The sequence below is a fragment of the Lolium perenne genome, chromosome 6, assembly GCF_019359855.2.
Source record: "Lolium perenne isolate Kyuss_39 chromosome 6, Kyuss_2.0, whole genome shotgun sequence".
In the NCBI taxonomy this organism is placed as follows: Eukaryota; Viridiplantae; Streptophyta; class Magnoliopsida; order Poales; family Poaceae; genus Lolium; species Lolium perenne.
Window position 1 is genome coordinate 35,014,505 of NC_067249.2, and position 144,179 is coordinate 35,158,683.

General features: G+C 47.1%; 3 protein-coding genes and 2 pseudogenes across 3 annotated transcripts; 1 reads left to right on the forward strand and 4 right to left on the reverse strand.

Moving 5' to 3' along the window:
- Positions 1 to 22,918: 22,918 nt before the first annotated feature.
- On the forward strand, positions 22,919 to 30,001 carry LOC139832343 (uncharacterized). Its single transcript, XM_071822077.1, has 5 exons — positions 22,919 to 23,103; positions 23,219 to 23,392; positions 23,486 to 23,596; positions 23,714 to 23,834; positions 29,876 to 30,001. Exons 1-5 carry the CDS (start codon positions 22,919 to 22,921, stop codon positions 29,999 to 30,001), a joined length of 717 nt encoding a protein of 238 aa, XP_071678178.1.
- A 20,155-nt stretch (positions 30,002 to 50,156) lies between these two features.
- Positions 50,157 to 51,563, reverse strand: LOC127310602 (disease resistance protein RGA5). Its single transcript, XM_051341261.1, has one exon. The coding sequence runs from the start codon at positions 51,561 to 51,563 to the stop codon at positions 50,157 to 50,159; it is 1,407 nt and encodes a 468-aa protein (XP_051197221.1).
- A 487-nt stretch (positions 51,564 to 52,050) lies between these two features.
- On the reverse strand, positions 52,051 to 54,951 carry LOC127308355 (disease resistance protein PIK6-NP-like; annotated as a pseudogene).
- A 587-nt stretch (positions 54,952 to 55,538) lies between these two features.
- On the reverse strand, positions 55,539 to 60,341 carry LOC127308354 (disease resistance protein RGA5-like; annotated as a pseudogene).
- Positions 60,342 to 67,269: 6,928 nt separating this feature from the next.
- Positions 67,270 to 119,195, reverse strand: LOC139832344 (uncharacterized). Its single transcript, XM_071822078.1, has 4 exons — positions 118,903 to 119,195; positions 118,558 to 118,693; positions 117,657 to 118,486; positions 67,270 to 67,329 (listed from the first exon to the last, which is right to left on the reverse strand). The coding sequence occupies exons 1-4, from the start codon at positions 119,137 to 119,139 to the stop codon at positions 67,270 to 67,272; spliced, it is 1,263 nt and encodes a 420-aa protein (XP_071678179.1). The 5' UTR covers positions 119,140 to 119,195.
- Positions 119,196 to 144,179: the final 24,984 nt, after the last annotated feature.

Genomic DNA, 144,179 nt, shown 5'->3' on the forward strand with positions numbered 1-144,179 from the left:
GACTGCGCATTTGGTGCGTGGGCGGCGTGTAGCAGTCTGAGCTGGGTGGCCACCGTCCTGAGCCCTGGTCTGTCCGGAGTTTTGGCGAGCGGCATTCAAAGCTGCAGGAAGAGCATAGATTTGAAGATAATGTTAGCTGGGTGTTTCATCAGCTTGGATTCAATGGTTAACTTATTTCTAAAGTGCCATAAGGCCCAAGACTGGGCCAGAAACAGCGTCCAAACCACGCGTCTAAAGCTACCCGAAAGACTAGACACAATGGCATATAGTTGGAAAAAATTTGCCGGGCACCAACTACACCCAAGTAGCTGGCGAAAGACACTCCAAGCGAACTTGGCAGGGGAGCAGGTAAAGAAGATGTGGGAAGCATCTTCCTCGACGCCACAAAGAGAGCAACGGCCGTTCCCTGGCCCGTGCCTCGCCGCAATGTTGTGACTAGAAGGTAGTCTGTCCAGAATAAGCTGCCAGGAAAAAATCCTAACTTTGAGCGGGATTTTCGCCGCCCAGACATCCTTGAAGTGGGCAATGGAGGCTCCTGCCGAGAGCTTCCTGTACATCGAGTTCACCGAGTACTGCCCAGATTGCTCCAGATTCCAGCTTATCATGTCCTGTCCCTCGGAGAGCACAGTAGTCTCAATGATCTCACGGAGTTGGTGCCATTCCAGCAGGGCTTCCACGTCCAGAGTTCTACGAAATCCCATTTGGGTGGAGCCACCGCAGACCTGCGACACAGAGCAGCCTGGGTTCAAGGCGCAACTGAACAACCTAGGGAATTGATCTTTAAGGGCTCTGTCTCCGTGCCAAGTATCCAACCAGAAGAGGGTTCTCTGGCCATCCCTGACCTTGTAAGCCGCTCCGAGCTTGAAAAAGTGTTTGATCTTGTGAATGCTACGCCAGAACTGCGAGCCGCCCTGGCCCGAGCCCGCAAAGATATTGTCAACGGAGGTGTATTTAGCTCGCAGGATCTGGGCCCAGATGGGGTTGTCTTGCTGAAACAGTTTCCACACCCACTTAAGCATTAAAGCGATGTTCATCTTCTTAGAGTTGATAATCCCTAAGCCTCCACAGGCTTTTGGTCGATAGACAGCCGGCCAATTGACCAAGTCATATTTTTCTTTTGGGCCCCACTCCCTCCCAATAGAATCTGGCTCTATGGGTGTCGAATTTGGCGTGGATGCCATCCTGAAGCAGGAACATTCCCATAGCAAACGTGGGAAGGCTGGCCAGGCAGGAGTTTGAAAGAATAAGTCGTCCCCCTGACGACATGAACTTGCCCCACCAGGGTTCCACCCTACCGGCAAGCTTTTGAACCAGGAACATCCACTGTTCTCTGGTGAGTTTGCGATCAGAAATTGGCAGGCCGAGGTAGGTGAACGGGAAAGAGCCTAACTTGCAGTTTAGGGCGTCGGCCACCCTCTGTTTTCTAGCGTTGTTCGCACCCAGCACGATGACCTCAGACTTGTGGTAATTAATTTTCAGGCCAGACATGTCTTCGAAGCACATGAGGAGAAACTTGAGATTTGCTATTTGCTCGTCATTGTCTTGGATCATGATCAAAGTGTCGTCGGCATATTGTAAGTGAGAAATCCCCCCCGGGATAAGATGCGGGATGACCCCAGCCAGGTGGCCCGCAGCACAGGCTCTGGTGAGGATCAAAGACAGAGCCTCAGCCATGAAATTGAACAGGAGAGGCGAGAGAGGGTCCCCTTGACGCACTCCCCTCTTGTTTCTGAAGAAGGGACCAATTTCCCCGTTGATTGAGATCGCAGTTTGGCCGCCCTTGACCAGTTGGCTCAGGCGATGGACCACCCCTGGGTCAAAGCCTTTGCACCTCAGCACCTCCAGTAGGAAATCCCAGTTGACCCGGTCGTAGGCTTTCTCAAAGTCGAGTTTGAGCAGAATCCCTCCTAGCTTCTTGGTTTTTAATTCATGGACAATCTCATGAAGAGCCAGGATGCCGTCAAGGATGAACCTGCCTTTGATGAACGCTGTCTGGTTAGGGCTGATGATCCTGTTGGCAATGGGGTCGAGTTTGGAGGCAAACGCCTTAGAGATGATCTTGAAGATGACATTAATAAGCGCAATGGGCCTGAACTGGGTGATCATATCTGCTCCAGGGACCTTGGGAATGAGCGAGAGCACCCCAAAGTTGAGTCTAGCAACGTCAATCCTCCCTAGGATGAAGTCGTTCAGAATATGGAGCACTCCGTGCTTGACCAAGCGCCAGAACTTCTTGAAGAAAAGAACTGGGAACCCATCCGGCCCCGGTGCCGTGTCCGATTTCATGTCCATCACAATATCCTCTAACTCCTTCTCTGTCAAGGTGCGCATAAGCAAGCTGTTTTCCTCGGCGGAGACCCTCTGATGTTCTCCCCAAGAGTTTGGGTGCAGCCCACACACCCTCTGTGCCTCCGAGCCGAGAAGCTCCCGGTAAAAGTCGTAAATGTGCTTTTGAATGAGGTGCTTGTCCGAGATTTCCCCCTGCGGCGTAATCAGGGAATTGATAAGGCATTTCCTACGACGCCCATTAGCCACCGCGTGAAAGTAAGCCGTGTTGGCATCTCCTTGCAGAGACCATCTTACCCTGCCTCTTTGCCGCCAATATTCTTCCTCCCTACGAAAGACCGCCAACAGCTGCTCCTCCAGGTGGTATCGGAAAGCCCATTCCTCTTCCGAGATTCCCACCGCATCCGCTTTTTCATCCAGAGCCTTGATCCTCTCGACAAGACTCTGTTTGTGCTCTCGGTTCTCCCTTCCTTTATTCGCGTTCCAACCCTTCAGTTTTTGTCTGAGCCCCGTGCTCATAAATTTCCACCAATCGACAATGTCCCTTCCTTGCACCCTAGCCAGGAGGATGGCCCGGTACTCTTGCATGAGCTCTTGGAAGCCCTCCACTTCCAGCCAACCAGATTCGAAGAAGAATCTATTGCTCTTAGGCGGTACCCCTTCGCCCGAGTCAAAAATGAGAGGAGTGTGATCAGAGCCAAGACTCGTTTCAGCTGTTAGCGTGCACAGCGGGAACTGAGGTTCAGCACAGGCGAGAAGAACACCCTGTCCAACACGCATCTGACCGGGTTCAACTGCTTTTTTGTCCAGGTAAAGCGCGCCCCTGTGCGCGGGATTTCACGCAGCCCCCAGGCTGCAATGTGGTTGTTGAAAAGTTCCAGCCTTGGCCAATTGATCCTGTCATTGTTCTTGTCTTGATCAGACCTAATGAGATTGAAATCCCCTCCCATGATAATGGGCATAGTGGTGTTCTCCACTTTGATAGAAAGTTCCTGGAGGAAGGAAGTTGAGAGCGCGTGATCAGCCGGGCCGTAGATGCCAAAGATCCTGAGAGTGAGCCTGGCCGCTCTAAGGATGACGTCCACAGAGACGAAGTGACGCCCAGTGTCAATCGCTCCGATCTCGAACATGCTTTCCCTAAAGCCCATAAGCATACCACCTGATCTCCCGGAAGCAGGTAACCAGCACCAGACAAAGGTCTCCCCTACTTCTAGGCTTCTGAGCTCTTGGTCGGTAAAATCTTGTTTTATAGTTTCTTGAAGGCACACGATGTCAATCCGATGTTTGCGGAGGTAATCCTTGAGCATGGTCCGGCGCCCCCTAACGCCGAAACCACGTATGTTCCAGAACATAGCTCTCATTGGGGAACCACCTTACGACCCCGTGCTTGGCGGGTTAGGATACGTTTCCCCAGGGACGGCTGCTTCTTCTGAATCTTCTTTGATTTGACTTGCCGAACCTGTTTCACTGGCGACCTTACTCCAACAGGCCCCCCTGTTGGAGAGGTAGAGGGAGGTTGTCCCACCTCCCGCTCCTGTTGTTCCTTGAGGTCTTTGGCTTTGCGCTGCTCTTCCTCGATCCTGTCTCTAGCCAAGGCCAAATCTGCCTGGACGAGTTCTTTTGCGCGAATAACGGAGAGAAGAGGGGCGGGATTGCCAGAAGCAGAAGGAAACAGAACACAGCTATCGTGCGCCACCGCCAAAAGTTTCTCATCAGAGATAGATTGTAAAACGGCAAAGTCTGAGATAGACTTGGATGACGTACCTGGCACCTTGTCTTTAGCACGCTGCATGGCCTTCTCCATGATTGGGGTGGACGAGGATCCCGCACCTCGCGCACTGGTTCTGGTCGCCACCGGAGGGTTGGACTTGCTTCTAGGGGCCCTAGTCACTGAGGCCGCCAGCTCTGCGATCACGCCTGCACGAAGGGGCGACTCCCCCTCCAACCCCTTGACTTCAGGAAGCGCTTCAGAGAAATCCAGCTGGACGGCGATTTCCTTGCGCGCCGGGCTGAGCCTGAGAGAGGGGCGGTCGGCATTGGACTTGCTGCGGCGTTCCCTAGCGCGCATAGCCTCCGGGTCCGACTCCCAGGAGGTAGGACTCTCGATACCAGCCTCAATGCGATCTTCAGCAGACAGGACCTGCGCCTTCCACAAGGAGGGGCGGCGAGGAGGAGAGGCATCATCTTCCTGGAGCGAGGTGGATTCCAACAGGATCGACGGGGAGGGCGGGCTCTGTGTGCCCCCAGACCCAGCTGATTCCACCGCCAGCTTCTCCACGTTGGTCGCTTGATGCACGATCTTTGCCAACACCGGGAAGATGTCTCCTTTACCGGCCAGGTTGGAGCCGTACTGACTCAGAGCCGATGCAGGGAGAATGGGGTCCAAGGCAAGAGCATTCCCGCCAGCAGACTTGCGGTTAGGAGGGGCAGATGCACTAGCGCCAGGCACGACGGCCTCCTTGTTCTTCTGGATGTGCTTCCCTCTGCGCCCGTCCCAACCGTCGCCCTCCGATTCCTCTGGGTCTTCGTCTTTGTCATCCGCGGGGCGCGGCGGTGGAGGGGGAAGGTCATCCCCCACCGAGCTGGTTGGCGCCGCCTCTGTCACCACACGAACCTTGAACCCTTGAGAATTGATGAACAGGGTGAAGAAGGATGGTAGACGCGTTGACGGTTTGTGTCCTAGCAGCAGGCGAATCGGCTCTGAGGAAGAGGATAGCGAGCTTTCATCCACAGCAATAGGTCTGCCTAACTCACGGGCCGCCAAGAGGATGCGGACTGCCTGCCGATAAGGTGGAGGAACGTCGTAGAGCTTGACCCAGACTTCAACAAGTTGTTCCGCCGCCGAAGGGTCCCCAGTGTTGTTTGTCACTATGATGTGCAGTTTACTGGACGGGAGAGTGAGCCCGCCTCCCCTAATGGCCATACGCAGACTTTCCTTGGAGGGGAAGTACATCGCAAAGTCAGAGTCATTGATTTTCTGCACATGCCACTCCCAGTCTTCATCCACAAGATCCTTGAGTTCTGCCTCCATCTGCTCCACCGTCAGAGCCCCCTTCTCCAGGATCACCAGAGCCGCATTGGGTGCTGGCGGCAGCAGCTCCTCCTCTGGCACGTCGCAGCAGGTGAAGCCCACCCCATCACATCCGTAGCCCGCCCAGAAGGGTTCGGAAGCCTTTGCTAACGAAGCACACATGGCCGAAGGGTGGCCAACCTTATTACACTTGAGGCAGAAAGGCTCATCTTTACAATCAGCTTGGAAATGCCCTGGCTTGCCGCAGTTGAAGCAAACGATGGCCGCAGAGGCTCCTCCCTCCGAGGATGACCGCGCCTGAGAGGACCGCTCCCCTTGAGCGGAACTCTGACCCCTGGCCGCACCCCTCCCCGAATCGCGCCCCCGCTGATTCTGAGGTGGGGGAGGGGGCCTCCGCTGCTCCTGGAACCTGCGGTCCCGCGACCGTCCATCGTCCTCGCGGAGACGGTGAAGCTCCGCATCCCTCGCGCGTTGCTGGCGCTTCTGCTCCTCCTGTTCCCTTCCCAGCTTCTGCCGCAGATCTTGCTCTCTTCTCCAGCCACCCTCGCCGCCCAGCTCCTCGAAGGGACGCTTTCCGCGACGGTCACGGTCCATCGCCACCAGCCTGGGGATGGGATGGCCGGTGGGGTTGGGGGAGAGGACAAGGGATTTGGCTCTGGCTCGGTGGCGGCGGATGTCACGAGGGGCGGCAGGAAACCCTAAATCCCGATCTAGGGTTCCAAGCGGAAGCCAGAGCCACTTAAGAAGGGGAGCGGCCTGTGGGGAGTGGGAATTGGAAAGTACTAAGGTACCCCTGTCCTCGTCCGCCTCCATCCGCGACGTTGCTTGAAGAGAACTGACCACGTGTCTCTCATCCAGCGGTTCTGAGACTTGCCACGCCAAAACGGCTGAGCCACCCACCTGGGCCGGCCCACCAGACTCGGCCCGCGCCAGAGGCAAACAGCGAACCGGCCCAGCCCCAGTCGCCGCGTCCGCCGCTCCCCCAAGCGCAAACCCTAACAGATCTCCTTGGAGGGTAGCCGCCTGCGCCGCCGGCGGCGAGCCACCCAGCTCCACCTCGACCTCTCCCACGAGGAAGGACCCCGAAGACGAGAACGACTGCGAATCAGACAACGGCGGCCGACCCTGGATGGCGCGCCCCCTAGTAACCGAGGTGAGGAAGGGGAAATCCACCGTAGAACCCAAGTCCGGCAGCACCGGAGAGGGACTAGGCGCAGACTCCGCCGCGACGAGCGCACCCTCCGGCGCCGGGGGCTCCCCATCCCCAGAAGAACGACGCGCCTGCAGGAGGTCCTGCCGCGCTCCGTCGAGCCCCGATGAAAACTCCACATGCGCCACCTCACGCATCAGATCTGCCCCCATGGCCGCCTCCGAATCTGACTCCGACCAGCCCAGGGCCTCGAAGCTGTTGGCCAAGACGAGCTCCGTCGCCGTGCGCGCAGCTGGCGGCGCCCCATGCCGCCGGCGAGGACGGCGGGAGCGGGGAGAGGGAACCCTATCCCTGCCCCGGCTCCGGTCGCCTCCCGCGTCGCCCAGCCTGACTCGCACGCGCGCGGTGAGACACATCCTACCTTCTCATCCACTCCTGTATGTTGCCCGTCTCACCCTTTTCTCCCTAAAATTCATGGCGGTGTGGTTATCCGATGGGCACGGCCTAGTGATGGGTTCTCTGCCGGCGTTATGCTGCTAGATCCGTGGACTGATTTGGGGAGGAGATGCCGGATGTGCTCATATTTGACTCTAGACCCGGTGTCCTCCTACTCAATGGGCACCTTGGCGCTCCTGCTTTTTGGCAGACAAGTGAGGGCCTGGGCGGTTGCTCCGGCTCGCCTAAAAGGCTGGTGGTGGCCTTCGATCCTCAGTTCGTGCTCGGTTGCGCGCACATCCTCACACTGAGGTCGGATGCATGGGACGAGCTGGACAAGACGCATCTTGTGGGTGTGCCGGGCCAACCGGAAAGAAGGCGTCATGGGAATTTCAAGCGTGAAGCTTCAGCTGATGGCTCCGAGTACCAGTATCATCTACATCCGAGATCCAACATCCGCCGCCACCATCCATTGCCGGCGAGGCCGTGGAGGGAGAAGCCGCCGCCACTCATCCAGGGTCTCCGCCCTGAACGCCGTGTGCGTCGAATCCAGGAGCCGCAGCCCCAGCCGCCACCACCAACCCCCCGAGCATCTGCATCTGCATCTGCATAATCCACACCCTGCATCTGCATATGTAGGATGCACCCAGCAGACGAGAAGTAGTGATTTTTATATGCTCACAACTTCGCATCAAAGCGATATAATCAAAGAACCAACATCTAGCCTCTCCATAGATAGAATGCACACAACATATGAGAAAGAGTACAACAATGTAAATGGCAAATTAAAATCCATCCATCCCTACATAGATGCATAAGATGATGGTTGACCACATACCAACGAAGCACTCTAAAATGGGCATATGTACTCCCTCCCTCCGTTCAAAACGTCTTAATTTGTATGTTTTCCAGTGTGACAAAATATATGTTGGCCGGCTGATGTGACGCAGGCCCCTCCATGTGCCTGCAACGACAGCTTCGTCGCCTACACTGGTTGGGACCACGCCCCCAACCCGTAGCGACGTGCTGGACCGAGCTCTCGGCTCTTGCGGCTCCGATTGTAATGTTGATGATGATAGAGATGCTGGCACAGTGATTCGGTCTCAGCTGCTGCCGACTGCTTCATGATGAATGACGACGTAGCCGAGCCGCTGTGCTGCCATTGCTATGACCTAAATAATAGCAAGATGGATGGGATAGAACGTCTGAAAAACATGGGCAGCACGCGAGTTAGAATCTTGCATGATTTCCTATTTTTTTGCGCAATTTTTTGAGTCGACGTAGATTCTATTCGACGCGTCCCCTTGCGATTCTGATCATTGAAAAATTATAATGAAACACCACCGATCAAGATAAGGAATCATGCGTTAGCCTCTCTTTAATTGCCCTTAATTTTTAAGAGTAATTGTCATGGTTTTTCATCTTCCCTAGGCCCATAGACTCACCCTCTACGCGTCATGGTTTCTCTCTTTCCTGTATAATGCATGCAATACTCCAGAGGCGCATCACACACTAAAGATGTTGAGGTGGAGATGGCTCCACAAATGTTGTTGGCTGCCTCGAACAACATATCCCTCCCCGTGTTGCCTACCTCTACGCCTGCTACCCATGCCGCATCCTGGTTCGGGTCCTCCGATGCAGTCGATGTCGAGGAGGAGGTTGCCCCCCCCCCCCCCCCCCCACCGCGCAGATGCCGCGACCTGCTGCTAGGGACGGTGATGCGGGAAAAGTGGCGTTGCCCCTCATTGATGTGTCGTGGCCTACATCTTGGGCGTCTGCAGCAGACAACGATGATGAGGAGGGCGAAGAGGATATGTTCTCCCATATGCCGCTGGCTAGCAAGACCGTCAACGATGTTGCTATTGTTGTCAAGGTTGATGACAAGGAGGTGACGGGTGAGCGTGATGGATGGCAGGAGGTGATGCCGTGGCCCCGCTCGCGCCGCCCGGCTCTACCAGCCTCACCAACTTCCCGTTATCCTATCACTGCTTGGCTCAAGGGAATATGTTGGAGGTGCCTTGCTCCTAATCACCGTGTTGTTGTTTGTAGTGATTAGTGATCCCTTCAGATGCTCTCGTTTCCTTGAGAATGGTCATCGGGCCCGTGACTATCGAAACGCTTGGTGTCCTCTTAGGTTGTTGGCAGGCCCTATGGCTCCGTCGCCCCGCCAAGCGCATGCTCCTCAGCTAGGTTGAGGTCTCGCTCTGGTCTAATGTGCCTCGTTGTTGGTCTTGGGCATCAATTGTTCCTTCTTTTATTGGCTCTTTGGCATCAGCAGATATGTAACCCGCTTTGGAGAAAGAAGATGAGTTTTCAGGAGGTCGTCTATCCTCTTCACGAGGCTGTTGACTCATTGCATGATTCTTTCTGAAGCGCGGGGAAGCTGCTTTGGGACATGGTCTTTTGTCTCACAGGTTAAAATGCATCTATTATAAAAAAAATCATTCCAAATGTCTTTCAAAATGTTAAAAAATTTTGAGAAAAAAATCCAGGTGTGCAACGGGACATGCAATGTTCGCACATAAAATTTTGACGGAAAAAAGATAATTTTTGTGGCCTGTGTAAAAAGATAAAAATAGTTTTCGTGAGAAGTTATTTTGAAGCACCGAAAATTTTCTTTTTTTACACAAGTCACAGGAATTATCATTTTTTCGTGCGGACATAAAATGTCCGGATATACACCTATAAATTTTTAGAGTTTTTATAATTTGAAAATATGTTTTTTGGATAAAGAATTGTACACCTATGAGTCAAAATGGATATATGGTAGTTTTGTCTCTTTACATCTTAGAAGTGAATTAAATGTTGAACTGTAAAGCCCGTATGTGTCACATGTACTTAGTCAAATACACGTTTGTCTCGCTCCCCACGTTCTCTCGCACGATCTCCATGATCTTTGTAAGTGTGCTTAGAGCATGTGCAACGCGGCGTTAATTTGAGGCGCTAGGGAATAAATCCCGTCAGTTTCTGCAGTTACAAAGCAAATCCCAGCTCTTTTTTTCAGCGTTGACGCAAGGAATGGAGGCGGGCGCTTGGTGAAAACGTACGAAAAACTTGAGCCTAGCTACCGGCGCTTCAGCATGGCCGGGATTTGACTTTTTAAGCGCTTTTGTAAGCGCTTGGCAATGTACATGCCCTTATACGCCAGAGATCTCAATACAATTTGTGTTGAATCCTAAACCTTCTTTCATGGTATCAAACGATGAGCTTCTCGACCACTTCTCATAGACCCTCTATCATGCTTAGGCAACTGCAACTCATGGTGAACACGAGGAACCGAAGTAAATTCACTCCTCGGAAACTGGCGAGTCTTAGATCGTCGAGATTGCAGCAACCGAAGCCGTGACTCTAGCATACAGATTTTCCACAGACGACGCCAATTGATGTGAGGTATTCACGGATGTCCATTGATGATGGATTTAGGGTTAGAGAAAGAGATGCATTGTTAGATTCGTCGGCTATCAAACAATGGAGAAGACCAGGTTTAACTAGGTACAGGACCTCGAAGGGTAATACCCTACTCATGTTTATTTGATTCTGATTATCGATGCAGATTACACTGTCGCCGTAATGGCTATGGTGGTGTATATCTGATCTGGCCTAGGGCGGATTTGCGTGAGTTGAGATTGACCTCCCGGCAACTCCTCCCAGTCTTTATAAACGAGGATAGGTCTCAGGTGCCATGACCGGGTCGGCTACAAGTTAGGGGTAAACCCTAGGGTTTCCTAATCTTGGGCTTGTTTTCCACACACCAGGAACTTAGGCTTCTGATGCTCCGTATTTGCATGTTTCTCTTGGCTTCGTAGTCCCTAGCAAACCATCATGTGGGTATCCAGTTGGCCAAACCTGATACATTAACGGTCGATACCCGATAGGTTATACCCACGTCACTCGCGTACGAGTGGGAGCTAGCGGCGGCCGGCAAGAATTAGGAGGAGCTCCCCATTTAATCACCTGATCTGTCTTACGAGAAAGCCCTCAGAATGGCCATCATCCAGTCCGAGCTAGAGGACCTGGCCAAGTGGAACAACCTCGCTATGAAACTACACGAATCCTCGCTGGCGCAAGGGCGGCCTGTCACGCTATCGGTGACTGCACCGAGCCAGATATGGCCATCGGCAACGTGGATGACAGATGCTCCTGCACCAACGCCAATGGCTGCACCTCCTACACCTTAGCCGAACTGGCATTGACTGTGGGCGCCGCATGACTGCATCAAGTTCGACGGCGAGGATGTAAAGGCAACGTCGGCGCAAACGCTAGTTACTATTTAGGGTTTAGTTCATCTTTATTTATGTTTTTTTTTTCATTTTTATTACCATAAATAAAAGTTCCTTTTTACGAAATATATTATCCTAAAAAAGGCATGTAGCCAATGGATTTATCCCGATCCAAATGAACTAAGGGTGGGCATGGTAGCATATGTGTCCATGAGCCGATCTAAACGAACGAAAACAAAGGCTTTTGGTGTTTAAAATGAACTAGCAAAAAGCCCGTGCGTTGCAACGGATGATCATTAGTGCATACATGTTGCGAGATTTACGATTGGTGAAGTTTAAACAAAAATCTTTTTTAAGCAAAGTTTAAAAGAATTTCATTGCAATGAAACTAATATGAATTATCTTAATCAAAATATTTACAAGTTAAAGATTCTAGGTATATGTTGGTCAAGCCGTCTTTCATGGACAGATAAAAAGGGCAATCTCAATACTTTTCTTAGTAGTGAAATTTATGTAGAGAAATATCATCAAGGTATTATGTAAGAGCAACTCTAGATGATCCCTTAAAAGTTGGCCCGTAAAATTGTGAGTACGTACATGGCAGTTTCGTTCGCGTTACCAGCTCGCGCAGATCAGATCCCGTAAATACGAACCGTAAACTTGAAATCAAATTTTACGGGAGAATTATAAAGTACGAGTTCATCATCTGTTCGAGTTTATCCGTGCACTTCAACTATATACATCAATGATTTTACAAAAGGAGCATGGTAAAACCTAATTAAACGTGGCCGCTAACCTAATTGTACAAAAAATCGCCCCCGGGATACCTCACCGGGGCCTCTAGGCGTGGCAGCGGTAGCGGGCAGCGAGCTTTAGTCGTCGTCGAGGATGACGAGTTCGATCTTCACGTGGCGGAAGGCGGCCTCCTTCTTTGCAGCCTCGAAGGCGCGTACCTGGCGGACGGCGTCGCCCTACTCGCGCCTCCGCCGCGTGGCCACCTCCGCCTTGGTGACGATGCACGCCGCCTCGATCGTCGTCTCCTCCTCTTCGTCGTTGTCACGTAGTCGCTGTCCTTGAAGTGCTTCGTAGGTGGCGCCTCCTCGTCGTTCGTTGTCACCTCGTCCTCCGACGGCGAGGGAGAGCGGCGGTGGCGACCGGACAAGGATGAACCACCCCCAGATAAGGCGTACAGGGCGAGCTTCCCTGGCGGTACGGGTCCCTAATTTGTCTAGCGTCGTGCGTTACTCTTCCATGCGGCCTCAGAGCGCACCTATTTCGTGCGCTCCTCCGCGATGTTGAACACCGGCAGCTCGCGACGCGGTGGGGCGCTTCCGCCCCTAATACGGCCGCCCCATGCTGGAACTACCCGCTACGAGGCATCTACGGGCCGAGGGTGGGTTCGGCGGATGCGTCGTGATTTCTCGATGGAGTGTAGGGGTGGCTGCGGCGGAGCAACTGATGCGGCGGAAGGGAAGTAGAGTTTCAACCCGTATCTGCCACTTCGGCCTATATATATCCGCGCCGCCGATTTCACGGGTCACCGTGAAATGTTTACAGGCCGGGCCACGAAATACGAGCTCTCATCGGCGAGCGAAAACCGAGCGAAACAATAAACACGCCGAAATAATACAGCTGCGTGTTTTTAAGGATATGCTAGAGTTGCTCTAAATGATAAAAGGGCTCTATGAACATTTTTTACAATGATCATATACCGGAATGAAAGACACTTGGCTCTCTAATATAATCATAAAAATCAAGACATTTGCCTGTAACATGAATTCCTACCTACCAAACATGTATCTCAACAATGCAACCCTGAGATCTAAAATATCCTGCCAGGTTTGATCACAAGGAATATACCTAGATAATCTCAATAAAAAACTGATGTAGGAGTTGCATATGTGCACAAATGTCCCACGGCAGAACTACATGGCTCATGTGCAGAGCAGTCTTCAGTGTCTGGCGCGGCCTTCAGATGATGGAAAATTGACGACCGAGGTGCGGCTATGGCTGCATATTAACCAGTGCCCTTTGACTCGCACTTCGTACGGCACCATCGCGGCCTGTAGACCTGGGCGAACATGAACCAACCAAGCTCACCGGCTCACCGCCGCCATGGATGGACAGATCGTGGAGAAGCACCAGATCGTGGCACTGCGCCTCAGATCTGAGGTGGACCGGCCGGCGGCGGTGATGGAGACAGGCAGAGGGAGACCAACCTGGGTGGTTGGCGAGCGCAGGAATCATACGGGGCATGCGCCTGCTGGAATTCCTCCGCGAGCGCCTACCTATCGGCCATCTCTCCCTCCGTCGTGGATCGGTGGATGAGGCCGGAGAGCGAGCTCAATTCAGGAGGGTGAAAACGCAAAAATGAAAAAAGCGACGGAAGCTGCGGGTTTATTTCGAAAACACGGGAGGGTTAAATTGCAAAATCCTTTTTTCTTTATTATTAGGTATAGACTAGCAAAAATGCACGTGCGTTGCATCGGGTTTACAATAATTAATAATATATTTTGAGTATTATCTTAGTTCTGCTTGTAATATTTCTTCAGAGTATATAAGTTTTCACCAAATTTCCAGCTCTCTTAGATGCCCCCTATACAATAATCCTCACAGTAGTAATAAAAGAAGACATGGTATTTTAGTTTCTTCAAGAAAATCACTTTTTAAATTTTATTAAAATCATGATGACTTTTTTTACGTATGCCTAAAAAAATAGAAAAGAATTATCTTTATTTTTACCTCCTTACCAAGACCTTGCCAGGGGTGGCCTCAGCTCCACCATGATCCTAGCCACTCATCGGTTTGATGGTACATGACGCAAGGCATGGCGCCTTTGTTTCCTGTGCCCGCCATGCTCTTGACGCCACCGCAAAGCCGCTAGCCCGCCACCAGCATGAACGCCCCGGTCATAAGGCTTATCTTTTGCATGGTAACTCGGAAGAGTGACACAATCAATAAATTCTTGCATGGCCGCACTGGCGTAAAATTGGATCACAACCTTGTCCTAGATTTGCTGTCCCACGCAACGTTGCGCCGCGTCTAGGAGGAGGTTAGGATAGCCGCCATGGACTCCATTGACAGGATAGCCGCCATGGACTCCATTGACGGGCATATGTCGTTCAAGTGCGGCGAGGAAGAGGCCTGCTCATAACATCTTGTAGGGATCTACGAGCTTCACCTCAGCTACATGCCATCGGTGACCCTCTCCATGTGATAGAGCTCACCAAGTGCAGCCGCCTTGTGCTGCCGTCTACCTCCACCACCACGTTCCCGTGCTAGTGTCTCTGTGACTATGATCGTAAACCTTGATTGCATTCTCCACTTGCCGCTAGACCTGTTTGTTGATGAGATACGGGCGTGCTGCGGTATATTTAGCTAGGATGGATATCCCTATTAAATCCGCCATTACTTTTTGCATATGCTAAAATCAGTTAGCAGCCTCTTTCACGTGGACCGATCAATCTGTTCCCGCTTGTCCTCGTCGTGTGAGTAGCGAATTTGTGTCTCGATAGGCGATCTCAATTAACCAGCAGGATCTCGAAGGTACGTCAATGCAGCCGACGCGAAGACCAATGGATGCTGTAAATAAGCTGGTCGTGACTCATGACCGACCACGAGGAGCTTTCCCGCCGCCGTCAGCAGCGACATCGCTACATAGTCCGTGGCCGTTTGAGCTGTCGACAACACCGATGCACGCGAGCCAGATATTCTGTCGCCCACCGCTTTCCTTCTCTCTTGCTGCTACAGCTCTTTGAGAGTCGCCCACCGCTCCCGGGCCAAACCGAGGCTGCCGCCGGCGGCGATGCCGTCTGGAGGGAGCTGAGGCGAGGTGCCGGCTGTAGATTTAGGTTTAGTTTTTGGTTGCGTTTGTCCTATATGGCGTCTGGCGCTATGCCGTATTGGAGTTGGCTGCTGGGGCACGCGAGCTGCCTCCAGTGGCTGGTGACGGTGCTCCTTCTCACCATGGAGCCTCGGCGGTCGAGGTCGATGGAGTATGGAGAACTCGTTCCCCTCCTTCTAAATAAGCTCGCTGGCTCTGGAAATCAGGATGGGGCAGTTGGTACTTTTCCTCATCCGGGCCATCGAGGTGATGGAGATGATGAGAAGCAACGAACTGGTCGCCGTCCTCGTCCTGCGCGGCAAGGTCATCAAGGAGAACGGATGAAGCTTCACTTTCAAGGTTCAGTATTTTCTTATCTCAAAGAGGATTTCTGTCCTGATGTGCTTGAGATTGCCTTCGGGAGAGCTCATCTGCAATCACGTTTCTTCGGGAGCTACGCCGCCCATGGCGGGGGTCGATGGGCGGTCTTCTCTGAAGACTACGCCGCCCCCTGCGGTGGTCGACTGGCGGTCTCCTGGCCGTGGTTGCATCTTCTGGTCGAAGGGCGGCCGATTCTTTTCCTCCTGGTCTTTGTACCACATGGGAGGCAGTGGCGCTTCATTGCGACGTCCAAGATCTATGGAAGCTTAGTCGTCCCAAGTGACTTCGTTCCCGGCGGCGGCGAAGTGTGCGTGATGGAGTTGCTATGGACCCGATTGCTTTCTCCATCGGGAGTTGGTGGTTCTTTTTGCAAAAGACAGGGACCTCTTTGTAATTTCCTGTTTTCCTTGGATCTGGTTGTAAGATGTACTAACCTTATCATAATATAAGTGTGCTCGGGGCCCTTCGTGGCCCTTCTTGTGTTCAAAAAAAAAAGACAACACCGATGCACGCTGCAGTGGGCGTCGCCTCGTCGGCTACAACCACTGGTGGAAAAACAGGCTTCCGAGAAGCCCCATAAGTCGCGAAGGTAAAGGAACCGCGACTAATGGTACCTTTAGTCGCGGTTCGTGTGGCGAACCGCGACCAAAGGCCTGGGCCCAGGGCGCACGGTGGCCAGCTGGTGCACGTGGGGGGCTTTAGTCGCGGTTGGCCAGGCCAACCGCGACTAAAGGTGCCCGAAGGCCTTTAGTCGCGGTTGGCCAGGCAAAACGGGAATAAAGCCCCTCCCCTATATATACCCATCCAGCAGCCAACACTTAGCCATTTGGTGCCATTCTCTTCACAAGCTTCACAAGTGGGTGTTAGGTTTGCTTTTGGTTCCTCTTATGCACATAAGGTGTTTGATGAAATGCCCCAAGAGCATGAAACAAACATGATATGAAGTGTTGGAGCCACACTTGAGCTTTCTCATTTATTTTTTCCTCCTCGATCGCGGTTAGCAACTTGAACCTTTGATGTGTCGTTGATAAAATGTGCATGTGTGTGTAGTTCATTGTTTAATTTATATTGTTTGTAGCTAGTTAGTTTAACAAATGCATGATGGTTAATTATATATTTTATATTATAATAATGCAGATGAATCGACAATGGATGTACGGTAACCGACTCTCCGGCGAGTTCAGTGCGGGTTTGAAAGATTTCCTCGTAGTGGCTAATGCGAACAAGCAGGGGGGGTTTTGTTATCTGTCCATGTGTTAAATGTAAGAATCAGAAGGGTTACTCTTCCTCAAGAGATGTTCACATGCACCTGCTTCGGCACGGTTTCATGCCAAGCTATAATTGTTGGACCAAGCATGGAGAAAGAGGGGTTATAATGGAAGAAGATGAAGAAGGGGATGATTTCATCGATGAAAGCTATCTTGCTCATTTCGGTGATACTTTCATGGAGGATGCTGAAGGTGAAGGGGAAGGTGAAGGGGAAGGTGAAGAAGAGGCACGTGATGATCCCGTTGATGATCTTGGTCGGACCATTGCTGATGCGCGGAGACGCTGCGAAACTGAAAAAGAGAGGGAGAATTTGGATCGCATGTTAGAGGATCACAGGAAGGCGCTGTACCCCGGATGCGATGATGGTCTGAAAAAGCTGGGCTGCACACTGGTGTTGCTGAGTTGGAAGGCACAGGGAGGTGTAGCTGACTCGGCATTTGAATACTTGCTGAACCTGGGGAAGAATATGTTTCCAAAGAATAACGAGTTGCCCGCCACTACGTACGAAGCAAAGAAGGTTGTCTGCCCTCTAGGTTTAGAGGTTCTGAAGATACATGCATGCATCAACGACTGCATCCTCTACCGCGGTGAATACGAGAATTTGAATGAATGCCCGGTATGCACTGCATTGCGTTATAAGATCAGAGGCGATGACCCTGGTGACGATGTTGAGGGCCAGAAACCCAGGAAGAGGGTTCCCGCCAAGGTGATGTGGTATGCTCCTATAATACCACGGTTGAAACGTCTGTTCAGGAACAAAGAGCATGCCAAGTTGTTGCAATGGCACAAAGAGGACCGTAAGTCGGACGGGGAGTTGAGACACCCCGCAGATGGAACGCAATGGAGAAAGATCGACAGAGAGTTCAAAGATTTTGCAGCTGACGCAAGGAACATAAGATTTGGTCTAAGTACGGATGGCATGAATCCTTTTGGCGAGCAGAGCTCCAGCCATAGCGGGGATTCATCCGCTGCTCCGGCGTGAGGTCGAGGTAGTAGTGGTTCGTGATGGCCGCCCGGCGCGCAGTACCCTGAGGGACGGGAGGGACCGGCACGCCGCCGGCGCTTAGGCTCCAGCCGGCAGGGACGCGGTAGCCCGGAGGGCAAGGGTAGTTCGAGGCGCAAAGCTCCTCCACCTGCTGGTAGGTTAGAGTGGGTGCGGTGGAAGCCATGAGAGAGTGATGAGAGATTGTAGAGATGTGATAATGCTGGCCAAGCCGGGCTACATATATGTAGTGACAAATGGCGGGAAAAATGGGAGCGGGAAGACAGGAGGCGGGAAGAAAGTGGCGGGAAGAAAGAGGCGGGAAGAAAGTGGCGGGAAGAAAGAGGCGGAAAGAAAGAGGCGGGAAAGAACTTGCGGGAAGACAGACGGGGAGAACTTATGGGAAGACAGAGGTGGCCGGGAAGAACTGGTGGGAAGCGGGGGGCAGGAAGACAGATGAGGGCCCGCGAGTTTTATTTTTCTGAATTTTTTGATATATTATATGTATTTTTAACATTTTGAATTTAATTAGTTTTATTTTTCTGAATTTTTTGATATATTATTTGTATTTTAAACATTTTGAATTGAATTAGTTTTATTTTTCTGAAATTTTTGATATATTATTTGTATTTTATGATTTTGAAATGAATTAGTTTTATTTTTCTGAATTTATTGATATATTATATGTATTTTAAACATTTTGAATTGAATTAGTTTTATTTTTCTGAAATTTTTGATATATTATTTGTATTTTAAACATTTTGAATTGAATTAGTTTTATTTTTCTGAGTTTATTGATATATTATATGTATTTTAAACATTTTGAATTGAATTAGTTTTATTTTTCTGAAATTTTTGATATATTATTTGTATTTTATGATTTTGAAATGAATTAGTTTTATTTTTCTGAGTTTATTGATATATTATATGTATTTTAAACATTTTGAATTGAATTAGTTTTATTTTTCTGAAATTTTTGATATATTATTTGTATTTTATGATTTTGAAATGAATTAGTTTTATTTTTCTGAGTTTTTCTGTATTTTTAACATTTTGAAAAACAAAAAGTAATTTGAAAAATACCTTTAGTCGCGGTTGGCCTCGCCAACCGCGACTAAAGGTCTTTGCGCGCGGGAACGGAAAACCCGGCGAAAAAAGCCTTTAGTCGCGGCTGGTCTGGCCAACCGCGACTAAAGGGTACCCTTTAGTCGCGGGTCGCCTCCCCAGCCGCGACTAAAGGGGGGTCCCTTTATATACGCGCGGGCACGAACGGCCGCGGCACACTCGTCTTCTCCGCCGATCCAACCGCCTCTGCAGCGCACCCGAGCCCTCTACCGCGCCGTCGCCGCGCCTCTACGCTGCCGCGCGCCGTCGCGCGCTCTCGCCGTGCTTCTCTCGCCACGCCGCGCCGCCAACCGCCGCGCCTCGTCGTAGCCGTCGGGTACGTGCCGCGCCGCCGCCGCCACGCTCACCACCGCCCGACGACAACGGCGCGGCCGTAAGGACTGCGCGCGCGCTCGTCTCGGATTGCCGCGCGCCGCCTGTCGCGCCTCGATCCCGGCCGTCCGCGCGCCGCCGCTGCCGCCCTCGCCGCCGCTTGCCGCGGGCTACCGTACGTGTCGTCGTCGCTGCAGATGAGAGAGACAAAGAACGAGAGAGGAACGAGAGAAGGGCCAGGGCGCCTGGCCATCACACTTTTTTTTGTTTTTTTTTGTTTTTTTAAATTTGTAACTAAATTTTTTTAATTAAAAATGTAACTAATGAGTTTTTAATTTTTTTTTTGATATACTAAGTTTTTAACACGGCATTTCTAAAACTGTGGATGGCATCATTTTAACACGGCATTTCTAAAATTTTAAAAGTTGACGCTCATGAATGGAAGCCCAAATCAATATACATTTTCAGCATTGTCTTTGTTCCGATGAGAAAGCCAAAATATTTCGCAACTAAATATGCTTCGATAATTTCGTTTCCTCAATTGTTGGAATTGTACTAGTTTTTGGACTATATATCAAATGCATTTTGAACTACAACTCTTTTTTTCCAAGAGAGTTTCTTTGTTTTTTTAACTTAGCCCCGTATTTATTTTTCATTGAGCAACTCCATGAATCTTGGTAAGTCCATCTAGCCGTGGCAGTTCCGGAGAAGTAGAAACAGAAACAAACGGAACCGGGTCGAGAATCCACACAACTCCGAGTCGAACTAGTGTTCGTATTCAGACCTCACGCGTAGGCCCCACGCACCCCGCACCGACCTATGCTATGATCCGTCCATAAATAGTAGCCTCGGCACCGCCACCGCCCTTTCGCCACCGCCCTTTCACCACCGCCACCGCGCGCGTATACTGAGGGGGGAGCGAGCCCCTCGTCGCCCCCTCCGCATACGCGCGGTGTTTTTTTTGGGATCGAGATCAGGGGGCGGCGAGGGTTATGTGTGTGTTGTCCTCGCCTCCCTCTCCGTGACGCCGGCCGTTGTCTACCGCCCCGTCTCGCGCTCTTCCGCGACACCCTCTCCCACCCCTTCCAGCTCGCCGGCCCCCTCCTTTTTGCCACCGCCCTTTCGCCAACGCCACCGCCCCTTCTTCACTTAATTAATTTGTTTTGACTACATGTTTTCAGGACTGACATATGGCGGACGATAGAGCTGACCCGATTCTGGACAACTATGATCCGGACGCTGAAGACCATATGTTCGGCATCATAAAAGGCGATATTCTATATGTGCCGACCGGAGAAGAAGAAGATGATATCTCTTCTTATCTGAACCTTGAGTGTGAAGATGAAGGGCGCCGTCAGCAAGCAGATGATGCCGAAGAAACGTCGATAAACGACGATCTTCAATTGGAAGTAGCAACCACCTCCGGCGCCGAGGTATATATATATACATATTGAGCGTCTGGTGATACAAACTAACTGATTTGAATAAATGTGTGTGTACTAACGCGCGCGACTCTCTTTCTTATTTTAGCCCTCGGCCGGATCGTCGAAAAAATCGAGTACGTCGTCGAAGCGTGGCGCAACCAAGACGATGAAACCAGGAGAAACATGCACCATCGATGTTGTCGACGAAGCAACCGGCAGGCCGCTGGAGCCCAGCAAGAACGCCACCAAGTTTGTCAGCCAATGCGGAGCCGTTGTTAGAGACAACGTCTCGATCACCCGCCAGGAGTGGAATGAGCCAAAGAAGGCACGTGTTGGTTTCACTTTTGTCGATAAGAGAGAAAAAAAAGATTGCTTCAACAAGCTTATGGAACATTTCGTTCTACCTCCGGAATACCGCAAATACGATGAGGAGGGTAACAAGATTGCGGAAAACAAGGAGAGGCGCAAGCTAGTCAAACAGTTCGCTCTTTCTAAGATGGCCAACGCATTCCGGAAATACAAGCAAAATCTAGCCCATGACTTTGTCAACCAGGGCAAGACTCCGAATTTCAAAGGACAATATGAGAAACTGCAACATGATTGGCCAGAATTTGTGAAGCAAAAGAAATCGGAGCAGTTCCTTGAACTATCAAAAAAAAATAAGGAAAATGCGGCCAAGAAGGAGTACAATCATAAAATGGGGCCAGGAGGGTATCGCTTTTGGCAGCCTAAGTGGGAGAAGATGGAGAACGAGCTGAGGGCGCGAGGAATCCGTCTGTGCACGGAGGGATGGGACCCAAGGGCCAAAAGCTGGTGGTACGGGCATGGGGGATCGCTGAACCCGGAGACAGGGAGTGTGTTTACCAGGGCAAAATAATTACACCCACCAAAAAGCTTATTGAGGCAATGAGGGAGGCTCAAGAGGGAGGATCAGGTTCAACAGAGAGAACGACGCCCTGACAAAAGCCCTCGGGAATCCTGAACACGGAGGACGTATACGAGGCATGGGGCCCATTCCGTGGAAAGTAGGGTTCCCCCAGAACGATGACCCGTACGGTTACAGAAGCCGTAAGAGAAAGTTAGATCGGGATGCAGATGTTGTGGCGAAGTTGGTAACGGAAATGGATGTGATGAAGAAAACCGTGAGTGTACTAGTCGCCGAAAGAGATGCAGCTCGGGCGCAGCATGCTGAAGATCATCCAAAGGCTCAATGAAGAAAGAAGCGGAGAATAAGCAGCGTTTATACCACGTAGGCCTCACCGGCTGGTGAACCGACGATAGAAATTACTGCACCGGAGCCTCTCGGTGGTCGAAATTACTGCACCGGAGCCTCCTCGCTACCCCGTGGACGATATAAAGGAGATGAAAGCATGTCATCTGTATTATCCTATCGGGAACATGTCCATGAAGGTAGCCATCGGCAGTGCTTTACCACCTGGAGCACTCCACCACAACAACCCCATTCAAGATGGCTATGCTCGTGTGACGGTGGAGGAGATAGTCCAAGGGTTTGAGGACCTGGACATTGACATTGCTACACCTGAAGGGGTGAAAAGACTTGGAGATGTCAAGCGCCGATTCATTCTATGGCGTAAGAAATTTATCAAGTTTCCGGGCGAGGCGCCAACAAGTCCACCCCGTACGGTGGTGGTGGTGGCGGTGGCGGTGACGGTGGCGGTGGCGGTGGCGGTGACGGTGGCGGTGGCGGTGACGGTGGCGGTGGTGCTTCACCTAATACACCTCATTCACGTCAGCCGACGCCGCCCCAGTCCTCGTCCGGCGGGTGATCAGACACCGGTACCGCCCCCCAATCCACCTCCGGCGAAGAAGCAGAAGCAGTCCTGGGTTATTAACCCGGACCCTTACGTACCTAAGAAAACAAAGGTACCGGAGGTATCACTGAAGCCTCTCCCCAGGAGGTCTTGGGAAAGTAGTGCCGAGGAAGTCGAGGCGGGCGCGGCTGCTGATTTAGAGAAATGGAAGGCGAGCGTCAAGAAGAAAATAGAGGGCGAGCCCAAGCCAGTATATTCTGACAAGGAAAAGCAGTGGGCTAAGTCATTTTTGAACACACCGTCCCAAGCCGCGAAGAATCTGCTCGACGACTATTTACGTGAACTTCGTGAGGCAAGCACTCGCGTTCAAGAACAGGAAAGAGTTGGCGGAGAAGAAAGCCTTGAAGGACGAGGCCGAGTCAAAATTAGAAAGGGGGAAAGAAGTTGCCCAGCTCGGGGAACAAAGTAAACAATCGATCGCCCCGCTCATAGTGCAAGCCGCCGATCCGGATGCCCCCGATATCATAGCAGCTGCGGAAGCACATGGATTGACTGTAACGAGTGCCAGAGAACAAGCGGCCGAGTTAGGTATCACTCTTCGTGCACTCGCTAGGCCTTGATGAGGCGCCAATGAAGGACGTAGTATTTACATATGTGAAGAATGGCCCTCTCGTCGAGCCTGCGCAGGAAGAGGATCTACCTCGACAAATGCTAGGTCTGCTAAATTGGTACAAGGGTTACATAAAACATAAAAACGCCAAAGAGTATATCTATACGGAAGTTAGATATGAGCATCACTTCAAACATTACTGGGTACAAATTCCTCTGAGTGAATTGTTCCAGCTGTTCAATCTGCGCGACCTCGACAAATCTATCATCAGTTGCTACGTTCTGTAAGTGATTTATTAATTTCTACCCCATCTCGTTCATTGCCGGCCTGCACTATATATATATATATATATATATATTGTCCTAACTATCTTGTTGTGTACGCTATATATTATGCAGAATGAAGAAGCGGGAAATGCGAATAAGGAACATCCATGATGTTGGGTTCATTGACCCACACATCGTTAATTCATATGTGTTAGAACACCACCCCGCCGACGTGGAGGATGACCTGTGGCGGTTTATTAGAAAACAGCAACAGAAAAGTGATATTCTATTTCCTTACCATTTTGGGTGAGTGTTTCTGCCTTGAGCACATTCTCTTTTGTTTATGGTATGTGGCTAATCGATGAGTTATGCATGATCGTGCTTGTATCGTGTCCGCAGGTTCCACTGGATTCTTATGGTAATTAAAGTTCAGACCTCCTCAGTTCTCGTCCACGACTCTCTGAATATGGATCCGGCGATTTGGGGCGACATGAGAAAAATGATGCAAAAGTAATTATTTTCATTCATTTGCGCTCTATATCGATCGGCCTATTTCGTTCATCATTTCCTAATATCAAGTAACTAATTAATAACTCTCTTGTTTATTTAATTTTCTTTGCCTCGTAGGGTTTGGAGACGGTTCGTAGATACCAAGGTCGGTGAATTCAAAAAGGAGCTACATTTTAAAATGGCGGTGCGGACGATCGGGGATATTCAGCCACCGGGGACCATTATATGCGCATACTATGTTTGTGACAGGATCCGTAGATACTGCAATGAGCGGGACCAGACGTGTGAGAACAACATCCTGAGGAATAACCTCCGGAAGACGCTTAGTCCGTAAGCTCGCTCCGACCACTTCAAGAGGAACTAGCTGGATGGTTGGCGAGGGAAGTCATCGATCCTAGAGGAGAACACTATTACGATGACGTAGAACTTTATATGCACCAGAATTTGTAACTAACTTGTTCAAAATTGTATATGGTCATCCGATATTGAATATATATTGTATATGGTCATCCGATATTGAATATATATTGTATATTCCTCTTGAATTCTTTTTGGTTCTAATTTCAAATTTGTTTGAAATTGTACATTCATATGCATGTATGTATACGATCCGTAGAATATGTGAAACTCCTTCAAAATTAAAACCCAAAAGAAATAAAACAATACAAATTAAAAAGAAACCAGATTTAGGGGAGGGGGCTAAAACCCTAAACCTCGCGGAGGCCTTTAGTCGCGGTTGGCCGGAAGAACCGCGACTAAAGGTCCTCCGCCCTCGGCGCTCACTGCGGCCCACGTGGACGGGCCTTTAGTCGCGGTTCGTAAGGAACCGCGACTAAAGGGGGGGGCCTTTAGTCGCGCTGCTTTGGTCGCGGTTGGGCCACCCACTAGTGGAGAAGAGGCCTTTGGACCCAAGCAAATGACCCACTGCTGAACCAAACCGGGTCCAATGCCCCCATTGGACCCAGTTCGTTTCTGCCCAGGACGACCCCACCCGCTGGCGCCTGTCTCAGAGCGGCCTTTGGACCCGGTTTATCATACCAACCGGGACCAAAGGGTCCACCCGCAGGGCGCGGCAGGCCGTGTCAGCCAGGGGAACCCTTTAGGCCCGGTTTTTATGTCAAACCGGGTCCAAAGGCCCCCCACTGGCTATATAACCTTGCCCCCTGCCCAAGTGTGAGCCACACTTAGCCATTTTTTCACTATCTTCACAAGAGGGTGTATTGCTCTCCTCTCTTCTTCACATGCACAAGAGGTGTTTGATGAAATGCTTAAGAGGATTTGCCACTTGAGTTTACACAAATCAAGCCACACTTAACTTGCTTTTTTCTTCTTCATCGAGGTTAACAACTTTATCCTTTTCATCTGCAATTGATAAAATGCATGTGTATATATACATCGTGATGTTCTGTAATGGTTTTGATCAGCTTAATTATATCATGCGGATGAATCGGCAATGGATGTACATTGACCGACGGTTTGATGAGTTCATCGGGCCTGGATAATTTTATGGCCGTGGCGGAGGCAAACAAACATGGTGGCTTCATGTATTGTCCATGTGTGGACTGCAAGAATACCGTAAATTACGCTCGCTCGAGTCTCATTCACAGCCACCTTCTGCGATCCGGTTTCATGCCCGAGTTACTATTGTTGGACCAAGCACGGAGAAAGAGGGGTTATGATGGAAGACAATGACGAAGAGGAAGAGGATGATGACGGTTATCCCAATTTCCACGAATACGATGATACCGCAGAAGGCAATGAAGACAATGAAGTAGAAGATCAAGAGGCACCAGATGAGCCTGCTGATGATGATCTTGGCCGGGCCATTGCTGATGCAAGGAGAGAATGTGAAACTGAAAAGGAAAGGTTGGCCTTCGACAAGATGATAGAAGATCACAACAAATTGTTATACCCAACTTGCGAAGATGGCCATAAAAAGCTAGGCAAAGACACCTTGGAATTGTTGCAATGGAAGGCATAGAACGGTGTCACTGACTCAGGATTTGGAAAGTTGCTGACAATAATTAAGAGGAAGCTTCCAAGGGGTAACGAATTGCCCGCCAGTACGTACGAAGCGAAGAAGATTGTCTGCCCTCTAGGATTAGATGTGCAAAAGATACATGCATGCATTAATGACCGCATCCTCTACCGCGATGAGTACGAGAATTTGGATGCATGTCCGTGTGCACCGCATTGCGGTATAAGATCGACGAGATGACCCTGGTGATGTTGAGGGCGAGCGCCCAGAAGAGGGTTCCTGCCAAGGTTATGTGGTATGCTCCTATAATACCACGGCTGAAACGCTTGTTCGTAAATAAAGAGCATGCTAGGTTGTTGCGATGGCACAAAGAAGACCGTAAGAAATACGTGATGTTGAGGCACCTGCTGATGGCTCCCAATGGAGAAAATCGATAGAGAGTTCCCAAACTTTGCACAGATGCAAGGAACTTACGGTTTGGTCTCAGACGAGATGGCATGAATCCTTTTGGAGAGCAGAGCCGCAGCCATAGCACCCGGCCCGTGACTCTTTGTATATATAACCTTCCTCCTTGGTTGTGCATGAAGCGGAAGTTCATTATGATGCCGGTGCTCATAAAAGGCCCGAAGCAACCCGGGAACGACATTGATGTGTACCTGAAGCCATTAGTCGAAGAACTTCTACAGCTGTGGTCCCTAGCAGGTGTACGTGTGTGGGACGAGCACAAGCAGGAGGAATTTGACCTAAGAGCGATGCTTTTCGTAACCATCAATGACTGGCCTGCTCTTGGTAACATTTCAGGACAGTCAAACAAGGGATACAATGCATGCACACACTGTTTACATGAGCTCGAAGGTGATTATTTGGAAAAAGGTCAGAAGGTCGTGTACCTGGGGCATCGTCGATTTCTTAGGCTTACCCATCCCGTAAGAAAGAAAGGCAAGCATTACAACGGTGAGGCTGATCACCGGAGGAAGCCTCCCCATCGTGATGGTGTTGATATATTTGGTATGGTCAAGGATCTAGATGTAATATTTGGAAAGGGTCCTGCGAACGGTGCATTCCGAATGACGATGCCGGACACGCGCCCATGTTGAAGAACAAATCTATATTATGGGATCTACCATATTGGGAATACTTAGAGGACCTCTCTTCAATAGATTATATCCACTTGACGAAGAATCTAAGCGTGAACCTCATATGCTTTCAGTGAGTGTACGGCAAGACAAAAGATACACCGAGAAGCACGGGAGGACCAAAGCAACGTTGGAAAGACCCCAAAAAGCTGCATGAGAGTGTTAAAGTACGTCATTTATCCAGCTACGCTCTTACTAAAGCAGAGAAGGAAATATTTTTTGAATGTCTTAGCAGTATCAAGGTCCCGTCGCTTCTCCTCCAATATAAAGGGAATAATAAATATGGAGAAGAAAACATTCCAGAACTTGAAGTCTCATGACTCGTCACGTGATAATGACACGCTTGCTTCCGATTGCATTGAGGGGGCTTCTACCGGAAAATGTTCGATCGCCCATTGTGAAGCTATGTGCATTCCTCAATGCAATTTCTCGAAGGTAATAAATCCAGAAATTCTACCGAGGTTGCGTAATGATGTGGTCCAATGTCTCGTTAGTTTTGAGCTGGTGTTCCCACCATCCTTCTTCAATATTATGACACATCTCCTCGTTCACCTGGTCGATGAGATTTCCATTCTCGGTCCTGTGTTTCTACACAATATGTTCCCCTTCGAGAGGTTCATGGGAGTCTTGAAGAAATATGTTCATAACCGTGCTAGGCCAGAAGGAAGCATCTCCAAGGGCTATGGAACAGAGGAGGTCATTGAATTCTGTGTTGACTTTATTCCTGACCTTAAGCCGATTGGTGTTACTGAATCGCGGCATGAAGGGAGACTAAGTGGAACAGGCACGCTAGGAAGGAAATCAATGATATGTAGGGACGGGATTTCTTTGACTCAAGCACACTACACGGTCCTACAAAGTTCCACCTTGGTGGCTCCGTATATCGGTGACCACAAGAACTTTCTACGCTCCTTAACCCGGCAGTCGAACGATTGGATTAGACGTGAACACATGTCGACTTTCGGCGGTTGGTTGCAAAAACATCTCCTGAATAACGAACATATTGAAGATCAGTTGTACTTGCTGGCCCAGACACCATCTTCGACTGTAGTGACTTTCCAAGGGTACGAGATAAATGGGAATACATTTTACACGATCGCCCAAGATAAAAAGAGCACCAACCAAAACAGTGGTGTCCGCTTTGATGCAATAATGAATGAAGGCCCAAATGACACATATTATGGTTACATAGAGGATATATGGGAACTTGAGTATGGACCTTCTTTTAAGGTCCCTTTGTTTAGGTGCAAATGGGTCAACAAAACAGGAGGCGGGGTTCAGGTAGACAAGTTGTATGGAATGACAACAGTGGATCTCAACAATCTTGGGTATAGAGACGAACCATTCGTCCTAGCCAAGGATGTGGCCCAGGTTTTCTATGTGAAGGATATGTCTACCAAACCAAGAAAAAGGAAACATAAGGAAACAAATACATCAAACGATGAGCCAAAGCGCCACATAGTTCTTTCTGGAAAAAGAAACATCGTGGGAGTGGAGGACAAGACAGACATGTCAGAAGATTATAATCAGTTTGATGAAATTCCACCCTTCAGAGTGAACATTGATCCAAGCATCAAGTTAAATGATGAAGATGCTCCATGGTTACGGCCGAAGAAGATTAATTAAATGATGAAGATGCTCCATCATCAAGTTAATTGAAGAATGTTCATGGCACAAATGAGTATCTCAACATGGCAATCAATTTCCCATTTATTTTTGTGTAATCATGTAACTGTATGTAAGATATTAAAAATGGAGATGCGCCACGGGAGATTTCCCAACCCTTTCCCCAACACTGTTAGATGAGATGTAGTCGTTCAGGGGCTTGGCAAGGCGTATCGATGCTCCTTTTATAGGTACCGCGACTAATGGCAGTTGCCAACCGCGACCAAAGCCCTTTTTTCCACCAGTGAACCATAGTGCGATCGTGTCGCATCGCTGTTCCAGAATCACCAGGCGTCGGCTACAACCAGGGTGATCTCGTGGCATCACTGTTCCACGATATCCAAATCCGCTCGGTGTGCTTCAGATCGATTCATCCTGTAATCGTTCCGTACATTGTGACGTGCTAGTATGAATATATAACCATGATGGAGGCCAAGCCAGCTAGCTATGTTATTTCGATCCGGGCACGAGTTTGCTGAGCGCACGCAACATAGCTAGGCTATTTTCATCCGGATCAAAGTTTATTTGACGTACAGCAACGTATGCATATGCTAAGAGCATCCCAGCCGTTGGGCTCCCCGGGATGAAATCCGGCGCTATTTAGCGCTGGATTGGACGTAACTTTGGCCCAGGGAGCGCTGAAGTTTCAGCCGTCTCCCCGGTAGGCACACCCGGGGTTCGCCGTTTTTTAGAGAAAAACATCCCTGGATGACAAATTTCATGCATAATTCGGCGAATTTGACCACTTTTGTTAACATTTGGCTTATTTTTACAAATAAACGTTACAGTTTAACAAAACAAGACAAGTTTTCAAACAAATCAAATGGAAACTAGTTGGTGTTGCCTCGAAGCGTCCATAAGTGCTCCACCAGATCATCCTGCAGCTGTTGATGCATTGTGGAGTCTCGAATCTCCTGACGCATAGCGATGAACGCAACCCACGATGCCGGCACCTGGTGGTTAGGCTATGCAAGAGGACACTCTCTATCATATGGTGCAGCTTGTTCGCTCAGAGGGACCGGATGCTTCCGCTCATCCTCGATAATCATGTTGTGTAAGCACACACAACAGTTCATCACCTCCCACAGCTGATCTTTCGACCAAGTCAAAGCGGGGAACCGGACTACAGCAAATCTCTGCTGCAGGACACCAAATGCACGCTCGACATCCTTTCGGCAAGCTTCTTGTTCCTTGGCAAACTGCTGCTCCTTCGGAAGGCCGGGGTTTGAGATAGTCTTCACAAATGTTGCCCACTTTGGATAGATACCGTCTGCAAGATAGTATCCCTTGTTGTACTGCCGGCCATTGATCACAAAGTTAATCGGGGGAGCATGACCCTCAACAAGCTTGGAGAAGACCGGCGAGCACTGCAAAATGTTGATGTCGTTGTTGGATCCCGGCATACCAAAGAAGGAGTGCCAAATCCAGAGATCATGGGTAGCCAATGCCTCAAGTATCACAGTGCAGCCTTTTTTGTGACCCTTTTACATTCCCTGTCAGGCAAACAGACAGTTCTTCCATTTCCAATGCATGCAGTCAATGCTTCCATGCATCCCTGAAAATCCTCGAGCTTCATTGACAGCGAGGATCTTAGCAGTGTCTTCGACAGTCGGTGATCTCAAGTAGAAGTCCCCGAACATTGCTATCACCGACCTGCAGAACCGGTAGAAACAATCAAGGGCGGTGGACTCCGCCATCCGAAGATAGTAATCTGTAGAATCACCAGGAGCTCCATATGCCAGCATCCGCATAGCCACCGTGCACTTTTGGAGGGCGGAAAACCCTGCCATGCCGGTGCAATCCAACTTGCATCTGAAATAGGAGTCGTAGTCTCGAAGGGCATACATAATTTTCAGGAAGAGCTTCCGGCTCATCCTGAAACGACGCCTGAAAACAGCCTCACCATGCAATGGATCGTCGGCGAAGTAGTCGGCGTAGAGCATGCAGTACCCCTCCATTCGCTGCCTCGGCTTGCACTTCCGGCGACCTGGTGCCGACCCACCACGGCGACCAATGACAGACTCGGCGTACAAGCCGGACAGGCAAGCGAGGATGAGCAGGTGCTCCTCGTCTTGGGCGGCGGCAACTGTTTCTTCTTCAAGAAGCTCGGCGAACATCTGCTCCTCCTCCTCGTCGGAGTCCATGTCCGGCCAGGCAGTTGGACGAAGACCTGCCGGGCGTGTCGACGAGGAGCGACGCGAGGGAGCTGCCCGGCGGCGGAAAATAGGCAGAGGGTACGACGGGCGGCGGAATATAGGCTGCTGGGTGGAGAAACGGCGGAGTTGGGGCAACCCGCCGGCGGATTGGCGAGGGGTGGTGCCGGCGGCGAGAGAGCAAAGGGAGGGGAGGAGGGATTTGCGTCGATAAAGTGGCGGGGTTCGTCTGTTCTCTCGCCGACAGAGCGGGCCCGTCTCCGCTTTTCTCTCGTCCGGAGTCCCCGAGTGCTCCCCGGGGGGCCGGGGATGGCCTGGGCTCTCCGGAAGGATGAAAGGCCTAATCCGGACGAAATCGAGGAGCCGGGGGCGCGATAGGACCGTTTTCGTCCATCCGGATGACAAAAAGGCATCCTGGGGGCCTCGTCGGGGAGACGGCTGGAGATGCTCTAAGGTGGGCTGCGTACGACAATGATCGGGGATCCTGCCGTATTAGTACGAAGTAAGAAAGGGTAAATTTGGACGGACGAAAGCGCAAAGCGACGGACCAAACCACGGAAACACTTCTCCCTTTATTATTAGGTATAGATAAGAAAGGGTAAATTTGGACGGACGAAAGCGCAAAACGATGGACCAAACCACGGAAACACTTCTCCCTTTATTATTAGGTATAGACTAGCAAAAATGCCCGTGCGTTGCACCGGGTAACCAAGTATCAAACGCTCCAACAAACCATCTGTGTGATATTTTTCCTCTTTGTCACCATCATCGATGGTGATCATGTTTTCTTCTATTCAATCAATCCGAGTAACCCCAGCCTTAGTTTGTCCTTTTGTTCTCATTGGGAGATGTGCATGTATTAAAGCCCGCTATGTTGAAACGACATCCACATGATCTTCTGGTTCTGAATCCACTCCGCTCTTAGTATTTACCATAGAGGAAAGTGATCTTGCGAGATATAACCGTGCAAAAGAAGAATATGTAACGAGAAATAGGCTAATAAAAATAATTATTCTCACAACTTTTTTTCATAGGATGTGCTTTGCTTGGGTCAACCAACAAGTATTTATATGTATGTAACATCAGGTAATGCTTTTTCACAAAACAAGTCAGGTAATGCTCTTAGTAATATAATCAATCATCTCGCCGAACTTCTCCATCTGCCCCATCTGCGACGGCAGCCTGTCTGATGCACCAAAATTACCATGAACAATAAGTTAGCTCCGGGATCATGTAAAGTCATGCACCAACATTATCATCACAGAGGCCTTGAAAAAGCAATATCTACATACGATTGCATGGTTTCCAGTTGAATAACGGATGGCAAGCCCGAGTCTGGCAGCAGACATCATATTGAAAATGCAGGTTAGGCCCGTATCAGTGTCTTGGATTAATCTACACGAGGACATCGTATTATAGACTGGAAATTGCCTAGGACTTTTGACGCCGTGAGCCACGGCTGCGGTTCTGAGACCCTGACTCCGCAAGACCTCGCCCACAAGCTCGTGCTAGCTGCCTTTTGGCAGTCATGGCCAATTCCTTGATCACGTGTTTCCAGCACCGATGCTATCGCCGTCCAGGTCCACTGACATTTCAGAGGTCTCTGTACTGTATGAATTTCCAAGGTGGATTATTTTCCTCCATGCTCACTCTCGTTCCATCGCCTTGAGAAAATCGTACATAGATTCCCAGTCTCTAGCGGCATGGATCCAGGACGAATAGCTCTTTCGCGGTAGTGTAGATGCAGTACACCATTGAAGCGGCTGGCCTCGTCCCGTAGCGTCGAATAACTGATGCACTACTCGCACCTCCAAACCGGGACCTGCGCCTACGGCCTCATCAGCAGGCTTATGGGCTGGAGCCGACCTCGCGTCCAGGGGAAGGAGTAGGTCGCCAACTCGCCATCGAGATCTTTGGTTTTGGCGAGGAGAGGAGATGGCCGGCCTAGCTGCAGTGGAACGCCGCGTCACCGTTGATTTCCAACTTCCATAACTCCCTGGCCAGCAGGTTTGGTCTAGGCTTAGGGTTTGGTTTGCTGCAGAGGAGCTGTTGTTGTGGTATCGTCATGGCATATGCCATAGGGTGGCTTAAGTTAGGTGATTTCTGTATGGTCTACGGTGGTTCCCGGATGCGGGTATGGATACGAGTGACACGGCGACATACCCAGGTTCGGGGCCCTCGTGTGGAGGTAACACCCCTACTCCTGCTCTAGAGTGTATAAGAGGTAACACAGTATAATGGTGCTCCTGGAGCTGTATCCGGCTGCGAGGGAAGGCTAGAGGTAGACGAAGGTCTCTCTCCCCAAGCGGTGCTAAGTGTGAGAATATGAAATGATCGATCGTTCGTCGTCTCCCTCGCACGAGAGGGGTGGTGTGGCTTATATAGTGCCCGTTACATTTACAGAGAGGCCCCTATAACCTACTGCGGGCCCGCCGGCTCCGGCTTTCCCGCACTCTGACGAGGGGCGGCGTCACCGGTCGTGGGCGTCCCATCCGTCTTCCTGCCACGGTCAGCGGAGACGGGACTGGCCGAGCGACGTGCGCTGGGCGCCCGCGGTCTCCGCCGGTCGCCCTGCAGCCGTGACGTAGGCGGGAATCTCTGGCAAGGGGCACTATTGCTCCACAGTGCCCCCCAACTTTACACTGGAGACGAGCTCAGCGCAGACTTATTGAACCCGGATAGCCCTTCCGGAGCCTTCTCCTGCAAGGCTCACCAGCCTGGAGCCGGTCAGGGGGTAAGAGGCCAAGCCGGATATGGCTCGTAGAAGCCGGCCCAGCCATGGCGCAACCGGCCATGACTGGACCAGCGCAGACCTGGGGGCAGCCGACTCGCGAGGCAGCCGGCCACGGCTCTAGCCGGCCGCTCCTCAGCCGGCCTTTGCCGCGGGCCAGCCGGCCTTGAGCCAGCTGCTCCCAGTCCTTTGCCGTACCCGGGGTCTTCCCCCGACATTAGCCCCCGAAGCTAGCGAGGTCCTGCGTAGAGAAGGACCTGGGCAGGTTTTTCCTGGCCGTTTAGTCGTTGAGCCCACCGATTGTGTTTGAAGCACTTGAGGGGCCGGCTGAGAGTTGTCGTTCAGCCGGCAGCGCCCTCCTTCGGCTTGTTTCATCCGGCTGCTCTGGAGCCGGACGCCGCTTTGGTTTCGCGGATTTAATTTTTGCAAGTGCCGGAGATGTCTCCGGCTTGTCGGGAGAGCGCGGGCCGCCTCCGCGGAGAACGTCCGGCTGCGGCTTGGGCGCGCCGGAGTCTCCGCCGCCTCGAGGCCTAAGCCCCGACTGACCGGCTCTGACGGAATCTTTCCGTCGCGTCGCTTCGTATGGTCACTTCATTGTCCCCCCGGATTTTCTGCGGGCGTGGCCGACGTGGCACGGGGGTTACTAGTAACTGCCGGCGGCATGGTGGAGATCGTGGGCGCAGTTAATCCCCACGACGCGGCCCACGACCCCACGTCGGCTCTCGCCTGGCGCCCTATAAATGGGGGCGGGGAGGCACCGAGGAGGCCTCCCCGCTCACATCTTCTTCTTCCTCGCGCCGCGCCGCTTCTCTCTCTGCTCCTCGCACTTCTCCGCGCGGATCCGTTTCGTCGGCAAATCTTCGGCGAGCCTCGCATCCGGACGCGGTCACGCTGCTCCGCCGGCCCGTCGCCGCCACGCAGCCGTCTTGCCGCCACGGGGGGTCGTCCGTCCGCGGCGCGCGCTCCTCCGCCGCGCCTGCCGTCGTCAAGCTCTTCGCCGTCGTCCTCTTCTTCCTCCAACTCGGTGGAGATGGCGCTCCCCAGTGGCTCGTGGGAGGGCTCTAGCGTCACCGACGACGACATTGCGCGCCTCGTGCGCCTCCGCCGGATCCCGCCGCAGGTGCAGGCGCGCGCGCCGGGGGACGAGATGGCGCCGCAGCCGGAACCCGGCGAGCGGGTGGTCTTCACCGCCCATTTCGAGCGGGGGTTCGGGCTACCGGCTTCCGCCTTTTTCCGCCACTTCCTCGACTTCTTCGGCCTGCAGCCGCACCACCTGCCGGCTAACGCCATCGTCACCCTCAGCTGCTACGTGGCCTTCTGCGAGGGCTACGCCGGCTTGTGGCCAGACGTGGACTTCTGGAGCCGGCTCTTCTTCATCAAGGCCCAGACCACGGACGGCCACCTGCGAGCCTGCGGTGCGGCTTCCCTCTACTCGCATCTTTCAACGCCGCTTCCGAAGATCCCAACTGTGGATTCGGTGAAGAAGTGGCAGACAACGTTCTTCTACGTGAAGAGCGAAAACCCCGGGTTCGACTGGGTGAACCTCCCGGAGTACTCCCCCGATCCGCCTGCGGCCAAGCTCAACTGGGGCCACTGCTACAAGCCCTCCGACCAGGAGGAGGAGGTGAACATGCTCTGGCGGCTCCTTCGCGATTACGTCAACGCGGAGCGGCTGACGGCTGCCGACCTCCTCTGCTGCTACATCTCCCGCCGGGTGCTGCCGCTGCAGGCACGCGCCGACAAGATTGGGCACATGAGCGGCCGGTTCGACCCGACCCGGACGTCGAAGCTGGAGCTCAGCAAGAGCGGGGTGGCCAAGCGGGTCAACTTCGTCTCCAACGCCAGGTTGTCGGACAACTGGGACTGGGGGATTGAGCCGTTCAGCCGGGACGATCCGCTGCCGTTGGTGAGTTCTTTTCTGGTTGGTCGACTGCCGGCTTGACTTGGCCGGATTGTCTTATCTTGTTTATGCTATCTGCAGAGGTTCGCGCGGCAGCAGCTCGAGGATGGGGATCTGGCGTCGAAGGTATGCACACCGGATCACGTCGATCCGGCTGACCAAGCCGGTGACGACGAGAGCCCGGAGGCGGCTGAACAGGCCGCCTAGGGGCACGATGACCCGCCGCCTTCACCGCAGTCGGACGAGCAGGAGGTGGATATTCCGGCTGCCTCGGCGCCGATCCCCGCGGTGCCCCTCTCGACGAGGCCGCCCGCGGCTTCTTCGTCTGCACCCAAGGGGCGGAAGCGGACCACCGCCCAGCTGGAGGCGGAGGCCAAGAAGAAGCGCCGGAAGGGGCCGAAGCCGGTCCCGGAAGCAGCCGGGTGAGTCTCTCCCCTCTCTTTCCTTGTTTGATTCCTTTTCTTTCTTCTTTTTCTCATCTTCTCGTTCGACCGATTCCAGGGCCGCCATTAAGTTCAACAAGAGTGCCGGCCCTGGCACGGCCTCCGGCGTTGTGTCGCCGCCGCCTTTGCAGCGGCAGAGGAGGGAGCCGACTCCGCAGCCTCCGCCGCGGGCGCGCACGCCGCCCATATTCCCGCCTCCTGCTCCGGGGGCGGGGTCTTCTGCGCCGCCTCCTGCTCCGGGGGCGGGGTCTTCTGCGCCGCCTCCTAGCTCCAGCGCTCAGGGCGAGCCGGCTCGCCGCGCCGCCCAGCCGACCATCGATGACCTCTTCCCGCGCCGCCGGCCTCGAGTTCCGGTGACCGGAGCCGGTGGGACTGCGCGCGAGGCGCCAGCAGCTGGAGCCGGTGGGGCTGCACCCGAAGTTGTCATCCTTGACACGAGGTCAGGGGATGTGCCGCCGCCGCCAGAGCCTAGCGCCGCCCCCGGCCCGGCGGGTCGGGCTGAGCCGCCTCCAGCTTCAGAGCCGGCGAGGGAGGAGCCGGCGAGGGAGGAGCCGACGAGTCCAGCCGACCCGGACGCCAGGGCGTTGGTCAGGGCCAAGGGCCCGGCGAAGGAGCCGCTAGTGAGCCTGCACGTCTCGCCAGCCGCCTCGCTCCTCAACGTCATTTCCGCTCCTGACTCCAGCCTGGGCTCAGCCGGCACCATGGAGAAGGAGTGGCGCGATGCCGACGTGCACGAGGTGACGAGCCGGGACAAGCGGAAGGGGATGGCCTCCATGGAGATGTTCTTCTCCGACTTCCGCGCCTTCACCGACGCCACCGGTGCCGAAGCCAACAACCGCCTGAGGCGGATAGAGAAGGTCCACAAGGTAAGTTTCCTTGTCCGCTTTTTGCAATTTGCTGTTGTCCTGGAAGCCCTCCGAGGCGCAGGCCGGCTGCTGTGCGGCCGGCTTGGGGTTCGTTTATGCTCTAACTTTCGTCTTCTCCCGCAGTCGGTCTCGGACAAGCGCACCGCCCTGTACAACCGGCTTGTGGCCAGCTACCACAAGGCGAAGGGCAAGCGTGCCGACATGGCCCGCGAGCTGGATGCTGCCCAAGGTAAGACTTCTTTCCTTACGATTATCTTCTTTCTTTGGGTTATCCGGCTGACGGCTTTGATTTGCCGGCTTGCAGCCGTTAATGCCCGAGTCCCTCAGCTGGAGGAGGACCTTCGCGCCGCCCGTGCGCAGTGCGCCGAGAGCGAGAAGGTGGTCAAGGCTGCCGCCATCAAGGCGCAGGAGAACGAGGGGGAGCTGGTGCGCCTGCGCCGGCTCGAGGCCGACCATCGCTCCGCCCTTGACTCCGTGAAACGAGTTGAGCAGAAGAAGGTGGATGACCTCAGCAGGTGGCTGAACGAGTGAACGGGCAGTGCCGGAAGCTTCGCGAGGAGGTGAACTCCAAGTCGGAGGAGCTGACGGCCACGGCCAAACGCTGGGTGGAGGAGATCAGCGCGCTCGACCGCGGCTTGGCGGGTATGTCCCATTTTTCCTTCTGTCCCTTGCCGGCTTCCGGCTGTCGGCTGCCAGCAAGGATTTTTGTTGGTAACCGGCAGCCGGAAAACTTTGAACTTTTTCCCGGCTTACGACTGGCAGTGGGCGGCGCTTCTTCGCCGGCTGCCGCCAGGCTTTGCTTTTAGACTTCGATATCTTGCATTTTTCTGTCCTCTCCCCGGCTTCCGACTGATACAGCTGGCAGGGACCTGCCGGCTGATGTCAGCCGGATTTACAGGCTTTTGACGTGCTTCTCTTGCAGCGGCTTTTCCTGAGGCGCAGCAGGCGGCGATGGACGTGGCCGGCAAGGCGCGGCTTGCACGCCGGGAGGCTACCGGCGAGGAGAGCTCGCTGCTGATGTGTGACAGTAGCTTCCATGTGACGGTAAAGCACTCGTCCGTTGGGAACCCCAAGAGGAAGGTGTGATGCGTACAACAGCAAGTTTTCCCTCAGTAAGAAACCAAGGTTTATCGAACCAGTAGGAGTCAAGGAACACGTGAAGGTTGTTGGTGAAGGAGTGTAGTGCGGCGCAACACCAGGGATTCCGGCGCCAACGTGGAACCTGTACAACACAATCAAGATATTTTGCCCCAACTTAACAGTGAGGTTGTCAATCTCACCGGCTTGCTGAAAACAAAGGATTAATCGTATGGTGTGGAGAATGATGTTTGTTTGCAAAGAACAGTAGAGAACAATGATTGCAGTAGGTTGTATTTCAGATGTAAAAGAATGGACCGGGGTCCACAGTTCACTAGTGGTGTCTCTCCAATAAGATAAATAGCATGTTGGGTGAACAAATTACAGGTGGGCAATTGACAAATAGAGAGGGCATAACAATGCACATACATATCATGATCGCTAATATGATATTTACTTAGGGCATTACGACAAATAACATAGACCGCTATCCAGCATGCATCTATGCCTAAAAAGTCCACCTTCGGGTTAGCATCCGCACCCCTTCCAGTATTAAGTTGCAAACCACAGACAATTGCATTAAGTATGGTGCGTAATGTAATCAACACAAATATCCTTAGACAAAGCATCGATGTTTTATCCCTAGTGGCAACAGCACATCCACAACCTTAGAACTTTCTGTCACTGTCCCAGATTCAATGGAGGCATGAACCCACTATCGAGCATAAATACTCCCTCTTGGAGTTACAAGTATCAACTTGGCCAGAGCCTCTACTAGCAACGGAGAGCATGCAAGATCATAAATAACACATATATGATAGATCAATAATCAACTTGACATAGTATTCCATATTCATCGGATCCCACCAAACACAACATGTAGCATTACAAATAGATGATCTTGATCATGATAGGCAGCTCACAAGATCTAAACATGATAGCACAAGAGGAGAAGACAACCATCTAGCTACTGCTATGGACCCATAGTTCAAGGATGAACTACTCACGCATCAATCCGGAGGCGGGCATGATGATGTAGAGTCCTCCGGTGATGATTCCCCTCTCCGGCAGGGTGCCGGAGGTGATCTCCTGAATCCCCCGAGATGGGATTGGCGGCGACGGCGTCTCTGGAACTTTTCTCGTATCGTGGCTCTCGGTACTAGGGTTTTCGCGACGGAGAGTATAAGTAGGCGGAAGGGCAGAGTCGGAGGAGGCACGGGGGCCCCACACCATAGGGCGGCGCGGGCCCCACCTTGGCCGCGCCGCCTTGTGGTGTCGGCCCCTCGTGGCCCCACTTCGTATCCTCTTCGGTCTTCTGGAAGCTCCGTGGAAAAATAAGACCCTGGGCATTTGTTTCGTCCAATTCCGAGAATATTTCCTGTGTAGGATTTCTGAAACCAAAAACAGCAAAAAATAGGAACTTGCGCTTCGGCATCTTGTTAATAGGTTAGTACCGGAAAATGCATAAAAATGATATAAAGTATATATAAAACATGTGAGTATTGTCATAAAATTAGCATGGAACATAAGAAATTATAGATACGTTTGAGACGTATCAAGCATCCCCAAGCTTAGTTCCTACTCGCCCTCGAGTAGGTAAACGATAACAATGATAATTTCTGAAGTGACATGCTACTATCATAATCTTGATCAATACTATTGTAAAGCGTATGAGATGAATGAAGTGATTCAAAGAAATGGTAAAGATAATGACTAAACAACTGAATCATATAGCAAAGACTTTTCATGAATAGTACTTTCAAGACAAGCATCAATAAGTCTTGCATAGGAGTTAACTCATAAAGCAATAAATTCTTAGTAGAAAGTTTTGAAGCAACACAAAGGAAGATATAAGTTTCAACAGTTGCTTTCAACTTCAACATGTATATCTCATGGATAATTGTCAACACAAAGTAATATGATGAGTGCAAATAAGCAAGTATGTAAGAATCAATGCACACAGTTGACACAAGTGTTTGCTTCTAAGATGGAAAGAAGTAGGTAAACTGACTCAACATAAAGTAAAAGAAAGGCCCTTCGCAGAGGGAAGCATGGATTACTATTTTTGTGCTAGAGCTTTTATTTTGAAAACATGGAAACAATTTTGTCAACGGTAGTAATAATTCATATGTGTTATGCATAAGACATCCTATAAGTTGCAAGCCTCATGCATCGAATACCAATAGTGCTCGCACCTTGTCCTAATTAGCTTGGATTTCCATGGATTCTCATTGCATTACATATGTTTCAACCAAGTGTCACAAAGGGGTACCTCTATGTCACCTGTACAAAGGTCCAAGGAGATAGATCGCATTTGATTTCTCGTTTTTGATAGATCTCAACTTGAGGACATCCATACCGGGACAACATAGAAAACAGATAATGGACTCCTCTTTAATGCTTAAGCATTCAACAACAGATAATATTCTCATATGAGATTGAGGATTAATGTCCAAACTGAAACTTCCACCATGATAAATGGCTTTGGTTAGCGGCCCAATGTTCTTCTCTAACAATATGCATACTCAAACCATACAACTCATGGCAAATCACCCTTACTTCAGACAAGACGAACATGCATAGCAACTCACATGATATTCAACAAAAGTGTAACAGTTGATGGCGGCCCCAGAAACATGGTTACCGCTCAACAAGCAACTTATAAGAAATAAGATACATAAGCGACATATTCTTTACCACAATAGTTTTTAAGCTACTTTCCCATGAGCTATATATTGCAAAGACAAGGAATGGAATTTTAAAGGTAGCACTCAAGCAATTTACTTTGGAATGGCAGAGAAATACCATGTAGTAGGTAGGTATGGTGGACATAAATGGCATAGTTTTTGGCTCAAGGATTTTGGATGCACGAGAAGCATTCCCTCTCAGTACAAGGCTTTGGCTAGCAAGGTTGTTTGAAGCAAACACAAGTATGAACCGGTACAGCAAAACTTACATAAAAACATATTGCAAGCATTATAAGACTCTACACTGTCTTTCTTGTTGTTCAAACGCCTCACCAGAAAATATCTAGACTTTAGAGAGACCAATCATGCAAACCAAATTTCAACAAGCTCTATGGTAGTTCTTCATTAATGGGTGCAAAGTACATGATGCAAGAGCTTAAACATGATCTATTTGAGCACAACAATTGCCAAGTATCAAATTATTCAAGACAATATACCAATTACCACATGAAGCATTTTCTGTTTCCAACCAAATAGCAATGAACGAAGCAGTTTCAACCTTCGCCATGAACATTAAAAGTAAAACTAAGAACACCTGTGTTCATATGCAACAGCGGAGCGTGTCTCTCTCCCACACAATGAATGCTAGGATCCGAATTTATTCAAACAAAAACAAAAATAAAAGCACACAGACGCTCCAAGTAAAGCACATAAGATGTGACGGAATAAAAATATAGTTTCACTAGAGGTGACCTGATAAGTTGTTGATGAAGAAGGGGATGCCTTGGGCATCCCCAAGCTTAGATGCTTGAGTCTTCTTGAAATATGCAGGGATGAACCACGGGGGCATCCCCAAGCTTAGACTTTTCACTCTTCTTGATCGTATTATATCATCCTCCTCTCTTGACCCTTGAAAACTTCCTCCACACCAAACTCAAAACAATCTCATTAGAGGGTTAGTGCATAATCAAAAATTCACATATTCAGAGGTGACATAATCATTCTTAACACTTCTGGACATTGCACAAAGCTACTGAAAGTTAATGGAACAAAGAAATCCATCCAACATAGCAAAAGAGGCAATGTGAAATAAAAGGCAGAATCTGTCAAAACAGAACAGTCCGTAAAGACAAATTTTTTCGAGGCACTTAACAGGCTCAGATGAAGAAGCTCAAATTTAATGAAAGTTGCGTACATATCTGAGGATCATTCACTTAAATTGGCAGATTTTTCTGAGTTACCTACAGAAGGGGCTACTCAAATTCGTGACAGCAAGAAATCTGTTTCTGCGCAGTAATCCAAATCTAGTATCAACCCTACTATCAAAGACTTTACTTGGTACAACAATGCAATAAAGTAAAGATAAGGAGAGGTTGCTACAGTAGTAACAACTTCCAAGACACAAATATAAAACAAAAATTGCAGAAATAAAATAATGGGTTGTCTCCCATAAGCGCTTTTCTTTAACGCCTTTCAGGTAGGCGCAGAAAGTGTGTATCAAGTAACATCAAGAGAAGAAGCATCAACATCATAATTTGTTCTAATAATAGAATCAAAAGGCAACTTCATTCTCTTTCTAGGGAAGTGTTCCATACCTTTCTTAAGAGGGAATTGATATTTAATATTTCCTTCTTTCATATCAATAATAGCACCAATAGTTCGAAGAAAGGGTCTTCCCAAAACAATAGGACAAGATGCATTGCATTCAATATCCAAAACAACAAAATCAACGGGGACAAGGTTATTGTTAACCGTAATGTGAACATTATCAATCCTCCCCAAAGGTTTCTTTATAGAATTATCAGCAAGATTAACATCCAAATAACAATTTTTCAATGGTGGCAAGTCAAGCATATCATAGAGTTTCTTAGGCATAACAGAAATACTTGCACCAAGATCACATAAAGCATTACAATCAAAATCATTGACCTTCATCTTAATGATGAGCTCCCAACCATCTTCTAACTTCCTAGGAATAGAAGTTTCAAGTTTTAATTTCTCTTCTCTAGCTTTAATGAGAGCATTTGTAATATGTTTTGTAAAGGCCAAATTTATAGCACTAGCATTAGGACTTCTAGCAAGTTTTTGCAAGAACTTTATAACTTCAGAGATGTGACAATCATCAAAATCTAAACCATTATGATCTAAAGCAATGGGATCATTGTCCCCAATATTCTGAAAAATTTCAGCAGCTTTATCACAAACAGTTTCAGCAGTTTTAGCAGTTTCAGGCAGTTTTGCACGCTTTGCATTAGGAGTAGAAACATTGCTAATACCAATTATTTTACCATTGATAGTAGGAGGTTTAGCAACATGTGAAGCATCAACATTACTAGTGGTAGTAATAGTCCAAACTTTAGCTACATTATTCTCTTTAGCTAGTTTTTCTTCTCTTTCTCACCTAGCATGCAATTCAGCTATCAATCTAATATTTTCATTAATTCGAACTTGGATAGCGTTTGCTGTAGCAAATGACTTAATATCTTTATCTTCATTAGGCATAACTTTCAATTTTAAAAGATCAACATCAGCAGCAAGACTATCAACCTTAGAAGCAAGAACATCAATTTTACCAAGCTTTTCTTCAACAGATTTGTTAAAAGCAGTTTGTGTACTAATAAATTCTTTAAGCATGACTTCAAGACCAGAGAGTACACTCCTATTGTTGTTGTAAGAATTACCATAAGAATTACCATAACCATTACCATTAGAAGGATATGGCCTATAGTTGTTACCAAAATTATTCCTATAAGCATTGTTGTTGAAATTATTATTTTTAATGAAGTTCACATCAACATTCTCTTCTTGAGCAACCAATGAAGCTAAAGGAACATTATTAGGATCAACATTAGATCTACCATTAACAAGCATAGACATAATAACATCAATCTTATCACTCAAGGAAGAGGTTTCTTCAACAGAATTTACCTTCTTACCTTGTAGAGTCCTTTCAGTGTGCCATTCAGAGTAGTTGATTATCATATCATCAAGAAGTTTTGTTGCGGCACCCAAAGTGATGGACATAAAAGTACCTCCAGCAGCTGAATCCAATAGGTTCCTTGAAGAAAAATTTAATCCTGCATAAAAGGTTTGGATGATCATCCAAGTAGTTAGTCCATGGGTAGGGCAATTCTTTACCAAAGATTTCATTCTTTCCCATGCTTGGGCAACATGTTCATTATCCAATTGCTTAAAATTCATAATGCTACTTCTCAAAGATATAATTTTAGCAGGAGGATAATATCTACCAATGAAAGCATCTTTACATTTAGTCCATGAATCAATACTATTCTTAGGCAAAGATAGCAACCAATCTTTAGCTCTTCCTCTTAAGGAGAAAGGAAACAATTTCAGTTTTATAATGTCCCCATCTACATCCTTATACTTTTGCATTTCACAAAGTTCAACAAAATGATTAAGATGGGCAGCAGCATCATCAGTACTAACACCGGAAAATTGCTCTCTCATAACAAGATTTAGTAAAGCAGGTTTAATTTCATAAAATTCTGCTGTAGTAGCAGGTGGAGCAATAGGAGTGCATATAAAATCATTATTATTGGTGCTAGTGAAATCGCACAACTTGGTGTTCTCAGGAGTATTCATTTTAACAGCAATAAAAATAAGTAAAGCAAACTAAATTAAATAAAGTAAAGCAAGTAACTAATTTTTTTGTGTTTTTGATATAAAGAAAGCAAACAAGACAGAAAATAAAATAAAGTAAAGCAAGACAATAAACAAAGTAAAGAGATTGGATGTGAGAGACTCCCCTTGCAGCGTGTCTTGATCTCCCCGGCAAGGGCCGACCGATAGGAAGAGGGTACAGCGGCAAACGTGCGCCGCTTTGGGTCGTAGCGGATTGTCCCATCCTTGGGAATGAGCTCCTTGCGAGTGGCGTCACGAGTGCGTGTCTGCATATGATGACGAGGTGCAGCAGCCGGTACCACGGGCGGCGAAGGAGCGGCAGAGGCAGCAGGTGCATCCGCAGCAGACGCGGCGGGAGGCGCTGCAGAGGCGTCGGGCGAGGAGGGTGCCGCGGCAGACAAATCATCCGTGGCAGGCTGCCGTGCAGCCGAGGTAGAAGGATCCTCTGCCGCGGCAGAGGGAGACGATGACCGTGCAGGTGTACGCGGCGACTCCGAGTCACCGGCGGTGGATCCTTCATCAAAACCACCTGCATCATCAGAGAAACTGCTCGTGGCAGGAGTGTGAGTAGGCAACAAGTTAAGGTCGTAATTACGCATACGATCATCCTGAAGAACCAGCTCCGACATGGGAAAAACAGATGGAACATTGGAAGAACTAGGTGGGAGGGGTGCTGGGGTGGTGTAGGGAAACACTTGTTCATCGAAAACAACGTCGCGTGAGATGAAGATGCGGCCAGAAGAGCGATCTAAGCACTTGTACCCCTTATGCTGCTGGCTGTAACCAAGAAACACGCAGAGGCGCGACCGAAAGGAGAGCTTGCGAGTGTTGTATGGGCGTAAATTGGGCCAGCATGCGCACCCAAAGGCGCGAAGAAAATGATAATCAGGTTGATCACCACGAAGACATGTGATAGGTGCAGCATCGTCAAGGTTACGAGCGGGCATACGGTTGATCAAGTAAACGGCAGTGAGGAAAGCTTCATCCCAAAAGCGAACTGGGAGAGACGAGTGAGCGAGAAGGGCGATGCCAGTCTCGACGATATGCCTATGCTTGCGCTCGGCGATGCCGTTTTGTTGAGAAGTGTGAGGGCAAGTGACGCGATGATGTATGCCTGTTTTGTCAAAGTAACGAGACAGCCGGCGATATTCGCCACCGCCATCAGTTTGAACAGCAAGGATTTTGGTTTGTAATAATCGCTCAACATGGGTTTGAAAATGATAAAAAGATTGTTCAACATCTGATTTACGCTTAAGAAGATAAATCCACGAATAACGACTAAAGTCTTCGACAAAGCTTACATAGTAGCGGAAACCACCCACAGAAGGAAGAGCAGGCCCCCACACATCGGAGTGCACAAGCTCAAGGGGTTTTTGGGTACAATGCGATGATCTAGAATAAGGTAATTGGTGCACCTTGGCACGACACGAATCACACACTGAAGACTCTAATGGAGGTGCACAAGCGATTTTATTCGACCGAAGAACTGACTTGACGACAATAAGGGACGGATGCCCTAGCCTCTGATGCCAAAGATCGATGGAGAACGTGGCACTGGAAAGGCCATGGCGACGCAGGGGACTCGAGGTGGTGTCGCTTGGCACGGGGTACAGCCCATCTTGGCTTCTACCGTGAAGTAGAAGCTCCTTCGTTGTTTGGTCCTTGACGAAAAAGTGAGAAGGATAAAATTCAGCAAAAGCGTGATTGTCAAGCAGCAGTTTATGCATGGAAAGGAGATGCTTAGAAATATGTGGAACACGCAAGACATTTTTCAGAAGAATTGATCTAGAAGAGCCGGGAATTCGAGAATGACCAATATGAGTAATGTTCAGACCTTTACCGTTGGCGACCTGCACAGTGTCCTTGCCGGCGTAGCGTTCCTGGATGGAGAGGCGGTCGAGGTCGGAGGTCAGGTGGTCCATCGCCCCGGAGTCGAAGTACCAGTTTGGGTCGGCGTTGTACCCCTGGTTGTTGGTGTTGGCGGCGTTGGCGTTGCGTGCGCGGGGTTCCTCCGGCTGGAACGCATGATTGAAGCGGTTCGTGCACCGGAGCGCGTCGTGCCCGACCTTGCGGCACACCTGGCAGGTGCCACGGTAGCCGCCACCGCCACCATTGCTGCCGCCTCCATTGCCACCACCACGGCCGTTGCCACGGCCGCGTCCTGGTCCACCATGGCGACCACGGTCGCCTTGTCCTCCTCCCTGGCGCTGTCCACCATACTGCCCGTCGTTGCCACCACCATGGCGGGTTTCGACAGCGTTGCCAGAGTGAATGATGTTGCCAGAGGATGCCTGCTGCTCAAGACGAAGCTCGGCGCTGAGAAAATAGAGGATGCCTGTTAAGGCTCACCGGGTCGTCGCGGGAGGTGATAGCCGCCACCAGCGGCTCGTAGTCAGGGCCCAGTCAAGCGAGCACGTAGCCCAAGATCTCCTCGTCGCTGAGAGGTTTCCCAGCGGAGGCCATCGCATCAGCGAAGCCCTTCATGCGGTTGAAGTAGTCCGCGGCCGGGAGATCGTTCTTCTTGAAGTTGGACAGCTGATAGCGCAGCTGCATGACCCGCGCCCTGTTCTGCGAGCCGAACATGGAGTGGAGCGCGGTCCAGACGCCGGCGGCGGTGTAGATCTGTGTGAGCTGCCCGACGATATCATCGGACATGGATCCGAGGAGGGCGATGAGCACCAGCTGGTCCTGCTGGTACCACCGGAGGTACTCCGGGTTTGCCACCTCCTTGGCGCTGGTGCCAGTGCCTTCGGTGATGGTGGCCGGCGGTGCCGGCAGGGTTCCATCGACGTAGCCGTACAGGTGTACAGCACGGAGAGCAGGCGCGGCTTGTGTCTTCCAGAGGAGGAAGTTGTCGCGCGTAAGCCTAATGGTGATCAGGCTGGAGATCGAGGAGATCGTGACGGAGCCAGAGGAGTTGGAGGTGGTGGACAGAGCCATGGCTGCGGAAGGGTTTAGGATCTAGCTCTGATACCAAGTTAACAACTGTGTTTTGCCGTAATCATGCCTCTTGGCATTGCCTTCTATTTATAATCCTCAAGGGATAAGATCAACATACAAGTTTGTTACATACGTGGGGAGTAAGGTATATCTACAGAACCTAACTAGCGATCGTATAGCGATCACAGCTACGACTAACTAACACATGAATATACGTACAGTAGTTAGTCTAACAATAGCGAAGATTCAGATCCGTCGAGATAGTTACATTCTATGCTATCTTAAATTATTACGGGACATTCTTTATAAAACGAAGCACATACATGGCAAATACAATGAAACAGGAAAATGTGATGTTTTTCTTAACATGCATGGGAAGAATGAATAGAAGTGAAATAGCAAAGGGTGGTTCAAGTTACAAGTCAAAATAAGGCATACTCATCAGCACTGTCATATAGGACCGACTGACGGAAGGACATCTTGGGTGCACCTGTGCGGCTTTCGTGAAGACCGCCTCGACATCACTGTACTCATGGATGGAGGAACTTCTATTTACATGGATTTGCTCGAGGGCTGATAGGTGCTCCAAGCCGACTGGCGGAACACCACCCCACTCATCATGCAACCCTAAATGGAGCCTTCGTACCTTAGGCATAGCACCTGCCTCAAACTCCATGCATGCCGTACCATCACCATCTTCAGTAGAGCGGAGAGCAAGGTACTCTAGAACTGGGAATAATCCCCTCCTTATTCTAACAGCAGCAGTATCTTTAGAGCATCTCCAGCAGCGGCGCTATTGCGCTAAAATAACTGATTTTATCCCCCGCGCGCGCTGTATCCTCCCCCAGCAGAGGCTGTATAGTTTCGCGCGCTGTAAAGAAATACCGCGGCGCTGCATTCTGCGCAATCCGGCGCGGGAATTTTGGTGCTTCTTCTCGCGCGCGCGCTTTCGCTGGAGACGCGCAACCGCTGTGAAATTTCCCTCCCGCGCCGCCCGCTCTCCCGCGCCCCCTCCCGCCTTCCCCCTTCCGCGCGGCCGCCGGCGCAACTCCGGCGATGGACGGCTCCTCTGGCACCCCTCCAACCCCTCCCTATTCTGTCCCCCCCACTGATGGCGCCGGCGCCGGCGCGATCGAGCCACTGACCGCACCAAACCCTAGCGCCGCCGCCGCCGCGGGGTCGGCGGCCACTCGCGCCCTCTTCGTGCCGCCGCGGAACAGCGCCGGCGCAGCTGTGGTTCCCCCCGCGCCGCGGGTCAAAAGCGGAGGTGCAAGGCGCGGCGCGCCGACGGCGATGGCGGCGGCAGAGCCCAAGCGCAAGGCACCGAGGAACAGCGCCGCGGCTCGCCAGACAGGCGCATCCCAAGCTCCTCCCACATCCTCCGCTCCGCCTCCACCACCGGCTCCTCGACGACCGACGCCAACCGCGGCCGCCACCGCCGCGCGCAACGTGCTCGATGAAATGGCGACAAGGTAAAATCTCTTTTCTTTTGTTGTTTTTTTGACATGGATGAAATGTTCACTAGTAGGATTGTGACATGTGCGTAAATTATAGTGTTGATGACGATAGTTTCTTGGAGACTATGGAGATTGGCGGTTCATCTTTTGCACATGACAACTATGTGTATGAGGTGGAAGAGGAGTACGCGGAGGTGGATGAGGAAGGCGAGGGCATGGTGGGAGCTCCGACCGGTAGGAAGATAAACTACACCGTAGATGAGGATGTGTTGCTTTGCAAGACTTGGTTAAAGATTGGCATGGATCCGTCGATTGGCACCGACCAAACTAGAGACACATATTGGATAAGAATGAGGGAGTACTTTGATGCCAACACCCGTGGAGTTGATCGCACGAGCCGCTCTCTTCGGTCTCGTTGGTCGGTCATCAACCAAGATTGTTCAAGGTGGGCAAGTGCGCAAAAGACGGTTGATGATATCAACCGAAGTGGCACCAACGATAGTGATAGAGTAAGTTGTTCTATTGTGTTCACATGTGCATATCTATTTTTATTCAAATGTGCATATCTATTTTATTCAAATGTGCATATCTATTTTTTCTTTACTCATCTATTCTACTTAATTCATAATGTAGAATTCCATGAGTCAAGGCTTCTTTCGAGATGAGGGGAAGAAGGACAAGAAGGGCAAGAAGGTCCTCGGAAAGACTTTTACATTGCACCATTGCTATGATGTGCTAAAAGATGAGGAGAAGTGGACAAACCGTGGTAAAGTGGACGTGCCAACAATGTTGGCACGACAAGCAACCGCGGAGGCAACCATCATTGATGATGATGTATCAAGTGGCGGCGAGGATAGGAAGAGAAGCTCTACTCCTCACTCGGTTGCGAACACAAGAAGGCCGGAACTTGGACGGAGGAAAGCCAAAGAGATGAGGGGAAAGAAGTCCGGGGATGATGACATAGCAATAGCTATGGAGAACATGGCCAAAGCAAGAAAGGAGTACAATGAGGACAAGAAGGAGGCCGACACGCGGCGCGTGGCGTTGGAGGAGAGATTGGCGGCCGCTGAGGAGAGGAGGATGGCAATGGAGGAGAAGAAGCTTGCCAATGAGGAGCATCAACGTCTATTGGACGAAGAGAGGAAGCTCTTTTTCATGGACACCTCTGACATGGATGAAAGACAAAAAAGAGTACATCAACCTTGCTCGCGACGAAGTGTTAGACAAAAAAAGAAAGTTGGCAAACCTCATGAAGGCGCAAAATGAAGGAATGAGTGTCCCGGGAGGCTTTGGATGCATGGGAGGCTATGGAGCACCACCGGGAGGCTATGGATTCATGGGACAAGCACCGATGGGGTATGGAGGCATGGGTGGCTTTGGAGTCATGGGAGCACAACCCGGAGGCTTTGGAGTCATGGGAGCACAACCCGGAGGCTTTGGAGTCATGGGAGCACAACCCGGAAGATTTGGAGGCTACGGAGGCATGGGTCTTGGAAGCATGGGTGGGGTGAGTGGGCATTCCGCCATGGGTGGCATGGGTGGGATGAGTGGGCATGCCGCCATGGGAGGCATGGGAGCACCGCCGGGAGGATTCATGGCTTCTTTGGTTGATCCAACTCCGTCTACTAATGAAGCACATGGAGATTCAACTCCCAACACCATCGTGCAAGACTCCGAAGAAGATGGAGATGGATTTGATCATATTGACAAATGAGATGAACTTTGTCAATATGTATGAACTTTGCTATTTGTCTATCGTGTTTGAACTTTGTCCATCGTTGTTGAACTTTGTCCTTGTGATGAACTATATGTTTGGTTAAACTATGCTATTTGTTGAGTCTTTTTCGAAAAAAAATGCTATTTGTTGAGTCATTTTATGCTTGATTTATTTCATGTTTGTTTGATCTAGTAGAATGTATGCATATGTTGGATTGTTGTTTGCGCTGGTCGAGCGCGCGGTACTATGCAGCGCCTGCTGAAGTGCTGCATGCGCGCTGCATTGTCCAGCGCCGTTTTGGAGCTTCCGGCGAAGTGCTCGCGGGCTCCGCGCGCTGCATGCGGATACGGCGCGCTGGTTCAGCGTTTTACAGCGCGCAGATATAGCGCTGCTGCTGGAGATGTTCTTAGGAATACACAACACATTGAGACTGAGCCAAACGAGGGAGGGCAGCTTTCCAACAGCATGAACCTCATCAGTCGACAAGTGCTCAACACGTAGGGAGAGGCCACGGAGGCAACACAGGTTACCAATCCATTTAGGAACTCCCTTCAGCAGCCATTTTGGTAGATGAAGCTGCTCCATATAGAGAGGAGGGTTGGATAATGAGTACAGTTGATCGTCATCGTATTTAGGAGTCATGAAATCGCAGGTGAGGAATCTGAGCTCATGAAGCTTTCTAATTGAGGAGACCAAAGCATCAACCTGTGCCACCACATTGTCACCCCACTTATAACTATGACTCCTGGAGAGCCTCAACTCCTTTAGATTGGCCAGCTCACCAAGACCCTTAATATCGTTTAGCGAGCTCCACCCTAGATTAAGGCAATGCACAATGCACAATGATTTCATGTTCTCGATCCCGTGGGGCAGTCCTGTGCCGCCTGGAAGAATCATGCATGATAAGCGTGGCAAGGAAACTATATCTGACGGAATGGCTAGTCGTGAGGGACCATGTATTGCGAGCGTCTCCAAATAAACAAGCTCTCGAATTTCAGTTGGGAGATCTATGCGGCAACCCAACGCTGTTACCTTCAGATACCTTAATTGAAATAATCTACCAATAGGAGTGAGATCCACTTTCATAACCTTATCGTATGGTGTTTCTTGACTTGAGAACTGAAGCAGTAGCACCCGAAGGTACTTAAATAGCAAAAGAGGGATTGGGTACTTGGGATCTCCAAACTGTGGAAATGAGCGCACTTGTGACAGTCTAGTATCGACGATACCAGATGTTGCACTACTGGCGCTTGATGTCAAGGACAATCGACGAACCTTGTACTCACAACCATGCATTCTTGCCACGTCTTCACAATTATATGCCACACTGATAAAATTCTCTTCCACACACTTGCTCAGAATCAAATCAAGCATCATGTCGTGTACTCTGCAAGACACCACCTCCTCATAGCATATGGTTTCTCCAGGCTGAATCAGACTTCTATTGATAAGTTCATTGAAATAACTCTTTGCAACATTCTCCAAATCTGATCCATGAGAAGTACTAACAATGCCTTCAGCTACCCATTGTCGAACCAGATCAGCCCTCCTGATCTCCTGGTCTTCTGGATACATGCCAATATACAAGAGACATGGACGGAGATGAAGAGGAAGATTCATGTAGCTAAGGTTAAGTATACTCCTCATCTCTTCCAGGGTGGGATTTTTAGCAAAGTTTGCACCCAAAGAATTTCTTATACTCTCCCACTCATTCTTTGATCTTGCTTGACTATTGGCTAACAGGCTAGCTATAGTGATGATTGCCAGTGGCAATCCTCCACACTTCTTCAAAATTTCAGCTGAAATTTCTTTAAACTCAGGTGGACACCTATCTTCTCTCTCAAATACTCTTTTAAAAAATAACAATCTTGAGTCATGTTCTTTGAGGGGTTTCATTCTGTAAACACAGCCGCGGTCATTTTGACACACCGCAATCGCCACATCCTCCACTCGCGTTGTTACTATTACTCTACTTCCATTTCCAACTTCTGGAAAGGCACAACTCAAAGTATTCCACATTGATTGATTCCACAAGTCATCAACAACGATAAGATACCTGCAGATTTTTTTTCACATATGTAGATGCATTTAATTATGATATGATTACAAGGTGCAGATGAAACCACCTAAACTTGGTAATGAACACACACAAAAAGACATTCCTTAGGTCAATATAGCATGTTCACATAATATTCAAGCCTAGACAACGATAATTTTTGTGCGACGCTTTAAGGCTCAGTGAAAAAAATACACCATAATTTATCTTAGAAATGCTTGAACAAAAAAAGACTACGACTTTCTTTTTTATATTAATAAATAATAACATGGGCACATACATTTCTATACATGTATAAGAATTAAAGTTTTTTTATCGAACTAATCTTATCAATAGATGATCTGGTGGCTAACAATTTTAGTTCTACCTACAAAAGGGGGTTTCCACGGCCTAAAGAATTTTAGCTGTAGCTATGTTAATTCGACTTTAGTTACATACTCAATGGAGATTAAAATAGAGTTGATCCTCCAATTTCTATCCTTCATATGCCAATCTCAAGTTTGCATCTTTGCTCATCCTGGTATGACAGCCACACCATTATTTCTTCAGGTGTCGCCGTTATTTTACGTAACAATTTGCTATATGATGTCAGCTGTTTCCAATTTAATAACAATCCAGATTTTTTCCCCCTCCTCCCCTCTCACCTTCTTTGATTCCAGCAAGCCTGAGCCGGAGATAAAAAGATGACGCAGAAGCAGCAGCGCCAGGATTCAAGACGTTTGAGGTGTTCTTGATAGACAGAAGGCTCGAGAGGATACGTTTCAGACGTTTGAGGTATCAGAACTACCTTTTTTTTGTTGGTTCACTAGATGTTGCAAATGGGTAGTACGTAATTAGTTAATTCATCTATCTTAAAACATGCTGAATTAGTTCTCGGATATTCATTACATATGATTCTTTGATTTCAAGAGTCATCTTAAAAATGCAGTTGTCCTCTATTTCACTTCTGAATCACGCAGATGTTCGATCTGACAAGACTAAGATCTAGTTAAGAAGTGAGCCTAGCTAACTTGACTAGCGGAGTAGACATACAATGCAGCTATACAGGTTCAAGTTCCTACGGATATAAATTTGGGTTCTTATTATTCAAAAAATAAACTCCTTAAGGGTATCTTATCCCCGCCATTCTTTAAAAAAACACAAAAATCTAGTTAATGAGTGAGAATATATAGTAAAATAACTAATTCTAAGTCACTGCTTTTGGAACCATGAAATGTAAACAAGAGGATCATGCAAAAGAGAATGAGATCTTGATCGGACATGATTAACAGTTTCTAAGTCGACTGAGTTATATACACTCTTATAGATATAACTGCATGATTTCTAAACCGTCATGTATGAGAAGGAGATAACATAGTTTGGAGCTCATCCTTTCAATGGCCAGAAAGCCTGACAAGATTTTGCGTTAGATTAAAAGCATAGAACATACATATGTCATTAGTGTTTAGAGGAGTGCTAGTAATATAACACTATTTTCACAAGTAATTAACCAATCATGTGCACGAGTTAAAAGAAAAATGTTTGAAATAGTAAATCTGGTTTAGCTAGCATACCTTGTTTTGGGGGTTTATTAATCTAAAGCCGGGCATTATTTGCCTTTATCAAAAAAACAATTAGAAGAAAATAAGTACCTATTATGTGTGAGATGCCCTCTAAGACTGTCAATGATGTCTTGCACCTCACAATGGGGAGATGACTCCTCCTTCATCCCCAGCTTCAGTTGTAGGCCACTAAGGAGGCGTGTCAGATCAGGTCTTTGTGAAACTGACACAAATGCCTTACAACTGAATTGCCCACCAATCTCATGATACACTTGTTTGGCAAGTGTAGTCTTACCGACCCCTCCAAATCCCACGATGGACACCACCTTGAGGTTTCTCTGGCTATCGGCCAACCAACATAGAAGATTTTTCTTGGGGCCGTCCATACCCACAAGTTCCGCTGCGTCCTTGTATGTTGCCGACATGCGAGGATCGGCAGGAATAATGCCAGTAGTAGGACTGATGCAATCATCAATCTTGTACCTTTGCATAGAACAAGAAAAACTTCATATTTACCGGCTTCATGTGAATTGAACTGGGAGAGAAGCTCCTATATACATTTTTAAACATACCTCATGCGTCGTTCATTTGCCTGTATGGCAAGGAGCTTGAGCTCCTCCATCCGATCAGCGATGCGATGACGCTTCCGTAACGTCTTGAGATGTTTAGCCGCCTTCTTGATGAATCCTGCTTTCACATCATTACCTCCAAGATCGTGTATGAAGTCGTCGATGCAATTCTCCATGTCGTAGGACATCTCCCTGACATGGTCTCTCCAGTTTTTGGCCAAGGGATCGAGGTCGTCCATCAGCTCAAGCTTCTCGAGGAGAGCTTTCATGGTGCTGAGCTCATCCTTGAGGAAGGAGGCCTGTCTCCTCACTCCTGTGAGCTTCTTGTACTCGTCGCCCACCAGCACGGCGAGCTTGCCGATGAGGGGGTTCATCACCCCATGGTCGCGCTGACGATTGGTGCAGACATCTCGATCCGAGCCTCCTCCTCCTCCTATCGGCTCGCAGGCGAGCGTCACGGCGATGCGGTACAGTGGCGCCGTAGAAGTCCAACGGGCATGTCAGAGCTCAAGACGGGGAGACGGTGGCTGCTCGCGAATCCGCGGCCGGAGGTGGACGGATGAGGTGTTATGGGCTTGTGGCTGGTCATGGCGGGCGGAGAGGCCGGGCAAATATCTGGGTGGGGATTTCGGGGCGGCCGACTCGCGGAAGCCGAGTCAACGACGCATTTGGAAAGAAAAACGCGCGTCTGGAAAATTCAGCGAGGAAAAACGTACACAAAGATTGCTGGGCTGTGAACTGACGGAACTGACATCCTAATTTCGAAAAATAAAAACGAAAACGATTAGCATCCTAATTTCTACGAAGACGGTGCCGTAGTCAAGCTGAGCAAAGCCCCATAGAGAAGACTCAAAGAACAAGAAAGTTTCTCAAATAAAGGGGGAATTGATCTGACAGATTAACATCACAATTGTCATTTTCCGCCTTCATGACGGAATAGCAACAGCCGGAGACGAACAAGTAAGGAGGTTCCGTAATATCTCGAGGTCGGTGTGACTGACGACGTGAGATGTAGACCCTGATTTGCGACTTAAAGAAAAAGAAGAACAAAGAGATATGAGAGGAGGGATCAGAGTTCTTTTACTTCATCAAACTTGGGCATCACAATGATTATTGGTTGAAAAGAAAAAAGTTAGTGCGCTCTGATTAAAATGGCACATAAATCAAACAAGGATGGCAAAGATGCAACAAATATAGGTGTCCAGATAATGAAAACCTCACATAATATCAAGCAATCGCGTAAACGGTCTAGTTTACTTTGCAAAGGAAACAGAACATAACCAAGCGTTATCTAGATGTAATAAGTTTCAACCAAGTGATAAGTTTCATTTACATATTCCCAATCAAATCATGGAGGGAGCAACTGTATTCTGGTAGCCAAGAATCAGGTACGACCAAATAATTCCATTCCAAACCATGAAATCAGATATTACAGGGTATGTGAGAAATTAACAAACCAAAGCTCTTACACGGTAAATAAGCAGAATAATCTTTGTCGAAAAATAAGCAGAATAATGACTAAAAGACGTAGTAGTAAAAAAGAAAAGGGCGGTGATAAGTTACAGTGAAGGCCGATCAAAAGATTGTAACAGAAGGGCGTCTTGGGTGCACCTGTGCTGCATTCCTGAAGGTAGACTCGAGATCACGGTCATCATGGACAGATGACATGTTATCAACATAGATTTGGTCAAGGGATAACAGGCACACCATGCCAACTGGCATCGCACTTCCACCCCACCTATCATGTATTCCTAGAACGAGCTTTCGTAGCTTGGGCATAGCCCCCGTCTTGAACTCCATGCATGCCGTAACATCATCATCACGGGATCTGAGAGCAAGGCACTCCAGAACTGGGAATAATCCTCCTCCACAGATTATGGCAACCCTCTCTCGTGGAATACACAACACCTTGAGACTGAGGTAGACCAGGGATGGCAGCTGCCCAAGAACATGAATATCGTCAGTTGACAACTGCTCAATACACAGAAACAGGGTATGTAGGCAGTCAAGATCACCAATCCATTTTGGAACCTTGTAGAATGGCCATCCTCGTAGACGTAGTTTCTCCATACGGAGAGGAGGATCAGATAATGAGTCCAGCAAGTCAACATAATGTTCAAGATTGCAAGCGAGGTATAGAGATTTGAGGTCAAGGAGCTTTCCGATGGAGGTGACCAAAGCATCAACCCCTGACTTCACCATATCGAACTTGTAGGATTTCGTGAGTGTCAGTTCCCTCAGATTAGTGAGCTCGCCGAGGCCCTCAATATCTTCCAATGAGCTCTTACCCATGCAATAACATCGTAGAGTATGTAGTGATTTCATGTTCCCAATCCCATTTGGCAGTCCTGTATCATGCGGAAGAATCAGATGGGACAAACGGCGCAACATTGTTATATCTGATGGGATGCTTTGTGCCGATCGGCCATCTATATCAAGTGTCTCCAAATGAACAAGCCTGTGAATTTCTGTAGGAAGCTCTATACTAGCTGATGCTGCTGAAACCTTCAAATACCTCAGCTGAAACAAGTGGCCAACTGTAGTGAGGTCGACTACCATATCCCGGTAGCCTGGATATTCAAAGAAAAGCACACGGAGATACTTAAATTGTGAAAGAAGAAGTGAGTACTTCGACTCTCCAAACCATGCAAGTGATCGAATTTGTGATAAGCTACTAGCAACTGCCCCCAACATTGCGCCACCAGCGCTTGATTTCAGAGATAATCGATAGACCTTGTATTTACAGCCATGCTGCCATGTCTTATCTTCACAATCATATGCCACACAGATAAAATTATCTTCACCGCACTTGCTTAAGATTAAATCATGCATCATATCATGTACACTACATGACAACACATCCCCACATAGGGTATCTTCAGGCTGAACCATGCTTCTATTGATAAGCTCATGGAAATAACTGTTTGCAACATCCTCCAAATTTGATCCATGTACATTACTAACCTAGCCTCTCAAGCCGCTCCCACCTAGCCTCCCTTTAGTACGCCGTTCTCCCGACCTCCTCCCGACCCCCACCTCCCCCAAACCCTAGGCCCCTTCCGCCGCCGCCGCCGGCGGCGCCGCCGGGCAAAGCCCGTGGGGCATGGCGGCGGCGGCGGCCCTCCCTCGTGACGCGGCGGGGACGGCGGCCATGGAGCCTTCACGACGCGGCGGCGGCGACCCTTCCCCCTCCCGGATGGCTGGGCGGGTCGGACGGGGATGGAGGGACGGCGGCCCTCCCGCCTCCCGCAGATGGACGGGGACGGTGGCTAGTCTGTGCTGCGGCCTCCCCGCCTCCCATCGGCGGCAAGTCGGTGGTGGCTGGTGGTGGCGGACAGCGCCATCCCCTCCGCCTCGCGCCGGTGTGGGGCGATGATCTTGGGCTTCTCCCGCGGTACGAGGTCGCCCGGGGCAGCAGCCTTGGGTTCGACGGTGGAGGCGGCCTTCTTCTTCGCCGGAGGAGGTCGGCTGGTTGCTGGGATGGCGGATCACGAGATCCCTCTACCCCGGTGATGAAGATCTAGTCGACGACGAGATAGCGGCGAAGGGGCCACCGGTGAACACCGAGCCTTGACTTCGTTCTTGGCGAATGATGGCGGCGGCTATTGGCGTCGTTCCCTTGCGAAGGCATCATCTTTGTTGGCCTCTCCGTTTGCTCTCGCCGAGTAGGGGACTTGCGGCTGCCGGTGAAAACCGTGCCACGAGTGGCGGGCGATGGCGGCGTTAAGCGTCGCTTCCTTCTTGAAGGCATCGTCGTCGCAGTCCGCGGGTACTCACTCATGCTGCTCCGGGGGAAACCCTAGATCCGGCCAGGATCGGACGATGACGGCGCACCCTGCGTCGTGCTACCTCTTGGGGCATCGTTTTTGGAGTAGCGGCTGGATGGAGGTGGTTTTTGGTGGTGTGGTGTTCATCTACCACGTTGTCGTCGATGTGTCTCAGCGGCGTGGAGCTGCGGGGTATTGAAGACGGGCGAGGATTGTTGGACGCGTGCAGGATGGTGGAGCTGTTTGGTGTTATGGTGACATCTACGGCGGGCCTGGCATAGTCAATGCGTTGATCTCGCTTGGAGATGGGTTCTAGATAGATGGCGGTGCGAACTCTGTGATGTGTGCAATGGCGCACCCTCAGGGTTTTGCTTTTTGGATGATGTGTGTAGGTGTACCGTCAGGGAGTATGGCCTTGTTTTTGGTCCCCCCTTCATCGTAGGTATAGCGAGTTGTCGCTAGGAAGGTGGCTTCGAGTTGATCTTTGTATTCCCCTTGTAAGGCATTGCGAATAATTTAATAAAGAAGAAGCTGTGTGCATCCTTTGGATGCAGAGGCCGGGGCTATGCTCCTTGATCGAAAAAAAACAAAGCCTTCAGCCACCCATTGTCGAACAAGATCAACCTTTTTGATCTTGTGGTCCTCTGGATACATGCCAAGGTAGAGAAAACATGCACGGAGATAAAGAGGAAGATGCATATAGCTGAGGTTTAATATACTCCTCATTTCTTCCAAGGTGGGGTTTGTGGCAAACTTGGCGCTCAGAGAATCCCTTATGGCCTCCCACTCATTCCTTGATCTACAACTAGCTAATAAGCTGGCTATAGTGATGATTGCAAGTGGTAGTCCACCACACTTCTTCAAAATTTCAGCTGAAACTTTTTTAAATTGGGGTGGACATAAATCTTCAGAACCAAAGGCTATTATAGAATAACCTCCTTGAGTCTTGCTCTTGGAGTGGATTCATTTTGTAAATGCACTCACGGTCATGAAGACACACCCCGAAGGCCACATCACTCAGTCGTGTGGTTACAATTATTCTACTTCCATTACCATCTTCGGGAAAGGCACAACTTATAATATTCCATGCTGACTGATCCCACAAGTCATCGACTACAATAAGGTACCTGTTGAAATTTTTGCAGAAGTCTGATTATAAGTTGCATCAAAAAATTTATGTTCTATCATACGAATTTGCTATTGACTATTTACGAGATCAACTTTTCATGGCCACATAGTCTCATAAGATTTTACATTGGCCTAAGAAACACCTCCACCATTAGAACAAGTATATAAAATTATCCTAAATGGTTCACAATTATTTAAAGCTAGCCCATAAAAATGCAGCCCCATATCAACTAGAAGTAAGTACCTTTTAGACATGAGATGCTTTCTAAGACGGTCGATGATGTCTTGCACCTCACAAATGCTAGAAGACTCCTCCATTCCAAGCTTTAGTTGTAGGCCACGGAGAAAGCTTGTCATCTCGGGCTTTTGGGAAACTGAAACAAATGCCTTACGGTCAAATTGCCCACCAATCTTATTGTACACTTGCTTGGCAAGTGTAGTTTTACCCAGACCGCCGAATCCCACAATGGCTATCACCTTGAGTTTTTTCTCAATATCTACCAACCGACTGACAAGTTCTTCTCTGGGACCATCAATACCCACAAGGCCTGTTGCCTCCTTGTAAATCGCGGATATTCGGGGATCAACAGGCACAACACTAGAACTAGAATCGACGCAATCATCAATCCTGTACCTCATGCGTCGCTCATTTGCCTCTAGAGCAAGAACCTTGAGCTCCTCCATTCGATGGCCAATGCGATGACGCTCCCGCAACGTCTTCAGGCGTTGAGCCGTCTTCTTGACGAGGCCTGCATTAGCGTCGGCACCTCCAAATTGGCTCATGAAGTCATCAATACAATTCTCCATGTCGTATGACATCTCTCTAACATGGTCTCTCCAGTTCTTGGCCAGCGGATCCAGCTCGCCCATGAGCTCCAGCTTCTCGAGGGCAGCTTTCATGGAGCCGAGCTCACGCATGAGGAACGAGGCCTGCTTCCTCACCCCCTTGAGCTTCTTGTACTCGTCTCCCAGCAGCGCGGCGAGCTTGCCGAGGAGAGGGTTCATCACCCCCATGGTGGCGCTGACGATTGGGTTTGGCATCATGTCGATCCGAGCCGATGGCGACTCCAGACGAGGCGGTGCAGTGGTGCGGCGCCGTCGGTGTAGCGGCCGGCGACTTTCCTTGCCTCAGCAGCTCGCCGGAGCAGCAGACGGCGCGGTGGCGAAGACACACGGGCGACGCGGAGCTGCAGAGATGGAGACGACGGCGCCGTAATCGGGGACCGGGATGTGGATGGATGTGCCTGATTGGTCTGGGGCCAGAAGAGGCGGAGGAGGGGAGGGGAGGGGAAGTAGCACTAGCAGTGGGTCTCGGGGTGAAGACTCGAGGGAGTCGACAGTCGAGTCAACCATCGGCCGGGCAGCGTGGGGTAGGCCATTTCCAGCGTGGCGTGGGGTAGGCCATCTTTTCAGGGTGGCTCGGATAGTGAAAAAAAAACCCTCTCTCTCCCGCGAACCGCGCCGCCCCCGGCGGCGGCCGGGCCGCGCCCTCTTCCAGCCGGTGTTCCCCTTCCCCTCGCGCTCCCCCCTTGCCGCCGTCGGCGGGGGCCGCCGAGCCTTGCTCGGGCGGTGCCGCGGCGGCGGCGGGTCGTCCTTACCCGTGGCGGCGGCGGGGGTGTGGGGACCTTGGCGGGCGGCGGTGCTCTTCGCCGGCCAGCGGTTTGGCGCGGCGGGTGGAACCCGTGCGTCAGGTGGTGTGGAGGAGCGACGGCACGGCCGTTGGCGGCGAAGCTGCGCAGGCGGACGACCATGGCAGGGCCTGCTCGGCCCAGATCTGGGCCCGATTCGGGGCCCGGAGGGGCTGGGCGGGCGGGCTGCGCATGACGCGCCGGTTGTGCTCCCTGGAGGTGGAGTAGGTGCGACGGCGGTGGTTGGGTGGCGGCGGCGCTCCGGCCGGCCTGCTGCAACGTGGTAGTGGGGTCTTTGCGGGCCCGTTTGTGCCCGGCCGGGCGGGTTTGACCTCGCTGCCATGTCCGGTCGGCTACCGCGAAGGCGGTGGAGTTAGTTCCCTCCCGCTCGGCTGAGGTGCTGCTACCCCCGACCCGGTTGTCTCTCGTCTCTACGTCTAGGCCCTGCTCCGACGACCACAGCGCAACAGCGAGGATGGCTTCAAGATCGCGGTGGCGCGTGCTGGTGGGCGGCAAGTTTGGTGGAGTACATCAAATCGTCCGGGTTTGTAGGTTGGTGGACGAGAGAAATCTTGTCGGCAGGCCCGACACTGTCGCGGTGACTCCTGCGGATGTCGCCTTGCCTTCCTGAAGGGCGGCGGTAGTCCCTCCTCCCCAATCCCTTCAGCATATCGGGGGAAACCCTAGGACTAGTCCGGGCGGCAGTGGCGTCGTCACTTAACCTGTTGAAGGTGTTGCTTGATACGCGGCGCTTCGGCGTGCTAGGAGTGTGGTGGCATTCTCCGGAGGGCGCAGCGGTTGCGAGTTGTTCTTGTTCTTGTCAAGCTGTAGGTGTCGGCTTTGTTTTCTCTTGTTTTTCTTTTTGGGCTTGGTTGTGCTGCAACCCAGCGTGTTTGATGTATCGGTTGGTTGCTATATTAATATAGCGGGGCGAAAGCCTATTTCGAGAAGGACGATCGATGCCATCTTTTCATTGGCTAGTTCTTTGGTGATACTTCATTTTTTCAGATCTTTTTTTACGGATTCCTCCCATATCAAATGTGGTCTACCCCGTTCTCTCTTAACATTATCAACACGCTTTAGCCGTCCACTATGCACTGGAGCTTCAAAATATCTCGTGAAAAGCTATTTTAGAGCACATGAATTGTTTTATTATACAAGCCACAATTTATTTTTCACGAGAACTTGTGTACAGGTTTTACAGTGATTGGCACTTCTAATAACCATCCATCTAGCCTGATTCGATGGTGGTAAATAGATGAAACCAAATCGACGGAACCAAAAATGTAGGACTGAAACCAAATTCTGTACGACCCAAACCTCTCATATGTTTTATATGTTTTATGAAAATTGTAAAAGAAGATTGTCCTTTCGACCGGCCGAACTCTCGAATAATTGTGCACACATCTTAAAGTCATGAACAGATAATTTTAGTTCTCAAGCAGCCAAGAATTTATCATCCTCTCTCTCAATCTCAGTGCTGGTCCACTCCCGTTTCTTCTTGCTAATGGTGAATGGAACCTGGGTGCGCGCGCACCCATTTACGAAAAGTTCAAAAAAAATGCTATTTAAAAGTTTCCAAAAAATGTGAAGTAAAATTTTGCATGTAGATATTATGTTGATACTTACTCATGTGTGTTTTCACGAAAAAATACCATTGTGTGTGACCTACACAAAAATGACAAAATGCAAATTCCTATTCCTGTGAATAGTACAATTCCTGTTCACTATTCTCATTTAGACATTTTGTCATTTTTATACAGGCCACACACAATGGTATTTTTCCGTGAAAACACACACGAGTAAGTATCAACATAATATCTACATGCAAAATTTTACTTTACATTTTTTGGAAACTTTTAAATAGCATTTTTTTGAACTTTTCGTAAATGGGTGCGCGCGCACCCAGGTTCCATTCCTCCGGGTCACCTAGCCTATCTTACCGCTGGTGGTCAGGCCCGACCCTAGAGAGTGGAGAGAGGGGCGGACGGCCCGGCCCCCGCGAAACCAAGGCTCCCCAATAGTCAATAGCTATGGTATAAGCAGTAAATAAACTCATGTGGCGGCGCCATGACATCTTTCTCTCAAGCGGTTGAGGGAGAAGACGAAAGCGTTACGTTCGATCCTACAAAAATATGGTAAATACTACCTATCGCAGGCCGATGGGAAACAATTTATCGGACCGATCGGGCTCCGTCCATCTTGCCTCAATCAAACGTCCACGCACGTCACCACCTATATTTCCAAAATTACTGGTCAGTTAATCGTCTGTCTCTCCTCGTTCATATCGATCCCCAAATTGATCCGCCGCCCCGCGGCCCAGCTCTGCCGGCGCGTCACGACCTTGTTCTCCCACGCCGCCGCACGCCCACACTTAGAGCCTCGGCTCTCCCTGCCGCGCCGCACCTCCAATCCAGATCGTAAACCTGTGCCTCCATCAGGAATGACTCCGATGCCGGCAGGCATGCCGGTCCGACATGGCAAATCATGGCCGTGGTATGGTGCTTGCAGTTTTACCACGGTCTGTTCTCCTACGGCGTCTATGTTCCCCTCTGCACTCTCTTGGTGGTGTCAATCCCCAAGACTAGGTGCAGACTGGGATGTCATTGCGGCAGCTTGGGATATGTCGCATCGTGTGCGAGCACGTTCATCTCCGGATCAGTTGCAGCAGGTGCAGTACGATTCTACTAACCTCTTGGTGTTGTCATTAATTAATTTTTCGTGGATGTCATTTTCTATGCGATCTCATACTGGATAGGCTATAATATTAGATTACGAAGCTGCTTCTGCTAAAAGAATAATTTTAGTCAAATTGATGTTCTGTTCATGTTAGATTATCCTAGTTGCATGTAGTTACCTAGGCACACAAGTTCCCACTTATGGACTATTCCCATATTTTAGAAACTATATGGATACATATTTACTTACAAACATGTTAATTTGGTTTAATTTGTATGCGTCCACTAGGTGCTTCCCATAGGCTACACGCCATAACATCCGTTAATTCTTTGTTTTCAACGATCAGGTAATAAGGCTCTTAATTCTTTTGTAGTGTACATTATGTGCATGCCTTTTTTACTCTGATGGCACCTTATATGGTGCTTCATATCCACGTATACCATGCTTTGTATATACATACACCATGCTTCATATCTACTTATATTGTGCCCCGTATATATATACATAAACACCGTGCTTCATATCTACGTATACCGTGCTTCATATCAATGTATACATGCTTCTTGATCTTCATATGTATATTTTTGCTTCTTACAGATATATAGATTGCTTCACTACAACCATACACCTTAAGTTTGTATACTTTTTTCCATGTGCGAGCGCACTAATTTTTGAACATTGTTACATCTTTCCTATATTTTGCATTTGTGTTGCACATGATGCATGTATCACCTCTGTGAAATTTGAATGTGTATTGCCACCTAACATGTTGTAACTCTTCCTTTTTCTGTCCACCTAGTATCCTGGAAAGTCATTTTACGGCACATCGTTTTAAAGATGTAGTGTTAGGGATGAAGGACGGTTGAAACTGACTTACATTTGAACGGGAGCGATTCAATTTCCTTGGAAGCATTGTATTGCAGATTCGCAGACGAGTGTTGATAAAGTAGACATTTATACTTATTTTGAAGAATATTTCAGTTATTCATAAATCAGAAGCATGTCCCTGTTTTGCTTCAAGCATACATGTAATCGTTAGCGGTGTATTTTTCGGTTAGATGGAAACATGTGATATGAAAGTATAAAGCTGTGTGTTTTGACAACATGAAGAAAGAAAATATGTATTTTGTCCGAAATATTCAAGTGAATGCATGGAGCACTAACATTTTCTCCAAGAATAAGAATGAAGCTTCTGTACATACACAAAAACAAATGTTGCAGGTCTGGCAACGCACAGTATGCTTCCCCCGTATCTGAAGAAAGCTCCATTAATACATTGATCATGCTTCTAGTATATAGTGCATTATGCGTCCTAGGCTTCTGAATGAAGCTTCGGCCAAACTAGTAAACTATGTGCTTTCAAATTAGTGCATTATATTTGAACAGTTCGAATTTACCAACGTTTTGTGCAATCTGTATCACGTTTACACAGGACACAAGTTAATTATGGTATGCTACATCACAGAAAATCCATTCACCACGGAAGCTAATATTCTACAGTCCACATAATTTCCTACGTTTAAAATAAATATTTCTAGAATGAAGGAAAATTCAGTGTAATGGAAGCAAAATTTAGTTGCATCGGAAGCACTATTAAACAACGTCGTTTTTTTTTTGCTCCTACGGAAGCAAATCTGCGTGCCTGAAATTTTTGTTATCACTTTCCTTTAAAACTGGATTTGATTTCCAAAAAATAATCTGGAGGAATTAGACTAGAGAGTAATTCATTGCGTATTCTGACTCCTGAGATTGGGCTCACGGGAGCAGTCAGGCCCTTGTTTTAAGGAAAAATTCACTCGGGCCGCACTGAAAAACCAACGTCCATGATCCATTCAATCGTACGGCTACTCTTTGGTCCGATGGGAGCTCATCCATCGGAGGGAGCTCCTCGCCACCGACCTGGTCGGTGGGTGGAAGGCACCGCACACCCCCCCACGATCCAGTGGGCCGCGGCCCATTGCATCAGGTGAGTTTTTCCTTTTTCTTCCTTCTTTTCTGTTTATATTTTCGTTTTTAAAATCTAACACTTTTAAAAAAAAATTCGAGAAAAAGTTTTTCATAAAATTTGAACAGTTTTCTGAAACTAAAACAGTTTTAAAATTTGAACTTTTTTGGATTTGAATATTTTTCAAAATTCGAAATTTTAACAATTTTTTAACTCGAATAATTTTTTAAATTGAACGTTTTTTTGGATATGAACAAATTTCGAATTTGAACGATTTTTCGATTTGAATGATTTTCATATTTGAACAATTTTCAAATTTGAATGAATTTTGAATTTGAACGATTTTCAAATTTGAACGGTTTTCAAATTTGAATATTTTTTAGTTTAAACATTTTCTCAATTTGAATAATTTTTAAAAATTAAAATTTTCGAATCTAAAAAAATATAAACAAAACCGAAAACAGAAAAAATAAAAGAAAACAGAAAAAAGAAAACAGAAAAGATAAAAAGAAAAAAGGAAAAAACGAGGCTAAACAGCCACAAATGGGCCTGGCCCATACCCGATCAGGGGTGTGCGGTGGCCGGTAGCCACCGACCTGGTCGGTGTATAGATTTTGCCTCCATCGGATGCGGATTCCTAGCGCTGCCCCAAAAATATGGGCCTTTTCCCTTCAGTTGCCGGCCCCCTCTTTTCTTTATTTACTTGAATTTTTTTCCCTTTAGCTAGTTTGGGCCTTTTTTCTAGCCCAAGGATCAAAGTGGTGTCGCTCCGGTGGCCTAGACCACCTACAACACACAAGTACAAAATTCCCTCGATAAAGAACTACAACACATAATTTATTCTAAAAAAAAGCTACAACACATAAATTGAATTATTCTTCCAGATCCATGGCACCTAATTGCGTCGCCTGGTAATAAAAAATAGTGATGTCGAATGTCTAGAGGTCCATTGCACCGGACATGGGAGGGATAGGGTAGCGCGACAAATATGATCGAGTGGAATCGGGCTGTAGCATCCAACCATCGGCGCACATTCTCTCGCCCCACAGGCCGAACTGTCGGCGCTCATCCTCTCCCTAGTGATCCCCGCGTGTCTATAAGAGTTGTAGCACGGAGCAGGCCACCTGCTCTAGGTGGAGGGGCGTCGGTGGATTGGCAGCAAGGAACATCGCACCTCCACCCCCACAAAATGTTCTTGAACGTACACGTTTGACCACTTTTATGTTTGAAAAACTTATTACATGAAAGCACATAGACAACTACCTTAATAATTTCTTTAGGAATGAGAGAATTTTATTTGACACATTACCCTTGAAACTCAAGGAAACCATAAAAAAGCACCTTAGCTTCGGGACAAATTGGGCAAATACACTTTTCATTTGCAAAGCCACGTACAATGGCCTTCGTCATTTGCCAGGCAAAAAGTCCAGTCTGTCTATATCACATCAAACTGACAGAGCAAATCTTGCTTGAAACCTAACACGACTTCACAAATAAGAACTACAGAGTATGTTTTGGTGAAACGAAACCAAAAAAAAAGAATCTGCAATAAATTTTGTGTCATCATCTTCAAAGGACCGATGCACATCGATCAAGCCTCGTTCGTCTTGTTCTTCCAGGCCGGTGATATAGCTGCACAGTGTGGCCGTGTTGAGCTGCTGCGTCGGCCTGTTGTTGCACCTGTAGCCTTCGTCCGGGGGGTGATCAGGGCGGTGGCCTGCTCCATCCTCATATCCCTCACCCGCAATAGGTTCCAGACATGGATGGTGAATTCAGAGAACATGTTTTGATTCGGTAGTGAGTACTACGTACTATTTCCTTGTGGTCGAGAAACTGACAGACATACCTGTCTGAGGATGTTTCAGACGATGCTCTCGGTGCACGGCGGCGTGGTCAGCGATCCAATGTATCCGTATTACGCGTGTGTGTACCGCTGCAACGACCCCGTGCTTACCACTCCGACGGGAATCAGGAACCTTTCTCTACATGGCAGGCCTCCACATAGAGCTTGGATAGCTTGTCATGTATCTGCCATCCATGAACAGAGGACAAAATTACAAACACAATTCAAAAAAAATATAAGTAGTAGATATTCAGTTCCTAATTCTACTTAGGAATCAAAGTCTTTATAAAGAAGTAGAAAACTGAAAGTCGGTACTAAAAGCAGTGGCAGAGCTGAGTAATTAAATAAGCATTAAGAGCATATGTATCTAACAGAATCTGAATCCTTTGTTCAGAGATGCAACCGCTTGAATACCTGTGTTTTTGTGGTACTACAGTTTCACTAGATGAACTATAGGGCATACTCTAGGTTAAGCTATGGTAAAATATCTCTAGATGCCTTTTCCCTACTAGATCTTGCATAGGATGTTGTGGTAGTGCAGTTCACAATGCCATTGCCGCGAATCTGGTGAGAAATTTCGCTGTCCTCGAACAGCCGGATGTTCCGGCCTTTTGCGCCGGAACTTCCGCCCCGGGGCGGAACTTCCGCCGGTTCTCACCGGAACTTCCGGCCTGGCCTGTTTTCTGCTGTGTACTCAATATTCTGTGCAGGCTCTGGTTTTTGACCTCCTTGCTTGTGTACACTCATTTATCATCCCTATCCTGTTGGTTGCATCCCAGGTGGCTCCAAGAAGAGAGGCAAGGGTCATGTGGATGAGATAGAAGAAGAAGTTGAGCACACTCGACCATCCAAGCTCACGGCTCGTCAACAATCGGCTCAAAGGCATAAGTCACCGCAGTTCGTGGCAAGAATATTCATGTGTCGGTGAAGAACATGCAGTATCTTGAGTACAAGGAGCTCCGGGATGTGAACCCTTACCCCACCCCACGAAACAATAGGGTTGGGGATAAGCGTTTCCACAACAAGACTCAAGAGGAGATCTTTTATGAGGTCTATGTTCCATTCAAGAAGGGGGTAGCCCCTCAACATGCCATTGACACCGCCAAGATGGCCGCCACAAGATACTTTGAAGAAGCCTATGCTATGTGTGGTGATTTTGGGCTCTATCCCATTATGGAGCTCAACAAGGACTACGACATCGGGTTGATTCAACAATTCTATGCCACCGTTCACTTTGATCAAGATGAAGCTAGAACTTTCCGGTGGATGTCTCATGAAACCCTCCTTGAGTCTAACTTGGCAAAGTTTGGAAATGCTCTTGGATACCCTCGCTTTCCGGGCGTGGATGCAAATGGTTGGAGGTGTCATGATAGTTCATTTGCTCAAACCAAGGAAGTCTTGGAGCACCTCTATATTAAAGGTTGGGGTATTCCGGGCAAGAGTGCGGATCTTCTCCCTACTTGGGACATCATGCTTCGTGTCTACCGGGAAACCATTGGACCCAAGGGTGGCAACCTTGATGAGTTGCATTTATATGAAGTGGATCTTATGGCAAACTCCTTTGCTAAGAAGGGCACCGGTGAGAGGCTTGATGTGATGGACTACATCTACAATGAGATGTGGTCATGTGTGATGGAGAAAAAGCTTCCCTCATTTTCTCCTTACATTATGAAGCTCATTGAAGACACTTGGGTTGATACTTGTCAGACTACCCTTCTTCACTCTATTCCTCTCAACATCACATCTCATGAAGTGAAGGTTCTTAGGGTCAAGCGCCACAACGCGCCCATAGAAGATGTTCCCCCATGGTTGAGAAGCCACCTAGCTGGGCTTCTAAGCTTGCTCGCCGCATGCGACAGATCTTTTGTCTCACCTCTGCCGTTAATCACCGTTAGTATCAGCAGCATGCAGAGGCCAAGAAGTCTCGGGTTCGTTAGAAGAGCATTATGAGGGCTCTAGATGTGGAAGTGTCTCCTCCCGGATCCGAGGAGAATATCACTCTGGAGGCTGAGTGGGTTTCTCAGCATGGTGTTCCTCTCCCTCTAGATGGTCTCGAGATCGAGTCTCCTCCTCACACTCCACCCTACCCCGGCGCTCCATCGGATCTTCCTCCCGGCTGGGCTAACGCCGACCCTTGGGACGTGTAGTTTCTCCTGTCCCTTTTTGGTTCCTTGGTGCCAAAGGGGGAGAGTGAGACCTTATTAGGTTGCTCTCCGTTGGGTATTTGCATGGGGGAGTCACAAGCTCGTGTTGGCTTTGATTTTTATCGCTTGTGATTCCATTTATCTTTGTGGTGTCGAACTATGTTCTTAGTTTATGTGGTTTGTGAACTTTATCTATGTGTTTGGAACCTTATCTATGTGTATGGTAAACTCTGGATGTGAGTCTTCTATGGTTATCTATGTGTGCATGATCTATTTATCTATATGCTTATCACTATGTTGTATTGCTAACCCATGGAAGACGGATGCAAGATATAGGGGGAGCTTCTTATGTATCAATGCTCATATATAGGGGGAGCTCCACTATATCTCTCACATTCTTGTTGTTTACATTATTCATTCCTTGCAAATACTTGTGTTGTCATCAAACACCAAAAAGGGGGAGATTGAAAGAACATTTCCCGCCCTTTTGTGTTTTGTGTGTTTGACGTCAACACTAGTCACTACAAGAAAAGTTCTGATAGACAACGTCTCAAAATCGTCCGCTAAGGGGTATTTTTCGTCGCCTATGGGCCTAACCCGACGATATGGGTTCTGTTGTCGAAACTGCGTCAGGCAAAGTCCTACGACGATTTTTTCGGTCCGTCGCGCTTGGGCGCCCTTCCGCCACGGAAAATCGGACCGTTGCAGAAGTGTTTCCGGAGCCCATTGATCGCCGACGTCATGCAAAGGCGACACGTGGCGTACGCCGTTAATCGCAAGCTAACGGCGTTAACCGCTTGAACCCCGTGGTAGATGGTAGGCCCACACGAGGCCTGCCACGTCTTAAGCGGGCCGGCCCATTAAGTTTGCGGGCCGGGCCAGCTGACTTAGTTTGACCGGTCAACTATATAGCTGGGCTGGTCCATTAGTTACGTGGGCCGGGCCTAACCTCTAAGGTTGACTGGTCAAAACTTTAATGGGCCGGCCCACTAAGCATGTGGGCCGGGCCGAATGCACTCGTTTGACCGGTCAACAGGCAAAAGGGCCGGCCCACAAGACATGTGGGACTCACTTTCCTGTTATCGGGCCGGCCCATTTACCTAGTGGGGTCCACCTTAAAACAACTAGGCCGGCCCAAGAAGTTATTGGGCCGGCCCAATTAGCATGTGGGTCCCACTTTCCTGCTATCGGGCCGGCCCATTTAGTACGTGGGATCCACAATAGATCAAATGGGCTGGCCCAACAAGAAAGTGGGCCGGGCCAAAAACACAGGTGGGTCCCACTTTCCTGTTAAAGGGCCGGCCCATTTAGTATGTGGGGTCCACCATATAGCAAGTGGGCCGGCCCAACAAGATAGTGGGCCGGGCCAAAAACACAGGTGGGTCCCACTTTCCTGCTAAAGGGCCGGCCCATTTAGTACGTGGGGTCCACCATATAGCAAGTGGGCCGGCCCAACAAGATAGTGGGCCGGGCCAAAAGCACAGGTGGGTCCCACTTTCATGTTAAAGGGCCGGCCCATTTAGTATGTGGGGTCCACCATATAGCAAGTGGGCCGGCCCAACAAGATAGTGGGCCGGGCCAAAAGCACAGGTGGGTCCCACTTTCCTGTTAAAGGGCCGACCCATTTAGTATGTGGGGTCCACCATATAGCAAGTGGGCCGGCCAACAAGATAGTGGGCCGGGCCAAAAGCACAGGTGGGTCCCACTTTCCTCTTAAAGGGCCGGCCCATTTAGTATATGGGGTCCACCATATAGCAAGTGGGCCGGGCCAAAAACACAGGTGGGTCCCACTTTCCACTTAAAAGGCCGGCCCATTTAGTATGTGGGGTCCACCACAAAAGCAATTGGGCTGGCCCAGCTAGTTAGTGGGCCGACCCAGTAGTGGGTGGGGTCCACCTTAAAGCAAATGGGCCGGCCCAATTAGAGTGTGGGGTCCACGGTAAATCAAGTGGGCTGGTCCAATAAGTAAGTGGGCCAGCCCGTTTAGTTGCTGTTTATATGCCGGCATAATAGGCGCTTTAGGATTTTGCGGGCCGGCACATATGTGATTTCGCTTAATTCGGCCGTTTAAGGGATGGGAATTCGTGATTTAGATACTGAGAATATTTACGCAGCATTGATTTCTCGATAGCCTCACTTACCACAAGCACCAAAGAAAAAATGTGCGAAAGAACTATAAAAACTAACTAAATATTACATCAGCTGCAAGGCTTTGAAAAAATATTACAGAACCCAGAGAAATTGAATGGTAATTAAACCTAGCAATACAATGAAGCGATCCAGCAATCTTTTAAGTTGTCCATGCAGCACCTATATCTTAAACAAAGACATTACAAGTTAAGACAGCAACAATGGAAAGGCAAAGACACTACAATATTGTTTGCCAAAGAATTTGGAACTCATCATTTCGTCGTTATAAGAAGATCATTGTAATGCACACAATAAGCAAACAAAGAGTGCATGCCGCATACCAACAACCATTATAACAGAGCATGTTAGAGTGAAACAGCAGACTTACTACTGTCGAGTCCCATGCAAACCAACATGTTCAGGGAGTACAAAATTGGCATGAACAACATAGTAGCAGGCTATAAATTTTGTAACAACGACTGAGCAAGATGAAGTTATGATGGCTACATCTACAGAGCAGGGAATGTAAACCAAAAATAGAAGTTACGATGCCAAAAGCTATAGAGCAGGGAATGCGAACCAACATGTGCAATTACTTAAAATTGGCCATGAACTAAATAATAGCAGGATGTTACTATAATACCTATAATTTTTGTAACAACGACTGAGCAAGATAGAAGTTATGATGGCTACATCTACAGAGCAGGGAATGCAAACCAAAATGTTCAATCGCTTAAAGTTAGCAATGAACTAGAAAATAGCAAGGTGTTACGGTCATAGCTAGGAATGAACTAAAAGAGCTTCAGACAAACAAGCATCTGGACCCAGAACATGGCGCTAAAACAATGGACTTACATTAGGAGAAGCACTCTGTGGGAGTCACAACAGATCTTCCTGGGGTTGATAGATCCGGTGATGAAGTACGCTACATGTGCTACTTGGGGTTGGAGAGACGGCCATTACACTTCATGGTTACTCATCTCATCTGCAAAAACGTAACGGCGCGTCGTTAGCACAAACAGGTTCCCCCAAGATTAAACAAGAACTTGCAGGCAAGCAATAGAAAAGTGACAGTAGAAGAGTTTAGATCATGCAAGGCGCCGATGAAGCAGATCCGGTTCATGCACATCGGTGTCGGTGAGCAAGATCCGATGCGGTGGAAGACGGATCCGGCGAAGCGGCTCAGCTGAAGCGACTGCGGTAGAATGTTGGATGAGCATATGGTTTTGAGGTACGGCGGGGATGATCCGGTCCGGTTGATGACGGCGTCGATGAAGCGGCTCCGGCAGGCAGCCGGATGACGAGGATCGCGAGGGCTCGGGTAGGCCAGGGAAGTCCGGCGGGGATGTTCCGGTGCGGTGGTCGTGGAGGTGGGAGAGAGGGACTTGGGAAGTTCCGGTGGGTGGTCTGAGGGAAATGAATTTTTTCTGGGAGGGTTTCCAGGCTAGGGAGGTGGTGATCCAAAAAATGACGGGCATACCCCCCCACCAACCGACCTTGCTGTCATCTCCACAGGGGTAGAATGGGAATTTGGAAGCGTGTGAAATTTTTGTATTTTGTGGGCGGGAAAGTTTTGCCGCTATGAGATTTTGAATTTGGCTAAGGTCCAACTATAATGATAAAAAATGTGAGACCGTACTAGTACCTCTGTTCAAGGCCGAGTGCAAAATCAAATCATCATCACATTAAATACCGGTTACTACCATGATCATCATCTATCTCTGAAATTGGCTCATCCGCTAGATCTTGCAAATTATAATGATAAAAAATTGTGAGACCGTACTTGTATTTCAGTTCAAGGCCGAGTGCAACATCAAAACATCATCACGTTGAAAATTTGTTACTATGATCATGATCTATCTCTGAAATTGGTGCATCCATTGCAAAGTATAATGCTAAAATTTTGAGTGACCGTACTAGTACTTCTGTTCAAGCCCGAGTGCAACATCAAATCATCATCATGTTGAAAATTTGTTACCATGATCATGATCTATGTCTGAATTTGGCGCATCTGCTAAATGTTGCAAAGTATAATGATTAAAAAAATTGTGAGACCGTACTAGTACTTATGTTCAAGGTCGAGTGCAACATCAAATCATCGTCACGTTGACGATTTTTTCTGTTACCATGATCATTATCTATCTATAAGAGCATCTCCACCGGCACAACATCCTCTATTTGGGGACGCAGCTCCCACACCGGCGGCCCCAAAACGGCAGCCCCGATAGATTTTAAAATTTAAATTGACATCTAAAAACCCAAATTCATACGAAATTTATACCAAAGTAGCTCGAATTTAAACATAACTAAACATAAACTTAATCCTGGTCTACTGGCCGTCGGTAGGGGCGCTCGACGGCCCTGCCTCGTCGTTGTTCTTCGCCATTGCCGCCTGCTTCCATGCCCGCCTCTCCTCCGTTGCTTCGCGCATCTGGCGGTGGAGCATGGCGGCCGGGGTCGCAGGGGCTTGCCAGCGGCGCTGTCCCCGCGCTTCCAGCCTTTCCCGAGAAGCTTCGATCTCTGCGCGCCTCGCCTGCTGGCGAGCGAACGCGTCGTAGTGGCGATGAGCGTTGAGCTCTGCGAGCTTCTGTCGCTCTGCCTCCATGAGGCGGCGTCCCGCCTCCTCCGTGGCCGCTCGCTGGCGCGATATCTCGAGGACGTGCTCGAGGTTCGCGTCGTTGACGAACTCGCACTCCTCCTCCCTCAACCGCTGGTATCGTTGTGTGTTCAGCGACGCGAGGATCGCCGCCTGCTCCGGGTCGGCAGGGGCCTGCGGCGGCTCGCCCGACTGCGCTGCCTCCTCCGCCACCTCTGCTTTCGCTTCTGCTACGTAGACATCGTGCCACGCCTCGAACCATGGGCCCTCGTCCTCGTCGGAGCTGTGCTCGTCGTCGGCCTGCGGCTGCGGCTGCGGTGGTGCTGGAGGCAGCGCGCGACCGTTGAGGCCAACCATCGAGTAGGTGGTCTTCAGACGGCGGGCATCTTGATGTGGAGAGTAGAGAATGGAGCGGTGGTGGTGGACGGCGTACGTCCTATCTAGCGGTAGCAACTGCCCACATTTAAGGCGACTGGACGCCGCATGGCCAGTCGCTGCCCTCGTGGCCGTCATTTGCCTCGGTTTCCGCGCCATTAGGGCATGTACATTGATTTAGACGGATGTTGTCTGTAATACTACTCCATGTCATCTACGGAGTATAGACAATGCTATAGACAGTGTATACAATAGTCTATCTGTAAGTTATCTAGTATTTTTAGTCATAGCTATATATGAGTATAAGTTATAGACACCCTTCATACAACAACAAAAATGGTGTCTGTAAGCTGTCTGTAAGAAGCCTACAGACTGTCTGTAACTTTAGACCATGCACTATGTGTATCAAAAGCGAACCAAAACGTCCATTGAATCGGTTCCGCACATAACAGAGCATCTATGCATAGGTTCTGACAGGAAAAGCGAACCAACAATTTGGTTCGACTCATCTGTGATGGAATTGATACTCCACATTGAAGTCAATTAATATGAATCGGAGGTAATGTGCATGGCTTGGTGAAGTGGGCCACTTGCTTTAGGATAAGTAAAATATGCATGTCATATTTCTGCTGGGTCCCACTTGTACTGCTTGATCCGGTTTCTTTGAATCGGCACCACATAGTCCTTCTCTCTCCTCATTCTTTTTCCTCCACATCACCAAAATCACATAAGAGTACTATAACTACCTCTTACATGACCTTAAACGCCGACGACCAACCTTTCCGCGTCGCGGCCGATGCGAACCGTCGCGTCCTCTCGCGGACAAGGCGCCCCCACCAGAGAAAACCGTCGTTCCGCAAAGGCAACCGGGGTGCCCGATTCGCGCCCTTGTCAAAGGGGCCGGCATGGGATGCCGGCGATTCTATTGGGCTCGACAAATGACCGGCGCCGTTTGGAGCGCACCGGTGCGAGCCCTAAATCGACGCAGGCCCCCAAATCGCTATCGGGGCCGCCGGTGGAGATGCACTGAATTTGGGGCATCCGCTAAATCTTGCAAAGTATAATGATAAAAAATTGTGAGACCATACTAGTAGTTCTGTTTAAGGCCGAGTGCAAGATCAAATAATCATTACATTGAAATTTTGTTACAATGATTGCAAACTATAGCAATAACAGGAAAAAAGCTCAAGATCAAATAATCATTACATTGAAAATTTGTTACAATTATTGCAAACTATAGCAATAACAGGAAAAAAGCTAAAGTGTTACAATAACAGGAAAAATTCTCAAATACCACAACAAGTCGAAATAACTCAAATGATACAAGCCATACAAATGGCATCATCGGCAAAACTGCATTTCTTTTAGGTAGAATTTATCGGAGTGCAAGTAACAGCTGGCTTTCCATTAGATCTGCAGAGTAGATTATTAAGGATCTGCTCAATCCAAGCTTGCCTATTTTTCAATTCATGTATCTCATTGACTGTTATGTCAATTTTTGAATCTCTTTCATCTCTTTGCTGCTGCATTATATCAATTGATTCGTGTGCAAAGGCAGCGATTGTTTGAGCTGGAATGGCTGGGACAGTAGATATCATCTGACTATCAGATGAATTGGCATTGTCATGGCTGTCTTTGTGGAAAGACCTGGACACTTGATGTACATGCCCTGCCATCTGCCTTCCTTGCTCTATTCAGGGCTGAAAACAAGACAAAGGCAGGTTACAGAACCATACAATTTGAGAAAACAACCATATTAGTTGTCACAGATTTTTGCAAAGCATCAAAACAGATGGCAGATTTTCACAAAGCATAATGCATAATATAACAAAGCAAGCTATCAACCCCATTGCAACAGGCAGAGCAACCGGATGGCAAATATGAACAAAATAAATCAAGTAACTAGATAGTCTGTGCCTAATAAAATAAGCCAGGAAATTGCATAACAGAAGTCTGTCAATTAAAATTGACACTTGGAAGGGGTGCTTCAGATCCCTTAAGTTCCACAAAAGTGGTCATGTGGACAAAACTAGCCAGACATTGTGCAGTTGGAGAATCTCCATCCCCCTAAATTTCATTATTTTCATCATCGGCCAGCCATGGGAATGCCTCAGATAAACGAGAAATATATCCATTTGGTGCCAAATATAAACGAGCAGGACCAATTAAGACAGATTAGATAGCAACCATTCTGGGATTCATATAAACTGACATATTATTTCAATGTTTAACCCATGAGCCCAATATAAGGGAAGGAGAAACAAACAAATGAACCATTTTGTGCCTAAAAATAAAAGATGGGTCAGCCAAAAAGAAACAACATATCTATTTATGATACCCACTGAAGGTGGATTTCCTACTACAGAAGGTGGCATTGGATTAATCAATAGTGAAATCAGAAAAAAATCTTACAAAAAACAAATATGCTCATTATATCCCACAACAAGCATGCCAGAAAGTGCCAAGGTTTATATGTTTTAATCATCAGTCAACTCAATGAATCAAGGACTAATAACCAATTGAATCATCATCTGACTCATATTCACCAAGCAAAACATTCTTATCATGTATGGATGAAATCCAGAAGACATAACGGTATGAGGAAGTGCAAGAGCAATCAAACATTATGTGGCCGGAATAAAATTCCAGATCATTTAAGTTAAGCAGAACAATTAAATTGGTTTAATCATGATCAAACAAAAAAAAGATTAGACAGGCAATAGAACAAGTTTGAGAAGCTAGCAGGAAAATGAACGAAGACGTGCAGTCATATAAATAGCATGATTTATTTCAAACCAGTTATCCTATCTATATGGAGAGTAAATGTGTTAAACACAACCGGTTCCCAAAGACGATAAGCATATCAATACAAAAATGAAAGGTACTTACTGGATTATAGGGGTGATTCACTCCACGATTTGCTGTGTTCCATGTGATACTGCAACATGAAATTACAGCAATGAGTTAGGGTTGCAGCTCTTGAAGAACAAAAACAATGAAGAATTTAAATGTACCAGAGCAATGAGTTCACACATGTACTACAGGATGGCAAAAGGATAGCAGAAAGGAAATAGTAATTGGCATTTACCGTCATTGTTTACAACAAAACAGATGGAAATTATAATTTAAAACCTTGTGAACACAGAAGAGCACAGAATGGCGGAATATAAAACAACATTTTGCAACGAACAAAACAGACGGCGGCTATGGTCCCAGCACACAACCTGACACCTGAGAATAAGAAAAGCAAACAAACATGTAGGTTTCCTAACAAAAATAGATGAATTACATAGCATGCAATTACTGTTCTAACATTAGGACGAACTAGATAGATATTATAGGGTTGTTTCTTGAGAGTTTATAGAGCAGGGAACGTTTTGCTAGTCTTAGTATGAACAAGATAAAAATTAATACTATTTTTTGCAACACACAGTACAATCATAGACGCTCACATGTACATGCATACACTCATCACTCACGCACACACACTCTACCCCTTCGAGCACATCCAGGAAAATGCATCCAAGAAACTGATCCGACGGGTATTGAGATTGACGAAGTCACCACTATCACCACAATGTCATCGGGAACGCCGCATCCCACACAAGAATATTCCTCCATTTTTGAGACACCAAAGCGTCAAATCTGGGGGTGCCACTGCCTCCTAACCATCCAACCACAGGTTGGTTCTCAGTGATTTGGTACTTGAAATGCACTACATGATATCTAATATGAAGTCGGTGTGAGGCTAACAAGCAGGGTGCGGCGGCGTTGCTTGACGTGAGTCGGTGTGATGCCATCACAAGATGAAGTGCATGGTCCATGTGATCTGAATTAGGGGATACTAGCATAATACCAGTGTGTTGCAACGGGTTAATAACGAAAGATCGTTCTCTCCAAAAATAGAATAAATGGAATATAATCACAATGTCTATGTCCAGGATGTGTGGCCGCATGGTCCTTATTTTTCTTTACAATCTGTGGTACGTCAGTCTTATACAATGTGCATTATTTTTTGTCACCACAGAGACAACTCTGATGCTCGATCGACCGATCCGAGTTGATCAATCGACCGATCTAATTGACATGTTTGAACAAACGATCGAATAATTCATAGTATTTATTGAATGATACTCCGTCCGTGCCAAAAATAAGGCGTCTAAGGATTAGTTAAAAGTATGTTTTTAAAATTTGACCAAGTATCAGTAGATTCAATTTTCTAAATCATTATCAATAGATTCACCCTAAAGTATATTTTCTTAATATGTCAATTTGATATTGTAGATGTAAATATTTTTTAAATATTTGGTCAAAGTTTGTAAGGTTTGACTTTTGACCAATCCTTAGACCCCTTACATTTTGGGACGGAGGGAGTATATCGTAAAAGGTGCCCTTTCACACCATCTTTTTTTACAAAACACGGTACAATATAAATGCTCACTAAGTACATACACTCGCTTCTATGAACGCACAAATGCACATGCTACCTCTATGAACACCTTCGAGATACTTTGTCTGAGAAACTGATTCGTCGAGAACACACGTCGAAACATGGCCCCAACTGAACAGATATTTCTCTTTACTAATCAGATATTTCTCTTTATTAATGAAACACCCACGCGTGAAACATGGTTTTTTAGCGAGAATGTCACTGCGCTCCTAAACATGTGGTTGATTCTTGTCACTAACCTCTTAAATGCTGCAGGGTCTGAAAGTTTTGTTTTTAAAGGATTTTTAGTTGCATAAGTGTTGAGATTTGTATGTCCTACGAATTTTAAATGGAAAATGCATGCACGTGCAAAAATTAGGAAAAGAAACCTAGAGTCATATAAGTTGTCACTGTATGTTTGCGAATGAAAGAAAAGTTAGAAAATTTAAAGTTGCACGGCAAGAGGAGCCTAATCAATGGGTCTCTTTTGGCTTTTTTTCTTTTTTGCCGATCGTGCCGATCTAACCGGGATTGTCGGACACGCGTTGATGAACCACGGCAGAGGAGAAAGGACGGATCACCTGCTGATATAAAGATTGACCGGTACAAAAGCCATCTCCATCAATCTACGCTCATTAAGGAGAGGGTTCCTTAGAGAATAAAAAGGGGAGCGAACGAAAAAGATGTGTGGCTGAACCGATCTATGATTGTTTTAGCGATTAGAATTAGGAAAGGGATGCTGATTTTGCTACCTAGTGCTACTGATTGGATTTTGGTCGTGACCTAACTAATCCTGATAAGAACTCCTCATGGAGCCGGTCACGCTGACCTTACTTTTTATGTTCGGGTGAGTTGTATACACGTTTGACGTACCATCACCAACCACCGCGACCTGTTTTAAATTTAATACGTAGTAAAGATAGTTTATATGACAAGATTATGGGGGAGATTGTTAGTAGTAATCTTATCAATGTGGTTGGCTAGTAAAGGAGCTAGCTTAGTCATGAAGTATCCAAGGTATGTAGAGAGAATTTTAGAATGGGGAATGTTCTAGAGTAAGATATTTACGAGTAGTATGAAATATCTAGAGTTTGTAGAGTATTCTAGAAGTATGGTATAGGGTTTGGATTCTGGCATATGGCAACAATCTAAAGGGTCATGTACAAGCTTCCTAGTATTATAAGCCATGTGTGTGAAGCACATCAAGGTGTGTGAAGCACATCAAGACAGAGAGCTCGAGGAGTGGCATGGGCAAATGCGCAGGTTTCTGCCATCTGCCACGCGCATTGAGAGCAGGGCGGAGCTGGATCTATGGGACTTCTCTGTCGATGCTTTTTTAGACGGACGAATCAGTATTAACTCGCGGGGGGCATAGGTGTAATTTTCGGAAATTTATGGGTAGTTTGAAGTTGGACTAAAATTTTGCCTTAGTTTCTTTATTATTATTATTATTATATATTATTAGGTATAGATATAGATTGACACGGGTTTAACTAGATTGGATTGCATGACAGTAAACCAATTCTAGATACTTACATGCTAATATAAATCTCAGTTATGACTAGATTCAGATGTATATAGACACATTCTAGTTGACCAAGACATGCTTGAACCTTCTATGGTAACAGCCCAAAACGTGTAGGGGGGAGGGGGTCTGGTTACCTCGACGGCGGCTTCGTGTAGTCATACTCGGCATCCTTGCGGGTCACGTCGATGACGGCGGGGGTGCTGCGGTTGCGGTGGGCGTCGGCGTCGAGGAAGCAGATCTGGGGCGGTCGATGATGGTTTCGGGGAAGCAGATCTAAAACGAGGGAGTCGGTGAAGCAGATCCGGTGCAGTGCACGGCGTCGTTGGTGAAGCGGATCAGGTACGGCAGACGAGGGAGTCGGTGAACTCAGATAGTGCAGTGCACGGCGGCGTTGGTGAAGCGGATCTGGTGCTGCGGACGGCGATCGGTGAAGCAGATCCGATGCAGTACACGGCGGCGTTGGTGAAGCGGATCTGGTGCTGCGGACGAGGGAGTCGGTAACCTCAGGTAGGTGAGGTGGTAGGCCAGCTAAGTACGGCCGTGATATTCCGGTGCGGTGGTCCGGCAGGTGAGAGATGATGGGCCTGGAGTATTGCGACAGATTTTTGGCGGTAATGGGGAAGACGAAAGGAAGGCGGTAGACTATATATATCAGAGGGGATGTGTAAATTACGAACGAGACCCCAACCCACGCCGGCTTCACTTGTCTGCCATTGTGTCATTGGTAATAGGGGTCGAATGGGAATTCGAAATATGTGTATGGAGGCGGGAGTTTTTGCGCTCAACTCGTATTTTGAATCTCCTTGGTGTATAAGCAGTACAGTATACTAGATATTGAATCATAGACCAGGGAAGACAAGTACAGTAGTACAAAAATACTGTAATGTCTACATTGCATGATGCTGATCTACCTTGCGTTAGTGTTTGTAGTGGTAGCTAAGTGGTGCAAGGAAGACATATTTGTAATTTATACAACTAAGATATGTCTATATACATCCGTATTAGACAAAACTAACACACCTCCTTTTAGACGAAGGTAATACTATTACTTTTGAATCTCTTTGTACTAATGCTGATGATTTAGATCCTCAGAGTTTCGTACGGAGTAGTAGAAAAAAACTAGGCTCCTCTCGAGAAACAAATAAGCATCCAATTAATTAGGTACGTGGGCGGTTATTATTATTTTAACAAGGAAACTGCATTCGTGCCCTATGGCCCGTCATCTTCAAAACCGTCCAAAATGCATGCATCTAGCGGTTTCCAGGCCCTGGCGTGGCGGTTAACATTCGTCTTCCTCATTTCGTCTTCTCCCTGACACTCTCGCATGTGCCCCTCTCACTACCCTCCATGGAAGCGTTCTACCACGGGCACACTTTCCTCGCTCATGGAACAACCACCATTACGGCCAACTATACCAATATGGCGTCTAAGGTGGAGGAACACATCAACAAAATCGAGTTGATCTTGGAGAAAGAAGACTCGTACAAAATTGTTGGCCTAGACGTAGAGTACACCTATGGGCCTGAACAGAAGGCTGCCCTCATACAGTTGTGCATGGGCACGGACTGCCTCCTGTACCAGATTTCCTCGGCCGACCAGCCATGCCCCAAACTCGCTGACTTTCTTGGCAAGGCTGACGTAACATTTGCAGGTGTTGACATCGGCAATGACATTACCAGGCTTGGGCGTTGCAACCTCTCAGTGGCGAACTTCGTGGACATCCAGAAAAGGTGGAAGCCTGCCGATTCCACTAGTAACAATAAGGATTCGTTGGCTGACTATGCTGCGGCTATTATAGACAGCCAGTACAAATCTATCATGAAAAAACTTATGCATGAGGAACACAAGCTATGGAAGCAGGTGCCCTTGTCCATGAAGCATATCATGTATGCAAGCACCGACGCATACGCGACATATGAGGTATACATGCGAATAGTGAACTTTGAGAAGGGTCAACAAAAATTGGCGGAATTCCAGGACAGCGGGAGTAAGAAGAAGAAGAAGAAGAGCAACATGGTACAGGCTGTGGAAGCTGAAGAGGAAGATCACTGAAAAGGATAGCCTAGTGTTAAAAGTAGTACAGTACAGTACTAGTATGTATACGATCGTGTGTGTATGCACTAATGCACCCAGTGATAAGTAGTTCTGTACATCCAGCTATATTTTATCTTACAAGTAGTGTTAAAAGCAGTACAGTACTACTGTAGTATGTACGATCGTGTCTGTGTATGCTCCCAGTGTCGTGAGTACATAACTGATAAATATAAAATAAGATTCGCAAAAAAGTATATAATAATAATATGTATGGTAGATCTTTTTTTATCTTGCATACTCCCTACGATCCATAATAAGTGTGCTGTTTCACTCTAACAGCATGCACTGTGTTGTCCACAAAAACTATCCTCATCCACAAGCAATAAGTGTAGTCCATGCCCATATATATAGTGGACACGTACAAGCTTTTGGTTGCTCATAAGTAAATAGTAGAGTAATTATTTTACTCTATGCTCTGTCTTGCATGTGTGTACTTCTAACAAATATGTGCGTCCCAGCGTGTGCCAAAGTTAACCTTATACTGAGTATACTGTATTGTATTACTCCCTCCGATCCATATTACTTGATGCTAAAATGGAAGTATCTATAGCTACAATATGTCTAGATACATCTACACTAGCGTCAAGTAAAATGTAGTTGATGTTTCAGTAATCTTTTGGTTCCCATAGGTGTTGCCTTAAATGACAAAAGTCGTGGCCATATCAAAACCATGATTAAGCCGAACCTCTGCCCCAAGACATGACATCTCTTCTAGAATGCTCTCCGTCCATAATAAAATAATCAATGGATGGGACTGGATACCTTCGTTGGGAAGGTATCGTCACCTGCCGAGTAGGGTGTATGTAGGCATCCTATCACGTCAGGACAGCTATCCAGTAGTAATATCCATCTCCCAGTTACCCAGTCTATCAATGGACATGGCACCTATCGAGGTACTGCTGATGATTTTGTACGTATATTTATATGAGCACGATGCTTTGTACTCCGTACAAAGTTGTCCCTGTCACCTCAAGGTTGCATTAGCAGGACGAAAAACAGTTACGGAGTACTCCCTTTCTTGTTCTTTTTCTTTTGTTGTCACAGATTTGAAACCAATAAGTTCAAGTTATGTTCCTGATGATGTTACCCAACAATAGAAGCGAAACTGAAATAATAGTACAACTCAGACAGTGTTAGTACTAGTACTTTACTAGAGGTTACATCCGCATTAGCACTATACTAGTACGTATCATCATATGGAGTAGGAGTACTTATTTTGAGGATTAATTGTTCTCCTTCTCGATGCGAATGTAGAAACGAGCAGCTTGGAAGGTCCACCAAGCACCAGGTACAACGGCGGCACCGAGAGGAACGACGTGAGTTCATCAAACGCGACGTCGCCCGGCAAGGCGCAGCTCGACGCCTCCAAAGACACACTCACGGTGTCCGCCCTGCTCCTCGCGTGCGCCAACAAGCACGACGCCGGCCCATTCGCCCACATCTTTGCCGTGTACAGAGGCCACACGCACGCGGCCGCCCTAACGCACACGGTAGACACGATGGTGGTCGAAGTCGAACCGAGCACGCCGACGATCAGGACGAACACGGCGCCGTCCTCCCCTTCGGCGATGATCCGCAGGCACGGCGAACCCGGCACCGGCACCGGCACCTGGAACACTTTGGTCGTGTTGTACGGCGGGAGCTTGTGCACCTGGATCGAGTGGGCCGCTGCGAAGTGGGCGACGAGCGCTGTTGGCGGGGCGGCGAAGTCGCAGCCGGGCTCCGTGCAAGCGCAAGGGGCGTGCGGGCATGCAATCTTGTGGTCGTGGACCTGGTGGTAGGCCACCAAGCTCCCGCAGCTGCTGTGGGGGCACTCAACCGTCGCCGCTGATACGACGGCGTCCATTGCCGGGTCCTGCTCGAATCCGCCGCGGGGTTCCACGCACCTATGGCACCGGTTCCCGGGAAGCTCGCACCTTGTTTATCAACTTAATTGAATGCTTACTATATGACATAACAAGACTATGTGCCTTGGTTTTTCATTTTTTGATTTTTTTAAATTATGCCCATTTGAATCTTGGTCAAATCCTAGGTTTGACCATGGTTTAAACAAGTTTAAATCATGAATATGAAAAATTAAGCATCTATCCTTCTTAGTCACTCCAAAATGTAGCTCTAGGGAGGGTTTTTGAAATTTCCATGTTTGAAACCAAAAACCACTTCTCTTCATGCATGCTTGACTTCATAAGACAGAGTTTAGGGTTAGGGGTAGATATATACATGATTTTCTGGTTTGAATATGTCTAGACCTTGTTTATCAACTTGAATGCTTACTATATATATGACATAAGAATGCTATGTCCTTTGGTTTTTCATTCTTTTGATTTTTTTCTGAATTTCTATGCCCATTTGAATCTTTTGGTCAAATCCTAGGTTTGGCCAAGATTTAAACAAGTTTAAAACATGAAAATGAAAAGGGAAGCTTGTATCCTTCTTAGTCACTCTAAAATGAAGATTTTGGGAGGTTTTTGAAATTTCCATGTTTGAAACCCAAAACCACTTCTCTTCATGCTAGACTTCATAAGACAGAGTTTAGGGGTTAGGGGGTAGAATCTTTGGTTTGTCTAGTTTGAATATGTCTAGACCTTGTTTATCAACTTGAATGCTTACTACATGACATAAGAAGACTATATACTTTGGTTTTTCATTTTTCTGATTTTTTTAAATTTTCTACCCATTTGAATCTAGGTCAAATCCTAGGTGTTTGACCATGATTTAAACAAGTTTAAAACATGAATATGAAAAATTAAGCATCTATCCTTCTTAAGTCACTCCAAAATGTAACTCTTGGGAGTTTTTTTTTGAAATTTCCATGTTTGAAACCAAAAACCACTTCTCTTCATGCTAGATCTCTAGACCTATCTAACAAGGGTCTTCCTCCAAATCCGAGTAGAAATGGGTTAGATGGAGTATTAAGATCTATCCTCGGTTCCTTCAGTCATTAACCGCTTAGTTAAAATTCGAGATTTATAGTGCATGTCCCTTTATTTAGGTTCCTTCTTTAGGGGACAATCGAGACATGATAAGAACAACTCATCGCACTCAAATAGGTTCAATGGTCACTTTACGAAAAATTGAGATCTTGTTTTTTCCTGGAATTTGGTTATTCTGAAAGTGTCAACCAAATAGTGGATTCTTGTTTCTGAGGTATTGCATAAAATCGACCGAGCTAGTTGAGGGTTAGGTGGTAGATACATGATTTGTCTGGTTTGAATATGTTCAAACCTTGTTTATCAACTTGAATGCTTACTATATGACATAAGAATGCTTACCATATGTTTGAATTTTAAAAGCATATAGTCTTCTTATGTCATATAGTAAGCATTCAAGTTCATAAACAATGTTTGGACATATTCAAACCAGACAAATCATGTATCTACCCCCTAACCCTAATCTCGGTCAATTTTACGAAAGTCAAGCATGACGAGAAGTGGTTTTTGGTTTCAAACATGGAAATTTCAAAAACCCTCCCAAGAGTTACATTTTGGAGTGACTTAAGAAGGATAGATGCTTAATTTTTCATATTCATGTTTTAAACTTGTATAAATCATGGTCAAACCTAGGATTTGACCAAGATTCAAATGGACAGAAAATGAAAAAACAGCAAAATGAAAAACCAAAGTACATAGTCTTCTTATGTCATGTAGCTAGTAAGCATTCAATTTGATAAACAAGGTCTAGACATATTCAAACTAGACAAACCATGTATCTACCCCCTAACCCCTAAACTCTGTCTTATGAAGTCTAGCATGAAGAGAAGTGGCTTTGGGTTTCAAACATGGAAATTTCAAAAACACTCCCAAAAACTTTATTTTAGAGTGACTAAGAAGGATACAAGCTTCCATTTTCATTTTCATGTTTTAAACTTGTTTAAATCTTGGTCCCAACCTAGGATTTGACCAAAACATTCAAATGGGCATAAAAATTCAAAAAAAATCAAAATAATGAAAAACCTAGGATTTGACCAAGATTCAAATGGGCATAAAATTTTAAAAATAATGAAAAACCAAGGCACGTAGTCTTCTTATGTCATATAGTAAGCATTCAATTAAGTTGATAAACAAGGTCTAGACATATTCAAACCAGGAAAATCATGTATCTACCCCTAACCCTAGCTAAACTCTGTCTTATGAAGTCAAGCATGCATGAAGAGAAGTGGTTTTTTGGTTTCAAACATGGAAAATTCAAAAACCTCCCAAAAGCTTCATTTTGGAGTGACTAAGAAGGATCTATAGGAAACTATGTACTAATACAGTATAATAATCACCCTAGTTATTAGAGCAACAAGTCTGTCACTTACGTGTGGTTCCCATGCGTGAGGTCCCACACTTCAGTGAGCACAAGTCACGTACGCTAGGTAAGCAAACTCCCAGCCATATTCTTTGTCAAGCGAGATGCATCAAGAATCTCTCTCTCTCTCCAATTATCCACCTCCGTTGGCTGCCGGTTTTGGCAGGGCGTTTCTAGCTCAGCTCGGAGGCCATGGTGTGCAGGCTCTTTAGCCATGGCGATTTGGTCGTGCCAAGTGGTTCGTGCCGGCTGCGACGAGGATCAATCCGGACGGTGGCTGTTAAGGACCCGATCGCATTTCTTGCTTTCAGCCTGGGGTCTACCATGTAAATCTTAGGGATTTAGACATAATTTCCTATTTATTTTGTGTCATGCTATAAACTGCTCTCTGATGCGTATTGGAAATCTGGGTCCTTCAGGATCGTTCGGTTGTCCCTCCAACAAAAAAAACATCTCTCTCATTCTCAGCCTCGCTCGCTCGCACCCTCTGCGCACTAACAACACTGCACAACAGTCAAATCACCCGAAAAATGTAGACACCATAAATAAGTGGGGCCTCGTGACTGCTCTCCCTTCGTCTCCTCCCGTGTGATCCCTCTTCCTCCGATTCCCGACCTTGCGGAAAATAAAAATGAAATGAAAGAGTTTCACTGGACGGGCAAACACATGTGCTGCCTAGTAATAATAATAAAAACGTAAAAAAACGACTTACGAATCTATTAATAAGTTAAACTAGGGTTCTGCACAGTACTACGGATCAATTTCAGAAAATGCAACTACGGGGTTCGATTTTGGCCTGCTAATATAAAATTAAATAATCTGAACTAGTATTCCTCTAAAAAATCATTTTGGTATGCATCGTTTGGTACTTTTGATAGCAAGAGTGCTTACTCCCTCCGTTAGCAAATAGTCTTCCTTTTCATGTTTATGAAGTCAAGCATGAAGATAAGTGGTTTTGGGTTTCAAACATGGAAATTTCAAAAACCTCCCAAAAAACTTCATTCGAGTGACTAAGAAGGATACAAGCTTCCCTTTTCATTTTCATGTTTTAAACTTGTTTAAATTATCTTGGTCAAATCACATAGTCTTCTTATGTCATATAGTAAGCAAAGCACATAGTCTTCTTATGTCATATAGTAAGCATTAAAATTGATAAACAAGGTCTAGACATATTCAAACTAGACAAATCATGTATCTACCCCTAACCGCTAAATTCTGTCTTATGAAGTCAAGCATGAAGAGAAGTGGTTTTGGGTTTCAAACATGTAAATTTCAAGAACATCCCAAAAGCTTCATTTTAGAGTGACTAAGAAGGATCCATGATTACCTTTTCATTTTCTTGTTTTAAACTTGTTTAAATATTGGTCAAACCTATGATTTGACCAAAAGATTCAAATGGGCATAACAATTCAGAAAAAATCAAGAGAATGAAAAAACAAAGGACATAGCATTCTTATGTCATATATATAGTAAGCATTCAAGTTGATAAACAAGGCCTATACATATTCAAACCAGAAAATCATGTATATATCTACCCCTAACTTAACCCTAATTAAACTCTGTCTTATGAAGTCAAGCATGCATGAAGAGAAGTGGTTTTGGTCTCAAACATGGAAATTTCAAAAACCCTCCCAAGAGTTTTGGAGTGACTAAGAAGGATAGATGCTTAATTTTTCATATTCATGATTTAAACTTGTTCAAATCTTGGCCGAACCTAGAATTTGACCAAGATTCAAATGGGCATAAAAATTCAAAAAATAAAAAAATATGAAAAACCAAGGTCTTATTATGTCATATATATAGTAATCATAAACAAGGTCTCTAGACATATTCAAAACATACAAATCATGTATCTACCACCTAACCCTAAACTCTGTCTTATGAACTCAAGCATGAAGAGAAGTGGTTTTGGGTTTCAAACATGGAAATTTCAAAAAAAAACCAAAAACTTCATTTTAGAGTGACTAAGAAGGATACAAGCTTCCCTTTTCATTTTCATGTTTTAAACTTGTTTAAATCTTGGCCAAACCTAGGATTTGACCAAAAGATTCAAATGGGCATAAAAATTCAAAAAAAAATCAAAAGAATGAAAAACAAAGGACATAGCATTCTTATGTCATATATATAGTAAGCATTATTCAAGTTGATAAACAAGGTCTAGACATATTCAAACCATAAAATCATGTATATATCTACCCCTAACCCTAAACTCTGTCTTATGAAGGCAAGCATGCAGGAAGAGAAGTTGTTTTTGGTTTCAAACATGGAAATTTCAAAAACCCTCCCAACAAGAGCTACATTTTAGAGTGACTGAGAAGCATACATGCTCACTTTTTCATATTCATGTTTTAAACTTATTCAAATCTTGGTGAAACCTAGGATTTGACCAAGATTGAAATGGGTATAAAAATTCAAATACTGGTTTGTCTAGTTTGAATATGTCTAGACCTTGTTTATCAACTTGAATGCTTACTACATGACATAAGAAGACTATATAATTTGTTTTTTATTTTTCTGATTTTTTTAATTTTTCTACCCATTTGAATCTTGGTCAAATCCTAGGTGTCCGACCATGATTTAAACAAGTTTAAAACATGAATATGAAAATTAAGCATCTATCCTTCTTAAGTCACTCAAAATGTAACTCTTGGGAGGTTTTTTGAAATTTCCATGTTGAAACAAAAAACCACTTCTCTTCATGCTAGACTTTCATAAAATTGACCGAGTTTAGGGTTAGGTGGTAGATACATGATTTTTCTTGTTTGAATATGTCCAAACCTTGTTTATCAACTTGAATGCTTACTATATGACATAAGAATGCTTACCATATGTTTGAATTTTAAAATCATATAGTCTTCTTATGTCATATAGTAAGCATTCAAGTTGATAAACAATGTTTGGACGTATTCAAACCAGACAAATCATGTATCTACGCCCTAACCCTAATCTCGGTCGATTTTATGAGAGTCAAGCATGAAGAGAAGTGGTTTTTGGTTTCAAACATGGAAATTTCAAAAACCCTCCCAAGAGTTACATTTTGGAGTGACTTAAGAATGATAGATGCTTAATTTTTCATATTCATGTTTTAAACTTGTTTAAATCATGGTCAAACCTAGGATTTGACCAAGATTCAAATGGGCAGAAAATTTTAAAAAATAGAAAATGAAAAACCAAAGTACATAGTATTCTTATTATGTCATGTAGCTAGTAAGCATTCAATTTGATAAACAAGGTCTAGACATATTCAAACTAGACAAACCATGTATCTACCCCCTAACCCCTAAACTTTGTCTTATGAAGTCTAGCATGAAGAGAAGTGGTTTTGGGTTTCAAACATGGAAATTTCAAAAACCTCACAAAAAAGTTCCATTTTCGAGTAACTAAGAAGGATACAAGCTTCCCTTTTCATTTTCATGTTTTAAACTTATTTAAATTATCTTGGTCAAATCACATAGTCTTCTTATGTCATATAGTAAGCTAAGCACATAGTCTTCTTATGTCATATAGTAAGCATTAAAATTGATAAACAATGTCTAAACATATTCAAACTAGACAAATCATGTATCTACCCCTAACCCCTAAATTCTGTCTTATGAAGTCAAGCATGAAAAGAAGTCGTTTTGGGTTTCAAACATGGAAATTTCAAGAACATCCCAAAAGCTTCATTTTAGAGTGACTAAGAAGGATCCATGATTACCTTCTCATTTTCTTGTTTTAAACTTGTTTAAATATTGGTCAAACCTAGGATTTGACCAAAAGATTCAAATGGGCATAAAAAATCAGAAAAAAATCAAGAGAATGAAAAAACAAAGGACATAGCATTCTTATGTCATATATATAGTAAGCATTCAAGTTGATAAACAAGGTCTAGACATATTCAAACCAGAAAATCATGTATATATCTACCCCTAACCCTAAACTCTGTCTTATGAAGTCAAGCATGCATGAAGAGAAGTGGTTTTTGGTTTCAAACATGGAAATTTCAAAAACCCTCCCAAGAGTTTTGGAGTGACTAAGAAGGATAGATGCTTAATTTTTCATATTCATGATTTAAACTTGTTCAAATCTTGGTCAAACCTAGAATTTGACAAAGATTCAAATGGGCATAACAATTCAAAAAAATCAAAAAAATGAAAAACCAAGGTCTTATTATGACATATAGTAAGCATTCAATTAAGTTGATAAACAAGGTCTAGACATATTCAAACCAGGAAAATCATGTATCTACCCCTAACCCTAAACTCTGTCTCATGAAGTCAAGCACGCATGAAGATATGTGGTTTTTTGGTTTCAAACATGGAAATTTCAAAAACCCTCCCAAGAGCTACATTTTGGAGTGACTAAGAAGGATAGATGCTTAATTTTTCAGATTCATGATTTAAACTGGGGTGCTTATTATATTGTATAAGTACAAAGTTTCCTATGGTTCCAAGGGTAGGGAAGCCAAGTTAACTCATTTACATGATAGTATTTTTTCCATGAAGCCAAGTTAACTCATCTATCATTTGGTACATTTTGGTTATATTCAAAGTTTTACTTGAAACTTGTTGGTCATGCCATTCTACTACTTGGCTAACACATTTTTCAGCTCGGGAAGGTAGGGGAAGGGGGCATGCATGATGCTACCCTGAATTTGTGGGACCCCAAAAACTTGCAAATACGAGCGATGCATCCAAAAGAAACACTCGTCCCCTCCCCGCATGATTTTGCCCTACCTAAATTTGAAGTCAAGCCAAAGGTGGTTCAAAAAAGGCAATCAAAAGGCATGGATTGTTCATCATTTTCTACATAGCTAGGGAAAATACCATACTGCCATACTAGTGTTTTAGAAAATAGCCCTTCAAATAGTTTGGCAACATGTTTATCAACTTTAATGCTTACTATGTGACATAAGAAAACTATTTGATTTGGTTTTTCATTTTTCTGTTTTTTTTATTTTTCTGCCCATTTGAATCTTGGTCAGATCCTTGGTTTGACCAAGATTTAGACAAGTTTAACACGTGAAAACGAATAAGTAAGCATGGATGCTTCTTAGTCACTCCAAAATGTACCAACTGATAGATATGTTAACTTTGCTTCATGGATGTAAATGAGTTAACTTGGATTTCCTACCCTTTGAATCCATAGGAAACTTTGTTCTAATGCAATATAATAATCAATCGAGTTTTTACACCAACAGGTCTGTCACTTACGTGTGGTGCCCATGCGTGAGGTCCCACACTTCAGTGAGCACAAGTCACGTGCAATAGGTACGCAAACTCCCAGCCATCTTCTTTGTCAAGAGAAGACGCATCAGGAATTCAGGATGCGTACTGGACGTCTCTGGGTCCTTCAGGATCCTTCGGTTGTCCCTCTCATAAAAAAAATCTCTCTCATTCTCGGCCTCGCTCGAGCGCTCGCTCGCTCGCACCTCCTGCTCACTGACAAACCCTGCACAACAGTCAACATCATCACCCGAAAAAGGGGAGACACCATAATGCTCTCCCTTCTTCTCTCCATCCGAGCGATCCCTCTTCCTCCGAGTTTCACTCGACGGGCAAACACACATGTGCTGCATAGTAATAATAAAAAGGTACTGTAGAAAAATCGATATACGAATCTATAATTAAATAGGTTAAACTAGGGTTTTGCCCAGTTCTATAGATCAAGGTTCAAAAAAAATCCAACTACGGGGTTCGAACAACACGATTCTAATCCAAGATTTTTTTCGACCTCATCCAAATGGCCTCAAACTATAGGGTTAGCATCAAGTGCAGTATGTGTGAAAATGTATGCACTATGTGTGCTATAACTTGTATGTCTTTCAAATTTGAACCAAATTTGAATAAGTTTGAAATATTTGAAAAGGGGCTTTTGGCTTAAACGTTTGAAACCAAAAACCACTTCTCTTCATGCATGCTTGACTTCATAAGACATAGTTTAGCTAGGGTTAGGGGGTAGATACATGATTTTCCTGGTTTGAATATGTCTAGACCTTGTTTATCAACTTAATTGAATGCTTACTATATGACATAAGAAGACTATGTGCCTTGGTTTTTCATTTTTTGATTTTTTTTAAATTATGCCCATTTGAATCTTGGTCAAATCCTAGGTTTGACCATGGTTTAAACAAGTTTAAATCATGAATATGAAAAATTAAGCATCTATCCTTCTTAGTCACTCCAAAATGTAGCTCTAGGGAGGGTTTTTGAAATTTCCATGTTTGAAACCAAAAACCACTTCTCTTCATGCATGCTTGACTTCATAAGACAGAGTTTAGGGTTAGGGGTAGATATATACATGATTTTCTGGTTTGAATATGTCTAGACCTTGTTTATTGTAATGTCCCAGGTTTAGAGACGATCGAGGGGTAGATTTTAGAAAGGGATGTGCATTGCATTGTAAATTACGGGGAAATTTCGCGCTTTTAAAACCAAACTGCATCGCAGGGGAACAGGTTTCTCTCTCGACACCTTACAGGGTTAGGGTTTCGAGAGTGCGACAAACTTGTTTCTCATTCAACTAAGTTAGTGTTTTGAGAAGAGAGGAGAGATATTGCATCACAACTTAAGTTGCATGATTGAATTCAAACCTAAGTTGAATTTGAATTTCAAATTCAAACATCAAATAAATATCTCATAATTCAATTGTGAGGAAATTCATTAAGTAAGTTATAAATAATAAACAATATGAATTATACAAATAATAAGTAAAGCTCATTAGAGAAAACTTTGAGCTTTATTGATAAACACACAATATACATTGGCTTTACAACATTCATAATTGAAATATAAGAACATTACAACACATTTCAAGAATTGGCAAAAATGAAGAAAGAAAAAGAAAGGAAAAGTACAATGTCATAATCTATCCTAAAACTACAAGCTAATCTCCATTGATGCTTGAACTTGATCTTCACTTTGATCATCTCCAAGCTCCCTGCACACAAACACAACCAAGCAAGTGTTATGCCAAGTGGCAAAGCCACTTGGCAGGTTAGAAAGAAAATGGAAACAGAGAGGATATGCTCACAGCTCTGCCGAGTTGATCCACTCTCAACCAAGAACCAAGCCAAGTACAAAGCACTTGACACACACACACAGCCAACCTGCTCACCAGGCAGTGTGCATGCTCAACAACACACACAGGCCAGTGAGTCACCACAAGCTGCAGGCCAAGCTGTCGACCAACAGAGCAAAGCCAGGATCATATAAAACCCTTTTCCACTGCCAGAACCAGCAAACCATCGACAGGCTTCACTGGTAAGTCACCAGAATTTAAGAACACAGCAAGAACAGGAAGAACAGGAAGAACAGCCACTGCTGTTCAACCATTCCACAATCACCAGAAACAAACCAAGCATCAAAGCTTGCAAGGAGGAGCAGGGCAAGCACACCAATTCATCATTGAAGCAATCCTCTACACCAACCATAATTCTTGGAGCTGGAGTGAGGTATACCAGAAAAACATGAGCAAACCATGGTTTTGCTCATAATTAAGCATGTGCATATGTCACAGAAGCAAAAGAGGGTAGAAACCCTATTTGTATCATCACTTGGCTACTAGCCATTTGGTACAAGCAAAGAGGGGAGAGGCTAATAGGAAATCATCCAAGGGAACACTAGTTATGTCATATCAGTGGCACAACTAAGGAAATCCAGCAAAGGATGGATTCACAGCTAGCCTAGCCCAAATCACCTAGCACCTACAGCTAGTAATACCATCAGACAGATAGGCAACCTGTGCCTATTTCTTTTGTCAACAGTAAAGCTCACTGGAAATCCAACAAAGGATTGTCCAGTGATGCATTAATCAAGCCACAGCCAGCCAACAGGGGTGGGAGCTTCCTGAACAGCAAGAATTGCTGTTGAGGCCACCTCAACCACTGAAACAGCCCCAAATCAAAAGCCTTGCACATTTATCATCACCAGAAGGGTTCAAATAATGGACTAGGGTACACAACCAAGGGTTGGTATCCATCTAGCCTGTCACAATTAACAAGATGATCATAACTGCAAGCAGTTCACATCATTTATCCATTTAGCCAAGCCAGTCAACACAGATAAATGAAATACACAAGCAATAGATTCACCAGAGCCTTGCAGATGATCCACTGGATCATTGCAAGCATCAACGGATGCTTGAGCAAGCACCATCACACACAGGCCAGCACAGGGTGAGCACCAGATAGCCACAGAAGGAAGCACAGCAGTTAACCATCAAGCAAATGGTGATCAGATGATCATTAGAGCTTGCTAGCTCATGCTACTGGTTGCTATAAGCCAAGCATAGCATCAGAAATGAGCCAGCTACTGAAGAATTACACCCAAACCATAACTATATCACAGATAATTAAATCAGTCATATACAGGAGCAAACCATCCAAGGATGGTGAGATCTTGTAGCAAGCATGCTCAACAGGGCATTAATATGAACAACAGCACAAGGGGTTAGCCAATTAGAGGCACTGGCACTTGCATAATGCAAGGATTATGCATAATAATCAAGCCAGGGGCAAAGAAATGCACACACAGGAGAGGCATGATACACATAGCAACAGCATGAACAACTTAATTGAGCATAAGCATCACAGTATGCTGATGTCTACGCCTCCTCCTTTTCCTGTAGACAGTGTTGGGCCTCCAAGAGCAGAGGTTTGTAGAACAGCAGCAAGTTTTCCCTTAAGTGGATCACCCAAGGTTTATCGAACTCAGGGAGGAAGAGGTCAAAGATATCCCTCTCATGCAACCCTGCAACCACAAAGCAAGAAGTCTCTTGTGTCCCCAACACACCTAATAGGTGCACTAGTTCGGCGAAGAGATAGTGAATTACAGGTGGTATAAATAAGTATGAGCAGTAGCAACGGTGCCAGAAAATAGCTTGCTGGCGTGTAGTTGATGGTGGTAGTATTGCAGCAGTAGTAACGCAGTAAAACAGTAAACAAGCAGCGATAGCAGTATTTAGGAACAAGGCCTAGGGATTAGACTTTCACTAGTGGACACTCTCAACATTGATCACATAACAGAATAGATAAATGCATACTCTACACTCTTGTTGGATGATGAACACATTGCGTAGGATTACACGAACCCTCAATGCCGGAGTTAACAAGCTCCACAATTCAATGTTCATATTTAAGTAACCTTAGAGTGTAAGATAGATCAATACGACTAAACCAAGTACTAACGTAGCATGCACACTGTCACCTTCATGCTAAGAAAGGAGGAATAGATCACATCAATACTATCATAGCAATAGTTAACTTCGCAATCTACAAGAGATCATGATCATAGCATAAACCAAGTACTAACACGGATGCACACACTGTCACCATTACACCGTGCAGGAGGAATAAAACTACTTTAATAACATTGCTAGAGTAGCACATAGATAAATTGTGATACAAAACTCATATGAATCTCAATCATGTAAAGCAGCTCATGAGATTATTGTATTGAGGTACATGGGAGAGAGATGAACCACATAGCTACAGCGGAGCCCTCAGCCTCGGTGGAGAACTACTCCCTCCTCATGGGAGCAGCAGCGGTGATGAAGATGGCGGTGGAGATGGCAGCGGTGTCGATGGAGGAGCCTTCCGGGGGCACTTCCCCGTTCCGGCGGCGTGCCGGAACAGAGACTCCTGTCCCCCAGATCTTGGCTTCGCGATGGCGGCGGCTCTGGAAGGTTTCTGTGGGTTTCGTCGAACGTGATAGGGTTTTCGCGACGGAGGCTTTAAATAGGCGGAAGGGCAGCCTCGGAGGGGGCCTGGGGCCACCACACCATAGGGCGGCGCGGCCCCCCCTCTGGCCGCGCCAGGGTGTGGTGTGGGGCCCCCAGGGCTTCCCTCTGGCGGCTCTCGGGTGTTCTGGATGGTTCCGGGAAAAATAGGAACCTGGGCGCTGATTTCGTCCGATTCCGAGAATATTTCGTTACTAGGATTTCTGAAACAAAAAACAGCAGAAAACAGCAACTGGCACTTCGGCATCTTGTTAATAGGTTAGTTCCAGAAAATGCACGAATATGACATAAAGTGTGCATAAAACATGTAGATAACATCAATAATGTGGCATGGAACATAAGAAATTATCGATACGTTGGAGACGTATCAGCATCCCCAAGCTTAGTTCTGCTCATCCCGAGCAGGTAAAACGATAACAAAGATAATTTCTGGAGTGACATGCCATCATAACCTTGATCATACTATTTGTAAAGCATATGTAGTGAATGCAGCGATCAAAACAATGTATATGACATGAGTAAACAAGTGAATCATATAGCAAAGACTTTTCATGAATAGTACTTCAAGACAAGCATCAATAAGTCTTGCATAAGAGTTAACTCATAAAGCAATAATTCATAGTAAAAGCATTGAAGCAACACAAAAGAAGATTAAGTTTCAGCGGTTCCTTTCAACTTATAACATGTATATCTCACGGATATTGTCAACATAGAGTAATATAATAAATGCAATAAGCAAGTATGTAGGAATCAATGCACAGTTCACACAAGTGTTTGCTTCTTGAGGTGGAGAGAAATAGGTGAACTGACTCAACAATAAAAGTAAAAGAATGGTCCTTCAAAGAGGAAAGCATCGATTGCTATATTTGTGCTAGAGCTTCTATTTTGAAAACATATAGAGAGCATAAAAGTAAAATTTTGAGAGGTGTTTGTTGTTGTCAACGAATGGTAGCGGGTACTCTAACCCCCTTGCCAGGCAAACCTTCAAAGAGCGGCTCCCATTTTATTTTATTTTTGGATGGCACTCCTTCCAACCTTTCTTTCACAAACCATGGCTAACCGAATCCTCGGGTGCCTGCCAACAATCTCATACCATGAAGGAGTGCCTTTTTATTTTAGTTTTATTATGATGACACTCCTCCCAACCTTTGCTTACACAAGCCATGGCTAACCGAATCCTTCGGGTGCCGTCCAACAATCACATACCATGGAGGAGTGTCTATTTTTGTTAATTAATTTGGGACTGGGAATCCCATTGCCAGCTCTTTTTGCAAAATTATTGGATAAGCGGATGAAGCCACTAGTCCATTGGTGAAAGTTGCCCAACAAGATTGAAAGATAAACACCACATACTTCCTCATGAGCTATAAAACATTGACACAAATCAGAGGTGATAAATTTTGAATTGTTTAAAGGTAGCACTCAAGCAATTTACTTTGGAATGGCAGGAAATACCATGTAGTAGGTAGGTATGGTGGACACAAATGGCATAGTGGTTGGCTCAAGTATTTTGGATGCATGAGAGGTATTCCCTCTCGATACAAGGTTTAGGCTAGCAAGGTTATTTGAAACAAACACAAGGATGAACTGGTGCAGCAAAACTCACATAAAAGACACATTGTAAACATTATAAGACTCTACACCGTCTTCCTTGTTGTTCAAACTCAATACTAGAAATTATCTAGACCTTAGAGAGACCAAATATGCAAACCAAATTTTAGCATGCTCTATGTATTTCTTCATTAATGGGTGCAAAGTATATGATGCAAGAGCTTAAACATGAGCACAACAATTGCCAAGTATCACATTATCCAAGACATTTTAGCAAATTACTACATGTATCATTTTCCAACTCCAACCATATAACAATTTAACGAAGAAGAAACTTCGCCATGAATACTATGAGTAGAAGCTAAGGACATACTTGTCCATATGCTACAGCGGAGCGTGTCTCTCTCCCATAAAGTGAATGCTAGGATCCATTTTATTCAAACAAAACAAAAACAAACCGACGCTCCAAGCAAAGCACATAAGATGTGATGGAATAAAAATATAGTTTCAGGGGAGGAACCTGATAATGTTGTCGATGAAGAAGGGGATGCCTTGGGCATCCCCAAGCTTAGACGCTTGAGTCTTCTTGATATATGCAGGGGTGAACCACCGGGGCATCCCCAAGCTTAGAGCTTTCACTCTCCTTGATCATGTTGCATCATACTCCTCTCTTGATCCTTGAAAACTTCCTCCACACCAAACTTAGAACAACTCATTAGAGGGTTAGCGACAATAAAAATTAACATGTTCAGAGGTGACACAATCATTCTTAACACTTCTGGACATTGCATAAAGCTACTGGAAGGTAATGGAACAAAGAAATCCACCCAACACAGCGAAAGAAGCAATGCGAAATAAAAGGCAGAATCTGTCAAAACAGAACAGTCCGTAAAGACGAATTTTTAATAAATACTTCCGTTGCTCAGATCAGAAAACTGAAAACTAATGAAAGTTGCGTACATATCTAGGGAACACGCACGTAAATTGGCATATTTTTCTGATTTTTCTACAGAGAAAACAGCCCAGATTCATGACAGATAGAAATCTGTTTCTGCGCAGAAATCCAAATCTAGTATCAACCTTCGATTAGAGGCTTCACTTGGCACAACCAAACACAAAACTAAGATAAGGAGAGTTTGCTACAGTAGTAAACAACTTCCAAGACACAAATATAAAACAAAGTACTGTAGCAAAATAACACATGGGTTATCTCCCAAGAAGTTCTTTCTTTATAGCCATTAAGATGGGCTCAGCAGTTTTAATGATGCACTCGCAAGAAATAGTATTTGGAGCAAAAGAAAGCATCAAGAAGCAAATACAAAACACATTTAAGTCTAACATGCTTCCTATGAAAAGGAATCTTGTAAATAAACAAGTTCAAGAAGCATAATGCAACAAGCATAGAAAGATAAAACAAGTGTAGCTTCAAAAATTTCAGCACATAGAGAGGTGTTTTAGTAACATGAAAATTTCTACAACCATATTTTCCTATCTCATAATAACTTTCAGTAGCAACATGAGCAAACTCAACAATATAACTATCACATAAAGCATTCTTATCATGAGTCTCATGCATAAAATTATTACTCTCCACATAAGCATAATCAATTTTATTAGTTGTAGTGGGTGCAAATTCAACAAAGTAGCTATCATTATTATTCTCATCATCAAATATAGGAGGCATATTGTATTCATAATCAAATTCATCCTCCATAACAGGTGGTAACAAAAGACTACTATCATCATCATAAATAGGAGGCAAAGTATCATCAAAGTAAATTTTCTCCTCAATGCTTGGGGGACTAAAAATATCATGCAAACCAGCTTCCCCAAGCTTAGAACTTTCTATATTATTATCAACAATGGTGTTCAAAGCGTTCATACTAATATTACTACCAGCATGCAAATAAGATTCCATAGGTTTTTTAATTTTCGCATCAAACAATCCATGTTTTAAATCAGGAAATAGAATAAGAAGATCATTCTTGTCCATTATGCCAAACTAGTGTAAACAAGAAACAAAAAGTTGCAATTGCAGGATCTAAAGGAAATAGCTTTGAGTACTTACAACGGTGGAAAATAGCTTGGTAGCCGAGATCCGGAGTGTGAGTACCTTTTTCCTTTCCTCCCCGGCAACGGTGCCAGAAAATTAGCTTGATGTCTACGCCTCCTCCTTTTCCTGTAGACAGTGTTGGGCCTCCAAGAGCAGAGGTTTGTAGAACAGCAGCAAGTTTTCCCTTAAGTGGATCACCCAAGGTTTATCGAACTCAGGGAGGAAGAGGTCAAAGATATCCCTCTCATGCAACCCTGCAACCACAAAGCAAGAAGTCTCTTGTGTCCCCAACACACCTAATAGGTGCACTAGTTCGGCGAAGAGATAGTGAAATACAAGTGGTATAAATAAGTATGAGCAGTAGCAACGGTGCCGTAAAAATAGCTTGCTGGCGTGTAGTTGATGGTGGTAGTATTGCAGCAGTAGTAACGCAGAAACAAGAAACAAGCAGCGATAGCAGTATTTAGGAACAAGGCCTAGGGATTAGACTTTCACTAGTGGACACTCTCAACATTGATCACATAACAGAATAGATAAATGCATACTCTACACTCTTGTTGGATGATGAACACATTGCGTAGGATTACACGAACCCTCAATGCCGGAGTTAACAAGCTCCACAATTCAATGTTCATATTTAAGTAACCTTAGAGTGTAAGATAGATCAATACGACTAAACCAAGTACTAACGTAGCATGCACACTGTCACCTTCATGCTAAGAAAGGAGGAATAGATCACATCAATACTATCATAGCAATAGTTAACTTCGCAATCTACAAGAGATCATGATCATAGCATAAACCAAGTACTAACACGGATGCACACACTGTCACCATTACACCGTGCAGGAGGAATAAAACTACTTTAATAACATTGCTAGAGTAGCACATAGATAAATTGTGATACAAAACTCATATGAATCTCAATCATGTAAAGCAGCTCATGAGATTATTGTATTGAGGTACATGGGAGAGAGATGAACCACATAGCTACAGCGGAGCCCTCAGCCTCGGTGGAGAACTACTCCCTCCTCATGGGAGCAGCAGCGGTGATGAAGATGGCGGTGGAGATGGCAGCGGTGTCGATGGAGGAGCCTTCCGGGGGCACTTCCCTGTTCCGGCGGCGTGCCGGAACAGAGACTCCTGTCCCCCAGATCTTGGCTTCGCGATGGCGGCGGCTCTGGAAGGTTTCTGTGGGTTTCGTCGAACGTGATAGGGTTTTCGCGACGGAGGCTTTAAATAGGCGGAAGGGCAGCCTCGGAGGGGGCCTGGGGCCACCACACCATAGGGTGGCGCGGGCCCCCCCTGGCCGCGCCAGGGTGTGGTGTGGGGCCCCCAGGGCTTCCCTCTGGCGGCTCTCGGGTGTTCTGGATGGTTCCGGGAAAAATAGGAACCTGGGCGTTGATTTCGTCCGATTCCGAGAATATTTCGTTACTAGGATTTCTGAAACCAAAAACAGCAGAAAATAGCAACTGGCACTTCGGCATCTTGTTAATAGGTTAGTTCCAGAAAATGCACGAATATGACATAAAGTGTGCATAAAACATGTAGATAACATCAATAATGTGGCATGGAACATAAGAAATTATCGATACGTTGGAGACGTATCATATGCTCATGAGCAAGATCTCATGAGTTACAACAGCAAGACATAGAGAAGAGCAGCACAAGCACAACAGCTAGAATCCATGGCGCATATGGCAGCAACAACTAGCACATCATAGCAGCACCAGAACTAGCCTGGCGCAGAGAATATAGGCGCATGAGCAGCAGCAGCACAACCAGATGGATGCCAGGGCATCCAGAGGAAGGAGAAGAGGCAGAACAGGTAACAGAGGAAGAAGGAGGAGGGGAGCACTTACAGGCGATGCGGGCGAAGAAGCACGGCCGTGGCGGCCATAGCGGCACACGCCGGGCGAACGGCGGCGCCAGCCAGGCCAGGCCGCGGCAGAGCCGCAGCTCCAGCACCACCTCGGTGAGGCTCGCGGTGGCGACATGGCGCCAGGGGCACCAGGAAGAAGAACCACGGCGTCTCCAGCGCACGGCGGCGGCGAACACCGAGAGCCAGGCGTACTGGAGGGTCGAGGGCGAGCGAACGAGGGCGCTAGCGTCAGATCGACGCGGACCACCATGTCCGCCGTCGAGAGGCGGATCAGATCCACCTAATCTCGCCGGCGGCGACGGCCTAAGTCGGCCGAAGAAATTCCGAGAAGGGGGCGGCGACGAGAAATCGCCAGAGCTCGAAAGGGTTAGGGTTCGCGAGCGCGTGGGGGAAGAAAGGGGTCGGTGCGACCGACCGAGCCCAAGTGGCTCGGGTTAGGGTTAACCCGCTGGGCCACCCTGACAGGTGGGCCCAGGGGCAAAATAGAAATTTCACATTTTTAAATAAACCAGAAACTTTGAAAATAAATAGAAAATGTTTAAAAGCTCTAAAAAAATAATTAAAAATATGAAAATTGATCAGCATAAAATTCTCTATCTAAAAAAAATATCAAATGGAAATTTTGAAGACAATTAAGAATAAGTCTTAATTTGATGATTTAAATAATGATTTAAATCACACATATTATTTTCAATAATGAAAATAAGTCCATTAATGCAATTGGACTTTAAAAACACCTTGACAATATTACAAGGTAGTATTTACCCTAAATAGAGTATCTCCAAATCTATCTTAGTATTAACCTCTTACATGAAATAATAATGTCATCGGAAGGGGGGGACAAACCCTAAAACTGGAATCATGCATAATTGCTTCTTTAACCATTGCCCTTATCGGACAATGATGCTATTTTTCAGAAACAGAGGACAAGGGTCAGTCCACACCATCCAACTGCAAAACTTTGCAGTGTTCAGGCAAGTTCATCACTTGCTCATGTCATTTGTGTATTTCTATCAAATTACTTGCAAAGTACTATGGTTATCACTATTGCATAAAAACCAAAACCACTATTTTCATAATTATGAATATGACTATGTGGTTGGCAATGGAACCATGGATTGTGTTGATATGGTGGAGGTTCCATTGCAAGGGTTTATATCCAGCTAGGATTAAACAACAAATGTCGCCAGTGATTCTTGTGCCGTAATAACCGTGTTAACCATAAGATCTGAAATGGGACGGACTAGTCAATCGTATTTCCACCTCTTGTACATCAACGGATGCGCTTACCGTAGCAGTTGTATCTTGCGGAGCGACTTGTGGGTGGGGATCCCACTCTAAGTCCCCACGGTTATGCTGTGCATACCGTAGCGGTTGCGGCTTGCGGACCAACTTGAGGGTGGGGATCCCACTCTAATTCCCCACGGTAATGTGGTCTATGATGGGTTGCAGCTACCGGCGAAGGAGTTTGGTTTGATCCCAGACTGTTGTCGTGGTCGGGGTCCGTCCTTAAATGGTGTAAGTGGACCGACGAGGACCCAGGGTCGGGGTTTGCAACAAAGGGTGGGTGTATGAGGTAGCGGAGGAATATGATTGGCTATGACCTTATACCGGGCCTCACACCGAAGGAAGTGTGGACGGGAAAGCTGCCCGGTTGGCACCAAGGTTAAGATCTCTTATGGGTAAAGCAACACACCTCTGCAGAGTGTAAAGAACTGTGACCTGTCACTCCCTGTTCCGGGATATGGAACTGCGAACGCGGCCGGAAAGGAGCTCCATGAAGTTCTAGTAAACCGGTGAAGGCTGACGGACATAGCTCTTTGAAATAAAAGCAATCTCTTGAAGAAATGTTTACCAAAACCTGCATTGGTATTAGTCTTTCTGGTCTAATATCGTAGCTAGTGCATTAAACACCTCTTATCTATAATGAACTTGTTGAGTACGCTCGTACTCATCCCAATCTTAAATCCCTTGCTTAGATTGTCAGATAAATCACGGAGGAGGACTACGACAACCCTGAAGGAGCCGAGATCATCGGCTATGAAGAACCAGACCTCTCTGGAGGTATTGAAGGCGTAGACTACCTCATAGTCTACGGAACCGGGGAGGCTTCCGGAGGAGATCAAGCCTAGAAGCATCTAGTAGTAGTAGTAGCCGAGCAGCCCGAACTCTTAATACTTAGCTGCTCGAGAGAATAAATGTATAACTTAATGAGACTTCTATATTGTAAGCTAAGTTGGGTTCGCCTCGAACCCAGGAGTACTCCTCTTAGGACCCAAGAGGAGCTCCGAGACGATATGTGTATGATGTTTGTAATATTAAATGAATGAGTTGTGGACCTGCTATGTTCTGTTGTACTACTCTGAGGGATGTAATATTTGCGGAATGGTACTTCGCGAATGTTATGTCAACGACTTGCATACAACAACATGCAGTGGTATGCAGGGTTACCACAGTTGGTATCAGAGCAAAAGCTTTGACCTTAGGTTGGAACCTAGTAAATGGGACCGAACGTTAGGAGTCAAATAGGACTAGTAAAGAATTCTCTAAAAATATGGTGAATATTCAATTGAGAATACAACAATCATATCTTTTAGTGCGATAATTCTTTATTATCTCTATTATGATGCATTATTACTAATCTTATATTCTTCTATTTCCACAGCGAACATGGCAAGCTCACGTCCGGGACGAAACGTGAAAGTAATGGATTCAACACTGAGTGAATATGAAGGAGGACTTGCAGATATTCTACGTGCCATGTTACTTGAATTTGGGTGTGATCCCCAGATCCAAGTAAAGAAATACATGTACTATGATGGTACTGTATTGGCAAAGTGTAGGGTAGGGCTGCGACTTCCCGAATCTTCGGGAATGAGCGTAGTAATGCCAGCAGGTGAAGCCAGAACTATCAACACAGCCTACCATATAGCCGTTATGAGAGCCATTACCGATATTCGGGAGCATAAGACGAAAGAGCTTATGGGTTCCGAATTCACCCACATTCCTCATATGGAGGAGGAAGATGATCCCATGCTTAACCACTTCAAATATGCAAAACACAAACCAGTAGAAGCTGCAAAATACATGGACAATAGCCGCAACTTACTATCATTATTCTTTCAGTTGAACCATCATTTAACGGGAGCAATTGATACAATGCTAGAGGAGTTTACTGAACCCAAGGAGGAGACTAGGGGAAAAGAACCCATGGAGAATGTGGTGCACACACCAGTTTACTCAGCTGGTGACTACATTAGTATTGATCCTCTTGAGTGAGAAACTACACCTGTTACACCTGGGAACTATCTCAGCAGTTCCTATAGGGGATACAAGGGTGGAGAGGAATCCGGAAACAATCAGCGTTCCGTGACTCCTATAGAAAACTCCACAGGTTGGCGTTGGGGATCTGATACTGGAACTCATAGTACTTCAGTGTATTATGATGGAGAGATGAATGAGGACGCCACGACCCAGAACCAGAGTTATCCTAGTAATGGAGGAGTTGATGGAGGGTATCCGACACAGGTTGAGTCGGATACAAATATTGGAAACATTTATGGTGGAGCCACAGGGGAGTACACCCGATGGGTGGACTATGATGCACTGAATGACCAGTTCGTGAACACTGATTTCTCCCTAGGATCATCATCTGATTCGGACTACCAGCCGACGGGGAGACCTTATGTTCCAGGTTTTGTCAGGAGGACGACACGTTCGACCGGATGGAAGCCTAGGATGTACCGGGAGTGAAGCACGGCTAGAGACCACCAAGGGAGGCGAGACTATAATACACAAGTACCACGTGTATTATAGTATGTAATATTTGTAGAAATTTGTACATATACTTTAATAAGTGAGTTTGCATACTCACATCGACTTGAGTATTGTAATAAGACCACTTAAGTATGTATATACATGGTATATGTTTTGTATGAATTGGATTTGCTTCTTGATTTCCATTGCGTGACTAGTTCTGTGCACAAATTTGAGCTCAGAAAACTTGCGCATGGAGTCATTATGAGTATCATCTTGTGTTGCAGAACTAGGGGGTTATGTCGGGACCGGTAGGAGAGGAGACCGAAGCGCAGCGCATGGAGCGCGAAGCAAAGCAAAAGGAAGAGGCTGATGAAGCAGCCAGGAATCAGTTTCCACCACCACCACCACCCATGACGCAGCAGAACTTCGTTCAGTATATGCAGATGATGGAAGAGAGGCAACGTATCACGTTGGAGCAGCAGAATAAATTCTTCCAGGAGCTACTGCAACAGAACCGGGTAGAGAGACCCGAGAATCAGGGAGTCACCTTAGCAGACTTCTAGAACACCAAGCCTATATCTTTCGCATACGCGCCCGAGCCAATGGACGCGGAGGATTGGCTTATGGACACTGAGCGAAAGCTCAATACTGTTGGTTGCAATGACCAGGAGAAGGTCCGTTATGCTACACACTTGTTGTGTGGACCTGCCGCATCATGGTGGGACAACATCGTAGCTGTTTATCCGGCTGGAAAAGTGTTTACCTGGGAGGAGTTCGCGAGGAAGTTCAGGGAATCCAATGTCCCTGAAAGTATTGTGGAACTGAAGCGTCGAGAATTTGAAAGTCTCGAGCAGAAGGATAAGGCCATCCTGACTTATGTCAGGGAATTCTCAAAACTGTCTCGGTATGCTGTTGAAGAAGTCAACACTGAGGACAAAAAGAAGAAGAGGTTCTTGAGGGGGTTAAGTCCCCAGTTCAAGGTACAGCTTCGAATGATGAGAGCGACGGAATTCCAAGAGTTGGTGGATGCCGCCATCACTCTGGAAGATGATTTCAAGCAGCTGGAGGAGGAAAAGAGGAAAAAGGCCAAGTTTGAGCCTAAGAAGTTTTCCAGTAACAAGCCCAACACCAGCTTGAATTTCAAGCCAAGGTACAACAACAACAACAACAACAACAACAACAACAACAACAACAACAACAACAACAACAACTACTACTACTACAGTAGCAGGAGGAACCAGATGTTTCAAACTGCAAATCAAATAGTTTGTCACATCTGCGGATTTAAAGGACATGCCTTGAAGGATTGTTGTAAACCCAGAATCATTTGCTTCGGGTGTCGTCAGGAGGGGCACATGATGAAGGATTGCCCCAATAAGAAGAATGGAGGAGGTCAGTCTAGAGGAGGAGGAAGCCGAGGAGGAAACAACGGAGGGAGTTGGAAGAACAAGAAACCCTTCGGCAAATTGAACTGCACCAGCTTGGAGGAGGTGGTTAACTCCGATCAGGCGGTGATAGGTATGCTCCAGATACTCACTCATCCTGGCAAAGTACTTTTTGATACTGGTGCAACTACATCATTCATTTCTCAGCAATTCATCATCAAACATGGGATTAGTTGCACTAAGTTAGATACACCCATAACTATACTTTCCGCGGGGGGAACGATAGTACTAACCCATACCAAACAAAAACAAGTCATCATGATCAATAAATGCGAGTTTGACGCAGACCTGTTCATTTTACCGATGAAGGACATTGATGTCATTCTTGGTATGAACTGGTTAGAAGCTAACGGAGCATTGATCGACTGTGTGAACAAGACTGTGTCTTTGAAAAGCCCTGATGGAAGTAGAATGATCTACCAAGGAGACAAGCATACACAGATCGAAGTCGAGCTACAGCTGAACAACATGAAGGAGGTGAAGTTGGAGGATATACCTGTAGTGAATGAATTTCAGGATGTGTTTCCTAAGGAATTACCTGGAATGCCACCAGATAGGGAGATAGAATTCACTATCGACCTAATTCCAGGAACAGCTCCGATTGCTAAAGCACCATATAAGATGGGGCCTAAGGAGTTGAAAGAACTTAAGGAGCAATTGGATGACTTGGAACAGAAAGGATTTATACAAGAAAGTGTTTCACCATGGGGATCACCTGTGATCTTCGTAGATAAAAGAGATGGAGGAAGAAGGATGTGCGGAGACTACAGGAATTTTAACAATGTGACAATTAAGAACAAGTAATCACTTCCAAGAATACAAGATCTATTTGATCAAGTTAGAGGCGCGGGAGTCTTTTCCAAAATTGATCTAAGATCCGGTTATCACCAGATAAAGATCAAGAAGGAAGACGTTCCGAAAACTGCCTTTGTTTCAAGGTATGGACATCATGAATACCTTGTAGTGCCTTTTGGATTAACCAATGCCCCAGCAATTTTCATGAATCTCATGAATAAGATTTTCATGCCATATCTAGACAAGTTTGTCATCGTATTCATTGATGATATCTTGATCTATTCCAAAGACAAAGCCGAACATGCTGAACATCTGAGGTTAGTGTTGCAAACACTAAGAGATCATCAACTCTATGCCAAATTCAGCAAGTGTGAATTTTGGCTGGATCAAGTGGAATTTCTTGGTCATGTCATTAGAAAAGATGGAATAGCTGTTAACCCGAGCAAGGTAGCAGCAGTTCTAGAATGGGAAGCACCCAAGACTGTCAAGGAAATTCGAGGATTCCTAGGAATGGCAGGATATTATCTGAGATTCATTGAAGGATTCTCCATGATAGCAGGACCAATGACGAAGCTGTTAAGAAAGAACACACCATTCGTGTGGTCAGGGGAGTGTGAGAAGAGTTTTCAAACTCTGAAGGAGAAACTCACCACGGCACCGGTGTTAGCAGTTCCTGAAGTTGGCAAGGATTACACCGTGTACTGTGACGCATCCAAGCATGGATTGGGTTGCGTACTCATGCAAGATCGTAAGGTAATATCTTATGGATCGAGACAACTCAGACCTCATGAAGTGAACTATCCAACACATGACTTAGAATTAGCAGCAGTGGTATTTGCACTCAAAACTTGGAGACATTTTCTCTATGGAGCCAAGTGTGAGCTCTATACGGATCATAAGAGTCTCAAATACTTCTTCACTCAGAAAGAACTCAATATGAGGCAGAAAAGATGGCTTGAACTGATCAAGGATTATGATTTGACCATCAATTATACTCCAGGAAAGGCTAATGTTGTAGCAGATGCCTTAAGTAGGAAGAGCACTGGAGGAGTGGAACAAGAGTTATCACCGGAGTTGAGGAAGGAAATAAGTCAAGCCCAGATACAACTTTGGGAGAAAGAAGCTCATGAAGGACTATCGGCTTTACAAGTAGCCGATGAGCTAAATGTTAACTTGAAGAATGAGATAATGATGGGTCATGTTGTGGGTATACTTCATGGGTGTACCATCGACAGTGCCTAGATCCGGCAAGCCCGGGTGGCCCACAGACGGTGATGAGGCATGTGGCCCATCGGGCGGCCCAGTTGCTGTTGATCATGAAGGAAGAAGTCCAGCCCAGGATCAGCAGGCCGGATCCGTACCGACCTTAGGAGTAACCCGGATCCATGGAGGCCCATGAGGAACCCGGATCCAGTACGACGCGTATGGAAGGCGGATCCGTGACGTGCACGGCAAGATATTGTACCGTAGCTAGGCTATCTGTAATCCGGCTAGGACTCTCCATGTAAACCCTAGATCCGTGCGCCTTTATAAGCCGGATCCCGGGAGCCCTAGAGGCAACAACCACAACTCATTGTAACAACGCGAAAGCGCCCAGATAATTCCAGACAAGCAGCAGTAGGCCCTGTCATCGTGCAGGTGTTCCGAAGCTGGGTAACTCGCGTACCACCGTCCCGAGAGCACTCCACCCTATGGCCCCTACTTCTTCTCCCCCTCGTGAGGATCCCTCCTCCGGGGTACCGTCGATTAGGCAACGACAGTTGGCGCCCACCGTGGGGCCTGTGGCGTCTCGAGGCCGGAATCGGGAGGGTTCCGCCATGGGAAGCTACGACGACACCATCGCTGTGGGACGCGTCCTTTACGCCGGGAATCTGCCGATCGTCCCTCCGGATGAGTGCTGGATTCCGGCTAGGACAAACCCCGTCAAGCTCTCCATCGTCCCAATTGGCGGCATACACATCTTCATCGGGGAAACCGTCGATTCCGACGGAAACCCGCTGGTAAGTAACGCAGACGCGACCGCCGCAGAGCTGGACGCTGTCGCGAAGATCCGATCTAAGACGCAGGAGCTTCCCAAGGAAGATTCCGCCTTGGATCTGGAAATTTCAAAGCCCACCCAATCCGCCCCTGAGCAGGAAACAAAGGTGGAAGACCAATGCAGATCCGCCTGGGTCTCCCAGGTGTTAGAAAAGCAGAGGTGCCACTTCGTACACTTCTTGGCCCATACCGCCGGAACCGCCCCTCAAGAAGACGGAGCTGGTCCTGAGCAGGAAGAGGCACCAGAACACAACACGGATCCGGATCAGGCTGAGCTTGTCGGAGAGAGCGAGACTCCGGTTGAAGAGTCGATTTTGGGCAACCTGAGCCCAATTTCCGGAGATACCCCATCCATGGAATCTGATGACTTCGTTCGCAAGATAAGGGAATACGGATACAGTGATCAGCCTGAAGTCGACTCCGCCCAGCCTAAGCAGGTTCTCGCAACGGTAGCAGCGCTGGGACAAACTGGATCTGAAGAACCAACCAGCCAATCTGACCCTCAACCATCCCAACAAGGATCTCCAATATCTCGGGCACGACCCCAAAGGGATTCTTCCTCGGAGGAAATCCTGTCAGCAGAGGAGGTGGCCGCGCGAGTAGTTCTTAACACACCTATAACCACGGGCGACGCCGCAGATCTGGAGGCTCTAGAAACCACCAGAAAGGAGATGCTGGCCACAGCCAAGAAGCTCGCCGATACCGAAGCTGCGTTAAAGGTAGGGAGGGCAGATCATGCAGCCTGGGCGGAAAACTTCGACAGACAGGACCGCGAGATTGCTGCCACACTCGAGCAGGTCAAGAGCATGAGGGCTGAGTGGGAAGTAAAGATGATCTATGCGCAGGCGGAGGCCGATCGAATTGTTAGAGAAGCAATTCCGCCTCGCAGGATACCTTTCAACACGCCCGCAGATCACCAGCCGCTGGAAACTCCAAAGGACAACATGCTAAAAGCTGCGGAACTACTGCAGAAGAAGGACGAAGAGGTCGATATCAACTATCTTCGCACACTCGTCGCTTCAGCAATGCAGCAACAAAGCAAGGCGGATACTTCGCGCAGGTTGGAATCCAATCCGGATATCTGTATATCTACCGCGCAGAAGGACGCCCGCGCGGATCGGCGAACCGATGACGAATCACATACCGGATCCTCGGAGCGCAGAAGGAAAGCCAGGGAACACCCAAATCCAATCCCCGGACCATCAAAGACGCCACCGTCAGATCCAAGAAAGGGAAAGGATGCGATGTACTCTGGACGAGACAAATACCGCAACCCCTCTCCTCCGCCCAACGGTTACCCGCGACCCCCTCGCCGCCGTAGTCCAGCCGGAAACACCAGCCCCCCAGGGCATGGTGGGATTGTTATCCGCGACAACGTGCTGCCAAGAAACAGAAACAGGGAGCGCTCGCCGGAACCTCGCCGGAACCAGAACATTGTTCATGAGCCCGAGCTCAGGAGGAGTCGGAATGAGGACCGCGGTCCAGAACCTCGCCGGAGCCGGGACCCAGAGCCTCGCCGGAGCCGTGATCCGGAGCCTCGCCGGAACGACTAGGGCAGCCAGCGCCAAGGCGAAGGCAGCAACAGGAGCCGGAGCCAGCACCAGGAAGGCCGAGGAGATTCAGATGGCGGAAGCAAGAGGTCAGACCGCCCACCTCGCAGGTCTCCCTCACCACCACCTAGCGGTGGCGGCAGAGGTGGAGGCGGAGGCAATGGCCGGAGATCTCACTCTCGCTCAAAATCTCCTCGCCACGGCTCTCGCGACGCGCGGGACCGCCTTAACGAGTACAGAACCGACTACATTGGTCCGAAGTGCTTTGGCAGGATGATTCGAGAGGAACCAAAGCCAAGGATGAACCTCAAGCTACCCGGAAATCTGAAGCATTATGATGGCACCGAAAGGCCGGATACCTGGATTGAGGATTACTATAATGCTGTAACCTTCGCCGGAGGAACCCCTAACATCGCCTGCCGCATGCTTCAGTTGTACCTTGTAGGTCCAGCCCGGATCTGGCTCAGCGACCTTGAGAAGAATTCCATCTTTTGCTGGTTCGACCTGAAGAACGCTTTTGAGAAACACTTCAGGGGCACCTACAAGAGACCTGCCACAACAAGCGACCTTCAGGCATGCATCCAGAAGAAGGGCGAAACATCGAGGAACTTCCTCACCCGATGGTTGGCATGCAGAAACGAGTGCGAGAACGTCGACAACCGCACAGCAATGCACGCTTTCATTGGGGGCTTGCAGCAAGGAGGATTGCTACGACACAAGCTAACTTGCATGGTCAATGCAAATCAACTGACGTTGGACGACATGATCACCATCGCCAGCGACCACACTGCCGCCGATGACGACGCAGGCGGTGACCTCGCAGCCACAGCAATCCCCCTGCATCAACAAAAGAAGAACCGTGACAACGGCGGTAGCAGCAGCCATAAACGCAAGAACCCTGATGACCAGAAGAGTGGCGGATCCGAGATGGTCGCCATGGCGTTTCAACGCGGAGGTCCAGGAGGCGGAAGAGGACGCGGATGCGGAGGCGGAGCCGGCAGGGGTCAGCAGCATACCTCCGAGGTCACTGCTGCCGGATCCCGCGCCCCGCAAACCTATGAGGAGTACAGAGACATGCCCTGCCTGGCCCATCTGGATCCGGTTACAGGGAAGTCCACTCATACCAACCGCAACTGCAAGTGGGTCAATGATCTAAAGAATGACCCGGAGGCCGGATACAAGCGCGCCCGGAAGCACCGCCCTCGCGGAAAAGGTGGCAAGGGCAAGAACAAAGACAAGGAGGACGATAGTTCCGAGGCGATGGATGAGGATGATAACTCGCCGGATCCCAAGGCAGGAGCCGCAGGTAAATCCAATCCATTCGACAAAAAGAGCGTGGGGGCTTACCACACTTTCCTCGGAACCCCAACAGTACGCGCCTCCAAGTCAGCTACCCGGATCCTGAACGCCATAGTTCCGGCTGTGCCGCAGTACGTCAGGTGGTCGGAAATTCCGTGCACATTTGATCGGAAGGATCATCCCGCAATTGTGCCAAAGGAATGCTACGCCTTGGTTGTAAGTCCCCGCATAGACGGGTATGACTTCTCCAAGTGCCTCATGGATGGCGGAGCCAGCTTGAACATCATGTACCTGGAGACTCTAGAGCGGATGAACCTCACCAAGGAACAGCTCAAACACAGCACCACTGAGTTTCATGGTGTGGTTCCGGGTAAGAAGGCAAACTCCCTCGGCAGCATCACACTTCCCGTGGCTTTTGGCGATGTTCATAATTTCCGCGAAGAGAAGATCACGTTTGAAGTTGTGCCCTTCAAGAGCTCCTACCACGTCATCTTCGGCAGGCCCACTTACCACAAGTCCCACGCAAGAGCGTGCTACATCTACAACAAGCTCAAGATTCCGGGTCCTAAAGGTATGATTACCGTATCCGGAGACTACAAAAAGGCTCATGAGTGCGAGTTAGGCGAAGCCGCCTTCGCAGAGTCTGTGATATCCGGAGAAGAGCTGAAAGGCTACAGAGCCGCGGTGGATCCGACTGAGATGCAGACCACCAAGAAGCAGATCTCCGAGCAGAAAACCTCCTTCAAGCCCGCGATAGAAACCAAGAAGCATGACCTCATTCCAGGTGACTCTTCCAAGCAGGTTTCAGTCGGAGCCAACATGGACCCCAAATAGGAAAGCGCGCTCGTCGAGTTCCTCCGCGCTAACATGGATATCTTCGCATGGCAACCTTCTGACATGTCCGGAGTACCTAGGGAACTCGCCGAGCACTACCTCAACATAAATCCGGGGGCCAAACCAGTGAAGCAAGCTATGCGACGCTTTGGAGATAAGAAGCGCCGCGCCATAGGAATGGAACTAGCAAAGTTACTAGAAGCAGGTTTTGTAATGGAAGTTATCCATACCGATTGGGTCGCGAATCCCGTCCTTGTACCCAAAAAGAACACTGAAATACTAAGAATGTGCATCGATTACTCTGGCTTGAACAAACATTGCCCGAAGGATCCGTTCCCCTTGCCGCGCATTGACCAAGTCATTGATTCGACGGCGGGGGCGGAACTTCTGTGTTTTCTTGATGCGTATTCCGGGTATCATCAGATCCGGATGAAGGAATCCGACCAAAAGGCGACTTCATTCATTACCCCGTTCGGTACTTACTGCTATGTTACTATGCCCTTTGGTTTGAAAAATGCAGGTGCTACCTACCAACGTACGATGCAGCGGTGCCTGAAGGACCAAATTGGCCGGAACGTGCACGCTTACGTCGACGACATCGCGGTCATGACCCGGAAAGGATCCGACTTGATCAGCGACCTCACAGAAACCTTTGACAACCTCCGTAGGTACAAGATGATGTTGAATCCGCTGAAGTGCGTCTTTGGCGTGCCAGCCGGAAAACTCCTTGGCTTCATAGTCTCTCACAGAGGCATTGAGGTTAACCCGGAAAAGATCAAGGCAATCCTGTGCATCAAAAGGCCAACTTGTCTCAAAGATGTGCAACGACTAACTGGTTGTGTTGCAGCAATCAGTAGGTTTGTTAGCCGTCTTGGCGAGAAGGCGCTACCTCTGTACAAGTTGCTGAAGAAAACAGACAAATTTGTCTGGGACGACGCAGCTGACGCAGCTCTTCGAGGGTTGAAGGAAATTCTCACCTCCCCACCTATCTTGGCAGCTCCAGCAGAGTCAGAGCCAATGCTCCTTTATCTGGCAGCTACCAACAAAGTCATCAGCCTCGTCATCGTGGTGGAGCGAAAGGAAGAAGGTCATGAATATGACGTCCAAAGACCTGTCTACTACATTAGCGAGGTGCTGACGGAGTCAAAACAAAGGTACCCTCACTTTCGTAAGCTAGCCTATGGAGTGTTCCTGGGTAGCCGGAAGTTGAGGCACTATTTCCAAGAGCATCCGATGTGATCGTGAGCAAGGCTCCGCTGTCTACAATTCTCAACAACGCTGACGCAACAGGACGTACGGCTAAATGGGGCATCGAATTATCCGCCTTCGACATCGCTTACAAGCCCAGGACTGCGGTTAAATCCCAAGTCTTGGCAGATTTCGTCGCAGATTGGACAGAAGCTCCGGATGCAAGTCTGGAGCCGGAACCAGAAACATGGGTCATGCACTTCGACGGATCCAAGCAGCATCAAGGCTCAGGAGCCGGAGTCACCCTGAAGTCCCCTACCGGAGAAGAACTGCAGTATGTTCTGCAGATCCACTTCGAAGCTACTAACAACATGGCGGAATATGAGGCTCTACTACACGGTCTGCGCATCGCTAAGGAAATTGGGATCAAGCACATCATATGCTGTGGAGATTCCGACCTGGTGGCACAACAAGTAGCCGGAACCTGGAACGCCAGAAATTCCGTCATGGCGGCCTACAGAGACGAAGTTGATGAGCTCGCCAAGTGCTTCCTCGGATACGAAGTCAAGTACGTCAGAAGAGACGACAACACAGCGGCAGACATGCTATCCAAGCTCGGATCCGGCAGGAAACAAATTCCGCCTGGCATTTTCCTGGAGCATCTCCGGATACCCTCAGTTAAGGGCGCTAACCCGGAAAACCCAGAGGTGGCAGTGTCTCCGGCTAGGGAAGTGATGGCTATCATTCCGGCTTGGACACAGCCTTTCCTGGATTACCTCATCGATCAAAAGTTGCCAGAGGACGAGGTCCTCGCACGACAGATCGTCAGACGAGCAAGAACCTACACAATAGTTGATGGACAGCTCTACAAACGAAGTGCAGCAGGGGTATTTCTTAAATGCGTCTCCAATCAAGATGGCATTGAAATCCTCAGAGAGATCCACGCAGGGGATTGCGGGCATCATGCCGCTCCCAGATCACTCGTTGCAAAAGCTTTTCGGTTAGGTTTCTATTGGCTTACAGCTAAAGAAGACGCTGATAAAATAGTCAAGACCTGCCGAGGTTGTCAGTACTACGCTACTCAACCAAATGCTCCAGCCCAAGAGCTGAAGACCATACCTATCACCTGGCCGTTTGCGGTCTGGGGGCTCGATATGGTTGGTAAGTTAAAAAGATCATCTCCTGGCGGTTTTGAGTACCTCCTGGTCGCTGTTGACAAGTTCAGCAAATGGATCGAGGCTAAGCCAGTGAGAAAAGCCGACGGTGCTACGGCACTAAAATTCGTCTGCAGCCTCGTGATGAGATTCGGCATCCCACACAGCATAATCACAGATAATGGCACAAACTTCGCTCAGGGAGAGTTAAGGGATTATTGTGACACAATGGGGATCCGACTGGACCTTGCATCGGTGGCTCATCCACAATCTAATGGTCAGGTTGAACGGGCTAACGGTCTAATATTATCAGGAACTAAGCCGCGCCTTGAAGAACCGCTGCGACGAGCAGCCGGAGCTTGGGCTGACGAGTTGGAAGCTGTTTTGTGGAGTTTACGAACTACCCCTAACAGATCAACAGGGTTTACCCCATTTTTCCTGGTATACGGATCCGAAGCCGTGCTTCCCTCCGACATCATCCACGACTCACCGCGAGTTTCCGCCTATAATGAAGAAACGGCTGACGAGGCCAGACAGCTATCTGTGGACCTGATCGAGGAAGCTCGGAACTTAGCTGACCAGCGTTCCGCCATCTACCAGCAGAAGCTCCGACGCTATCACAGTCGTCGAGTTCGGAAACGCTCCTTCATGGCAGGAGACCTGGTCCTCCGCCTTCGACAGGTGAAAGACCATAAGCTGCAATCTCCATGGGAAGGACCCTTCGTCGTTAGCAAAGTGCTTCATAACGGGTCGTACTACCTTGTTGATTTCCGCGAGCTAAGGGATAGACCTGCTAACTGGCACCGGAAACGCAAGCGTGAGGATCCGGATGACATCTACGATGAAACAGATCGCCCTTGGAATATCGCACAGCTACGTCCTTTCTACACTTAGCATATTTTTTCCGAGTTATAAACTCTATAATAGTTATACATGATCAATGAAATAAAGCTTATGGTTCACTCTTTGAGTCTTTTACCTCCTTTACTTGTTCATTTTAGATCGTGTATGTTTTTCTGACTAAAACCGCAGAGCTGGATATTTCCGCCTAGGCGTGTATGAAAGTTGCGATTTTCAAAATCGTCCTTTAGGACGTAAGCTTAAGCTTTCTGATTAAGTTGTTATCTGTTGCGAACTCGTGGATTCCTAGTAGCGATTTCCGGCACCTATGCTTGGGGGCTTGTTTCCGAGGTTATGGACGGACTGCCATTGGGCTTCGTCGCCGCTGGCGAGCGTTTCCGGCTAAGGTTTTCCGGCTCGTGGAAGGTCAAGCGGGCAAGCCGGAAAATAACGAAGTCAGCACTTGCTTTCCGACATAAAACGAAACATGCACATAATATTTAACGGATAGCAGGATAAGTGTTTCCGCCCCATGCATAATCGTTTCGTTCCTAGCTACTTAAGAATTTAAAGTCTTATTACAAACCCTCGCTGGGGCCAAAATGATGCATTGTTTTTCCCGCAGGAATAAAAGTTTCACTTCCCCTTAGCCGGAGAAGTCTTGCCCTCTGGATCCTGTTCCTTGGCGCCTTCGGCTGGAGAAGACACGTCTTCTTCACTTTCTTTCTCTTCCGAAGCAGCGGTGCTGGTCTTGGGTTCCTCTTGGGGAGCATCCTTGGAGCTGGTCCAGGTAAACTGGGTTCCGGATTCCGCAGGTCGCGCCTTGGCCTCGAGTTCCTCTTGAAGTTCCGCTTCTAAGGGCTCATCTGCAGGGAGGACGACCTTGTCGTAGAATTCCTCGTGCCGGATCCTGCGCGCGATACGGGTGTCATAGCCGCTCACTGCATCAAGCAGCGCGCCGACATCCGCATCCGGAGGAACGCCCGTGGTCACTTCATCAAGTTCAAGACCCGGAGTATGTGCTAGGCACATGGTCAAGGCCATTGCAGCTGCGCCTCGGGCTGAAGATGCTTGCAGATCTGTCACCAGCTCCGGCAGAACATCCATCTTACCAATAAGCTTGCGCACGTCGCAAGTGCGGCTCCTCTTGATGTTCAAGTTATAGCATATCTTGCGGGAGGCGGAGATGAGATCTTTGCAGTCATCGCCCGCGAGTTGCAGAAGGTCGTCCCGTGGGAACAAATTCCGGCGCTGTTCCGGGTACCCAAGCGGCTCTGCATAAAAGATAATCAGGATATAAGCACGCAATTTGAGCGCAAAGTAAAGAAAATCGGAGCAAACATCTTGACAAGGTTCCGATATCATACCCAAGATGTTCTCATTGAGCAAGTCCCAGTGTTTCTCCGCCGTCTCCATATATTTCCGGAGTCCATTGAGCTCTTTTTGCTGCCTCCTGATGGTCTCGCTATCAGCATTCTTTTTCAGCTCCAGCTCGCCCTTTTCCCTGATATGCTCGGAGTTTCTCTCCGCCAGCTGCTTTTCGGCCTGCTCCCTTTTAAGTTCCGCCTCCTTTAGTTTCGTCTCCAGCTCTTGGTACGAGGAGCGCAGGTTCTCAAGTTCAGACGAAGCTGTTGCAAGGGAGGAGGATGCGCCTATAATAACATAAGTTAACAGCAAATCTAAAGTCGGAATTTGGTTAATGACGAAGAAGGCGGAAACCAACCTTGGGCGTCCGCCAGTTGTTTAGCCAGTTCTGCATTTTCATCCTTCAGGGTCCGGATATTTTCCGCCTGACTCAGAGTAACGCGGCGCTGCAGGGCAATGTTCTTGTGCAGCTCGTAGTGCAGCGCCTGCTGTTCCTGTAAAATTTAAACAGTGCAGGAGTAAAAATTCCGCCTGTAGAAGTGGTTTCTTTTAAAGCATCATTGCCGGAACTTTTCCGCCATAATGCTTGGGGGCTACTAGTCCATTCTAAAAAACTTTCCCGGAAGTAATCTTTCTCTAAGCATCTAAGCGCTAACTACTTTTTGAGTTTCCGCCTACATGCTTGGGGGCTACTGGGGAGTACCTTTTGCTTGCAGATAAGTTGATCGCAGAACTGGCCAACGTTTTTCTTGAAGTCCTGGATTTCCGATGTCCTGGAATCAGGCTTCCCCCAGGCGTTGTTCAGCATGGCGTTGAGCAGGTCTTGTTCAAGCTCCCACTTCTCCGCTTCAGTCAGCTTGTTGAAAAACTTAGTGGCATACGCCTTGGGGGTGGAAGTGGTGTCAGCCGGATCTCCAAAGTTCTTCGGAAAAACGACCATGTCGCCAGCGCCCTCTCCAGCTTTCTCGGAAGAAGTTACTTCAACCTCTCCTTGGCCTTGTTTTTCTGCCTCTTCTTGGGCAGGGCGTTTGGCCTTAGGATCTTCTTCGCCCGCATGCCCGCTGCTAACCGGAATTATTTCCGGTGGAGTGTTTGCGGCAGGTGGGGGAGATGGATCAGCCTGAGGGGGCGACGGTTGGGGAGTTGGGTGGGAGACGCTTGGTGGAACTGGAGTAGAGGGACCAACAGCCGGAGATTTCTTCATGTATTTTGTGATGGGCTCCTGGCTGGTGGTCTGCGTGGCAGCGTTTTTCGGATTCCTGCAAACAAGTGAAAGGGTTTAGACAAGAGATAATTTCGCTAAGTTAAAATTGCATCATGCTCGGAAACTTACGGGGCGCCGGGGATGATGGGGCGTGTGCCCTGGCCAGCTGTCGAGAGCATTCTTAGACGCGCACGCTCCGCTTTCCTTGAATCTAGCGGAGGTGGTTTTGTCGTTTTCGGCTTCTTGGCAGAGGCCTCGCCGCTAGCTCCGGCTTCGGAGCCGGAAGCTTTGGCGCGGGGACGCTTTGTAGGTCGAGGGGCCGCCTTGCGGGGTGCCTGGTCCTCTTCCTCCTCGTCGTCCTCCAGAGCCTCCTCCGCCGTGTCGCCAGTGACGGGGACGCGAATGATGGTGCGGAAGTTTTCCTCCGCCAAAGTGTTGAGCTGGAAGGAAAGTGAACAAGAGTTAGAGTTAAACATCAAAAAACTTGTGAAGTTTGAAATAACGAAAAGAGCAAAGCTTACCGGAGGACACTGATCGTTCGTGTAAATGTCCTTGAACAAATCCGGGACCTGTTGGCCCCTCGGAATCTTCACCAGCGTCTTGATCCTTCTCTTCAGAGAATCGGCCGGAAGATCGTGGCGGGTAACCCGGAGAAGATCGTCCGCCCCGGTATAAGCGCACATCAGGCGCGCGTTGTAGCGTAGAGGCTGGATTCTCCGGGAAAACCAGCTAAGTGTGAGCTGGGCTCCGGTCAGTCCGTCGTGGACTAGCCAGGAGATTCTCCGCGCGGCCTTCTCCAAGATCGGAGTCAGGGCGAGTGAAGGGACGAAGCTCCAGCTTGCAAGTTCTTCCGGAGGTTCGTTGACAAACTGGGGCAGGCCTCCGTGGACTTCCCGGACTGAAGCATTCTTCTCGTAGAACCATCCGGCATTCCAATACCGGACGGATTCGTGTGAATCGTGGGGAGGATACATACGGTTAGGGCGAAGCATAAACGTCATGCTTCCGCAGTTCACCATTGCTTTGTCCTTGGTTTCTTTCTTCACTCGGAAAAAGAATTGCCACAACTTGACATCAGGCCGGATCCCAAGATGTCCTTCGCAGAGAGTCATGAAGTTGGACAAAAGAAGATATGAATTTGGGCAGATGTTGTGGGGTTGGAGCCCGTAGGTGTTGAGGATGGAGAGAAAAAATTCCGAACAGGGAAGTGATAGCCCGCGTTCCACCCAAGCCTTGGTCATGACAATTTCTCCGGGTTCTGGCTTGGGGACGTCGGAGTCACGAGTGAAACTCCAATGTGAGGAGATCATGCCCTCGTTCTGGAGCTCTCTAAGCTCCACGTCGGTAGTTGCGCAAGGCCACCATTGACCCCGTTCTCCTTCACGGATCCGGGCCTTGGACGCCTTCTTGTTTTCCGCCTCCTGCACCTTTGCTGCCATCCGAGCTTGTCCCTCGAGTTCTTCTTGGATCTCTTGGAGGGTAGGAATCCGGCCTGGAGCGGTGCTGGAAGATGCGGAAAAAGGTTGAGCTAGTCTGATGTCGGAAACATATGGTGGCAGGAATGATATGGGATCCGGGCATATGGGTTCTATTTGATTGGGATCCGGGCTACTCGAAGAACTACCAGTACAAAGTGATGATTCGAGTGGCATGCTTCCGGTTGCACCCATACAAAGTGTTTGAGTACCCGGATCACTAAGTCTATCTTCTACACTAGGTTGTCTTCTACAAGGCCGGCGTACTTACCGCTAATGGCGCGGTGGCTCGACGGAGTTCCGGCGAAGATAAGGTCGCCGAACTTGAAGGAAATCGACCCGCGTGACCACGAATCGGCGGCGGAGTGAATTTCTCGTTCAAACGTGAGAATCTTGGCGCGAGGGGAGCCTTGATTAGGCGGCGCGCGAAGCTCACCGTGGCAAAGCTCGCCGGAATCAAGATCTGGCGGGCGGCGCGGCGCGAGGAGGAAGACGATGTGGTGCGAAGGGGTGAAAAGAATGGATTTTTACCGGGCCGCGGAGTATTTATAGGCCGCGCTCGGAGATTCGGGATCCGGATCCAACGGTGGAAACTGAACGGTCCCGCCGTTGGATGGATGACACGTGTTTAGGTCAACTGCGGTAAAACGACGTGGAGGTAACTTAACCCTGCACTCCCGAAAATTCCGGCTGAAGATTTGCATCTGCGAAAATTTAGCGCGGGAAATGAGGAAGTTGTGCGCGGGAAATGTGGAACTTCCGTTGTTAAGTATGATCTGAAGATGAAGGATTTCCGGAACCGTTTGAGTCTTTTAAGATTCCGGGTAATTTCGTGAAGATAAGTTGTCTCTCATTCGAGCAGGGAGTAACCCGGAAATGTTCTTTGGAACATCGATGGATGAAGTCCCGCGGGATGGGAGCATTTTCTGGCTACAAGTTGGAAAAAGAAGAAAATGCAAAGTTGGAGCTCTTCAAGTTTCTCCGTGTTACCAACGTTTGCCGAAGATCATGATGGACCAGCAAGGCAGAAACTGCAGGCGAAACTCGGAGAACTCTGGGGGCTACTGTTGTGGGTATACTTCATGGGTGTACCATCGACAGTGCCTAGATCCGGCAAGCCCGGGTGGCCCACAGACGGTGATGAGGCATGTGGCCCATCGGGCGGCCCAGTTGCTGTTGATCATGAAGGAAGAAGTCCAGCCCAGGATCAGCAGGCCGGATCCGTACCGACCTTAGGAGTAACCCGGATCCATGGAGGCCCATGAGGAACCCGGATCCAGTACGACGCGTATGGAAGGCGGATCCGTGACGTGCACGGCAAGATATTGTACCGTAGCTAGGCTATCTGTAATCCGGCTAGGACTCTCCATGTAAACCCTAGATCCGTGCGCCTTTATAAGCCGGATCCCGGGAGCCCTAGAGGCAACAACCACAACTCATTGTAACAACGCGAAAGCGCCCAGATAATTCCAGACAAGCAGCAGTAGGCCCTGTCATCGTGCAGGTGTTCCGAAGCTGGGTAACTCGCGTACCACCGTCCCGAGAGCACTCCGCCCTATGGCCCCTACTTCTTCTCCCCCTCGTGAGGATCCCTCCTCCGGGGTACCGTCGATTAGGCAACGACAGGTCAGTTGGACGATCCATTCATCATAGAGGAGATGAGAAGGATAGATGAAGGAAGACCATCAGAATTTCACCTCGGAGAATCAGGATCACTATGGTTTCAGAAGAGGATTTGTGTTCCGGATATTGCTGAAATCAAGGAAGTAATACTCCGGGAAGCCCATCAAACACCATATTCCATTCATCCGGGAAGTACAAAGATGTACATGGATCTAAAGGAGCTATTCTGGTGGAACAACATGAAGAGAGAAATAGCACAGTATGTGGCGAAATGCCATACCTGCCAAAGGGTGAAAGCTGAACACGAGAGTCCGGCAGGAAAGTTACAACCTTTACCCATTCCAGAATGGAAATGGGAGGAGATAGGAATGGATTTCATCACCGGACTACCCATGACCAATAAAAAGAAGGACATGATATGGGTAATCATGGACCGGTTGACGAAAAGTGCACACTTCTTAGCAGTAAATCAGCAGGATAAAAGAGAAAAACTCATCGATCTTTACATCAAAGAGATCGTGAGTAAACATGGAGTGCCCAAGAAGATCGTGTCGGATCGAGGATCCGTGTTCACGTCCGCATTTTGGAAGCAACTACACGAAGCCTTAGGATCCAAATTGGACTATAGTACCGCCTATCATCCTCAGACAGGTGGACAAACGGAAAGAACTAACCAGATTCTAGAGGATATGCTTAGGGCTTGTGCCCTAGACTTCGGAGGATCATGGGTGGAGCACCTGCCATTAGCAGAGTTTTCATATAATAATAGCTATCAAAGCAGCATCAAGATGGCACCGTTCGAAGCTATGTATGGAAGGAAGTGCAGATCACCCATATGTTGGTATGAAGCTGGAGCAAGCAAAGAGTTCAATCCTGATTATGTCAAGGAAAAGCAACAAACCATCGACATCAGAAGAGATAGGTTGAAGATAGCTCAAAGTCGGCAAAAGAGTTATGCCGATCAAAAGAGAAGAACATGGGAGCCACAAGTTGGAGACATGGTATATCTCAAGGTGAGCCCGATGAAAGGACTTCAGAGATTTGGAGTAAAGGGAAAGTGAAGCCCTAGATACATCGGACCTTTCAAGATTCTGAGTCAAAACCGAGGGTTAGCCTTTGAATTGGAACTACCGGGAAGGTTATCTCAGGTTCACAATGTATTCCATGTGTCGCAACTAAGAAAGTGTTTAAAGACCCCAGATGAACCAGTATCACATGAAGAGCTCGAGTTACAACCAGATTTGACTTACATCAAGAAGCCAGCAAAGATTCTCGAGGAGAACTGGAAACAACTCAGGAATAGAGCTATAAAGTACTGCAAGATACAATGGAAGCATCATCCCGAGAGGGAAGCCACCTGGGAAAAGGAGGAAGACCTGAGGAAAACATACCCCGAACTCTTCAGGTATTACAACCACAACTTCGGGACGAAGTTTTCTTTAAGCGGGAAAGGCTGTAATGTCCCAGGTTTAGAGACGATCGAGGGGTAGATTTTAGAAAGGGATGTGCATTGCATTGTAAATTACGGGGAAATTTTACGCTTTTAAAACCAAACTGCATCGAAGGGGAACAGGTTTCTCTCTCGACACCTTACAGGGTTAGGGTTTCGAGAGTGCGACAAACTTGTTTCTCATTCAACTAAGTTAGTGTTTTGAGAAGAGAGGAGAGATATTGCATCACAACTTATGTTGCATGATTGAATTCAAACCTAAGTTGAATTTGAATTTCAAATTCAAACATCAAATAAATATCTCATAATTCAATTGTGAGGAAATTCATTAAGTAAATTATAAATAATAAACAATATGAATTATACAAATAATAAGTAAAGCTCATTAGAGAAAACTTTGAGCTTTATTGATAAACACACAATATACATTGTCTTTACAACATTCAAAATTGAAATATAAGAACATTACAACACATTTCAAGAATTGGCAAAAATGAAGAAAGAAAAAGAAAGGAAAAGTACAATGTCATAATCTATCCTAAAACTACAAGCTAATCTCCATTGATGCTTGAACTTGATCTTCACTTTGATCATCTCCAAGCTCCCTGCACACAAACACAACCAAGCAAGTGTTATGCCAAGTGGCAAAGCCACTTGGCAGGTTAGAAAGAAAATGGCAACAGAGAGGATATGCTCACAGCTCTGCCGAGCTGATCCACTCTCAGCCAAGAACCAAGCCAAGTACAAAGCACTTGACACACACACACAACCAACCTGCTCACCAGGCAGTGTGCATGCTCAACAGCACACACATGCCAGTGAGTCACCACAAGCTGCAGGCCAAGATGTCGACCAACAGAGCAAAGCCAGGATCATATAAAACCCTTTTCCACCGCCAGAACCAGCAAACCATCGACAGGCTTCACTGGTAAGTCACCAGAATTTAAGAACACAGCAAGAACAGCAAGAACAGGAAGAACAGCCACTGCTGTTCAACCATTCCACAATCACCAAAAACAAACCAAGCATCAAAGCTTGCAAGGAGGAGCAGGGCAAGCACACCAATTCATCATTGAAGCAATCCTCTACACCAACCATAATTCTTGGAGCTGGAGTGAGGTATACTAGAAAAACATGAGCAAACCATGGTTTTGCTCATAATTAAGCATGTGCATATGTCACAGAAGCAAAAGAGGGTAGAAACCCTATTTGTATCATCACTTGGCTACTAGCCATTTGGTACAAGCAAAGAGGGGAGAGGCTAATAGGAAATCATCCAAGGGAACACTAGTTATGTCATATCAGTGGCACAACTAAGGAAATCCAGCAAAGGATGGATTCACAGCTAGCCTAGCCCAAATCACCTAGCACCTACAGCTAGTAATACCATCAGACAGATAGGCAACCTGTGCCTATTTATTTTGTCAACAGTAAAGCTCACTGGAAATCCAACAAAGGATTGTCCAGTGATGCATTAATCAAGCCACAGCCAGCCAACAGGGGTGGGAGCTTCCTGAATAGCAAGAATTGCTGTTGAGGCCACCTCAACCACTGAAACAGCCCCAAATCAAAAGCCTTGCACATTTATCATCACCAGAAGGGTTCAAATAATGGACTAGGGTACACAACCAAGGGTTGGCATCCATCTAGCCTGTCACAATTAACAAGATGATCATAACTGCAAGCAGTTCACATCATTTATCCATTTAGCCAAGCCAGTCAACACAGATAAATGAAATACACAAGCAATAGATTCACCAGAGCCTTGCAGATGATCCACTGGATCATTGCAAGCATCAACTGATGCTTGAGCAAGCACCATCACACACAGGCCAAGCCTGTGTGATGCACACACAGCACAGGGTGAGCACCAGATAGCCACAGAAGGAAGCACAACAGTTAACCATCAAGCAAATGATGATCAGATGATCATCAGAGCTTGCTAGCTCATGCTACTGGTTGCTATAAGCCAAGCATAGCATCAGAAATGAGCCAGCTACTGAAGAATTACACCCAAACCATAACTATATCACAGATAATTAAATCAGTCATATACAGGAGCAAACCATCCAAGGATGGTGAGATCTTGTAGCAAGCATGCTCAACAGGGCATTAATATGAACAACAGCACAAGGGGTTAGCCAATTAGAGGCACTGGCACTTGCATAATGCAAGGATTATGCATAATAATCAAGCCAGGGGCAAAGAAATGCACACACAGGAGAGGCATGATACACATAGCAACAGCATGAACAACTTAATTGAGCATAAGCATCACAGTATGCTCATGAGCAAGAGCTCATGAGTTACAACAGCAAGACATAGAGAAGAGCAGCACAAGCACAACAGCTAGAATCCATGGCGCATATGGCAGCAACAACTAGCACATCATAGCAGCACCAGAACTAGCCTGGCGCAGAGAATATAGGCGCAGGAGCAGCAGCAGCACAACCAGATGGATGCCAGGGCATCCAGAGGAAGGAGAAGAGGTAGAACAGGTAACAGAGGAAGAAGGAGGAGGGGAGCACTTACAGGCGATGCGGGCGAAGAAGCACGGCCGTGGCGGCCATAGCGGCACACGCCGGGCGAACGGCGGCGCCAGCCAGGCCAGGCCGCGGCAGAGCCGCAGCTCCAGCACCACCTCGGTGAGGCTCGCGGTGGCGACATGGCGCCAGGGGCACCAGGAAGAAGAACCACGGCGTCTCCAGCGCACGGCGGCGGCGAACACCGAGAGCCAGGCGTACTGGAGGGTCAAGGGCGAGCGAACGAGGGCGCTAGAGTCAGATCGACGCGGACCACCATGTCCACCGTCGAGAGGCGGATCAGATCCACCTAATCTCGCCGGCGGCGACGGCCTAAGTCGGCCGGAGAAATTCCGAGAAGGGGGCGGCGACGAGAAATCGCCAGAGCTCGAAAGGGTTAGGGTTCACGAGCGCGTGGGGGAAGAAAGGGGTCGGTGCGACCGACCGAGCCCAAGTGGCTCGGGTTAGGGTTAACCCGCTGGGCCACCCTGACAGATGGGCCCAGGGGCAAAATAGAAATTTCACATTTTTAAATAAACCAGAAACTTTGAAAATAAATAGAAAATGTTTAAAAGCTCTAAAAAAATAATTAAAATATGAAAATTGATCAGCATAAAATTCTCTATCTAAAAAAATATCAAAGGGAAATTTTGAAGACAATTAAGAATAAGTCTTAATTTGATGATTTAAATAATGATTTAAATCACACATATTATTTTCAATAATGAAAATAAGTCCATTAATGCAATTGGACTTTAAAAACACCTTGACAATATTACAAGGTTGTATTTACCCTAAATAGAGTATCTCCAAATCTATCTTAGTATTAACCTCTTACATGAAATAATAATGTCATCGGAAGGGGGGGGGACAAACCCTAAAACTGGAATCATGCATAATTGCTTCTTTAACCATTGCCCTTATCGGACAATGATGCTATTTTTCAGAAACAGAGGACAAGGGTCAGTCCACACCATCCAACTGCAAAACTTTGCAGTGTTCAGGCAATATCATCACTTGCTCATGTCATTTGTCTATTTCTATCAAATTACTTGCAAAGTACTATGGTTATCACTATTGCATAAAAACCAAAACCACTATTTTCATAATTATGAATATGACTATGTGGTTGGCAATGGAACCATGGATTGTGTTGATATGGTGGAGGTTCCATTGCAAGGGTTTATATCTAGCTAGGATTAAACAACAAATGTCGCCAGTGATTCTTGTGCCATAATAACCGTGTTAACCATAAGATCTGAAATGGGACGGACTAGTCAATCGTATTTCCACCTCTTGTACATCAACGGAGGCGCTTACCGTAGCAGTTGTATCTTGCGGAGCAACTTGTGGGTGGGGATCCCACTCTAAGTCCCCACGGTTATGCTGTGCATACCGTAGCGGTTGCGGCTTGCGGAACAACTTGAGGGTGGGGATCCCACTCTAATTCCCCATGGTAATGTGGTCTATGATGGGTTGCAGCTACCGGCGAAGGAGTTTGGTTCGATCCCAGACTGTTGTCGTGGTCGGGGTCCGTCCTTAAATGGTGTAAGTGGACCGATGAGGACCCAGGGTCGGGGTTTGCAACAAAGGGTGGGTGTATGAGGTAGCGGAGGAATATGATTGGCTATGACCTTATACCGGGCCTCACACCGAAGGAAGTGTGGACGGGAAAGCTGCCCGGTTGGCACCAAGGTTAAGATCTCTTATGGGTAAAGCAACACACCTCTGCAGAGTGTAAAGAACTGTGACCTGTCACTCCCTGTTCCGGGATATGGAACTGCGAACGCGGCCGGAAAGGAGCTCCATGAAGTTCTAGTAAACCGGTGAAGGCTGACAGACATAGCACTTTGAAATAAAAGCAATCTCTTGAAGAAATGCTTACCAAAACCTGCATTGGTATTAGTCTTTCTGGTCTAATATCGTAGCTAGTGCATTAAACACCTCTTATCTATAATGAACTTGTTGAGTACGCTCGTACTCATCCCAATCTTAAATCCCTTGCTTAGATTGTCTGAATCGTCTGGAGGAGGACTACGACAACCCTGAAGGAGCCGAGATCATCGGCTATGAAGAACCAGACCTCTCTGGAGGTATTGAAGGCGTAGACTACCTCATAGTCTACGGAACCGGTGTCAACACCCGGATTTTTAAGTCCGAATGCCTATTATGTCATACATCGCAATCCCAGGAATATTGTTGTTGCGAGGCATAATAGTTAAGTATCACAGTCATCATTCATTACAACCCATAAGTCTTACAAATTGGAATCACATGATCCATATTACACGAATAGTTGATCTATTGATCAACGAACAAACACAAGTTCATAGTTCAACATAGCGGAAGCGTAAGATACAAGGACTCTCTAGTCCACAGGCCAACGCTTGACGTCGGAAGGCGCTTAGTTGTCGTAGGCATCCTGCTGGTCATCTCCTTGTTCATCTTCATACTCTGGCCATTTGAATAGCCAGGGACAAAGCCGTGAGTACGTTGAGTACTCGCAAACTAATTCAAGAAAAAGTGCTAGACATTCTAGTAGGGTTTGCTAAGCTCTAGTTTATTTGCATAAAGCTAGTTTTGGTTCACAAAGTTTTGAGAAAAACTTATTCAAGTGCTAACTAACCCAAGGGGGAACATTAGTGTCATTCCCACCATTCAAGTGGTGATTTCAATTCAATTCACCACAAGTCAATTCACCATCACCTTTCAACATCATTTTCAAAGATATGACATCGGAAACTGTATGGCCTTTCCAACCGTCCGTAACCGTGGACGCGGCTATTCGAATAGGTTTACACTCTGCAGAGGTTGCACACTTGTGCCACAACATTTGATTTCATCCGTCGGGATTTCCCCGAATAATCGTAACACAGTACGCGGATCATCAACCATAACCTTTCACTTACGAATCCTAGTATGAGCACCTCTCCCCATGAGCTTGGCCTCCCAGTGAAGACCAACTGTCAACCTGGGAACTGCACAGGGCTTGGGCCGGACATTCACCTCATTTCGCATCATATCGTATCGTTTCTTTTGTGGTAGAGGCAGCTTTCGGCATAACCCCGATGACGCTTGTTTAGAGGGAACCCATACTAAGACGCATAAACTTCCAGTTAAGCCCTACCCATAATCAGGTATTGTGGGGGTACTTGAGAATTGGAAAGGTATCGCATTCAAACCAACATCATGTTTTATCAAAAATCACCATCTTCTCTTGGTCATATTCACCTTCAACATTCATTCAATGGAAGGCATCTTCATTCCAAGGTTTTCAAAATCCTTTCAAATCACATTGTTCCCATCTAGAGTAGTTTAGTTCATTAGCACTAGCTCTAATTCATGAGGGGTGCTACCTTGCTTTGCTTTGGGAAGGGACTAACTCACTACTCTAGTATCCAACTTGTATTTTGACCAAAGTTAACTATAAAAGGAAAATCATTTGGAAAACAAGTAAAAACTTGGGATGGGTTCACATAAGAAAAGGTAAGACATGGTGCCTTGCCCCAAGGGGCTTTGCACTTGGCAAGAATAAAAGCTTGCATAGTAATTTAGCTTGCCTTGGTAGTTCTCAAACTGTTCCTCTTCCTCCTCCTGGTAGCAACCTTCTTCTTCGGCGTACTCTCCGGTGCTACCGTCTAAATTTGAATACGAGTATAATTACTCACTAATTCCAGGGCTATTCCACACATCACAAATCAACACACCACTACTCTAGGCACACACATAAATAAACTAGGGTGCATGGGTGGTGGGATTTAAATAGGGTTTGTATTCTATATGTAAATGATAGTTTCCATAGGGTTCTTGAGAAATAATTTCCTCTCATTGAAATCTTCTTAAGATTTAATTTCTCCAACAATCATGGATGAACTCATCTTGACCTAGATCAAATGTTCATCATCATCATCATTTGGTAGAATGATTTAAATGAGGTGGAACACCTCATTCCATTTAAATAACACTATATTTGATTTAAATCTCAAGAAATTCATATAAGAGAGTTTGGAACCAGGGGTCCAAACATCCCATGAATTCATGTGAGACAAGTTTAAATGAAGTGTAAGACTTCACACAATTTAACTTTAATAGTTTTGGATAATATCAACTAGTTAAACTAGTCAAAATATCCATTCATTAAACCATGGCATGATCATGCAAAGTGACCACACCATTTTATTGCATAAACAATTAGTGTAAGTCAAAAGTGAGCTATTAGAGTTGGAAATAACTTAATATCTATTTTGGTTGATTTTTAAGAATTATTTGAATAGGGAAAAGTCCCTGGCTTGTTATTTTTGTCACATTAATTCTACCAAGAATTTGACCAAGAGGCCAGTGGCATTGGATAGAGAATTTCAGTGGCTTTCCAACAATGTCAAATTCACTAAATTTGGTTTAGCCAATTTGAAATGGTTGAATTTCAAAGTTTGGGCAGTATTGGATTGTTTGGAAAATGTTTAAAACGAATTTGAATTAAACAGGCCGGCGGGAAACCAACGTGGGCCGAAACTGTTTAAAAAGAGAAAAACGGCCCAGCAGCGCATCCAGTGCGCGCGGGCCTGCTGACAGGGTGGGGTCCACCCGTCAGCCTCCTTTAAAACCCGAAACGGTACGGGGCGACGTGGGGCGTAGGATTAGAGAGTAGATCGACGGCTCAGAGCCATCGTCTTCTCCGGCGAGATGCCGAGGTTCTGGCGGCGAGCCTAGGGGGTGGGAGAGCTAACCAGGGCTCCCGCGGTGGCTGGCAGTGTGCGTGATGTCGAGGTGGACGACGGCGAAGCTCCTGGCACCGGCGGCGTCTCCTGGATCGGCTCCAATCGACGGCGGCGGGGTGCGGTACTGGCGGGCTCCGGGCTTCAAATTGGAGCAACTCCGGTGACAATCGAGTGAGTGGTTGGGTGGAGGAGAAGCAGTGGAGGATGGTGAACGTGGTGGTGTGCTCAGCTTCGTCCAGGGAACGCGGTATTTATAGATGGCCAAGGGTGCGGCTTGGCCGTGAAGAAGTCGACCGAGGTGCGGCGGTTCCGGCGAGGTGTTGGGCTAGGCGAGGGTGCTACGGTGTTCTCCTCGTCCAGGCGAATCCGTAGGTGGCGATGGCGCGGTCGGGCGGCGTCTGTGGGCGAGGCATTGTTTCCGTGTCTGCCGTGCTGGTCGCGGGATCGCGTTGTCGTCTCCGGCGACGGCGGCCACGGGTCGGGGTCGAGAGCATGTCTGGTGGTTGCGTGGCGACGCGGCGATGCTCAACGGCTGGTCAGCGAGTCCAGGGCGTGCTTGTGGTGACGGCGCGGCGCGTGGCCAGTGTGTGCCCGCGGCGTGCACGCGCTCGATGCGAGCGGCGTCCAGGGCGCCATGGACGCGAGCTGGTCTCGGCGTTGTCGAGCTCCTCCTCGACCAGGGCTGTGCTAGGCGAGGCTAGGCAGTGTGGTGGCGTGCTGTGGCGAGGGGGCCAAGGTTGGCAAGCAAGGAAGAGAGGGGGAGGCTCGGCATGGTGATGCCATGGCCGGCATGGCCATGCCATGCAATCTAGCTCCTCCTCCTTAGCTCCACTATGCTTCCCTTAGGGTTAGAGGGGGCAGGGGAACCATTTGGTGCAAGTTGGGGTAGATTTTCTTGAGTAGATCACTATTTGCTATAGTGTATGCATAGTGTTCAAATTTGGAAAATTCAAAAATATCAAAAATGGAAATAAGTCAAATGGTGAATGTTTTTGAAAAGTGAAAGTTGAGATAAGTTGTACTTGACCAGAGATGAGTTGAGATGGTGGTGGAAAAATTGGATTTCAAAAATGGCCCAAAATGGCTAAGTGAAGATTGTTGAACTTATTATAAAGTTGCAACTTTGGGTGAGCATAGCTAGTGATCAAAGATGAATTTGGCAGGGTGGTCTTCATCAAAGTTGTTCACCTTGATGTTGAATTTGAAATGGTGCAAGGAGTTAGCAAAGAATGGTTTGGGAAAATTGAATTGCAGGGGCTCAAAGTGGTGATCAGACTGAAATTGGCAGATTTGGTCATCATCACATGTGATTGGGAAAAGTGTTGGAAATTCATTTGAATGGTGAACCCTTGATTCCAAAAGTTGTAATAAGTGTTTCACAACATTATTCAACTAATGGTGAAGACCAAATAGGTCTAGGGTTAAAATTTATAAAAATGCCATAGGGCATATGTGAGGGTTTTTAGGGTTTTTCAATTATGGGAATTTCTTCCACTTTGATTTATTTGGTTGGTGATCTTCACATGATCACTCTAGGGTTTTAGAGCATAACAAATACAAGTAATAACAATCATCATGGCATATCACTCAAATGCACAAGTCCTATGCATGGTACTATATGCCAAAGAAAAGTTTTTGTTGGTTTGAAATTTTGTATTTCTTGAATTCTCTAACTTTCTTTTTCATTGAAATTTGGGGTGTTACAAACCCTTCCCCCTTACAAAAGATCTCGTCCCGAGATCAAAAAGAAAGTTAGGTACTAAAGAGATCTGGGTACTCCTTCTTCATGAAATCTTCGCGTTCCCAGGTGGCTTCATCCTCGGTATGATTGCTCCATTGGATCTTTAGAAACTTGATGCTTCGGGTGCGGGTGGTTCTGTAAGCTTCTTCTAGGATGCGAATCGGCACTTCGCGGTAAGTCAGATCCTTGTTGATATCCACCGATCGGTGATCGATGTTCTTGAACACTTCGGTCTTCTCAGGGACTTCAAGACATTTCCGGAGAAGTGAGATGTGAAAAACGTCGTGCACAGCCGACATTTCTTCAGGCAACTCCAGTTGATAAGATACTTCACCTCGGCGGCTGAGGACTTGGAAAGGTCCCACGTAGCGAGGTGCAAGCTTTCCTTTCAGCTGAAACCTTTGCATCCCTTTCAAGGGGGATACTTTGAGATAGACAAAATCTCCGATCTCAACGGTCATCTCCCGACGTCTCTTGTCGGCGTAGCTCTTCTGTCTGGATTGCGCAGTCTTGAGGTACTCACGGATCTTGTGAACCTTCTCTTCGGCTTCACGAAGAACGTCTGGGCCGAAAACTTGACTCTCTCCGACTTCGACCAGTTCAGGGGGGTACCGCACTTCCTTCCGTACAAGGCTTCAAAGGGGGCCATCTGTAGGCTGGCTTGATAACTATTGTTGAATGAGAATTCTGCGTAAGGTACGCAGTCTACCCACTTGGATCAGTATTCCAGAACGCATGCTCTAAGCATGTCTTCCGAGATCTGGTTTACTCTCTCTCGATCTGTCCGTCGGTCTGAGGGTGATAGGCGGTGCTGAAATTTAGGCGAGTGCCTAGTCCTTCATGCACTTTCTGCCAGAACCTTGAGGTGAACTGTGATCCTCTATCTGACACTATCGATTTGGGGGTTCCATGCAAAGCGACTATTCTGGAGATGTAGAGTTCAGCTAACTTGGGGCCTTGATAGGTGGTTTTGACGGCGATGAAATGGGCGACTTTGGTCAATCTATCGACCACTACCCATATGGAATCATTGCCTTTGCTGGATTTGGGCAGTCCGGTGATAAAGTCCATTCCTACGGAGTCCCATTTCCATTACGGAATGCTGAAGGGGTTGCAACGATCTGGCGGGTCTCTGGTGTTCTGCCTTAACTCGCTGGCAGATGTCACACTTAGCGATATAGCTACCGATCTCTCTCTTCATTCCGTGCCACCAAAATTGTTCTTTCAGGTCCTGGTACATCTTGGTACCTCCGGGGTGGATTGAGTAAAGGGTGTCATGGGCTTCTTGCAGGATGACTTGTTTCAGGTCAGAGTCCGATGGTACGCAGAGGCGTTCTTTGTACCAAAGCACTCCGGCTTCGTCAATGGTGAATCCGGGGGCTTTTCCTGCGGCTATCTGTTTCTTGATTCCATCAATGCTAGCGTTGTCCTTCTGGGCTTCCTTGATCTGACCAATCAAGGTGGGTTGCAGTTCGATGCTGGCTAGGAATCCTTCACTCACAAGTTCAAGTCTGAACTGTTCAAACTCTTGGTGCAAACTAGGCTGTTCGGTTGCGAGCATGGAGTTCAACTGGCACGGCAGTCGACTCAAAGCATCCGCTACCACATTGGCCTTGCCGGGGTGGTAGTGAATCTCCATGTCGTAATCCTTGATCAATTCGATCCATCGGCGTTGTCTCATGTTTAACTCCTTCTGGGTGAAAATGTATTTGAGGCTTTTGTGGTCGGAATAAATCTCGCATCGATTACCCATGAGGTAATGACGCCAAACTTTCAAGGCTAAGACCACGGCTGCAAGCTCGAGGTCGTGGGTTGGGTAGTTCTGCTCATGTTGCTTGAGTTGTCTAGAAAGGTAGGATACAACCTTTCCTTCTTGCATAAGCACGCATCCAAGTCCAGTCTTGGAGGCGTCGCAATATACGTCAAAGGGCTTTGCGATATCTGGCATGATCAGGATTGGGGCTGTTGTCAGTCTACTCTTGAGCTGTTGAAAGCTCTCTTCACACTTGTCGGTCCACTCAAACTTTCTGTCCTTTTTCAGCAGTTGGGTCATTGGTCGAGCGATGCTCGAAAAACCTTCTACAAATCTGCGGTAATATCCGGCTAATCCAAGAAAAGCACGGACCTCAGTTTGTGTGGTCGGAGCTTTCCATTCCATAACAGTTTTGATCTTGGCGGGATCTACGGCAATTCCTCCTGCAGACAAGATGTGTCCGAGGAATCCAACTTCTTCCAGCCAAAACTCACACTTGCTAAACTTGGCGTACAACTGGTGCTGTCTCAGGGTTTCTAGAACAATCTCCAGATGCTGTTCATGTTCTTCTTCGGACTTGGAGTAGACCAAAATGTCGTCGATGAAAACAACGACAAATTTGTCCAAGAAGTTCATGAAGATCTTATTCATGAGATTCATGAAATAAGCGGGAGCATTGGTCAGTCCAAATGACATGACGTTGTACTCATACAACCCATATCTGGTGGTAAAGGCAGTTTTTGGAATATCGGTGGCTCGGATTTTCAGTTGGTGGTATCCAGTTCTAAGATCAATTTTCGAGAAAACTCGGGATCCGGTGAGTTGGTCGAACAAGTCTTCGATCTTGGGTAAGGGGTATTTGTTTTTGATGGTGACATCGTTAAGCTTACGATAGTCGGTGCATAAACGATTTGCACCATCCTTCTTGTCGACAAACAAGACGGGGATCTCCAGGGGGATGCACTTGGTCTGATCAAACCTTTGGCTAACATGTCATCTATTTGCTTCTTCAGCTCCACAAGCTCGGCTGCGTTCATGCTGTAGGCTCTCTGGGCGATGGGTCCAGTTCCGGGGATTAACTCGATGATAAACTCGATATCCCGGTCCGGGGGCATACCGGGTAGATCATCCGGAAACACATCAGGGTAGCGACAAACGACCCTGATTTGATCCAGAGTAGGCTTGGATACACTTTGGTTGCAGGTAAATTTTCTGGGTAGTTTTTCAGAGACGTGCTCAACTACGATTCCGGTGCTGCTAGTCATGGTTATGGCTTTCTTGGCGCAGTCTATCAATCCATTGTGTTTGGACATCCAGTCCATTCCTAGGACAACTTCCAAACCTTTGGTTCCAAGTATGATGAGATTTGCAAAGAAATCAACATCATGGATTTTGATTGGCACATTTTTACAAAATTTTCTGGCTTTGGTGGTTGATCCGGGGATTTGAACTATCATAACATGCTTCAAACTGAGGGGTTGAATTTTACTTGTTGATGCAAAATCTTCGGTGACAAAGGAATGCGATGCTCCGGAATCAAACAACACTCTAGCAGGGGTGTGGTTGACAGAAAACATACCCAGTACCACATCTGGGGCTTCCTGGGCTTCTTCGGCGTTCATGTGGTAGAGGCGGCCGTTGCGGTTGTTGGGGTTGTTGGGGGCGAACTTCTTGCCGGTGGAGACACGGCGTTGCTGCTGAGCAGGAGCAGCGGTGTTGCCGGCGAGCTTGGCAAGACGCTTTGGACACTCGTTGGAGTAGTGCCCCACTACACCACACTCATAACAAGTGATAGTGCTCTTGTCCTGCTTGTTCGCAACGGGAATGGCATTGCTCCCGGTTCTGGGGTTGGTGTTGGTGTTGGTGTTGTTGGTGTTCGGGGCTCGAGGTGGAGCGCGGTTGTAGTTGTTGTTGTTGTAGTTGGGGTTGTAGCCTCCTGGCTTGGAGTTTCCTCCACTTCGGTTCTGATAACCGGGGCGAGAGTTCTGCATCGGGGGTTTGTTATGTCTTGGATTGAAACCTCCGCTTGAGCTAGGGCGAAACTTTTGGGGGTGGCTTGATCCACTCTGATTTGCCATGCGGCGCTTGCGGTTCTCATTGGCTTGGTTCAACTTGCCCTCCATCTGGATGGCGGAGTCAACAAGGGCTTCGAGGTCGGCGAAGGGGATGTTGACGAGGACAGTCTGCATCTCATCATGCAGCCCGTTCAGGAATCTCTCCTTCCTCTTTTCTACGGTGTCCGTCTCATCAGGGGCATACCTTGACAAGGTGAGAAACTTGTCGCGGTACTCAACCACCGTCATGCGACCTTGTTTCAGTTCACGGAACTCATCCCTCATCTTCTTGATAAGACCCGGGGGTACATGGTACTTGCTGAACTTGAGTTTGAAATCCTCCCAAGTCATGAATTGACCTCCGTTCATGGCACGGGTACTTGTCCACCAAGCGCGAGCTGGTCCAGCGAGGTAGTGAGTGGCGAACAACACCTTCTCGTTGGCTTCCACTCCAGCTACTTCCAGATTGTTCTCCATAGTCTGGAGCCAATCGTCGGCGTCGAGGGGCTCCTCGGTCTTGCTAAACACCGGAGGGTTGGTGTTCTGGAAGTTCTTGAGCTTGGATCCGGGGTGGTCATGATTTCCATGGCCTTGGGCGATGTTCTGCAAGGCGATGATGTTGGCTTGGCGCTCGGCTCTCTCGGTTTCCCGGTCTGCAAGCAGGGTTTGCAGAAGCTGCATCATCGCGTCGTTGGTGCGATTCGGAGGGGCCATCTGAAGGTATAGAAGATCATGAGATAAGAGGGAACATTCTATGGTTCATTTAAGTTTGAAAGACATTTGAAAACTTGTAATCTTTTCATGACAAACATAACATTCATTCATTCATGCAACACATAGTACAAACTACACACATACTCCAATGGTTTTAAGAACCATTCTCATGCTACGATACAAAGGACGGGATACAACTCACACCTACTATAAGTGAAACTAGTGCAACTACTCCTCATCGTCGATATCAATCGGGACGTAGTCATCCTGTCCGGCCTCCAGGAACTCGTAGTCCTCCTCCTCGGTGTTCTCGTCCTCCTCAAAGTCATCGTCATCGCTCAGAAAGGCGTCTCCTCCCTGAATATCGATGCCTTCATCGTCCTCCTCCATGTGACGAATCTGATCCTCCTGGGCCGTGACAGTGGCCTCAAGTGACGCGATCCGGTCGCGAAGGCGGCGAATCGTAGCGTCCTTCTTGGCACGCTGCTGGCGAAGGTTCCTGCGGTCGTTGTTGAGTAGCTTGATCGCCTCACCCTGCCCGATGATGTGAGCATGGATCTGGTTCGCGTAAGCGCGAGAGGCGTCGAGGTCCCTCTGAGTCTGGTAAAGCATGAAGTCCAAGTGATCCACATGGTGCCTCAACTGGGGGTGGAGTGGCACATCCATGGGTCTTCCGTCAGAGTTACGCCGTGCGAGATGCGCAAAGCGTTCCTCACGAAGGGCTTCGGTATTCTGTCCGCACAGACGAGCAAGTGCTTCCTGAAGAGCACGTGCAAGCCCGTCGAGCCAGTTGCTTTCCCTGAAAGAGAAAAGGATCCTCTCCGAGGTGGGAGGCTCCAGCTTGCCCCTCAAGTCGGCAGTGATAATCCACTGCAGTTCCCCTCCCGGCTGGTCGTCCACCTGAATCCCGTGAAACTCGGGGTGTGGGCGGCCAAGGTGATCCGACAGGGAGTCGAGGTCATGCTCGAAGATCAAGCTTCCTCCGTTTCCAAGCTGGTAGAACTTGGTGTTGAGGGGTTCATTCGGCTCCATCTGAAAGAGAATTGGATGAGTAAGTTAGAGAGTGCAAAGTGTGGCAAGGTTTTAAGTTGATTTAAATAAGATAGACATGATCAAATTTTGGCAAAGTCTCAACGACAAGAGTGTAGTAAATTTTCACAAATAAGTCCTTTCATTTGATTTCAAAGTTAAATTTTTCAGAACGCCCATTCTAACTAAGGTCTTCTAAGGTCAAACAATGGCTCTGATACCAACTTGTCAACACCCGGATTTTTAAGTCCGAATGCCTATTATGTCATACATCGCAATCCCAGGAATATTGTTGTTGCGAGGCATAATAGTTAAGTATCACAGTCATCATTCATTACAACCCATAAGTCTTACAAATTGGAATCACATGATCCATATTACACGAATAGTTGATCTATTGATCAACGAACAAACACAAGTTCATAGTTCAACATAGCGGAAGCGTAAGATACAAGGACTCTCTAGTCCACAGGCCAACGCTTGACGTCGGAAGGCGCTTAGTTGTCGTAGGCATCCTGCTGGTCATCTCCTTGTTCATCTTCATACTCTGGCCATTTGAATAGCCAGGGACAAAGCCGTGAGTACGTTGAGTACTCGCAAACTAATTCAAGAAAAAGTGCTAGACATTCTAGTAGGGTTTGCTAAGCTCTAGTTTATTTGCATAAAGCTAGTTTTGGTTCACAAAGTTTTGAGAAAAACTTATTCAAGTGCTAACTAACCCAAGGGGGAACATTAGTGTCATTCCCACCATTCAAGTGGTGATTTCAATTCAATTCACCACAAGTCAATTCACCATCACCTTTCAACATCATTTTCAAAGATATGACATCGGAAACTGTATGGCCTTTCCAACCGTCCGTAACCGTGGACGCGGCTATTCGAATAGGTTTACACTCTGCAGAGGTTGCACACTTGTGCCACAACATTTGATTTCATCCGTCGGGATTTCCCCGAATAATCGTAACACAGTACGCGGATCATCAACCATAACCTTTCACTTACGAATCCTAGTATGAGCACCTCTCCCCATGAGCTTGGCCTCCCAGTGAAGACCAACTGTCAACCTGGGAACTGCACAGGGCTTGGGCCGGACATTCACCTCATTTCGCATCATATCGTATCGTTTCTTTTGTGGTAGAGGCAGCTTTCGGCATAACCCCGATGACGCTTGTTTAGAGGGAACCCATACTAAGACGCATAAACTTCCAGTTAAGCCCTACCCATAATCAGGTATTGTGGGGGTACTTGAGAATTGGAAAGGTATCGCATTCAAACCAACATCATGTTTTATCAAAAATCACCATCTTCTCTTGGTCATATTCACCTTCAACATTCATTCAATGGAAGGCATCTTCATTCCAAGGTTTTCAAAATCCTTTCAAATCACATTGTTCCCATCTAGAGTAGTTTAGTTCATTAGCACTAGCTCTAATTCATGAGGGGTGCTACCTTGCTTTGCTGGGAAGGGACTAACTCACTACTCTAGTATCCAACTTGTATTTTGACCAAAGTTAACTATAAAAGGAAAATCATTTGGAAAACAAGTAAAAACTTGGGATGGGTTCACATAAGAAAAGGTAAGACATGGTGCCTTGCCCCAAGGGGCTTTGCACTTGGCAAGAATAAAAGCTTGCATAGTAATTTAGCTTGCCTTGGTAGTTCTCAAACTGTTCCTCTTCCTCCTCCTGGTAGCAACCTTCTTCTTCGGCGTACTCTCCGGTGCTACCGTCTAAATTTGAATACGAGTATAATTACTCACTAATTCCAGGGCTATTCCACACATCACAAATCAACACACCACTACTCTAGGCACACACATAAATAAACTAGGGTGCATGGGTGGTGGGATTTAAATAGGGTTTGTATTCTATATGTAAATGATAGTTTCCATAGGGTTCTTGAGAAATAATTTCCTCTCATTGAAATCTTCTTAAGATTTAATTTCTCCAACAATCATGGATGAACTCATCTTGACCTAGATCAAATGTTCATCATCATCATCATTTGGTAGAATGATTTAAATGAGGTGGAACACCTCATTCCATTTAAATAACACTATATTTGATTTAAATCTCAAGAAATTCATATAAGAGAGTTTGGAACCAGGGGTCCAAACATCCCATGAATTCATGTGAGACAAGTTTAAATGAAGTGTAAGACTTCACACAATTTAACTTTAATAGTTTTGGATAATATCAACTAGTTAAACTAGTCAAAATATCCATTCATTAAACCATGGCATGATCATGCAAAGTGACCACACCATTTTATTGCATAAACAATTAGTGTAAGTCAAAAGTGAGCTATTAGAGTTGGAAATAACTTAATATCTATTTTGGTTGATTTTTAAGAATTATTTGAATAGGGAAAAGTCCCTGGCTTGTTATTTTTGTCACATTAATTCTACCAAGAATTTGACCAAGAGGCCAGTGGCATTGGATAGAGAATTTCAGTGGCTTTCCAACAATGTCAAATTCACTAAATTTGGTTTAGCCAATTTGAAATGGTTGAATTTCAAAGTTTGGGCAGTATTGGATTGTTTGGAAAATGTTTAAAACGAATTTGAATTAAACAGGCCGGCGGGAAACCAACGTGGGCCGAAACTGTTTAAAAGAGAAACCGGCCCAGCAGCGCATCCAGTGCGCGCGGGCCTGCTGACAGGGTGGGGTCCACCCGTCAGCCTCCTTTAAAACCCGAAACGGTACGGGGCGACGTGGGGCGTAGGATTAGAGAGTAGATCGACGGCTCAGAGCCATCGTCTTCTCCGGCGAGATGCCGAGGTTCTGGCGGCGAGCCTAGGGGGTGGGAGAGCTAACCAGGGCTCCCGCGGTGGCTGGCAGTGTGCGTGATGTCGAGGTGGACGACGGCGAAGCTCCTGGCACCGGCGGCGTCTCCTGGATCGGCTCCAATCGACGGCGGCGAGGTGCGGTACTGGCGGGCTCCGGGCTTCAAATTGGAGCAACTCCGGTGACAATCGAGTGAGTGGTTGGGTGGAGGAGAAGCAGTGGAGGATGGTGAACGTGGTGGTGTGCTCAGCTTCGTCCAGGGAACGCGGTATTTATAGATGGCCAAGGGTGCGGCTTGGCCGTGAAGAAGTCGACCGAGGTGCGGCGGTTCCGGCGAGGTGTTGGGCTAGGCGAGGGTGCTACGGTGTTCTCCTCGTCCAGGCGAATCCGTAGGTGGCGATGGCGCGGTCGGGCGGCGTCTGTGGGCGAGGCATTGTTTCCGTGTCTGCCGTGCTGGTCGCGGGATCGCGTTGTCGTCTCCGGCGACGGCGGCCACGGGTCGGGGTCGAGAGCATGTCTGGTGGTTGCGTGGCGACGCGGCGATGCTCAACGGCTGGTCAGCGAGTCCAGGGCGTGCTTGTGGTGACGGCGCGGCGCGTGGCCAGTGTGTGCCCGCGGCGTGCACGCGCTCGATGCGAGCGGCGTCCAGGGCGCCATGGACGCGAGCTGGTCTCGGCGTTGTCGAGCTCCTCCTCGACCAGGGCTGTGCTAGGCGAGGCTAGGCAGTGTGGTGGCGTGCTGTGGCGAGGGGGCCAAGGTTGGCAAGCAAGGAAGAGAGGGGGAGGCTCGGCATGGTGATGCCATGGCCGGCATGGCCATGCCATGCAATCTAGCTCCTCCTCCTTAGCTCCACTATGCTTCCCTTAGGGTTAGAGGGGGCAGGGGAACCATTTGGTGCAAGTTGGGGTAGATTTTCTTGAGTAGATCACTATTTGCTATAGTGTATGCATAGTGTTCAAATTTGGAAAATTCAAAAATATCAAAAATGGAAATAAGTCAAATGGTGAATGTTTTTGAAAAGTGAAAGTTGAGATAAGTTGTACTTGACCAGAGATGAGTTGAGATGGTGGTGGAAAAATTGGATTTCAAAAATGGCCCAAAATGGCTAAGTGAAGATTGTTGAACTTATTATAAAGTTGCAACTTTGGGTGAGCATAGCTAGTGATCAAAGATGAATTTTGCAGGGTGGTCTTCATCAAAGTTGTTCACCTTGATGTTGAATTTGAAATGGTGCAAGGAGTTAGCAAAGAATGGTTTGGGAAAATTGAATTGCAGGGGCTCAAAGTGGTGATCAGACTGAAATTGGCAGATTTGGTCATCATCACATGTGATTGGGAAAAGTGTTGGAAATTCATTTGAATGGTGAACCCTTGATTCCAAAAGTTGTAATAAGTGTTTCACAACATTATTCAACTAATGGTGAAGACCAAATAGGTCTAGGGTTAAAATTTATAAAAATGCCATAGGGCATATGTGAGGGTTTTTAGGGTTTTTCAATTATGGGAATTTCTTCCACTTTGATTTATTTGGTTGGTGATCTTCACATGATCACTCTAGGGTTTTAGAGCATAACAAATACAAGTAATAACAATCATCATGGCATATCACTCAAATGCACAAGTCCTATGCATGGTACTATATGCCAAAGAAAAGTTTTTGTTGGTTTGAAATTTTGTATTTCTTGAATTCTCTAACTTTCTTTTTCATTGAAATTTGGGGTGTTACAACCGGGGAGGCTTCCGGAGGAGATCAAGCCTAGAAGCGTCTAGTAGTAGTAGTAGCCGAGCAGCCTGAACTCTTAATACTTAGTTGCTCGAGAGAATAAATGTATAACTTAATGAGACTTCTATATTGTAAGCTAAGTTGGGTTCGCCTCGAACCCAGGAGTACTCCTCTTAGGACCCAAGAGGAGCTCCGAGACGATATGTGTATGATGTTTGTAATATTAAATGAATGAGTTATGGACCTGCTATGTTCTGTTGTACTACTCTGAGGGATGTAATATTTGCGGAATGGTACTTCGCGAATGTTATGTCAACGACTTGCATACAACAACATGCAGTGGTATGCAGGGTCACCACATTTATCAACTTGAATGGTTACTATATATATGACATAAGAATGTTATGTCCTTTGGTTTTTCAGTCATTTGATTTTTTTCTGAATTTCTATGCCCATTTGAATCTTTTGGTCAAATCCTAGGTTTGGCCAAGATTTAAACAAGTTTAAAACATGAAAATGAAAAGTGAAGCTTGTATCCTTCTTAGTCACTCTAAAATGAAGATTTTGGGAGGTTTTTGAAATTTCCATGTTTGAAACCCAAACCACTTCTCTTCATGCTAGACTTCATAAGACAGAGTTTAGGGGTTAGGGGGTAGATACTGGTTTGTCTAGTTTGAATATGTCTAGACCTTGTTTATCAACTTGAATGCTTACTACATGACATAAGAAGACTATATACTTTGGTTTTTCATTTTTCTGATTTTTTTAAAATTTCTACCCATTTGAATCTAGGTCAAATCCTAGGTGTTTGACCATGATTTAAACAAGTTTAAAACATGAATATGAAAAATTAAGCATCTATCCTTCTTAAGTCACTCCAAAATGTAACTCTTGGGAGTTTTTTTTTGAAATTTCCATGTTTGAAACCAAAAACCACTTCTCTTCATGCTAGACTTTCATAAAATCGACCGAGCTAGTTGAGGGTTAGGTGGTAGATACATGATTTGTCTGGTTTGAATATGTCCAAACCTTGTTTATCAACTTGAATGCTTACTATATGACATAAGAATGCTTACCATATGTTTGAATTTTAAAAGCATATAGTCTTTTTATGTCATATAGTAAGCATTCAAGTTCATAAATAATGTTTGGACATATTCAAACCAGACAAATCATGTATCTACCCCCT

What these genes read in the sequence shown, in the direction of transcription:
- LOC139832343 (XM_071822077.1), top strand. Translation starts at nt 22,919, where the DNA reads ATGCTAGGTCTGCTAAATTGGTACAAGGGTTACATAAAACATAAAAAC. An exon ending in ATCATCAGTTGCTACGTTCT is followed by an intron (nt 23,104 to 23,218) that starts GTAAGTGATTTA and finishes TATATTATGCAG; the next exon opens with AATGAAGAAGCGGGAAATGC. An exon ending in CTATTTCCTTACCATTTTGG is followed by an intron (nt 23,393 to 23,485) that starts GTGAGTGTTTCT and finishes TCGTGTCCGCAG; the next exon opens with GTTCCACTGGATTCTTATGG.
- LOC127310602 (XM_051341261.1), bottom strand. Translation starts at nt 51,563, where the DNA reads ATGTATCCAGAAGACCAGGAGATCAGGAGGGCTGATCTGGTTCGACAA.
- LOC139832344 (XM_071822078.1), bottom strand. Translation starts at nt 119,139, where the DNA reads ATGGTCGTTTTTCCGAAGAACTTTGGAGATCCGGCTGACACCACTTCC. An exon ending in AACTTATCTGCAAGCAAAAG is followed by an intron (nt 118,694 to 118,902) that starts GTACTCCCCAGT and finishes TAAATTTTACAG; the next exon opens with GAACAGCAGGCGCTGCACTA. An exon ending in AAGAGGAACTCGAGGCCAAG is followed by an intron (nt 67,330 to 117,656) that starts GCGCGACCTGCG and finishes CATGGATGGCAG; the next exon opens with ATACATGACAAGCTATCCAA.